Source organism: Acipenser ruthenus, chromosome 6 (genome assembly GCF_902713425.1).
Source record: "Acipenser ruthenus chromosome 6, fAciRut3.2 maternal haplotype, whole genome shotgun sequence".
Classification (NCBI taxonomy): Eukaryota; Metazoa; Chordata; class Actinopteri; order Acipenseriformes; family Acipenseridae; genus Acipenser; species Acipenser ruthenus.
Genome location: NC_081194.1, coordinates 78,788,736 through 78,891,311, shown reverse-complemented (window position 1 = coordinate 78,891,311; position 102,576 = coordinate 78,788,736). Strand labels below are relative to the sequence as shown.

The 102,576-nt window shown below is 40.3% G+C and overlaps 4 protein-coding genes across 5 annotated transcripts; 1 reads left to right on the top strand and 3 right to left on the bottom strand.

Moving 5' to 3' along the window:
• Nucleotides 1–18,945: 18,945 nt before the first annotated feature.
• Nucleotides 18,946–34,515, bottom strand: LOC117410937 (ubiquitin-conjugating enzyme E2 J1). Its single transcript, XM_034017901.3, has 8 exons — nt 34,088–34,515; nt 26,361–26,434; nt 25,744–25,875; nt 24,409–24,493; nt 23,003–23,108; nt 22,342–22,471; nt 21,864–21,992; nt 18,946–19,756 (listed from the first exon to the last, which is right to left on the bottom strand). The coding sequence occupies exons 1-8, from the start codon at nt 34,116–34,118 to the stop codon at nt 19,487–19,489; spliced, it is 957 nt and encodes a 318-aa protein (XP_033873792.2). The 5' UTR covers nt 34,119–34,515; the 3' UTR covers nt 18,946–19,486.
• Nucleotides 34,516–34,797: 282 nt separating this feature from the next.
• Nucleotides 34,798–52,316, bottom strand: LOC117410936 (ras-related GTP-binding protein D-like). 2 transcript variants are annotated; one of them, XM_059025845.1, is made up of 7 exons: nt 52,073–52,316; nt 48,533–48,828; nt 47,779–47,978; nt 46,562–46,676; nt 43,576–43,718; nt 41,815–41,963; nt 34,798–36,730 (listed from the first exon to the last, which is right to left on the bottom strand). In XM_059025845.1, the coding sequence occupies exons 1-7, from the start codon at nt 52,230–52,232 to the stop codon at nt 36,579–36,581; spliced, it is 1,215 nt and encodes a 404-aa protein (XP_058881828.1). In that variant the 5' UTR covers nt 52,233–52,316; the 3' UTR covers nt 34,798–36,578. The 2 variants fall into 2 exon arrangements, with proteins under 2 accessions (XP_058881828.1, XP_058881829.1); XM_059025846.1 differs by having other exon boundaries at nt 50,544–52,212.
• An 11,672-nt stretch (nt 52,317–63,988) lies between these two features.
• On the top strand, nt 63,989–99,502 carry LOC117411366 (ankyrin repeat domain-containing protein 6; the record flags this gene model as incomplete). Its single annotated transcript, XM_059025970.1, has 15 exons — nt 63,989–64,207; nt 81,718–81,816; nt 83,313–83,411; nt 84,475–84,573; nt 85,313–85,411; nt 86,479–86,577; nt 87,013–87,111; nt 91,475–91,552; nt 94,500–94,604; nt 95,058–95,204; nt 95,318–95,482; nt 95,800–95,952; nt 96,474–96,587; nt 96,700–96,970; nt 97,206–99,502. Coding segments are annotated over 15 exons (2,421 nt in total), but the record flags the coding sequence as incomplete, so codon positions are not given.
• lyrm2 (LYR motif containing 2) lies at nt 99,460–101,917 on the bottom strand. Its single transcript, XM_034018767.3, has 3 exons — nt 101,723–101,917; nt 100,501–100,641; nt 99,460–99,781 (listed from the first exon to the last, which is right to left on the bottom strand). Exons 1-3 carry the CDS (start codon nt 101,765–101,767, stop codon nt 99,701–99,703), a joined length of 267 nt encoding a protein of 88 aa, XP_033874658.1. The 5' UTR covers nt 101,768–101,917; the 3' UTR covers nt 99,460–99,700.
• Nucleotides 101,918–102,576: the final 659 nt, after the last annotated feature.

Below are 102,576 nucleotides of genomic sequence, written 5' to 3'. Positions count from 1 at the left end.
TTCACTCTCTCAGATTCTCTAACGAAACCTCAATTTCTGAGAAAACATTTAGCAGCACTTGCTGTTTAGGATGTTTTAATGTGAAGTGCGTTCTGTTGCTGTAGACAACAGCAGAATCATTCATTTTACTGATGTCACAAGAGAGCTGTTGTGAGCTTGCTCTTTGCTTTTGGAGAGCTATCCTGCTTTAATGCTGCAGTTCACTTGACTATAAAAAAAACATGAAGTGCTGCTTGACCTAATTCCTTCCATGCTGAATATTGTAGGGCTTCAAACATTTGGGGAATTGCTCAAACTGAACAAATGGTTGCTTTATCAGCCACATGTAAAACATTTATGTTATTCAAACATTGTTGGAATGTTATATAAATGGCAATAGATAGCTGTTGTGTGGAGAACAATGTAATAGGACAGGACAACCGATCAAACCAACGAGAAGACACACTTACTTTGTCGCCAGTTCAATTGGTATTTATGTCAGGAGCTGTGGAAGACACTGGGGTTGCACTATCCTCCTGGGACAGTGATCTGTCCAGCTGCCTCAGGTCTTCCAATGATGAAAGCAAGTTCAGTTCTACCACTTTAAGTGATGCCTGGAATGCTGTGCTTCTTACACCCATTCAACAGCCACCATGTTTGAAAGCAGCCAAAGAAGACCAATGTGAATTGTCAGCACCTCTCTCAATCAGGATGGTGACAGGATGGTGACAGGATGGTGACACGACACAATTGCTTTTCCCCCACTGGCTGCTGTGAGCCATGAGATCACACCTGTTTTAGTTTAGTTTATTTAGCAGACGCTTTTATCCAAGGCGATTTACAGAGACTAGGGTGTGTGAACTATGCATCAGCTGCAGAGTCAAACTGTTTCTCTGCTTACTCGTTATCTTTATGATAATGTAGTCTTGCACTATAGGTTCAGCATTGTTAATGCTCAGCTGCCCTCATACACATGATGGGTTTGCACTATTATTAATACGTATGGAATAATCAAGAAACATCTCCTGGTTGCCAAGGGGATATTTACACAAGGCCAGTGTTAGTACGGTGGCCAAGTGTGATCCTTCCCAGGGTTCCCAGGTGATGCTGCTCGATTACTTCATGCATTCAATGCTTTGGATATTAAGAATTACAGCTCCCTCTATCTGTGTGGGTTTGAAAGGACAGCTGTTGTGAGCTCAGCGGTGGTGGCTCGTCCAGTACAGTAGCTTCCTCATGTTGAAGGAGGTGGTGCTGCAGTGGGTATTGTAAGATTTCAATCCGTATTCAAAATAGGAATAATCAGACACCAACACAATCGTAGTCAACAACACAAGTTGTTCCCTTGCTTGAGTCATCCTCAGGTACTGTACTGGCGGGGAGGAAGCAACAGGCACATCTGGTTGCTCTGACCTTTCAGTTATCTCTCCTGATTCCAAAATAGAAGCAAGGTACCATAACACAACCTTGAATAGCTGCCACCCAATCTTGAGTACAGTGTCAGTGTCACAAGGTTCTCAGCACATTGCATGCTTAACAAGATCAGTGCTCAACACACTACATGCAAAGAGTTAGACACACTATAAGTATAACTGGTATTGTATGGAGGACACAATATAAGTATAACTGGTAAGCTACAGTATGTAATCATCATGTGTTTGATTTTACACATTATACCTGAATGTGATTGAGATCTTCTAGACACTCTTGAAAATCCACTGCGGGGTTGCACCACAGGAATCAGTCATTCTTATTGGGAGAAAGAATGCAATCTCCTTGCAGTAAAGATGAGTTTCCTATAGTTTTATTTTGATGTGAACTGAAATTCAGCATCATAATCAGTTAAAGTGAGTCAAACATTTGTTTAAACTTCATTGTTTTATGCTTAGGTGTTTATAACTAGCTATCTGGATCCATACGTTTGATTGCTGACCACTTTTTTCATGCTATTTAGCACCTGCTTCCCTTTTTACAGTATATTTACTTCCCTTGCTTCGTTTCATGTTTAATTGTAACAGGCTACAAAACAATTAAACATTTTAAAAAATAGAAACCTTTCCAAAAATAGTAGCGTGAAAGAGAAAGGGGGCAACACCACAGTGTACCGTTGGACAAATATCAGCATACAGATGGCCATAATGAGGATAAGTTGTATTATTCTGGTACAGTGTGCACAAGGCGAATTCAATAGTGATTAGCATATTTGTATTCTGTGGCACTTATGCTCCTTGTCTGTATTCCAAAAAGGAGTTAGTCTCATCTCAGCTACCCAGGTAAATGAAGAGTGCAACAGGGCAGAGGCAGGGGAACAGCTTGGAGCCACGATTGCCACCCTTTGCACAGTCACATGATTGCCACCCTTTGAGGTCATTGGTCTGGTGTGGTGTCTTTCTGGGGAGGCTGACTGTGTGACAGCACGAGAATGCCAGGCATGCAGTTCCTGGGTGGCTGATCAATCAGTCAGTAAATCACCTGGAGAAGACAATCAACTATTTAAAACAAAAAAAGAAATGTTTTTGGTGGGGAGTTCTGTGACAGAGTTAGATAAGGCAGTTCTGTTAAGACTTTGAGTTTGTTTCTGGAAAGTGTTGGTTTGGCCACCGTGCTAATGTTATTTATTATTATTATTATTATTATTATTATTATTATTATTATTATTATTATTATTATTATTATTATTTGAGAAAAATCAAATACTTTTATTTTATAGAAGTTCCAGTTTTGCCTCCAGTCTGGCTGGAGTGACGTCTGCTTTACCACTATCTTGGAATGGGATTACGTTTGCATGCCCGATGCTTCAATGTTTGTTTGTTTTTTTCCCATGCTTAGTGCTTTGTCTTGCTTGACTTTTCTTGTTCAGGTTTTACTGGCCCTTGCTCTGCTTATACAATGTTGTATGGCAATATATGATTGATAAAAGAGAAGAAAAGGCAAAAAACAAAAAAAAGCTATTGTTGTCTTTTTATATACTGACATGTCAAAAAGCAAAGAAAAGCTGGATCAGCGAACATTGGATACTGTTTGCAGGGTGTTATTACCGGTCTACAGCTGAGGCAGCCCTTTTCGGAATGCCTTCCCAAAAATTATGAAACTCTTTAAGAGCAAAGAGAAACCATAAACAAAAATGACAGATGACCCAACAAACAGGATTGTATCCTGCGCAGCTGGAATGTTAAGCACAGAATGCATTCAATTCTGTGCCAGACAGAAAGCTCAGATTAACACATATAATAAGTAGAGTGGTTACCGAAATTTAGCGTCAGGCTGTTGCAGTTCTTGGCACATACTACTAATGGACTGCCTTGCTTTATTTAGCATTCACCTCTGCAATCCTCAAAAATTGGGAAGCCAGAGGCACAGCTTTAAAACAAAAGTCATGTGTGGTGTTAAGAGGTCTTGAATCAGATTAGCTTCACAACAGGCTGAATGTTGGAGACAGTAACTGTTGGGAACTGTCTAAATAGATTCCTGCCTCCTCACAGAACTGCTCCTTGATGCCCTGAGTCAATCTAAGTAGGCTGGACCCCTGTACGCAGCAAGGTGTATCCTTGGGAGGAGCTGGGAACAACAGTAAAACGAACTGCAGAATGAAGCAGGCTAACACAATTTGGCCATATATTGTATTGCTGGGTGTTTATAAAGCTGAGGGAACAGTGGCTTTACCGTGAGACCTAGTTTGAGGTAACGTTGCTGTATCAAACCCCAAGTCTCCCCTGCTGTACCATGCAATGGCCTAAAACCAAGTTGCAAGCCACAAAGTGTCTTCGTGTTCCCTCAGGCTGCAAACATTTTCCATTGTTAGTTTTACAGCGTATCGTCTTAGCAAGTCTTCAGGATGTTCACATAATAATTCAAATTGATATTTTGAATATTCTTGACTGTCCTCAGTTAAAGATTTTTTCATTTGACATGGCTGTTGTGGGGCGAAGGGAAACTTTTTACTGCATTCATATAAGGGTGTAAGATGTAGCCCTCGATTTACATAAAGGTGAATACCTGCACAGTATGAAAGGCAGCTCTGAGTTGAGTCCTGCTGGTTTTGGAACAGTGACTAAGCCTGGTAAACCTTTATCACACTAGCAAGAGCAATGGTGCTGGTGCAGAGAGTTTATCACTGGGAATCGAACCCCTCTTATAATTGAAGCAAATAGAACCTCGCATTGAACAGCATATGGATCGATCCCTCTGAATGACAGGGAAGAGTGGACGCTGTGACAATGTGTTACACATCATGTGCCAGCAGTGCACTCCTGTACTGTACATTTCACCGGTGTAGCATTAGATAGATTTGTTAATCTCAGTGGAATTAGCCTGGCACGGCTGTGCATTGTGTTGCCTAACTTTGTCTAACCCCACTTTTGAGTTGTAGAGATGCTTGAGCAGTATCGTGTTGGAGACATGAGGGAAAAGCACTGCGTTTTCTGCTGGTTATGGGTAGATTAAATCAAAGGAGACTGCAGGGATTAAAACGAAAGTCCCTGTTGACCTCTGTGTGTTTGCATTGCTTATTTGAATTCACTGAGTGCTGCTGCTTTAGCTTCATTTTCTGACCAGATAATCACTCAAGGTTTTAAACATCCTAAGAGTGTGACGTCCTTACTATATATATTTCTATGAGCAAGCACAGTAAAATCTTATAATTATGGTGAAACAGTGCACTGCAAACCATGGTTAAAAAATACAGCACTAAACATTTATACACGGCACATTCATATCCACATGTGATCAGTTAATAAATTGCCTGGAACCGATTCAATGACCTGTTAGGACAGACACAAATAGGGTGGAAGTTCTTTCTCAATGGTTAAAATGTAAGACACATTAACAGAATAATGTATGCATTCAATGATGGTCAACATGTGATTCAGATATTTTGTATTGACATAGTGATGCAGTGTACCTTATAATTAAAGTGTTCTTGACCTGAAAAAGCGTTTCTATATTACTGCAAAAATATTTTGTATTAAGGGCTGCACCTGCTGTTTGCTACTAAGATAAATCCTGCATTGCACTGCATTCTCAGGGCCACTTGAAAATGTATTTAGCAAATTCGAACCAGAATCCTTGTGTGGATGATGTCAGCTGAATGAAAAGTGATCCTCTACTGCCCCCTGGCGATTCCCTGCCAACATGACACCTATTATTATGGGTCAAATACAATTTGAAGTGATTCTTGTATTAAACGGTCACGTTTGATTTATTTCATTTAAATTCTGTATGCATACCCTACCCTAAGCAATGGGGCAGTACTCAGACACTGGGTGTGGTGTATGTTTTAGGTTGTTTGTCTGTCTATCTTCAGTAGAGCATTGGTGGCTGTGTTTAGTGGAACTGACTGTCCAAGACAAACTGTGCTGTGAAATTAACAAAATAATTAAACAAATGACAGACGGGCGCACAGGGTATCCCAGACAACAAGGCTGGCTTGAGCGGCTAGCATCACGATACTGAAATGACATTTTTATGTCAATGAGGGGTTTGCTTTTTGAATTACCTTTATTAATATTTCTTATATATAGCTCTGTTTAAATTATTTTTATACTACACGATGAACGATAATTTTCCTATAAACGTCTGTGTTTTACACTTATTACACACAATGGTGGCGCGAGACACGCGTACCTGTGTCTGCATTCGTTATTTTAGAGCTTTTGACCTCATCGCATGTCACAGACAGAATCCGCAATGGCAGTGTATCACACAGCACTGCCTGTTGAACAGCCAAGCCCCGCTTTTAGTTAATGTCGCACTTCCTTGGTCCTTTCAATTGCAGAGTGAAATTGTTCCCACTCCTTCGCTGGTTTTCAGACATGTCTTTTAACCAACCAGCTCCTTCCGGTGTTGACTGACAGCCAGAAACATGCATTACCACGCTGAGGTGAAACGACCTAGGAAGTGATGCAATTAAAATGCATTTAAATTTTAAAGCTTACAGTCATAATCTTCCAGTTAAGATACAAATTTAAGGAATTAATGAAAGATTATAAGTACAAAACAATGATTCTGAGTTCAGCTGTGCAAAGTATACTGTTATCTGGCTGCTATCAGGGAAAGAATGTCTTATTGTCTGAGAAAGTGTCAATAAAACTGACCTCATCTGATCTGGTACTAGCAGGAGTTGTCTGGTCACAGTATTGCTGACACACAGAGATAAGCCAGCAACTAAGCCTTGCATGCATAGGGGTATGGAGACTGTATAAAACAGCAGGCACTTGAAGGTGCATCAAATAGTCCTTCACACAGAGAAACACAAATAAATAAATAATGTAGTTTCCTTACACAAACAAAACCTGCATTGAAATATTGAAGAGCAAGCTGCTTCAGACTTCATTCTCATTGGTTCCACCTTTCTCTTGTCTTTTATCATGTTTGCAACCATTATTGTTCTAGAACTTGTGATGCTCCAATATTCAGTTATAACAATTTCTCTGGAGCTTTTCTGGAGAATTCTAACTGAAAAAAACCGAACAATCCATTCAAATTCAAACCATGTGACAATGTGACCTTTCCTCTCTGCTGGCCCAATCTACTCTACATATATAGTCAAGTTGAAAGTCACTTGATTTGAAACAATATGGATCATTGGAACCCAGAACCACTCAGTAATTTCAAACATCATAAAAAGGTTTCCAGTTAGTTCCATACCCCACAAAATACCTCACTGAAAGCAGGAGAAATATTTGATATTATGGATATTTAGTATTTCATTAGCAAAACATGTATGCTTGTTTTGAACTAATTCAGTTTAGTGTTTGCATTGTTGTTCTTGTGGTGGCTATCTTTGTGGGTGGAGGATTGATGCCAAACACATTGCATTACATAAAGGGTTCCTTCATTAGGAGTTAATCTGCTAACAAACTGTCAACTGACGAGGACAATTTAGACCAGAGCTGAAAGGAGACACATTTTGTTTTACTGTTTGTTTAAAATATACATATACAACCCTCACAAGTCATGGTTTTTAATTTCGTTCTTAGAATGATACAACTGCTTATTTATTCTATGGGTCAAGACTTTAAAAAAACAAATCAAAACATACTGTATATGCACTATAAAGTAAAACATTGACAGGACACATGACATGATACAGCTAGACACAAAGTGACCGAAGAGGATGTATATAGTGGTCATGTCTTAAAGAATATAGAAGAGTTTTTTTGAGTGCGTGACTCGTCCCGACTCCACAAATATCAACACTTAAGCAAGGTATGCATGGATGGGTCGTTTACCATTGCTAAGAACTGCTTCATGACTTTGTGCTTCAGTGTACAAAGTGTCTTATATTGGACAAACACCTACCGGGGGGCAATAAAGAGCCCAAATGAAAGAATAGTGAAAAAACTTGCAGGAAGCCCTTCTCTTATTACACACCTAATTGCTGGACTTAAATACAGGTGCATTATACAGTAATGCTAATCTCCTGCATGTGGGGAGTTTGAGGGTGTGGCTTTCAAGCTGGCAGTTGAATGTATTTTGGAAAGTGGCATCAAATATGCATGTCTAAATCAATCAATGTTTAGAAACGTTTACCTTAAAGAGCCAGCATCACGTCCATATAAGTTATACAGTGACCTGTAAGATGCATTGGACCTAGCTGTGTTGTTTCCTCTCTTCCCTGATCACTTGAAATAACTTGCAGTACTTTTTCAGCATTATGAACTGCTTCGGGGAACTCCGATCTATTCTTTAGCTTGGTGGTGTTGATTTTCTTAAACGAGTCATTTCACATTGTATTTGTATACTGAACTTCTAGTAACACATATACAAGGTGATAAATGTATCACATTTCTACAAGTCTTTCCACAATGTGGCTATCTCCATCTTATCAGAATGCTTCACTTTATTTACTTGTTTGTGTGTCAGTGGCTTCGTTTGTGTTTGTGTTCACAGTCATAGTTGATGCTCTTTACTGTTGTCTTTGTCAGCATTTCTAGCCTTCTTAAAGAAGTAGTTTGTAATAGAAGAAGTTCCTAAAGCTCTTTTTATTGCATCAAGAGGACTACTGACTGAATCAGACAGTTGTGCGGGAGGTGGGAGTCATGTGACTTAGCTTGCCTATCATGCAAGTTCCGGTGCGACTGCACTAACAGACAGCTCCATGTGCCTCCAGCTAGCACAGTTACTAGCCCTCTCATGCATATCGGTCACTTGAGTGGACAGCTACATTCAAGTGTTCTTCTCCAGCAGAATCACTGTTTTAAAACCTCTAATGAAGAGACCACTGCAGGTAAAAAAAAAAAAAACACGTTCAATAAAATTTGGTATAACGAACACTTGGATATACCTCCATCAAACTTGGCTTGATTCATGCCAAAGCTGCCCGATTCCAGCCTTGCTGAAGCACCCCCAGATCATCACCGATCCTCCACCACATTTCACAGTGGGTGCGAGACACTGTGGCTTGTAGGCCTCTCCAGGTCTCCGTCTAACCATTAGACGACCAGGTGTTGGGCAAAGCTGAAAATTGGACTCATCTAGAGGTGCTTCAGCAAGGCTGGAATCGGGCAGATTTGTCTTTGTGAAGGACGCATGAATCAAGCCAAGTACAAGGTTGTCCTGGAAGAAAACTTGCTTCCTTCTGCTCTGACAATGTTCCCCAACTCTGAGGATTGTTTTTTCCAGCAGGACAATGCTCCATGCCACACAGCCAGGTCAATCAAGGTGTGGATGGAGGACCACTAGATCAAGACCCTGTCATGGCCAGCCCAATCTCCAGACCTGAACCCCATTGAAAACCTCTGGAATGTGATCAAGAGGAAGATGGATGGTCACAAGCCATCAAACAAAGCCGAGCTGCTTGAATTGTGCCAGGAGTGGCATAAAGTCACCCAACATCAATGTGAAAGACTGGTGGAGAGCATGCCAAGATGCATGAAAGCTGTGCTTAAAAATCAGGGTTATTCCACCAAATATTGATTTCTGAACTCTTCCTAAGTTAAAACATTAGTATTGTGTTGTTAAAAAATGAATATGAACTTATTTTCTTTGCATTATTCGAGGTCTGACAACACTGCATGTTTTTTGTTATTTTGACCAGTTGTCATTTTCTGCAAATAAATGCTCTAAATGACAATATTTTCATTTGGAATTTGGGAGAAATGTTGTCAGTAGTTTATAGAATAAAACAGAAATGTTCATTTTACCCAAACACATACCTATAAATAGTAAAACCAGAGAAACTGATAATTTTGCAGTGGTCTCTTAATTTTTTCCAGAGCTGTATATATATATATATATATTTATATATATATATATATATATATATATATATATATATATTGATTGGGTTATCATCAGGTTTGGTTTTGAAACTGTGTTTCACTTACCATATCTACTTCCGAAATACTGTCCAAACTTTCAACCTGAACATCGACCCCAACAGGAATGGCAGGACCTTTAAATAAAAATGAGTACAACGGGTCACACATCACAATACTGTTGTTATGAATAGTCCCTCAGCCTTTTTATAGACTCACTATTTAAGACTCACTATTTATATTTATAGTAGTTAATGTTAGATTTTGAAATGTCACAGTTTTTCATTAAGTATATGGAAAACTATAAAGCGGTTTGTAATTCAATATGTTAACATAACATTATTCAGCAGGTTTCATTTGACTTTATGAAGGAAAATTTGTTAATTCTATAGCTGTACACTGGCTTGTTTATAAACCATAGACTAATCAAAGGGTAAATCAAAGGATACATATTTAAGAACTTATTGGTTGTACACTGCGACCACTGGGAAAGTCTAGTGCCATCTGATATTCCATCAGTGATTTAACACTAGCTCTAACTCTTAAAGTGTGGTTTTAAATTATATAAAAGTAGTAGTCTCCGCATATAGGAACACCTCCTAAGGGAACTCTTCATCTAACGGGACACCCTTGTGGTGAAACAGATTTTTTCCTTTGTAAATGCTCTGGCTAAAGAAACAGGAACTTTACTCAAAAGAACACCTTCTTAGCACTGACAGCGATTTGTTCACAACTGATACAGTCTTGAGGGGCACTGATTGGTTTATTAAATCTTTCCAGAACTGCCGTCACATCATTGCCTCGTTGTGCATTCTGATTTCCACGAGTGCACCTCATCACTACAAAATGACATGTAAACAAATGGAAAACACGCCGCTGTTTCGCTTGCTACACAAAGTTGGAAATCGTTCAAGCTTTTGAAAGAAAACTGAATCAGACACACATCGCCTAACAATTTGGTGTTTCCCATTCTGGTGAGTTGCACCACCATTCTCTTAAATAATGCGCATGCCTTGTATAGTGCTGCTGTTATAAGAACACTTCGCTTGCTTCCCAAGGGGTGTTCTCTTAGCCGGAGATGACTGTAAAATATTTACAGAATACAGGCAAGAGTTAGATTTGATTTTATCTAAGGAGATTACAGAAGATGCTTATCTTTAGATTAAATGCGTCTCCACTAGTGGAACTAAAGAAATGACTGAACATAGATGACCCTACATGTTACATATATCATAATGTAACTGACCAGAGTAACAGAAACAGCTAACCCAGGACAATCAGGTAAAATGTCTATGAAAGACAGTGACTGCCCCATTTACTTCTATAGAGATTCAATGTCTGTAGCTCCTGCCATAAACATGTACATGCTGTGATATATATGCTTACACTTTTTACACCTCATCACAGCTCTGCCTCTTTCTTTTAAGTAATAAATCAAACTGTCATAAAAAAACTGTCTAAATTGTGTTGAAATCATTATTTCACTGGTTATCGATCGCTTTATGATAACTCATAGCTCCCAGAATTGTAATGTTTGCCGTTTTCCTACTATAATAGGTTTAATAATAAGCATCAAGTGAACTCGACAATAACCAGACTCCTGATAAGTTGCTGTGGTTGCAGGATACGGCCCCTTTAAGATGCTGTAGCTAATAAAAAGAAAGTCATGAACTTTAATTTGCTATGTAGGTCTCACGTGCTGTGCAGTTTTGAAAGAGAATTGATTGATGGTGCTCTGGGTCTATTCAGACAGGGCTGAGAGAAGTTGACTGACACAATTGTTTTTTTTTATGACTTTTGTAGGATTAGGGGGCAAGCACTGCCCTACAGATGACATTGCTGGAGGCTTGCTTGGAAGAGCACACGCCACGCACACTGTATTTACTCCAGACTTACGGACAGCACACTCCCCCTCCCCCACCAGTCCTGCATGGTGAGCTGTGGCTTTTCATACAAAATCCTTTTCATTTCTGTTTCCATTTAGTTAATAAGTCACCACCCTCTATCACCTGCAGCCACCTCCCACTGAATAGGGGTGTCAAGTTTACACACTTCAGTTTAATTTATAACTACGAATGCAGTGTATGTTTAGCCACTTACTAACCCTTTGCCTAAACCCCATAAACCCTGCCCTTTATTCCGTGGAATATTTGCATTACCGGTACTTGAACAGTGATTTGAGCATATTCTTTTTTTTTTTTTTTTTATTTAGTCGTTGCCAATTATTTTTATTATTTTCTCCCAAGTTGGAATGGCCAATTATTTTTAGGCTCAGCTCACCGCTACCACCCCTGCGCTGACTCGGGAGGGCGAAGACGAACACACGCTGTCCTCCGAAACGTGTGCCATCAGCCGACCGCTTTTTTTCACACTGTGGACTCACCATGCAGCTACCCAAGAGCTACAGCGTCGGAGGACAACGCAGCCCTGGGCAATTTACAGGCAAACCCGCAGGAGCCTGGCCAGACTACAGGGGTCGGTGGTGCGTGGTGAGCCGAGGACACCCTGGACGACCTAACCCTCCCTCCCTCCCTCCCCCTGGGCGGCGCTCGGCCAATTGAGCGCCACCCCCTGGAAGCTCCCATCCTCGGTCGACAAAGGAATAGCCTGGACTCGAACTCGCAACCTCCAGACTATGGGGCACATCCTGCACTCCACACGGAGCGCCTTTTACTGGATGCGCCACTCGGGAGCCCCTGATTTGAGTATATTCTGTATTCTTCATTTCTAGTTGTTCATTTTTTCATTGCATTAGTTAGGTAGGTCCCTCGACTGTGCTTCTTGTGTTTCTGGCCGACTCTACGTAAGAACAGACTATGTCATCACATGGCAGGTTGTGTTTGAATGTTATTAAACAAAATGTGTGTAAAACACCAGATATAAACCTGCTGTACACAAGTTGTGGTCCTCGCTAAAGAAAATGGTGATATATACATAGTACCGCTACAAATTATGGAAAAAACAAACAATTACAGCAAGACTAGGGGTGGGGATTGTGTTGCCCATGTTTCCTGACTCTGACCCCTTACTTACTAAATACTCTGGTATCTCTGAGTACATAATCGTCTCCTCAGTATATCCAAAAGATTTTAATGAGCAATTCATCTCACAGGTAAACATTCTCTTTTTTCTTGGTAAGCAGTACACCTGAGGATGGGGAGTTTGTTGCTGGATAACTTCACTCAGACTATTTCTCACTTAATATCTTGGTATTCCTGAATAGAAAATTGTCTCCTCTTCAAAAATATGCAAGAGATTTTAATGATACTTCATCATGACGGCGCGCTGCGTGCGCTGACTTCATTATTATTTCGGTAAGCTGATTTTGACATAAATGTGAGCAGGTGGACCCGAACTTCCCGGGCCGATTTTTGGTCCCAGTCCGCCCCTGGTTTAAATCTAGTTAAGCACCTGTATTTAATAAAACGATGTTCGTTGCCCTGCATGTTGTTGTGCTCTTAGTTTATTTCCTTCTGTAATAGACTATAATTATCTGTGCATGCTACAGGCTACGGGCTAGTTCCTTTGGGGGTGTAGACAAAAGGTTTATATGATTAAAAAATCTATTTCAGGTGGTCCAACATATATATAGTTGGACCATTTTATTTTGTTGCACCAGTTTCTATTGTCAATGTAGTGGTTTTTATGACTGTTTAAAGTTACTGATAAGTTATATTACGTCAACACTGATACATACTGTAAACTAGTACAATGTGTTTATAATTACTATAGTGTTTAAGTACACACACACACACACACACAATAATCTGTCTTTCAGTAGCTGACAAACGGCACAGTGACATTCACCTGTTGAGGTCTAAATCTCTTTGATCTCTCTTAGTAATACCTGTGCTCACATTATTAGGATTATGAAAATATAAATAAATCTCATGTTATTCACACGAACAACGTCGTGGTATTAAGACATCTTAAAAAGCTTATAAAGTGATACTACAGTACCAAGAAAGTACGAAATACTTTGCACAGACCTCATACACAACAGTACCTGTACAACCATTTCCCCAAGAATACATTTTTTAGGGTAGAAAAACTTGAGGGAAGTTAACTGTAGTCAGCAGCCTACATGGTAATGTCAGTGCAGCGCAGTAAACGTAATCACAGGTCTATAAAAAACGGCTCCAGCGAAATCTGGGGACTTGCCGCCCTCACATCCATGAAGACAAATGGTCCTTAGAGGAACTTTGGAAATGCCCTAAATACTTTACCTACTTACTGTCTGCACAAAATATAATTAATATTTAAAACCTACTCTGATATCAAGGAAGGGATAATGTAGAGTAGATTTTTTTTTTTTTTTAAAAGAAGCTTTTATAGAGGTAACCGTTTCTGTGGCGCTCTTCCTAGGTACTTACGTGCCGTGCTTTTGCGTTTCCATGGGACCTGTCCATCTCCTAGTCCTTTGATTTCGGCTCTCAGCAATAAGAATCAGGGAACTAAGTAAAAAAATCAGTTTCGAAAAATAAGGCATTATGATTGCAGTCTTAAAAATCCAGAAAATAGTCTAAACCCCCTTTAGTCCAGGCCCGCAGTGGTTTGAACATTGAACCATCTGTTAGTCCAAAGCGTGTAAACGCTGCAGAAATCAAGGGAGAACTCTCTGCTGGTTGATTACATTTCAGAGACGGATAGCCTGTTTTCGACTCCAAGCTGCCTTTCCTTGATTGTTTGGTGATTGGTTACCCGACACACAGCTGTTTGTAGTGATATGAGAGCTCGTCTTCCAGCCTCTTGTGTCCCGCTCTCAGGCTAACGTTATGCACAGCGCATTGGATGGGGGTTACATCATTGTTTAAAAGCGCATCACAATCCCTTTAAATGTGATACACACGTGGGAGCGTTGTTTTGTTTTTATCTAATAGTTTAACTTTCTTTGCTTTCATTTTATTATGCAGCAGTGTGGAGTAGTGGTTAGGGCTCTGGACTCTTGACCGGAGGGTTGTGGGTTCAATCCCCAGTGGAGGACACTGCTGTTGTACCCTTGAGCAAGGTACTTTACCTAGATTGCTCCAGTAAAAACCCAACTGTATAAATGGGTAATTGTATGTAAAATAATGTGATATCTGTATAATGTGAAATAATGTATAATGTGATATCTTGTAACAATTGTAAGTCGCCCTGGATAAGGGCGTCTGCTAAGAAATAAATAATAATAATAATAATAATATGAAAAAAAAATACACTGGTTAACATTATTCGAATGATCCAATCAAAGGAACATGCACACATAGGCCTACATATATGGCCATATAGCTTTAGGGCTTTTTGTTGCCATCTGTTACTTTGAACTTAAACCTTCACCTTGGACTTCTGTTACAACAATTAAAGGAACAACGCCCCCAAAATCCAGCATTGTGAAAAAAAACTAAAGCAAAAAGAAAAACGAATACATTCAGAGAGGTGACAGTGACTAAAAACAAGCAATACGTTACTTTTAATATATATTTTTTTTTTTTCCTGAAACAACAAATGACAACCATAGCAAAACGTGATTGATAGACACGTGTAATATTTATCCTGTCCTAACATATGGGGGATGCCTCATGAAGTTCATCTCATACAGCCTCAAAGGGTTGCAGTGCTCTCCAGACTATTCTCCATTCCCTCTAGATCAATGTGGTGTCTTGGTATCCTCCCTGCCTAATTGAGGCAGTAAGCAATTAAATTCAGCTTTATGATTCTGCACCCGGTTTGAGTTGCTGGAGAGTGTTGCTGATACCGTAACTCAGAAAAACCTCCATCATCTTGTAGACCCGTACCCAGGCAGATCTGATATATTGTGCTTGATTGAGGTGAGCCGACTTTCTACTAGTAGTGACCATTGGGTAGTGAAAGCATTTCATTTTTAACATGTGTACAGAAGTAAGTTGTATAAACAAGAATGTTACTTCGGAGATGAGATTTAACTCAAGGGCACTTTGTTTAAATGTTAAAAAAATAATAATAATTCTGGGTACCGTAACCTGATTTTTTTTCTGAGGGAATAGTTCACTTAAGTGCATTGTGGTGCATATTCCCTGAATATAATATTAATACCCGAACGTGTATTAGAAATCTAACTGGACTAAGTAATGAAATCTGTGTGTCTTGAACGGCCCCTTTCCTAGCAGACATACTGAACTGTGTGACCCAGGGGCGGACTGGGACCAAAAATCGGCCCGGGAAGTTCGGGTCCAACGGCCCACATTTATGTCAAAATCAGCTTACCGAAATAATAATGAAGTCAGCGTATGCAGCGCGCCGTCATGATGAAGTATCGGTAAAAAATAAAAAAAAATAGAGTAATTGTTAGGGTAAAACTTATTTCTACATTGTAGGCTATAGCTACTACCAGGTTTTCAAAACATATTAGGGTCGATTTAGGTATGGCAAAGTGTAGGCTATGACAGCTGCCATAGAAGTCACAAATAATAGGCTATCCTATTGAAAATATCATAGATTTTTCCGTCTACGAAATATTTTTCTATTCATTATTCTTTATCTCGGCCACCGCTTTGCGGTCAGTGAATGCAACATTGTATCAGAGCTAAATTATTTCGCCAATGTGTCCAGTTTACGCACCACGCATTATTTCATTGATGGCTCTGCTGTATGCAATTACAATTTTCTTTTTACAGTAATCGGTGGTCTAAAATCTAATTGCATATCAGATTATTTTAAACACAAGATTGCCGACAGTTGGTAGGCTATTATTTAGTATTGGTATTTACTGTAAGCAAATAATAAACATGGGTAGCCCATTTATCAAGTAGAAAGAAGCCATTCTCCGCACACCAACACCAACCTCAGTAGGCCTAATAGTAAACTGTAAAGTATAAACACATATCTTATTTATCAATTCAAGAAACCATCACCGACCTCACACAGATTGCGGTCTCTCAATAGGCCTAATAAAAAAAAAACCCTGTAAATTCTAAACACATCGGCTCATATTTAGCAATTCTATAAACCATTAGCAGCACTCAGCGCCAATACAACCCACAATTACAATAGGGTTTCAGAACCCCTAATTATATCTCAAAATACAGTCAACTACTTCATCCAAATCCACAGTAAACGAGACTGTCCTACCTTATGTCGCCAGCAGACGTCGCAGCAGTGCACTCTTCTGCGCAATCCTGTCAATAACTCCATCACTGTCTAGGGCCATTGGTATCTCTTTCTCTGTAGACATTAGCATGAACCCTTCCAAGTGCTCTTGGGACATAGTGCTTCTCAGTCTATTCTTGACAAACTTCAGAGTGGAGAAACACCTTTCACATGCTACTTAGCCCAAACCAATTACAATTGCATCAGTCAATAAATTGTATCAGGACAGAATCAAATAGCAACACCTGGCACAGTTTTTGCATGAAGTGCACGTTTTGTTCTCTAGCTCCAGCTCTTCTTCACATGCTCCACTGTTTCCATCCTCCTCAGGCATCTCACTTGTTGTTCTGACCCTGTATCTATGATCCAGACGGTGTGTGGTAAGGAGAGATGGATCTGTCAATCAAATTGGGCAAACAAGCGTTTTGCTATGTGCTGAATAAATAACACGTACGAAATGCAATTGACTATTTTTTTTTTTTTTTTTTTAAAGATTAAATTAAATTAGATTTATACTGATGGCTAAACAATGCTAATGGTTCAAACTGTTATGTTATCTCCAGGATTCTAAATATATATTATTTTTTGTCAAACTATATTTAATTTAATGTTTATGAACCCAGTCAACCAAATATAGATTCTCCCTAGCTTTTGTGATGTGCAGTTCGTGAACGACTCATTCTTTCCGGTTCAAATAAACCTGCGTAAACAATCTTAATGCGGTCTACATTGATTGGTTTTGTGTCATTGAATCAGTGAATCAAATGAAAGAAATGAATCGATTCACCAAACTGAACTGAATCAAATGAATCGAGACACTAAAAAGAACCGAACTGCCCATCACTATCATCCACTATCAATACAAGAGGTTCAAACTAAAGACGAAATCTGGCTGACCAATCACGTTCTAAGAAAATCCGGGCAAGTCCAATCAGAGAGTGGCCACTCCTCGCCCCCCCTTAGATATTGCGATATTGGATCTACCCAAGAGATGACTGGTGCGGTGATGAGAGAGTGAGGCTGTCAAGTTAATAGCAGCGTCATTCTCAGCATGTAATGGGAAGAAAAATAAAAATAATAATTATAAATCAAACGTAGACCAGCGGCCCACGCAGGTCCAAACAGACGGGCCCACCGGGGATTCTCCCGCACTTCCCGATGGCCAGTCCGCGCCTGATGTGACCAGTGAACTAGGTGACCAGGGCGACGTGGCGTCTGGACTGGATGAGGCTGAAAGGACAGTTGAATTATGTACAGATAATTCAAAACTGCAACAACAAGCGGTTTGACTCAAAGAAGACATAGAGCATACATATCCCGAGACGGAAGATATTAAAACATCAAAGGACTGTGTTTTAAAGAGGCAAGATACACAAATGACCTCATGACAGTAGCTACTCAGCAGAGTGAAAAGACAATAAATATCCAAGCAAAACTAAAGATTTTGCGCTCCACATTGTTTGGTGCTGTCGCTCTGCTAAACAAAGCTGCAACTCCGGGACTCGGCTACAGGACTTCCATAGCATTTAAGACTTTTATCAGACAAACAAGTCTGTGTCTGCAAACTACTAGATAGGTCACAGCCTGCTGCTGCTGGATGTGTGTGAGGATAAGCTGCAGTGTCATATTTCACTGGTCCTGCTAGCTTGTGTTTTGTGCTTACAAACTAAGATTTACTTTCTGACTTTTCTGATTTCCGTTTAATATTTGTGCACTTAATAAAATACTACTACTATTAAACATTCCTTGTGTCTAGTGTGTGTATGTGTGTTCATAGTAAATCCTTGGTCTTGTAACATGTCAATTAAATATTTTTTATAAGAGAACTAATCAACCCAGATAAACTCTAAATTATTAAATGTAGAATTCTTCTTGCAGTATGTTTGGACTTAAAGCATTGGTTGTATTTTCCTTCCAGGCACTATTTATTACGAAAACTATTTTGAGAATGTCCCACCACCCCCAAATACACAAGAGCAATTTCACAGCAGACCCTACATCTTATTAATGTAAAAGACAGATGAGATGTCTCCTGTTCCTTTTGTTAAGAGATGTGCAATACATGTGTGTGAAATCCCTCCCAGTTATTGATTATTATTAGGTCATTCTAATAGATGGTGGAAAGTTGAAATATGCATGCTAGAAGTTAAATATTGACATTATTATTATTATTATTTATTTCTTAGCAGACGCCCTTATCCAGGGCGACTTACAATTTATTTTTTACATACAATTACCCATTTATACAGTTGGGTTTTTACTGGAGCAATCTAGGTAAAGTACCTTGCTCAAGGGTACAGCAGCAGTGTCCCCTACCAGGGATTGAACCCACGACCCTCCGGTCAGGAGTCCAGAGCCCTAACCACTACTCCACACTGCATACAGTAGATAGATCCAGTTTTCTTCAAGGGGAAGTCAATTTTCAGTTCTCTCTGTCTTGTTATTTTTCTTCAGTATTACAGAACACCTTTTGGAATAGTCACTGAAAATACCCAACAGGTAGTTGTTGTGACCATATTACTCACTACAAATACAGTCAAAGATTAATTAAGCCGTGGCCAAAGGGAATTCATAATTGTGGCTGCTTATTAAGACAGGTGGATGATTTTTCAACTCAATTTTTTTAATAGTGGTTTGGTTCAAGTAACTGTAAACACTGTAAAGCTTTTTTTGTACTGTAGACTGTGAGCAAGACATTATACAGCATTGAGGTGGTTGAATATATCTAGATAAAGATACAGAAAATAGAAAAGCAACTTAAAACATTTACATCTTTTTTTAACCGATATCATATCATATATACCAGGATATATTATAATAAATATTCTGACATTTGTTAGCAAGCACTCGGTTTACATTGTTAATATAGATTTGCCATCATTAGGGACTGCACGGTTTAAGCTGTTCTGCCATTCTTTGTTTAAAGAACTGGTTGTATACTATGAGCATTAAAGTGCAGCAAAACACAAAATTGTCCTCTTTTTGGGGTTAAACCATTTTTAACATGTATTTATAAAATAACATTTAAAAATCAAGCTAAAAAGAACAGCCTTTGTAAACTGACTTTGATACTATACAGTAGTTTACAGGATTACAGGCTGGCTGATGTCTCCAGTATGTGGTCAGATGAAGCAAGAAGAGTGTTACAGTTCGTAGTCAAACTTGTACTCGCTGGCCAGGTAGATCCTTCGGAAGATGAGGGCAGCAAGTGCTAAAGTCAGAACCACTATGAGAACAGCCAACCCCACGTGGCTGGAGCCCTCAGGCTGGAGCTGGAGCTGCGGGTAGGTGGGGGAGGCAGGCCTCCTAGGCTGCTGTGCACGACGTTGCCGAGGGCTCAGAGGTCTGTTCAGAGGGCCGGGCTGGGGAGCCTCTTCCCTTGGAGTGCTCTGGAGACTGGTTTGGGAGTCAGCCTAAAAGAAAAGTGTGATAGAAATGTATTCACTATTAGTCACCCAACTAATGCGGACCCAATATCATTATCTGTACCAAAGTATTCAAGACATTAATAGTGGAAAGTTCTGAATTCACAGTCAACCTGAACCAAAAGCAAGCATACCTGATTCTAGCCTCTGTAGGTCAAGATCATTTTTTTTTTTTTTTTTTAATTTAGTAAATCGCCAATTATTTTATTATTTTCTCCCAATTTGGCATACCCAATTATTTTTTTAGGCTCAGCTCACCGATACCACCCCCGTGCTGACTCGGTAGCAGGCGAAGACGAAGACACGCTGGTTTAACAATCATTTGTCACTAAATACCAGGCTGCATTTACTTGAGTCAGGTGGCAGCACTGAACCGAAGCCAACTTCTTTAAAGGCTCAGTTATGTAAGTCAGACTGGCCTTTCAATATTAAGATAAATGCCACAAGGTTTATTTGGGTAAACTGCACTCCCACGGCTATTTTTAAGAGCATAATTTATTTTTATAATAACGTTCAGAAGCATACAATGACAGCACAGCAAACACGGACACGGCACTCCAATACTCAAAGAACTGGGCTTCCATTCTTGGGGACTGGAGTTGTATGCCTTGCTTATACAGCACCACTGACATGAGATACACACATAGTACCTGCTGACAAACATAGCTTATTTAGCACATACTGCAGCAAAGTGTCAGTAATATAGCAATAGACACTGACCTGGGAAGGAAAACGGTTGCCTTGTTCTCTCAGTGAATTTTTCTTCTTAATAATATAACAAGCATTGGTAAGTTGTGCCGCCCATCCCTGATTTCACAAAATCAAGTGATGTTAAAGTAGCTGTATTTTAGTTTAAAAGGTGTTCCAGTGCCAGGGAGCTCTGCAATTTCTCGCATGAGATCCAGGAGTCTTTTTATTAACTTCAGGTAAAATAAAAGCACTGGCATGAGGATCACTCTTGTCAATTGTCTGAGCTGTGCTGTGAGACTTATCTTGCTTCTAATTTAGCATATTATTTAAAAATCAGTCATGATGAAATCTATGCATATGTTTGCAGGTCTGATGCTTATTTTAGGTTATACATTGTACTGCAATAATAACAACCACCAGAGTTTTATACTAGTTGTGCCAAAGCTTTTATTTAGTGCTTTTTGGGTTAAAGATCATTTGCCACCAAGTATTTTTATATAGTTTGTTTGTTTTAAAACGATAGCTGACACCAAGTTAAAGTACATTTTGTTAATGATAATGGGGTTTTGCACTTCAAACGGTAAAAGTATAGCTAACTTTATACCACCCAACACAGACTTTCTGTCTTGTAAACCACCGTGCTTTTTCAGTTACATTTCTTGAAATTTGTTTAATAAAAGTAATAGTATGAGCCATTGCGGACCGAGACTGCACTGCACCTTCTTCAACAGCTGTTTAGGCCTGAGGCCAGATCTGCTGAGAGGCAGTTGCATGGCCTGGTTCTGCTACAGCACAGCAAACAAGGCTATGAAAATCTATCTAACGGTGAGGGCCTGGGGCCGCCTGTGCCAGAGGAAACAGGTTATTGTTGATATACTGGTTATTATAACATATTTTATGTTCCTACTAAGTCAAAATGTGATCAAAGGTTCTGTAGTTAAAACTTACAAAACTCAACATTAAAGGAAATCAGCATTTAAAAGAGTTGCTTTTTTAAGGCCCTTATGTTCAGAGATTGACTAAAGCTCTATGAGTTATAAAAATCAAGGAGCTCTTTACTCAAAGTTGGTCCAGACTAAGAAGTAGCCAAAAAGTCAGCCTCCAGTTGCAATGACTCGTGTCCCTCCAAGAATCCCTCCACACTAAATATATATGGAATAAATGTTTAAATGTTAAATTAATTAAAGCAACTCAAGCATTTCACCTATTCTCTGCTTGAGTTGAAAAATAAAGATCAAACAAAAACGGTAAATGCTTTCTAAAATAAACGTCGATATTAATCGTCGATTTGGCAAAAAAATAAAAATCGAATAGTAGCAAGCCTACTTATGATGCTGTTAGAGCTGTTAGTCCAGGGATAAGTTATAAAAGAAAACAAGTCAAACTAAATGCAGAAGTGTGTTACCGCTTCAGGGGACTCGGGAGTTTCTGTCTGGGTTGCGGATTCAGACGCCTGCTCTCCGGACGGCTCTGAGCTCACTGGGCTGACCAGTACCTGCTTCCGGGCTGCTGTACTGGATGAACTGGATTCCGCCTGTAAAATCAAGCACAGAGAATATTGGTCTTTGTTGCCGCTAAAATAATAATGGCAAGTGAAATGCACAGTAGTGCTTTTATTTAACTGGAGCTCATCTAACCGGTCTAATAAAAAAGAGAGGTGTTCACACACACACACACACACACACACACACACACACTATATATATGTTTTAAATGCCAACTCTGATAACTGTAGCTTTTCCTGTACAAAGAAGACTTGGTTACCACAGGCACTTTTTTTTCTGTGTATGTCTCTGTTTTTTTCTGAAGACTTGGTTACCAACCAAGTCTTCAGAAAAAAAACAGACATACACAGAAAAAAAAGTGCCCAGTAACTGGTGTACCTTGAAGCTGATCTGTCTTGCAAGCTCTTTGGCCTCCCTGTCATTGTTGGTTGGGTTGCTGTTGGAGGTTACAGGCAGCAGAGCAGACTTCATGCTGCCACCACACGCCGCACAGCAGAAGTCCTGGGACCTTAAGGACACAAGGAATCACAGGATAGATTTAACACAGAGCCAAATCAGCCTGGCATTTCAGTGACATTTTTTCAGAAAACCTGAAATAACGCATACGAGCACTGATTGCACAGCTTTTGGGGATTTACAAAGGATTACATTAAAATGATGGGAATGCTGCAATTGAAACACTTTCTTCAGTGCTGTACTTGTCAGGACGATGCATTGTCTTCTGTTATTTACAATTGAACAGAACTTCAACTGCTACTGATGCATTTGTTTATTTCATAATATAGACAATTCATGGAATTAACTTATATGATGCATCAAAAGTAAACTATGGAGGTTTGTTTTTACTGACTTTAATCCAATTCACTCCTTTATAAGCGATTACCCACAAATATTGGGACAGGGCACTTGCTAGGTTGCATTTATTAGGATAAAAATGTAGTTACGAGCCATGCAAATGATTTTGCTAAAGTGGAGCCTCTTCTTCATCTAGCTGTGCCTGGGTGTGTAAAGAGCTATCGCTTCATAGAACAAATCGTACTTTTTGGCGAGGGCTTTCCGTTCTTCGGGAGTGTAATCAAGAGACCCTATTGCACCCTCTCCTTTTGTGGGCATGAATCCGATTATAGCTATTAGTGCAGTTCTTACTGAAAAAGAAAAAAAAAACTGTAATTCAACATTAAATGAATTCAAACACGCATGTTACATAAGATGGAGTAATGCTCTGCTACTGTTCTGCTAAAGCGTGGATTTACCTCTTACAGGACACTCCCTTTGAGCTTCAATGATAATTTAATTAATGAATAGGGAATCCTGAGAGGAAATAGTAATCACAAACCACAAAACATCATAAATGTGTTTCAAAAGTGTTCCACTCAGGGTTACCTGTGATGTGAAATCCAGCTTGGCTTACCCCTGTATGGTATTAATCACACCTACAGTCTACTCAGGGTTACCTGTGATGTGAAATCCAGCTGTGGCTTACCCCTGTATGGTATTAATCACACCTACAGTCTACTCAGGGTTACCTGTGATGTGAAATCCAGCTGTGGCTTACCCCTGTATGGTATTAATCACATCTACAGTCTACTCAGGGTTACCTGTGATGTGAAATCCAGCTGTGGCTTACCCCTGTATGGTATTAATCACACCTACAGTCTACTCAGGGTTACCTGTGATGTGAAATCCAGCTGTGGCTTACCCCTGTATGGTATTAATCACATCTACAGTCGACTCAGGGTTACCTGTGATGTGAAATCCAGCTGTGGCTTACCCCTGTATGGTATTAATCACACCTACAGTCTACTCAGGGTTACCTGTGATGTGAACAGCCCTGCGGGGTCACTTGCTGTCTGTGGAACTGCTGCATGCACTAATAGTACAGTACCTACGAAGTTCCACTCTGCTGTACAAGAAGCATTTTACTCTACACAAATGTAGTTGTTTACAAGTACAAAAAAAGGAATGAAGCAGAAACACAAGGGGTAAGCAGTAAAGTAATGCCATTCAAATGCAGTTCATTAATACAAGCAAAACCAACGTGAAAACAATAAATAGCACATTTTTAGAAAAGCAACTTTAGCTTGCCAAAATAAACTACATGGAAATGATACTGTAATACAAATATTCTGTTTAGAGCCATGACACAAGTAATTAATTTTATTTATTTAAATCTATGTCCAGAAACAGGTAAATTGCATAATCAATGCATAAACTGGAATGCATGTTGTTCTGTGTCTGATATTGAAAACAGCAAATTCCTGCAGTGCACCTGTCATTCTACTGTATATTGCACTTTGACTGGTCTCTGTTTGTTCTGCGCTCCTCTCTGTACTGGGTTTATTTGTTGACAGATTCCATTTGACAAACTGTATGAGATTTTCAACTGTGTGCTTCAGGGCAGACTGAAAAAGTGTCTCCGAAGTGTAATATTAGGAGAGTACGTACTGCTCCAGGAGGGCTGCCACGTCTCAGGGTGATGTCCAGAGATGCTTAAACAGATCTTCTTACCAGCTTCAAATCTCCCATTTGGCTGAAACGGAATTGAACATTAGCCATCAAAATTATTATTAGTATAATTTTTTATTGAACAGCATCATCGCCCAAGAAGAAATTCAGCATAATTTTTTTTTTTTTTTTGGTTCCTGGGTAGTAAGTGTTATTTCCTAATTGCTTATGCCTCAAAAGTATAGAAAATGGCTATTATTCCCCACAAACTTTGCTTTTGTGACCAGGACAGTGATATTTTGAAATGTACCTATTTCCAATGAGAAAACGGGCGAATTTGTGTCTTTTCGTTCACATAAAGTCAGAAAAAAACAACATATGAATCCAAATTAACATGTATTTATACTAAAGTAATACAAAAATGACTACAAAAGATTTAGAAGTGAGTAGTTTTTCGAGATTTACAATTATACTGTAAATCACTTTCATGAATCAGCCCCCAAATGTAGTCTCCCATCATGTTGCATAAGCAATTAGGAAATAACACTTACTACCCAGGAACAAAAATTGTGTTACATAGTGTAATCAATTACTGGATCATTACTAGCGGTGGGAAAGTCTAAAAATAATAAAAAAAATAAATAAAAATAAATAAAAATGATAATGATAATGTTCAACATCCTTCAAGGCTGATTGTGAGAAAATAAGAACATTTTCTGTATGAAAGGAAGCCGTTCAGCCCATCAGTGCTCGTCTGGTTCCTGCGTAGTAGCTAGTTAATCTCAAACCTTGTTGAGGCTGTGTGGGCCAGTGGTTAAAGAAAAGGGCTTGTAACGAGGTGGTCCCCGGTTCAAATCCCACCTCAGCCACTGACTCATTGTGTGACCCTGAGCAAGTCACTTAACCTCCCTGTGCTCCATCTTTCGGGTGAGACGTAATTGTAAGTGACTCTGCAGCTGATGCATAGTTCACACACCCTAGTCTCTGTAAGTCACCTTGGATAAAGGCGTCTGCTAAATAAACTAATAATAATAATAATAATAATGTTGGTTCTTAAGGATGGGAGGTGGAACACTACACCTTCTCCTATGGGCTTCAACATGGTATAAAGTATGCTTTTAAGTTAAAAATGCAGTTAAAATATACCAGGGATTGAAATACGACTCCCATTGCATAATGGTTTGAGCCATTCCTGATTTTACAATAAATAAGATACACATGAGCTTGTTACCTATACACTGTGGCTAATTAAGCTTGTGAAACTGCTATGCAATAGGTGTCTTATCTCCATCCCTGTACACATATCAGTTAGAATGCATGTAACAACACTCTTACTGTGAGCAGTATAATGCTGGGGGGTTTCATCGGATAGTCAGGAGGAAGCACAACTCTGCCATGATAGACACCGCCGTCAAAATCTGAATCAGGAGGGCCACGGACTGTGAAGTGCCACTCGAAAAGGTTATCCTGAGACAACAAACAACAGAAAATCAAAACGTACAGCACACTTGCCAAGGTTAATAGACTGCAGCAGTGACAATAAAACTTGTGACAAGACAGCCTTTCTAATGTCTTGCGACAGCCAGAACACGGACATGAAACTGTTTTTTTTCTCTTCAAGCTGCAAGTGCAAAGTTTATAAAAATGACATGTCACTGGTGATCTGAATTTATTTTGGGGGTTTTGTTTTGTTTGAAGGATTTAATTGTACTGGTTTGTGAATGAGGGTTATTTGAGCGGGGGTAAATTCAATGACACATGTTTGACAAAGTCTCCTTCAGTCTCTTCAGTTTTGTAGATGGGAAAGTACCCTGGCATTTGAAACAAAACAAATCCATGCGTTCGTCAACGTAAGAAATTATTCATTTCATAAACACACATGCTCTATAGCACTTAAAACCGATGCTTGATTCAGCTCGGACAGTTCCCCTACACCTCTGAGCTGTTCATACCTCCAAGGGCTGTGCGTGATAGTGTTCTGTTGGATCCCTGAGCTCAGCTGCCTCCTTCATCAACCGCTTCACAGCTACGGAAACATAAAAGACAAAACACGACACTCAATTCAGGCTGATCAAATTGCAGGTGAGCAAATGATTTAAGTAGGAGTTCAATTAATTATGCTCATGAAAGTAAAATTATATAAGCAGATCGTTATGAGGGATCTCAGTGAGCATTAAGACACATGTGACATGGTCTATCAGCAAAAACAGCTGTGTATTTTAATCCTTTACTTATAAGTAAGCCAAGACACATGCCAAATGATAATCCAAGTCAAGCGTCCAACGCTGGTTACACAAGGCCTGGGTGTGCAACTGAAGAATGCACACACAACAGAATAATGATTCTAAACTAATGTGTTTGTACCAACTGCAGTATAAAGGTCAGATACAACACTAGGGCTCGAAATGAACACCGGCCATGCGGCAATTGCTGTGGATGCCTTTCTCAATTGCTGCAGCGCCCCTCAAAATGTATACAGGGTGGTGAAATGTATTTTTAGATTTCAACAAACAAAACCCAAAATAGGTTATTATCAATAGTTTTTACTTAACTTAAACACATCTAAAAGGTTTTAAAATGTGTAAAAAACCTTTTAGATGTGTTTAAGTTAAGTAAAAGCTTATTTGACTATAGTTCCAGCCCGGTGGCCATCTTGGCTTAGCTTTAAAAATTTATTTGATAAAAGATTAAATATTAAAACTTTTCAAAAAGAAAATTCACTCCAAGCTATAGCCTGCCCCTAAAAACACATCTGTCACTCAAGACAGCCACTCTGTCAATGCAGTACCACTTGCTGCTGCTGTTGTCTCAGAGAGCAGAGAATGAGTTAAACTTTGACAAACCTAAATGCGCGTCATTTAATCCAACCCACATATCTTCCAAAGCCCACCTGATAGGATAATAATTCAAAGAGATTTATCTTCCGGACACATAGCATTAACCAATTATGTAATTTTGGAGAGTTTGGCATTTGTTTTTGAAATTCCGGCCCAAAAAATGTAAATTTTTTTTTTAATGTTCCAACTCTCAGAATAACATGAGAAGTGGGATTCAGAATGATTAAAGGGCATTACGGTTATTTTAAAGCAGTTTGCATGTGTATTATAATGAAGTCGTAAACAGGTAAACCGCAACCGAAACTCGAAACGGTTGCTTAATTACAACGAGACAGCATGACAATACCTCTTGAATATTTTTTATCTAGAATTCCATGCAGAACTAGAGTGAGTAAATATGAGTTAACATCAACACACACAGCTCCACAGCACTGACAGTCAACTGACAGTGGCTAGACAAGCTCAGCGCACAAAATATTACTCAACTGAGGTTTACTATCCTTGACTGGGGTGAGGAAGAGTTTTCATTGAAAGAACAATGTGGGGGCTCCCGAGTGGCGGATCCGGTAAAGGCGCTCCGCGTGGAGTGCAGGGTGCGCCCTATAGCCTGGAGGTCGCCGGTTCAAGTTCAGGCTATTCCATTGCCAACCGTGGATGGGAGCTCCCAGGTGGCGGCGCACAATTGGCCAAGCGTCGACCGGGTGGGGAGGGCCTAGGTCGGCCAGGGTGTCCTTGGCTCACCGCGCACCAGCGACCCCTGTAGACTGGCCGGGTGTCTGCGTGCTTGCCTGTAAGCTGCCCAGAGCTGCGCTGTCCTCCGACGCAGTAGCTCTGGGTTGGCTGCATGGCGGGTCTGCAGAGTGAAAAAAAGCAGTTGGCTGACGGCATACGTTTCGTCTTCGCCGCTCCCAACTCAGCACAGGGGTGGTAGTGGTGAGCTGAGCTTAAAAAAACAATTGGATATATCAAATTGGGAGAAAAGCGGGGTAAAATTAATTGGCGACTACTAAAGTTAAAATAAATTAAAAATAAAGAACACTGTGTAACCTGCATTTTCAAATTAAGACATGTCCCAGATTTAGGCCTCGGAAAGTTGGTAGCTTTATCCATAAATGCAACACGTGGGAACGAGATTTCGGAGTTTAGTTTATGTTGAACTGAGTAGAATATATGCTATTAAAATTGAACAATAACAGTCTCATGGATTAGTGATAAAAGCCAATGCCTGGCTTCAGCGCAGGGAGCTGTGTCCTCGCAGCCTCCAAACTACAGCTATGGTTTTGCATCACTACAGAATTCACTAATTTTGCTTCATAAAGTCGACTGTTACATATTGAATAACATATCGCTTTGTAGTTTTCCATAGTACTTGACGAACACCTGACAAAAACTGTGACATTATGAAATCTAACATGACTACTGTACTACTATTATGGCTTCCGGTATACTTTTGCGATATAATTTTGTAGTTTCTTTGATTACATGATGTTCAATAAAATATCAAAATTATGTTCAAATAGTTTTTTTTTTTTTTTAAATCCCGAAATTTTAGGTCACAACTGTAGGCTGCTGGTTGACAATACAAAAAAACCCCTGCATTTTCTGAATAAATGAATAGCTATTATTAGGTTAATATGTGTTGTTTCTTGTTGTGGCCAAATATTAGCTTTATATATGAATCCTATGCAAAATTGCAACGCATTCTACACTTTGGCCTTGACTTAAGTTTAGTGGCCTTGGTGCCCTCTACGAATCTATTGAATTGAAGTCCATTTTTGGCCTTGCCCTTTTCGTTACCTATGTAGAGCCCTGCAACACCATACTATCATTGCAGACTGACATTGTGAATATTATTGGACACTTTTTTCCTAGATTTAAATCAGGGCATTGATCTTGTTTTTTTCACTGCACTGGGCCAGACGAATTTGCCCTCGTGGAAGATCAATATTGCTGTGGGCAACTGGCTCCCTCTCACTCACTTTCTGTATTGTAAACTACTTTGTTCGAAGGGAATCATGATCAGGTGTCCCATGTGCTGGACTGATCAAGACTAGATCTACATCACAGCATATAGTGAGGAACACAACAAGTATATGCCTTTACTACAGTTGGAACTAGCTCAACCCAAACTACTACCTGTCTGATTACAGCTCAAGGTTGTATACATTTTCCAGTTCCTGTAGACCCCACGAAAGGTGTCCCAGCTGCTTGAAGTATATGGCCTGTGGTGCCTGTGGTCTTTTAGGAACATACACCGTGACTGTCAGTAACGTGATTCAAGGAGTATATTTGACATAAAAAAAAAAAAAAACTTCATTTTTCTGACACGATTTTGTAGCCCCTCTTAACATTGATTAAAACATGGCTTTAAGGGAACAGTTTTTGAGTTTTTTTTTTGCTAGTCAGTTTGCATCCTTATATCATAATATATCAGTCTACTAAGAGATAACAACAAAGAGGAGACAGGAGAAAAGCCCCCCCCCAGGTGAAATGAATGTGAAATAAGTATAGAAAAGGGCAGCTGTGCTCAGCATATTTTTGCACTGGCTGTTCTGTGGGGGTTTAAATCCAATCCAGCCCACACAACAGTAAACAAAAATCAATCTAAACGGACAGCTGACAGCTTATTAAATTAAACAAATTGCCCTAGTTGGAAAAGCTGAGTGTAAAGAACATTGGGAAATGTATTAACATGCATCCAGTGGCGTAGTTAAGGGATGGTTTTAGGGGTTTGAACCCCCCACAAAATTAATTACACTATGTAACACCATTTTTGTTCCTGGGTAGCAAGTGTTATTTCCTAATTGCTTATGCCTCAAAAGTATAGAAAATGGCTATTATTCCCCACAAACTTTGCTTTTGTGACCAGGACAGTGATATTTTGAAATGTACCTATTTTCCAGAACATTCCAGATAGATTCAGTGCTGGGTGAAATAAATGTATTTTTGTAGGATGGTACAGAGGGGAAAAGAGAGCCATGAAGTTCGCTATCCCAAGAATTTGGCGGGAACCCACTGACCACTCAAGCAACTGCTACTTCTGCATGGTGGACCCTTCCAAACGTCGGAATGGCAAGAATGCACCTGCTATCACGTATCCGGACCTTCCTTCATCCATCGCCTCGGTGCCACATGCCATTTCCAATGAGAAAACGGACGAATTTGTGTTCACATAAAGTCAGAAAAAAACAACATATGAATCCAAATTAACATGTATTTATACTAAAGTAATACAAAAATGACTACAAAAGATTTAGAAGCGATTAGTTTTTCGAGATTTACGATTATACTGTAAATCACTTTCACGAATCAGCCCCCAAATGTAGTCTCCCATCATGTTCTCGTTATACTGTCCTTGGTAGCGGCGTTCAAAGTCCAGTATATCCTGGTGGAAGCGCTCGCCTTGCTCCTCCGAGTACGCTCCCATGTTCTCCTTGAATTTATCAAGATGAGCATCAAGGATATGGACTTTGAGGGACATCCTACAGCCCATTGTGCCGTAGTTCTTCACCAGAGTCTCAACCAGCTCCACATAGTTTTCGGCCTTGTGATTGCCCAGGAAGCCCCGAACAACTGCGACAAAGCTATTCCAAGCCGCTTTCTCCTTACTAGTGAGCTTCTTGGGGAATTCATTGCACTCCAGGATCTTCTTTATCTGTGGTCCGACGAAGACACCGGCTTTGACCTTTGCCTCACACAGCTTAGGGAAGAAGTCTTGAAGGTACTTGAAGGCTGCCGACTCCTTATCTAGAGCTCTGACAAATTGTTTCATAAGGCCCAATTTGATGTGCAGTGGTGGCATCAGCACCTTCCGGGGGTCCCAGCCGTACTCATCATACTTCAAGGTGTCCAGCAAGGTCCTGATGCTGTTGTAATCCTCTTTGAGGTGCACCGAGTGAGCCAGGGGAAGAGACGGGTCATTTTGGTTACAGGCGTTTCCGATTGCCTCGAACAGACTGCATTTAGGGAATTAAAAATGAAATGCACTGCAGCTTACTTGATTGCAGTAAAAAAACAAAAACATTTAGCTCTCAGATTGTGCTAATGAAAATATCTCAAATGTACTGTAATGTGTTTGCTGTGGTGTATTTAATACAGTAAATAGTAGAATGAACTCGATGCAACTTAAACTTGTTTTTACTGAAAAATAAACAGTAACATGTAATCATAAGAGCTGTCTGTTACATACTCACAGATCAGAACTTCTATAACACTACTTCAACATGCTGTTTCCCATACAGGTGCACAACAGACTCCAAGGGACAATGAGAATCAGTACTTTATAAACAAAGTATGTAGTAAACACAATTCGAAACGCTGTATGTAATGCAAACATAAGTACCTTAAATATAAACAACACAAGAAAGCTTAACTGCCAAAGAACAGGAGTTTATTACAAAACACACCTGTGGGCCGTACAATGTAATAAGTACTGTAGTACCATTTTACAAATTTATATTTTTCGCTAAATGTAATTAAAATTGTACACGTTTTAAACTGTACAACGGCTATGCCAACAAAAACAGAATAAAATTAAACAGCAACTGGTTTTCCTGCCCGATGTCACAGATGCCACCGTGACTGTCAATTAAACTGTATGTATTAAACGCAAAACATCTGCCTGTGGAACATGAAAACTGTACCTGATAAAAAAACAAAACAGAAAAATAAATAAAATAAACCGTACTGTATATATATTAAACTGCACGTATTAGATGCAAAAGACATGTCTATGGAACAGGAAAACTGTACGTATTTAACAGTATATACATTATATGCGAGTCTGTTTTAACCAGAGTAATTCCCTATTAAAACCCATGTTGTTTGGCAGGGACATGCCTCCTCAATACGTTATAAATGGAACTCTGTTCTAGCAGGATCCATTATAAGTGGAGTGCACCTGTATTAAAGATGTGGTCACCAATTCCACACACATTTTCAGTCTTGTGTTGCAGGGGCCTTGATGCTCAAAGTCAATTTTTCTTCTTGTTGCTCTTGCCTTGGTATGAAGTAAAGCTCGTTCGTTGCACTAATGGAGTACTTTGTCAGACATTACAAGGAGAGCACTCCTAGCCTAGCACATGCTTAAACCATGCAAGAATGCAGCAGAATGCACCATTTGAATCCCGCACACTCCCCCCCTCGGCGCTACACGTCTCGATGAGATGGGTGCCCCCTACTACATTAGAAGTGCCACGTACTTTAAAACGAATTGAAAACCCTGACAAAGCAGCACCCTGCATTAACATCCAAAAGTACCAAAAAGTACCAGTACCAAACCTCATGCTGTAATTAGCGGCACAGTACCAAAACTCATATTTTCCAAGTAATTTACCTTTAAGAAATCTGAAGTTGTTAGGTATTAATTAAATAGAATAAAACATGTTAATTACTCAACACAAAACAATGCGGTCCCATGGTTTCAATAAAATAATCTGAAAGTGTTATTTAATATAAGACCTGCTGTGATCAAACTAACTGAAACTAATTTGTATTTTATAAGCTATTATTTGATTTTCTTCATTTTCCTTAGTTTTCATATAAATGTGTCATCTCTGCAGTGAATTGTCAGACTGTAGTCCTGGGCAAGATAGGGATGCAATGGATAAGACCTTCCCAAACTGAAACCCACATCTGCATAAAATTCCAAAGTGAATGCTACCGACAAAAGATAAAACCAAACCAAATTATTTTGTACAAAAAAGTGTTGGCTGTCTCAGCACTAAGCCGGTGGCATTTTCGGGACCTGGGATTTGTGATTTGTCATTAACAACTGACCGCAGAGACAATGGGGTACCAGGTAAATAATAAATGCTATGCAAGAAAATGTAATGTCAAATGTAATTTTTTTACTGATTAATAATTTACCATTGATTTGTGGATTCTAAAAAAAGAATGCATCTCTTGCAACAGATGCTGCTTTGGGGAAACATGACATGAGCTACTTGTAAAGTAGGGGTGTCAAACTCCAGTCCTCGAGGGCCACAGGGTCTTCTGGTTTTCATTCCAACTTAAACTCTCAATTAACATAATTGATCTAATTATTTGTTAATTTAAAAAATGCACTTGATTCAAGATACACGGCCTATGAAACATGTTGAGACCTGGAGAGAAGTGTTACATTTGTCCAATTAATCAAATCATTAGACTAATTAAGTAACTTGTTTGACTTGTTTAATTGAATCTATTAAACCTCCATGCAGACCATGAAGTAGCTAATTTTACAGTTTTACCTGTTATAGCCTGGAGTGGGTTTCCCTTCCAGGACTGTGATAACCAAAGCATTACTATGTACGCATGAATAAATGCATCTGATGGGAGCGGCCTAGGTAAACAAGAGTATCATGAAATCTGAGCGAAAACAAGTAGAAAGCAAGCTGAATGCAACTCCAGGGGGGGCTAAAAATCAAAAAAACAAACACTGAAGTAGCGCTTGTTCAAAAAAAAAAAAAAAAAAAAAACAGGCAATGAAAATAAAGGATAAATGTAAAAATGTAACTTGACAAAAAACACTCTACAATAAATAAATAATAATAAAAAAAACCACAACGCGTCACAAATGATAACAGTTTGCATAACCCGCATTCATGTTTTCTAATAAACACCTGTAAGGATGTAGATGTACACACGTTAATAATGTGGGACTTAATTTTGACTGAATTAATAATAATAATAATAATAATAATAATAATAATAATAATACTGTAACGCAAAACTAGCCTTAGCCTGGGAAACGGAAGTAAAAAAAAAACAAGCAAAAAACACTTAATTCGGGTGGCCATTAACACGTAATGATTGTCAAAAACAAACAAACGACCGATCGATAAAACGAATTAACCTACCTGGACTCTTTAGGTTGTATTTGATTTCCATGTCAGATCAGGGAGACAAGAAAATAAAGATACCCTGATCTCCTCTAACCCGCCTCGGTCTTCCGAACAATCGATATTCCCAAACCCGCAGTCTGCGGGGCAGTGTACTTCCTGTCAGGAGCACTGGAGGTTATTGGATGTTTAACGACGAACACATTGTGGACGATTACTGTCGTGTCGGCGGAGGTTTTTGATTATTGAAAATGTCCTGACGAGGCAGAAAGTTTGTGGATACGGCAGATACTGGTCAGTAAGATGGTGACAAATTTGAAGAAAACCTGGAACTTGGAACATTTGGTTAAAAATAATAACAAAAAAAAAAACTTTATTTAAAACACTACACAGAAAACAGCTGCGTCTCCCCTGGGTGAAAATGAAAGCGTTAGAGGATGAGAGAAGTATGGAATTGTATAAAGCTCACGGTGCTTTAATACTCCTAATTGAGACCAACCTCGCCCTAAATAAGGCACCCAACTTGTCTGATGAAATACTGCATTACTAGTATCACCTGTTTTAATTGATAGGCTTACAGTAAGTGGATTATGACAGTAAGGCCGGGAAGAAGTGCAAATAATCTTACTCAGTATTGAGGTTGTTATAAACAGTGCGATTTTCAAAAGGTTTTCTAATTATAATAAACTAAAAAATAATAATAAATACAAAAAATAAAAACACAAAGGTTTCAGTAGACAGCTAATATTTTAATAGTTGAACACTCTGACAAGTTAAACAATAAATAAACACATATGAAGTGGATTAGTAATAAAACAAAAACAGCAAAGGAGGGTGTTACAAGAAAACAAGGAGGCTTCCATTGAGGAAACTCCATGTATCACATCTTTAAAAAGAATTCAGTTGTCACCAGAGCACAGCACCAATTTCCCAAATGTGTTTCCTGCAGCTGCTGTAGAGCAAATATATACACCCGATAATACATAACATGGTGAACTGTTATGCTTACCAAGTCTAATCAGTAATACAAGTTAAATGAAAAGTAGCATTGTGATAAACACTTGGGTGCTGAAATTGTTTACCTGCCTGATGGCATTTTCAGTGCCAACTCATTTCAGGAAAATGTGTTGCAAAAATAGTGGAACTATGTGAACAAAATATAATATTACAAATTGCACAATCAGCAGAAAGACACATTTTTCCCTTTCAGTTCCACTTTACTGGTCCCCAATCGCAACAAGAATTAGAATGATCAAAACTGACCATAAATGATGATCTTTCTAAATAGTCTCATTCTGTCTGAGTGTGTTATGTGCAGGCACTGCAAACCCATATTAGGGGTCTGTATTCATAAAGCATTACATTTATTTTCTCCCTAAATCATTTTTTAAAGGAGCTCTAAATTCTTAACAGTAGCAATGGAGAAAACACAATATTTTGTTGCATTCCATCCTCTAGCTGCAGTTTAGATTATGCTATGCCATATATCATATATAATATCTCTTATTTTGTTCTCCATTGTACTTAGAGTAGTTACAACAGACTACTGCAGTATATGCTACAGTTCTGCCAGGGCTGCTTCCTTTATAGTAAGGTGCACTTAAAGAGCAACTTTGGTGTGCATTATCAGAGTTAACTAAACTGTTTTATTGTTCTTGTTATTTAGATTCACTTTGCATAATTTGAAGTGTCAGTCACATGGTGACTTTTCAAAGCACCAGTTAGATATGATTCTGAGAGCTCTATTGAATGCACTTTTCAAAGCACCAGTTAGATATGATTCTGAGAGCTCTATTGAATGCACTTTTCAAAGCACCAGTTAGATATGATTCTGAGAGCTCTATTGAATCCACTTTTGACTTAAAAAGTCACTAGAATGTGATGACAAAAACAGAAAATTCAAAGCAACTCTAAACAGCAAGAAAAAACATGAAGTTAACTTTACTTTTTAAGATATTTTAGACCTTTACCAAGTTGTCCTTTTATAATACAAATATATATATTTGTATTAAATGTGATAATTTGAAGATGAAAGGCACATTGAAGCAGTGAAAGGCATATGTAAATGTCACAGGCTGCGAGTGCTATGGACTGGAGGGACATGCAGATTTAATATTGAATACTAAGGGGCCAGGGAGGAACAAAACCTGCCCTGGAACGGCCAGTTATTGCCAAATCCGCCCAGGTGTGAACCAGTAAAGTAGAATTCAACCCCCTCTTTCAATTTGCTGTGTTTTCCCAAAATGAATCCCTATGACAAAGGCACTGCCCCCTCAGACCTGCTCTTACATCATTTAATATAGACCCCATTTGTAACTTGATATGCATCCAAGCTTTTTTCAAAAATTACCAGAAATTTATTTTCAAGTATAAAAAAACTATAAGGCGTGACCGTGAGGGGGTTAAGGAGTTCTTCAATTGTCTTTTTTCTTTTAGCTAGAATATGATGTCAGTGCAATAGTGGTGCAGCAGGCCACCTTTGCCCGGGAGTGTCCGCCGTGCAGGCACCTCAGGACGGGACTCTGGGCATGCCATTCGGGGTGGCTTGCCTGCTTCTCCTTCTCTGACTCAGCAGCTTGCGGGACCGCAGCACCTTCAACCGCACCTCAAACACTTCCTGAATGGCTTTGCGGAAACAGTGGAAGTTGTAGTCGATCAATCCTGTAAAATACAAAGAAACGAGTGAGGGCTGTGCTTCTGGTTTTGTCACAATACGGAAACCATACTATATCTGACCTAACTTTAAATAGCAGGAATAGCCAGTGGACAGTGGAGAAAGTTGCTACTGTGTAGGCTGGGAGTGGAGCAGTGTTCTTGTGACCATGCACTTGAAATTCTGGGTTTGAAATCAAGCACTGGCTCAATCACATTCACGTACATACAGTAGAAGCAACTGGGAGCAGATTCTCATTCACATTTGTGACTGGTACATGTATGAACAGTGCATGTCTAGGTGTATGTGTAAAAGATTATTCTTCTGGATAAAGAAACAATTCTAAACCTACTGGAACAAAAGCATCTCTCCTGCTGGTCATTATTACCAGGATTCAAACTCAGCTGTATGAACCAAGCCCTGAAATAGTGGAGCACAGATATAATTTGCTGTGAAATAACCAACCTGTGTATTGCATGCATTACAGTAAAGAGATTTCATAATTGTTTTTTACATTCAGGCAGATTCTCTGTGTAACAGACTCCCTGCTGCGCTGTCCTGTCTTCGCTCTCTCTCTGCACTTTTTACTGGAAAGCTGGCAGCTGAAGGAAGTTCAAACAGTACTATCTTTCCTGTATGTTCAATTATTATTGTTTTTAATACAGGTTTTAACACACAGTGTCAATTAAAACACCTTTTTTTTAAAGCAGGAAGGCATGTAGCCATACTTTACAATAAAGGACCACAGAAGGAATGGATTAAACAAGTGTGCCGTGGTAAACAGGGTAAACAGAACAACAAACAAAGGCTGAGATAGCCAGCAGTTTGTATGGGATGCGTATTAACTGTAAATCCCATCTGAAAATAGGTAAGCCAGCCTGTCGTCCTCTATGCGATGATGTAACAGTATTGGCTTTTCGTGGGCAGCTCAGCTAATGGTAGAAAAACCAGCTATATCTGCTAATAATAACCCCTCCTAAAGACGACCAAGACAAAAGATTTTGGTTCTACTGTTTGAAATGTGACACGGAAGGAAGGCAGCCAAGCAGGCCAAAAATGAACACAAAATAAATAGAATAAATGAGGGCATTGTTAATATTGTATGCATTGTGTTTAAAGAATCTGTTCAAGGGTTATGCTAGTACAAATGTATCCAGAATACAGTTCTGCCTCCGTCCAGTCTTCTGGTACAGAGCAGGGACAGGAGCACCAGCAGGAAGGTGCTTTTCACAAGGTCACGCCGCGAGTCACTGCCTGAGCTGGGGTTGTTCTGCTTTAAAAGCTTTACGCATGCAGCACTTCTGGGGATGCTGATTGTGGGAGCTGGGGTCCCCTTTCTTTTGACCCCTGTCTGTAACTTCTTTTTGTACATTCAAATTAAAATGTGTAAATTGTGTTGTTATGACAGCCAGCACAATTGGGTATTATACAGTACAGTATACTGTGTGCTACACCCTGAGTAGTAAATGTACTGTTAGTAGTTAATATTTCATTAACCTTCAGTGACATAACTTTCCAGTAAAATACATTTCACTATTAGTCCAGAAGAAAACGTGATACGTTGAGTAAATACCAATGCCATTGCCATTCCATGCATTCAAATGTGTGTATCTTAATTAAAATGGGGGTATTGTTCTCCTTAACAGATCACTTTCAACTGCTCAGTACTCTTCAAGTCATCCAGCAGTGCTTGAATAAATTCAGAACTGGAGGTAGAACACTGCATGCTACTCAGGGATGGGGAGAATAATAAAACTGAAACAAACAGACAATGTCAATACTGGATCAATCTATTATATTCCTTGTACATTTTTTATAATTCAGCATTAGAATTTTACAACGTTTCCAAACAAAATGACAGGACACTGCACATGAAAACACGACTTGAATTAATATATTTTTTTGTACAAGCAGAGTACATTCGTATGCAAGAAATGTAACACTCTTGATTAGCTAGCAGTTATATAATATTTAAACAGCATGCAATTATTGGGACTGATCCACTTCCAGCAAGAATGTGGTATGGTAGAAAAGGACTGATCATGTAACAGTTCAGTAATGCCATACCTGTCTATGTACAGTATATGCGAATGTGTTTCAATGAACCTGCCTTAACATCAGGTCATTGCATGGACTACAGCACACACAAGCCAGCACAATACCCTCTGCTGGTCAATACATATTGTAATCATGATTGAATTGGTCTAAGTGGGTAACGCAAATCTGTTCAATGAGTTTTTTTGTACTTTATGCAAGAAGAACCATCCGGTTTTCTGTTTGCCACAGTTCAAAAAGGTACAGATTTCTTAAAATAGCCTTTTCATTATGAACTGGAGTGTTCACGAAAGGTACTAAGGTAAAACACTAAGTTAGTAGTTTTTGCTGTGATGGAACTCAGGGTATACAGAGCAAACTCTCTCTGTTTACATCTTGATGTAGGAAAGGATTTCTGTAAAAGGATTGTTAGTTTCCTGTTAATGATTAATCTTAACAGGAAAATGCCCCATGCCTGAAATAGGACTAAGAGCAAAGCTGATTGGCTCTTGCTTATTTCAGAATAAAAGTAAAACAAATCCAAACTGCCAGCTGTCCACTGCTAGCGAGCCTGGCTCAGTCACATGCCTGGTGGGACCTCCAGCTGGGCAGTCTCACTTTTTAAAGGTACACGTTCTCAACCAGAACCAGAAGAGTGTTGAAGGACATTCCTATCTGGCTTCCTTCCCTCCTTGTTACAGAGACAGTGTGCCGTCACTGGCTTCTCGGACGCATGCGAATCCCTGTCCGGATGGTGGGCGTGTCCCGGGGAAGTGTCTCGCTATAAAAAGGAGCTGCTGACACACCCTCAGGGCTGATGAGCCAGTTCCTGACAACCCTTGTGATGTAAATGGCATTGTTTGACAGCAACAGTGATTACCTATTCCTCCAGCGAGCTCTCTCTTTAAAGTGGGAGCAACGCTTCGCCACCTACAGGAAACCGTTCTTTTATTTGCTGTTTTCCCCACATGTTTTGTATTTCTTTATTTTACACCTGTGTGTATTTCGTCCAATGTGCTTTATCTGTATCACTGTTGGTACAGTCATGGTCTGTCCTGCTCACGGTGTCCTGCTCAACCCCGCTCTAGGAGTTTCCATTGAGTCCTGCTCAACCCTGCTCTAGGAGTTACCATTGAGTCCTGCTCAACCCTGCTCTGGGAGTTACCATTGTGTCCTGCTCAACCCTGCTCTAGGAGTTACCATTGTGTCCTGCTCAACCCTGCTCTAGGAGTTACCATTGTGTCCTGCTCAACCCTGCTCTAGGAGTTACCATTGTGTCCTGCTCAACCCTGCTCTAGGAGTTTCCATTGAGTCCTGCTCAACCCTGCTCTAGGAGTTACCATTGTGTCCTGCTCAACCCTGCTCTGGGAGTTACCATTGTGTCCTGCTCAACCCTGCACTGGGAGTTACCATTGTGTCCTGCTCAACCCTGCACTGGGAGTTACCATTGTGTCCTGCTCAACCCTGCACTAGGAGTTACCATTGTGTCCTGCTCAACCCTGCACTAGGAGTTACCATTGTGTCCTGCTCAACCCTGCACTAGGAGTTACCATTGTGTCCTGCTCAACCCTGCTCTAGGAGTTATCATTGTGTCCTGCTCAGCTCTGCTCTAGGAGTTACTATTGTGTCCTGCTCAACTCTGCTCTAGGAGTTACCATTGTGTCCTGCTCAGCTCTGCTCTAGGAGTTACCATTGTGTCCTGCTCAGCTCTGCTCTAGGAGTTACCATTGTGTCCTGCTCAGCTCTGCTCTAGGAGTTACCATTGTGTCCTGTTCAACCCTGCTCTAGGAGTTACCATTGCTGGTACTCTAGTGGGGGCTACCTGCAACTACAACTGCTGCAATTGTGTAAATATTGTAAATAAATCATGGGTGCCTGTGTGGCGCTGCAATGTCAGTTTCATGTGTCTCTCCTGCTCCAGTAAAGTTTTAATTCCAGTAAATCTCACATTTTCTACATGAAAGACTCCCACATTATGGTAAACGTGTGCTAGATTTATTTAATACCATTTTTTTGTTGCAGTTAGTGAAAAATATTTGGCCTAGAATCTTTGTACTTCAGTCCTGTACTTCACAGCGAGGTCACATGACAGATGGCTATGTTGAAAACTCACAAGTCATAGGAAACGCAGCGAATGGTTACTGAGAAGGGCAGCACCAGCATGGGCTGGTTGTTACTGAGAGCAGAGATTTGTACTTGAGGATCAGAAGCATTAGGTTTTAAACTTGAGAACATGGACTCGCAGATAGGAACACATGTACTTTGGTGTAAGCCCACTCATTGGATAGATTGTATGTGTCTACATTCTCTGTTTGTAATTTAGTCACCATGAACTCACTACTCCAAATGGAGATTAGATAAAGGGACATTAAGAACAGAAAATAGGAGGCATTTTTTTACACAGAATTGTGAGGGTCTGGAACCAACTCCCCAGAAATGTTGTTGAAGCTGACATTCTGGGATCCTTCAAGAAGCTGCTTGATGAGATTCTGGGATCAATAAGCTACTAACAACCAAACGAGCAAGATGGGCCGAATGGCCTCCTCTCATTTGTAAACTTTCTTATGTTCTTATGTTCTTATTAGAACTATTTTTCCAGAAAGTAAAAATCCATCAAAAAGTTAACAAACCACTCAGACATTTAGAGGGCTTGTAAGTACTTACTTAGTTTATCATTATTACTATTATTATTATTATTATTATTATTATTATTATTATTATTATTATTATTATTAAGCTATTGCTATTTTTTTCAGAAAGGAATAAACACCCTTTAACAATAAAACTAATAAGAACAACTTTAGACTACTCACAAGCTGCTAAATTAAATGTCAGTTTATTTCTGGTTGGGTAACATGATTGGATGTGTTTTTAACATCTGAACAACTGGATTAAAGAGCTTTAAGATCTAGCCGGAATCGTGCTAATGATGACAGTAGTAAAACGCTCTGCGAATCTGTCATCATGTCTTGGGGGTCCTGGAATGATCAGGGTTCACAGGGCGCTGTCACTGAATGCCAGTTCAGTACAACACTGTGTAGAGTTCTGAAGAAATTACCTTTCCTTTCAAAGCTTTCCTCTCGCAGGAAACACACCAGGGCCAGGAATTTAGTCACCTCCTTCAGATACATGACCGTGGTGCTGTTCAGTCGGATGATCGCCATCGACTCCTTGTCATACGGTATTCCCCCTTCATCCCCCGTCACTCTAAAACAAGGACAGGACTCAGTAACCTCTGAATGACAGTTTAAAGATACAGTAGATTTCAAACAGATTTCAAATTGGTTCATTTGTTCATACCACTAGTAAGCTTTTATATGGAAACTTATGGAAACTATAAGATCCAAAATGGAAAATTACCTATATGGTAACAGTATCCTGGGAGGCAGTCAGCACAGTTTTAGGAAAGGGAGATCGTGTCTAACTAACCTGCTTGACTTTTCTGAGGATGCAACATCGACAATGGATAACTGCAAAGCATGATGTTATGACACTTCTATGCATCAGATTTGTTTTCATTCTCATTACACAAAATGCACATGACCTCATCTTACATTTATTTCCCAATTATTCTTTTTTTGGGCAGCAGTGTGGAGTAGTGGTTAGGGATATTTTTAGTAGGAGTAAAATGTGACCTGTTTGGAATGGTGACTTAAATAAAGCTTTGTTTTGCCTAAGTCCGCTGCACTTGGTGCTGCTGCAAAGCAAGCTTACTGGAGTGTGGAGTAGTGGTTAGGGCTCTGGACTCTTGACTGGAGGGTCGTGGGTTCAGTCCCAGGTGGGGAACACTGCTGCCGTACCCTTGAGCAAGGTACTTTACCTAGATTGCTCCAATAAAAACCCAACTGTATAAATGGGTAATTGTATGTAAAAATAATGTGATATCTTGTAACAATTGTAAGTCATCCTGGATAAGGGCATCTGCTAAGAAATAAATAAATAAATAATAATAATAATAATAATAATAATAATAATAATAATAATAATAATAATAATAATAATAATAATAATAATAAGTGTGTGATATAATATGGTGCATTATATGGACAGTTATAGAATTAGATTAAAATAACTGAAACATGCACGTGGGTTTTATGATGTCCATTTAGCTTGTATATTTGTAAACTAGGTTACAAAAAATGTGAAACCCAGGAGTTGTACTCAAGTCATTTGATTGAACGTTTATTTAGTAACATACATTATGGACCCACCTTGGACGAGTTCTTTTGCAATGCAAGGGAAAACCTGCGTGCCGTCACCAAAACAGGGTGCTGCACCTTGAAACACTTCATTTGACTGATACTTTCAGCTTCAATAATGTTGATCAAATGTTAAGATTTCTTGGATAAATATTATTATTATTATTATTATTATTATTATTATTATTATTTCTTAGCAGACGCCCTTATCCAGGGCGACTTACAATTGTTACAAGATATCACATTATACATTTTCACATTATACAGATATCACATTATTTTACATACAATTACCCATTTATACAGTTGGGTTTTTACTGGAGCAATCTAGGTAAAGTACCTTGCTCAAGGGTACAACAGCAGTGTCCCCCACTGGGGATTGAACCCACAACCCTCCGGTCAAGAGTCCAGAGCCCTAACCACTGCTCCACACTGCTGCCCATATTGAGAGCAATTGAAAGCATAAATGAAAGTACTTGGTAAGTCACAGGTACTGTAAACACGTGAGACTGACTGCGTTCATACTCCTTCAGTTTAATCAACATGCAAAACTCAAAATGCCCTGATGGCTTCAATGCAAAGCTTTTCAATCAGGTCCTTGACTAAGCACATGTTCTCACCCGTATATGCAGGAGATGTCTATGACCACGTCGATCATGTCACAGCACAGCTCATAGGTCTGCATATCCACTGGAGAGCTGTCCGTTGCGATATAAATCTTACTGACAACATCAAAAAGAAATGCCTTCTCGATTCCGGAATTCTGCGGGATAAAACCGAGCCGTCTATTAGTTTACAAATTTCACGTGCCAGTGCATAGTGCAGTATACTACCACTGTGACCAGCTCTAGATCAGTCCATTTCAAAATGTTCTGTTTGGCCCAGATTTCAATTAAGAATCCTTCTTTTGGTGGACATAATAGATGCCTCCCCCTGTACTATATATTATAAACAGGTAAGAAACATAATATTTTCAATACTAAACTATGGGAAAAGATTTTATCACAGTATGTTACACCATTTTTTGTTCCAAAAAAACCCTTGATGTTCCAAAGCTTCAAAGAGATACTTTAAGCTCTTACATGCAATATAGCTGCTTCTTGCTAGTTTTTGTAATTTTACAGCATTGCTTTTACAAAAATAAAATGTTGCAAACCTAGCACTGTGGTCAATGCTTTGTGAATAGGGTCCTATGCCTCTACATAATCACTTTCTGGCTCAGGATATAAAACGCTGTGAGGATGTGGTGGCTGGGTTGGTTGGGGTCTGACTCAGGGATATAAAACACTGTGAGGATGTGGTGGCTGGGTTGGCTGGGGTCTCAGGGATATAAAACACTGTGAGGATGTGGTGGTTGGGTTGGCTGGGGTCTGAGGGATATAAAACACTGTGAGGATGTGGTGGTTGGGTTGGCTGGGGTCTCAGAGATATAAAACACTGTGAGGATGTGGCACATCCAGTAAAGGCGCCCCGCGTGGAGTGCAGGATGCACCCTATAGTCTGGACGTCGTCGGTTCGAGTCCAGGCTATTCCTTTGCCGACCGAGGACTGGAGCTACAAGGGGCAGCACTCAATTGGCCGAGCGCCGCCCAGGAGGAGGGAGGGCTAGGTCTGCCAGGGTGTCCTCGGCTCACCACGAACCAGCGACCCCTGTGGTCTGGCCGGGGGTCTGGGGGCTTGCCTGTAAGCTGCCCAGGGCTGCGTTGTCCTCCGACGCTGTAGCTCTGGGTGGCTGCATCGTGAGTCTGCTGTGTGTAAAAAAGCGGTCGGCTGACGGCACACGCTTCGGAGGACAGCGTGTGTTCGTCTTCGCACCTCCCGAGTCAGCGCAGGGGTGGTAGTGGTGTTCTGAGCCTAAAAATAATTGGACATTACTAAATTGGGGAGAAAACAATAAAAATAATTGGCGACCACTAAATTTATAGAAAAAAAAAAAAAGTCAAGCGCTTGGCCAGTATTTCAATTTTTGTGTCAGCTTTCTGGGTCAGCTGGAAATGCAGGCCGCTGCCGTATTGGAATCTTTCTGGTGCCGCTGTTCCGTCATATCATTGTCAGCCACCCACAGCAGTGAACGCCAGCAGGGCGTTCAGGTGCAAAAATAACAAAAGGAAAAACTGTAACAAAAAGTATTTTTGTGTGCCTATGCCTTTAAACCAACAAAATGGCGGCCATAACAAAACAATGGCTACATAATATAGGAACGGGACATATGCTGAATAGAATACTATGTGTGACTATAGAACGAGTCAACGACAGGACGACACACAAAGCAAGACGGAAGAGAGCTCCAATACATTCCAATACATAATATAGGAACGAGACATACGCTGAATAGAATACTATGTGTGACTATAGAGAGAGCCAACGACAGGACGACACACAAAGCAAGACGGAAGAGAGCTCCAATACATTCCAATACATAATATAGGAACGGGACATACGCTGAATAGAATACTATGTGTGACTATAGAGAGAGCCAACGACAGGACGACACACAAAGCAAGACGGAAGAGAGCTCCAATACATTCCAGTACATTCAATGTCAATTTGTTTTAATGGTTTTTATACGATATACTGCTCATTTGCATTACAGTTCCACTTTAAAATAAAAATATCAGGTACAGTAGACAATATGTAGCACATGTGTGTGTAAAAGGGCAGCTAGATTTCATGCATTCTGTAATATATAAAATATTTCCCTCACTTTAATCACAATGGACTAGAGATGAAAAGACCATCCCAGGAATACTGAACCACTGCTGTCCTAGCAGCCCCATCCCAGGAATACTGAATCACTGCTGTCCTAGCAGCCCCATCCCAGGAATACTGAATCACTGCTGTCCTAGCAGCCCCATCCCAGGAATACTGAATCACTGCTGTCCTAGCAGCCCTATCCCAGGAATACTGAACCACTGCTGTCCTAGCAGCCCCATCCCAGGAATACTGAATCACTGCTGTCCTAGCAGCCCCATCCCAGGAATACTGAATCACTGCTGTCCTAGCAGCCCTATCCCAGGAATACTGAACCACTGCTGTCCTAGCAGCCCTATCCCAGGAATACTGAATCACTGCTGTCCTAGCAGCCCTATCCCAGGAATACTGAACTGCTGCTGTCCTAGCAGCCCTATCCCAGGAATACTAAATAAAATATCTAAATTATGTTTACATAGTTTTTTTTAAAATTATGTCTCAATCTGAAAATTCTAGGTGATGCAAAACTTTTGGCCACAACTGTAGATCCAACCTTTTTTTTGTTTTTAATAGAGATTACATAACATTGTGCTGTGGCTTTAAAAAACAAATAGACTGGAAGAGCTTTCTAAATTAAATTACCTCTGTAGTACTGTCCGGACATGTCTGTCTCGCTAGTAAAACTACAGCAGCCAAATGTCAACCAATCTGCCTTTGTAAAATTCTAATGCCTTCTGCTACTCAACTGGCAGCCCTGTCTTTACTGGATGGAGGCCAATAGTAAACAGTTACCGGCCGTCAACAGACTAATATTGAGTTTGTGGTTAGTGTGAAATAGATCTGAGTAGCTTTATTCTCTTGGGCATCTGATGTTAACTGCAATGTTCTCCACAGCAAGCGCACACATGCACTTACGGAAATGAAAATGTTGAGCAGATTCTCCAGAGTGGGAAGCTGGGGGATGAGCTTCTGCACAACCTTGCTGAAGGCTTCAAATATCGAGTGGTCGTATATACTCGTCAGGTAAAAGCTGTGGGCAGGAAGACAGCAGGGTTACACTCCGTACCGCCATATTCACAGAAAAGTACCTCATTTAGAATGTACAATTCTGTTCCGCTCAACAGCTCAGGAGAACTGAAGGTCAGTAGGGCTCCAGCGATGCCGCGGAGATGCTAATTCTTTACACTGAGTAGTTTTATAGTAGACTGTGGAGAGCTACCGGCCCCTGTACACCATGAGGCCCTGCCTTTACCATGGGAGCCACTCGAGGGCCTCTACGAGGTCCATTTCAATTCTAAACAGCAAGGCTTTAACTCTATATAACGTATTGTTTTCTTTTTACTTTACATACCCCACAACTTAACCACCAACTCTGACCATTTCTTAATATTAACACATTCGATACTATAAAGATTATTAGGAAAGTTATAAACTGTAGTAGTATTTGCTTTATAGACATTTGCTTTTTAACTGGTGAAAGGTAATGGGATCTAAATGGTGGCAGATCTAGATATTGCCACTTATTAATTTTATATTAACCCATTGAAGGTGCGTAAAAAATTAGGTTTATACATTTTAGAGTGTCAGTATTAAGATCTGTCACTGTTTTCAAATGTCGCTTTCTTCACATACTTTGTACAAATGGTGCAGAATGTCACGTATAATCCATGAGCAGGAATCAACAGGCTGGGTTAGTAAAACAACTTTCAAGCAACCCTGTATCATTTTAAACACATCATCTGGGTATAAATGCAAACATACTTGCAAACAGCAAGTAGATCCATCACTGACTTACACTGCTGACTGGTTTAGCCACGCTCAGCTACATAACCTAGACCTGGAAAGTGCCACAATGCTTGTTTAGCAAATCATAAAGTTAACTTTTGTGAGAAGCGTTTTACTTATTAGAAAATGTTATTGTTGAGAAGGTTGATTCAGTAGTGCAGAGAAAGCCACCACATTGTGCTTACAAGACAACCTCAAAAGCTTTTGACATGTGAAATATGGTTAATACGTCAGTATGTTTTTTTCTATTTCAAATGTAGAATATTATTTTTAAAAGCCCTGCTTCCCTAAACCTGACTTACCTACAGTGAATATCTCCTTCTCTGTCAACAAAGTTTAATTCCTACCTTAGATGGATTCTCTCCAAAGCCGCATCCACAAGGTCATCATTGGCTCGCTTATGAATGTCTCTCTGTTTTTCAATCTTGTGGTCATCTGACAGTCCATCAACCTTATGAATGAAAACTTCGAAGTTGATGTCGGGGTTCACTTTGTAGGCTCTGGTCACTGTAAGATGAAGTCTGCTCAAGGCTTCCACGTAGTCATCCTTTACATGGGGGGGGAACGTATTGGACAGTGATAATGACTGCTAAATAAACTGAAATGATTTGAGCAGTGTGGACAAGGTTGTTTTTATGTAATGTTGGGCTTCATGTTCATAGAACTAGGATTGAACCATAATGAGCATTTTCTCCCTAGTAACTACTTTACCAAAGCGCAGACTGTATTTTTATAACAATTGGACAATTAAATTGATAAATAAACACATGAACAGCATCGGTTTTTTTTTTATGCCCAGTTTAATTACATTGCTCCTAACCCCCTCCCTCCAGCATCTCTTTATCAGCTGTCTCCGGGAAGAGAGAAACAAAACATCTTGGTAGCAATGCCGCTGATCCCTTTTAGCTGTAGCTCTGTCATAAACATGCTTATCGCAGACAATACGACTACTGGTTTCATAATGTATCACTGCAATAAATAATCATGACAAGTTATCAATAATACAGTAAGTGGTCTCTAACCCTTCTTTCTTTTGTTTTAGACAGAAACCATGCTGGTAACTACATTAAAAGCTTTCAAAATGTAGCCCATGCTGTTTACCTGAGAATCGATGACGAATATCAGGGCGCCGGTCCCCCTAAAGATCATCTCATAGTCAAAGGTGGGGTCGAAGAAGTCGATCTGCCCAGGGAAGTCCCAGATCTGGAAGTGGACGAAGGAGCTATTGGACACGTCTTCCCGGCAGATCTTGTTGGTGCTCTCCAGGAAGAGAGTCTCGTTGGGGGACATTTTGTGAAAGACCACTTTCTGAATGGAGGACTTGCCACTCCGCCGGAGGCCCATCAGCAGGATCCGCGGCTTCACTTCAGAGCTGAAGGGGTCCCTGCACCCTAGAACTGAAACCCATGCAACGCAGTGTCAAGGGAGAAAAAAAAAAAACGTTTAGTGACATGAACGAACAGTCTGGTTTGACTGTGTAGAAAGAGCACCTGTCAGTGTAAATCACACTGCACAGGAGAGCACCCCCCCCACCCCATTAAAGAACTGGCTCATCATAAACAACCCGAATATACCTACCCCTGACTGGACTAGATCATGAGGGTCAGAACTGAGTACCACTGTTTGAGGTTATATTTTGGCTGTTTGAAACGTACAAGTAGTGGACAAAAAATGGAAACGCCTGGGTAAATGAGGGACACCAAGTATATTGAAAGAAAGGGCTTCTACACAGGTGTGGCTCATGCGTTAATTAAGCAAATAACATCCCAGCATGCTTAGGGTCATGTATAAAAATGCTGGACAGGCCTGGTTGCCTATAATTATGACTAACATGGCTGCAAGAAGAGACCTCAGTGACTTTGAAAGAGGGGTGATTGTTGGGGCGCGTTTGTAAGGAGCTTCAGTGACCAAGACAGCTCAACTTGCTGATGTTTTACGAGCAACGGTGTCTAAGGTGATGTCGGCATGGAACTCCGAGGGAAAGACATCATCAGCAAAGGGCAACAGTGGGCGGAAGCGCTTACTCCAGGATCGTGATATCCGTGCATTAATTCGAAGTGCAAGGCAAAACAGCCGAGCATGCAGATCAATTGACTGCAAATTTCAACCTGGGGCACGAGCAGCCAGTTTCATCGAAAACGGTCCGCCGAGAACTCCACAGAGCAGGATGCCATAGTGGCCCAACGCCCTATTAAGTGACTTTACATTGGTGTTTCCATTTTTTTGTCCACCACCTGCATGTTGCTATTCAAAGCGAGCGTCAAGATTCTGAAAACCTGTTGGCTTTTAGAGAGCATCTACCTGTGGGATATTGACCGCTCCATTCAAAAACCTGATTAGCGGAGACAATCCGTGGGGTTCACAATAAAAGAAGTACATTTTTGTATGGGTATTGAACATGGGGTAGGGGTTTGGTAAATATGCCATACCCAATAGATCCCCATTGGCAGGGATTTGCTGACCCAGAGGTGGGTAACTAGACAGAAGTGTCGTGCCAGGTGGCGTTCACTTCACTGCTACAGCAGACATCTGAGAGGCGAAGCTCCTAAACTGACAGGCCTCTCAGATCCTGTTTTGTCGAAGTGACACAACAAGCTACCCTATTAATTCTGTTAAGCTGTGTAAAAATGTGACGAGCGTCTCAGGGTTGTTTAGAAGACGATGCTGTTGTTGACAGTTCTGTTATTCTCTTGATCACTCCAGTGGAAACAACACTTGCTGTAGAATGTACGCAGACCCTTATGTAACAAAACCCTTTCTGATGAGCGCTTTTCATTTTGAAGACACGCGGAGCCCAGACCACATTCCTGGACTGTCTTAAGCAGAACCCTGATGAATCAGCCATCTGTATTCCTGTTGCATATAAGAACAGAATAATCAGATGCAGGTGTTCCTGAATTAGAATTATATACCTGACAAGAGTGGCATTGTAAAGACCATAAGGAAAGGACCATCTCATTTTAGGATACAGAACACTGGAGTCTGAAGTATGAAAAAGGTTGCAGGCTTCAAGTTGAACTACAGATCCAAAACCGAGAGGTAGCATGCCTGTTGAGTTTGCAGATAGAGTATATGAACCTAAACTTTGTTAAGAGGCATAGTTAAGAGGCACCTTTTGCTCTTCCAGATATATGCTGTATCTCTTTAGACTCCTCGTCTTGTTTAGCAGGGGTCCTCGGAGATAGAAGCCACACACAATCCAGTTTCATCTTCTTCACTTGCTTTTCACTTGCTGTTTGTTGTGCTCAATTCTTTTACTGCCAGTCACCAGGATCAAAGAAACTACAAAATGATATCGCAAAAGTCTACCGGAATCCATAATAGTAATACTAGTATTTTATGTTAGATTTCGAAATGTCACATTTTTCATTTTTTGTCAGTTTTTGTGTAAGGGTATGGAAAACTACAAAGCGGTATGTAATTCAATAAGTTAACGTAACATTTCAGCATGTTTCATGTGTTAATTCTATAGGGGGATGCAAAACATTTGCCCATAGCTGTACATAAAAACTACTTCTGCATAATCCAATTGATTATTGATGACTTCGTAAACCCAATTTTGCATTTTGAACAGCCACAGCAATATGTATACAGAACGCTATTTGTGAACCATAACCTGTAAGAAACACAAAGGAGTCCAGTGAGTCTTCTATTATTATTTTTAGTTTAGTGTTTAAATAATTGCAATATTAAGCACTCACAATGACTTCAAACATAGTGCTCCCTATATTTTGAAATCTCTTTTGAAGAAGGATTGCTGTAGCCTTCATCCTAACATAATGGTGTCTATTCAATTGATCCACCTAAAAATATTTTTAAAGACAAAATACAGTAAAGAATCTCCCTGTGAGAGTTTGGGCACCTTCTTCAAATGATTTGCACAACAGCAGGTATTTTGATGCGTTTAGAGCAATTGAATAGACAACAGTGGGTGGTACATGTATTTCTTTTGGAAAGGAGAGAGCATGGGTTTGTTATACAGCACGTAACATATTTTGTGGTCACTATCTTTTTATAGCATTATAAAAATGCTAACGTTAGCATTCTGCTTGCTTCAAAACGGGCTCTGTAACAGAGTATGGTACATGTTCGTTTGAATAAACTAAAAAGTGAATGTGCTAGGTATAACACAGAGAGAAAAACACGTTCATGTATTATGAGCCTCCACAGTGACTGAGCTACTTGTTAGGCGGACGACACATGTATCATTTTCACTCCAGAGGGCAACTTGTCAAATTCCAACCACACCCCCAGCCCTTCACACGCGCATGCGTATGCTTCAGAGCTTTACCGTTACAATTAGCAAAACACTGGAAATACATACTAATTAAAAAGTTACATACACCAGTTACAAAGTCTGCCGTACATTTTCATGGTCGCTTTTTAATTTACAGAAATTTCACCCCAAACACAAAAAGCAAAACGAGCCTTTGTGAAACCAAGTTTACTGTGGACCGTCAGACATTTATTTTGAAAACGTTTTTTTTTTTTTTCTTCAAAATAATTTGTTTTTAAATATAAAATGTCGATACTTATTTTCACAAACTTAACGGCGTGTAGCGACACTCATAACCTGGGTATTTCTTAATGCCTTGAACTCGATAGAAAAGTATAAGTGTACTCTAACAGCAGCTTAGTTACCCCCATCCTCGCACCCGCTGTCAAGGTCCCCGTCGGTAAAGGTGTCAAGATCGTCATCATCGTCATCATCATCATCATCGTCATCATCAACACCAGTCATTGTGAGCGACTTGTCTTCCTCCCCCTCTTCCTCGCCATACTTTTTGTTATCTTGGCTCATTGTACCCAAACGCGTTTATGAGTTTCCAGAATTAAACTCTCCCAGTACTAGTGCAGCAGCGCTATTCCACATTGTCACCTGATATTTTCATGCCATTGTGAACTTTCACCCGCCTACCAAAACTGACCCGCCTCCGAGTCCAAGCATGCAAAACTGGGAACGGGGGGAAGAATTTACAACGATGAAGAGGATGTAAATGTTTATTATCATATGTATTATTATTTATTCACAAATATTTATTATAAAGACGTTCACCTACGGGTTCCTTCGTTTCCAATAGACAGACACTTGTTTTAGCTGGTTACTATAACATTCAGCACTGATGGACCCTGGGATTTGTGGTTGTTAGGATAGCTGTATATTTGGGCTGTGGCTACACTGCTATCGTGTTTCCATGCCTCGACATTCTCTCAGTGAAAAACGTACTGTATTTTGAGAGTCGCACAGACCACACACGATTCAATAGCTATTTTAATTATTGTTTAATGTGTGTTTTCCTAAATATATCCTATAGTTTTAGGCAGGCATTTTATTTCTGCATAATGTATTAGTTCATTTTGGCAGTTGTTGTTGTAGCAGACAGGTGATAACTTTGTGATGCCATCAATTTGAATTTAGGACTTCAGTTAAGCAGTTCGTCCACTCTGTACACTACAGATCAAGACAGATAGGTGTGCGCATTGAAAAAGGTTACTTCTCTCGCTTCAAAGTTACACGCTGATTTAATTTTCTATTGTGTTGTAATGACTTTGGACCCGTCTTGTGTATGCTGAAAGCTGTCAGTCTTTTCTATAGAAAGCACACTTGAAGTAGCCTAGTTTTTCTATTAAATATAATTTGTAACAGCTTAGCAGTGTTTCTGGGTTATTTTGTGCAATGCAGGCGTGTTCTTCTGCAGTAACGTGTTTTGGAGCAGAAGCTTAGGAAAGAGCTGGGTGTAACAAGCACATCTCTATACTCTTCCACCTGTGCTAATAAACCCTCATAACACTTCTGTCAACCTCTAAAATGAAATACTTATTTCAAATACAAAAGGAGAAATTCATTTGAGGATAACCAACTAGTCTAACCCGGGCGACAATGTTGGTAGCAGAATTGAACAATTATAAGTGTTCACTATAAAGGACGTCTGCTAAGAAATAATAATAATAATAATAAAGTGAATTCTTTATCCGTTCTGTTGTGTAGCTATGGATTGACTGTGAATAAAACGTGTTCATTATTCAGGCAAGACTGAGCCATTGGTGTCCATAACTCCCATGGCTGGCTTTCTTCTCCACCCTTATAGAGTTAAAAGTAACTGCTGATTTGTCATTGTAACATCAGTGTTTAACAGGAAGAAATGTCTAGTCAGAGCTATTTACAGACTGTAAATGTGGTCCCCTGAGCATTTCAATAGTAATTCTAAACACTGGAAGTTCAGGGCTGTTTATTACAGTTTTTTCATGCATGGATATTTAGTTGATTAGGTGTGCACCTGTAATTTCTTCCCCCCTGAAACAGTGGTTTTGTCAGGGAATTTCCAATGCCCCCTGTTTTAGGGCTGAGACATCACTGCTGATTGGTCATTGTTATCCTGGCCTCAGAAAATTAAATTATCTTGATATCATTAGTGCTATTCCGTGGACTTGGCCAATGCTGATAATGTTAAAGGGTTTGTCGAGTGCCAGGAAAGAGAAAGTAATTTGTACTTGACACACTAATTGCATTTGACTCCTTAGACATTGAGAACCTCAGGGTAGCCAGCCAGCAAGTGTGTTTGTATGGGAGATGGTTACTGGAAACCAGCTCTCTGAGCCCTTAATCTACACTGTAGATATCCTCTCCCTGGTATCTCTCATTCTGCTGCACTGCTGCTGTGAGACATGCAGGACTACTTTCCCTGCAGGGTTGAAGATATGCAACACACAGCTGACTCAGTCATTGCTTTGTGTCATGGTCGGGTTCAAAGAAACACAAATGGCAAGCTCTCTAGTCCCTTTTAACTCATTGATGCATGCAGTGAAAGGCAGGGTATAAAATCAAGCCCTTTAGCTGTATAACAGAGCATATGTGGGTTCAGATTTATTTTGATTCGCCATAAATATTTTCCCAAAATGTTTTCCCCTCAATTGAATTGGGCCATCACGTTTTGTGTTGTCTGGCCAGAACTCCCATTGGCTCGATGCCCTGAAACGAGCAGGTGAGACCGAGGAGATCCTCGGGGGTTAAATGACATACCTCGTCATATTCATGGGCTGGAGGAAACAGTACTGAATCTCACATGGTCTGCATTCATTTCACTGATATTAGATAGTGTTTATTAGAACTAGAGATGAGGCACCCATCGTGCTCTGTGCTCTAGATGTGAAATCCATTCAGGCTGCAAAGGGGCAGGGACAGATTCCATTTCAGCGCTTTGAAACTACCTCAGCCTGTTTCACAGGCCATTGTTTTGTTGCATTTGCACATACACTCTATAAATGTATCCAATCTTCGATAATATGCAAAATACAGATTCATGAACTAGTCATACTGATATATTTACTACATGCATTGCGCTACCAGACATCACAGGAAAACTGGTATTAGCCTGAATTTTGTGTAAAATCTTAAAATCGGCCCAGTTTTGCTGTTTTGTGTTCACATTTTTGTGTTAAAGTACAAAACTGTGTCTGTGTTAAGCAAGTTAACAGCAAAGTAATGGGTGTGTAATTAGGGTGTGTTAGCACCAAATCAGAAATAAAATAAACAGTCTTATGGAATATTTGTTTAATACCTGTAATTCTGATTGTGTGTGTATCACATTATTATTAGTTTATTTAGCAGACGCCTTTATCCAAGGCGACTTACAGAGACTCGGGTGTGTGAACTATGCATCAGCTGCAGAGTCACTTACAATTACATCTCACCCAAAAGATGGAGCACAAGGAGGTTAAGTGACTTGCTCAGGGTCACACAATGAGTCAGTGGCTGAGGTGGGATTTGAACCGGGGACCTCCTGGTTACAAGCCCTTTTCTTCACATGTGTAAAGGTAATAGCTGATCTATTTTTTCTAATCTGTTTTTTGTTCATTTAACGTGATCAGGTGATAATAGAAAGAAAACAGTTTTTATGATGGACAATAAATACACGCAATGTTTATTTTTTAAATGATGATTGTGTATTACTATTATTTGAACAGCTTCAGAGTTGCTACCGCCTCAGTGAATTAGAGAAACCCTATAAATGCACTTCGTACACAATTCTGTGATTGAGATGAAGTGTGGCTACAGTGTACCTGTATTCTGAAGTGTACAGGCAAACCCATAAAGAACTGATTCTCGGAGCACTGGAAAGCACTGCAGATAGTCTTGCTTAACTTTGCCTGTGTAAGAAATTAATAAACAAAGAGATGAAGTTGTGCAGTTTAAAAAAAGTTTTTTTTATTTTTATTCCTGTTGAAATTCTGCATCATTTTCAAATTGCGTGTACAAAATAAAAAAAATCTATCACTTTCTGAATCCACTTTGTGATGTCTTTGTGAGTAAAGTGTGTTTGTCTGTATCACCCATCAGATCGGCTTAGATTGGCTTCTCGTCACACTTGTTTAGTGGTTAGATGATGACGTACATCTACGTGAGTCAAAGTTGGGAAGAAGTGCCAACAAATTGCCATCTAATCAGATTGATTTTCATATGGAATGCAAACATTAAAAAAAAAAACAACAACTTGGCAGCAGTATATCTACGTTGATAACAAAGCAAACAGACCCTTTGAAACGAGGAAACAGAAGATACATTTTAATGATGTGAGGATGCAGCTTTAAACACGTGGGGAGAGTGGGACTGGGGTGGTTAATCAAGAGAATTACTAACCAGTACTACGGAACTAGGAAACCGCTTACCCAGTTAGGGTTACATTTACTGTGTGCAATATTAAAGACAAGAGTTAACGCTCAGAACATCTTGCTCATTGTTCTTTAAAATTAAATTAGATTTTTCCTTTGTTTCCCTTGTGGTGAGTAGGTATACCACTTCCATATTCTGGTGATGAGGTCACATTAGACCTGTCCATATGACACAATTTCCACCAGGCCCTTCTGATTCCTCTGTGTGTGTGTGTATCAAATAGCATGTGCAGCTGTCCACCCCACCCACCCCATTATAATTGAAATACAGTGCTCCCTCGCTATAACGTGGGTCTCGGGGGACGCACAATATGAGCATTATAAACGTGGGAGGGGGTGGGGAGTGCCACAGGACACATGATAACAACACATCTGATTAAAATACAAAATAAAAAAACTCCCTCTCTATAATGCACATATAGTGATGTAAAAATGTAACTTTCCATGAATTAACCATGCATAAAACACCTGTAATCAACCTATATTTTTTACAAAAAAATAAATAAATAAAAAGGTAACATTCCCACTCGTGGATCATTTTAATTAGCAGTTTTTCAACTATAAATAGCCTGGCTAAACGTCGGTCAGGAGTTCAGTTCGAAACAACCGTCAAGCAAACCAAGTGTGAGAAGGAGAGCTGGTCGGGAGAGGGGAAGAGGGAATGGGCTCGCTCCAGGTTCGGTTGCTGGAGCGGGGCTGAAGTGTCTCGTCTCCCGGAGAAAGCTGCAGCTCCTCTCGCATCAAAAAAGTATATTATTATTATTATTATTTATTTCTTAGCAGACGCCCTTATCCAGGGCGACTTACAATCGTAGGCAAAAACATTTCAAGCGTTACAATACAAGTAATACAATAAGAGGAAAGATAACCACATAATAGGCCTGATATTTATTTAGTTATAAAATGAATGCTGAATAAGCTGTCTGTGTTATAAAGTGCCAGTGCAGCTTTTCTTCAGTTCAGATACTGTATCAAAAGGGAGAGACAGAAATGGAAGTTAGACTGAGAAGTTGTTTACAGTTTGAACAACACCGGCACTGTATTTACTGTAGAAATATTGCACGAATCACTAGTATAGGGAATTGGGGGACATGCTGAAAGAGCGTTATATCTGTGGCGCGTTATAACCGAGAGCCTTATGGCGAGGAAGCACGTATACGTATTTCACTCTCTCGTACATAAAGCTGTAATTTACTGCTACCACCCTATACTTGGAGTAAGCCGTTTACTAGAGAGCCACAAGCCTCCCTCTCCATTAGCACACATGATAGGCCTGATTGGATGGCATTTCAGTTTAAAAAAAACAAAAAACAAACTGCTGTTCACCCTCCGGCCTCAGTCATTTGTTTTGAATGACTCAGACCGGTATGCAGGGGTGAGGCACAAGTGTTACGGTTCAGGTTTGAATCCCACAGGAAATCGTTAGCGCATGCTTTATAGAAACATTAACGTTGCAAAACAAAATACTTTCTTTGTTATTCAAAGCTTTAGTAGTTTCTGTTCGCTGATCTGTTATGATATTTCCAGTAAGGAAACATGATACCTGCCAATGCTGCTGCCCTGCTCTTGTCAGCGTTGCCTGGAGAACCCACATCACTATCCTGTTAGCTCTTATTCCAACTTCACTGCATTTCTGTGTGCAAGGTAGGGTAGCAGAAGTACTTTTATATTAAAAAAATAAAATAAAACTTCAAATTCAACTGTCCCTCCCAAGTTCTTTGTTTTGATGCTTAAACTGCTATGGGTTTTTCAATTGGGGACATAGACCTGCTGAGATTGTAGCTGAACTGGGAGGTGCTGTGTCTGGAACAAAACCAGTCCTAGAAACCTGGGCGGGGAGAATGAATGATTTGTCATTAATAAACTGTACGGAGGCAGGCATGGCCTTAGCTTTCGCTACCCTTGTTCCAGGTGCGGTGCAGCGCTCAGTTTATGTTTCTGCCCCCTCTCCTCTGTCAATATTTAAAACAACCCTCCTTCACTATGAAACTGTGATGGAGAGAATCGGTGAACTTTGTAACACTTTTTAAACAGCTGCCTCTCATCTTCTGCCATCTGCATTTTGACCTCAGCCCTAAATCATAAGCTTTACGTTTAAAGGGCAGCTTTTACTACTGCCTGTTGGCCCAAATTTGAACTCTGGGCATGTTTCATCAGGCTTAACCCGCTCCGATGACACTGCTTTTTATCCTCACATTCTTCCTCTCTTGTCTGTCATTTGCTTTTTTTAAAGGAAAATTTGTTAACAGCTGTTCACTGCCAAAACCCCTAAGGACATCTGAAATCGTAAAGTAACCAGTCGTTATGGTATTTAATCATGAACTACAATCTTGTGTGCTAGACCTGCATGCTACCACAGCCTTGGCCATTGTAACCATTCCTAACAGTTCTGAGGTTTCAAATGGTAAAAATGTTGCTTACTGCCAATTAAAAGCTTCCCAAACTCCAGGTGCTCGGTGACCTGAACCCAGATATTTATTTTCCAGTGGACAGTGCATTGCACGAGTAATTAATATGTCATGCATGCATACAGTATGGCATCCCTGACATGTATTCTGTAATGTCATCACTCTGTTGCAACTCTTAGTCACAATGGGCAAGGCAGCAGATCTGACGAAGGCCTCTGCTGGTAAATCCTTGAGATCTGTAACTGCAGGAACAGTATAACAAGTTAGGGGCTATTCCAGAGAACGGCTTCCCTGTAGAGTTCCACCCCAACAGGAGCTCTTCACTATTGAAATGCTCCACAGTGAGTAATGCAGCACCTCTGGACACCAAAACTAGGTCATTTTAACAAAATTCCAGCCTTTTCTTTTAATCTATTCAGGAATATTGTTTCACAAGAGATTAAAACCATCTATCTCAATCAGCACTACATGTGTTTCGTTATCAAAAAACCTAAACTTACAATTTTCATAGTCATTTTTCTTTTCATTGGAACCCTAACTCTAAACACCGCCTTACACCATCAACACACAATGAATCATAAATCAAATTCTAGTTTTTGACTTTTAATCACAATAGGTCACTGAATGTATGCTTTATCATTTGAATTTCCAAATCAAAATTATTATTAGAAAAATGTTTTTTACCGTGTTTGCCGTTTTGCAAGAAAAAACAAATCAATGCTTAAAAAGAAACCTGATTCTGAAATGCCTCAACGCTGCAGCCCACTGACAGTTCCCATGAATATCAACGGATGGTTTCTGTTCCTGCTTTCAAGCAAATGTCCTAATTTCAACCACATAGTCTGAGCATCAGTGTGACAGAGACAGAATGATTCTTGGTGATAAGTCTCCCTCCCGACCTGTGAGGGCGCTGTGTAAAGGGAACAGAGTGCCCTGGACTGGATGCCCAGACAATTAGGGTTAGATGAAAGTCGGCCAGCTAGAAAGGGGACGGAGCTACGGTACACCAAATCATCGACCCGGAAGGGAAGCGATGTGGCAGTCGTGGATTGGAGGAGCGGTTGCACTCATTAACCAAGGGGTCATGATTGAAGGTACAAAAGGGGACATAGCGAAGTGATCTGTTCCTTTGAATGGTTAATGCTGAACTGGAAGGAAAACCTTGTTATCGTGAGTGTTTTGTTTATTTGTCGTGTCTAAAAATTGCTTGTTTGTTGTTAATAGACGGCTAACATGATCTGGAGCTGTCGCCAGAGACACTGCACCATTGTTCACGATTACCTGTATTTACACCACGAGCACTCTAACACTCACTGTGGACTTGTGTTTTGTGTTACGTGTGGGTGTTTAAGATTGGGACTATAATTACGGGACCAACCTGTGGATTAAAACTGAGCAATACACGCCGCTGTATTGCCTGTTCTCATTATTATTTACTGTGTTTTGTCATCAGACTTTGGAAAATAATGGAATGGTCTTTGCACCTGGATTATCGTTGTCTGTCTGTTTATTAATCACCGCAGCACTCCTGCACCTGCTCCCTGTTAACCGCTTTGCCACAATCGGATATTACAAAGCGACTGAACCTGGGATGCAAGGGCCCAGCCAAGGACACTTCTCTGGCCTCTCTGGGCGCCTGTCCAGTTAGGGTTGCTGAAGGGAAAGGAGATGAGCTCTCCCCAGTTCAGCCAACATTGTCAACTTGGCCTAAGCAGGATTGGCACAGCGCTGGCATGACTTCCACCGCCCTCCGAGTGGCAGTGATTTTACTAGGTGGGCTTCTAGAGTCCCAGCGTAGTGTTATAATGTGACATATTGCAATGAATCTAAAAGAAATGATTACTTGCACTGTGGCATATGGTTGCCGTCTGGCCTTGACAGCTGGAGAGGCAGAAGTTTACCAGTACTGTATCTAGGGTTGCCAATTGGCCCTGGATTGTCCTGGTGTTGAGGAAGGTGTCCTGGGATTTCAATATGCCTTCTCAGGACACTAAAAGGTCATGTGTTTTGTAATCTTATGCTTCCACATCCATGTAGATTACTACAGCAACACCAAAATGCCAGATAAAGACACCATTGGCAATACTATAGTAGTGATATTATGAATGTTACCTTTTGGATGAATATAGGATTTCTAAAGAGGGTTTAAACTTTGAACAACCCTGCTTCCAATCTCACATGTCCTGTTTATTTGTACCTCCGAGGTGGTAACCCCACCTTTTTTGCTTGAGATAAATCCAAATATTTGACTAGAATCTGACATACAGTAATACACGTATGCAGTGCAATTTTACCTGCTTTGATAAGTCATCCAATATAAGAGCAGTCCCTAAACTAAACTACTTCCTTTTTCTGACAGTTGGCCGCAGCAGTCATAGTTCTAATGTTGTTTTCTTCACAGTTTCTTCCTGCTTGCGAAGTACAATAGAGTTGTTGCCGACGATCATCAGATGGTGCATTTTAGTAGGAAACTTTGGTGTCCAATAGTGTCCTTAACTAGGCAATGTACCAGTTCAGCATTTGGGACTGCATTCCAAGCTGTCTGCTGTTTATTTTGTGTTCTGTGACGCTATTTGGGTCTGAGTGAAAGTAACACTTTTTATTACAGGTTTCAATGGCACGGCATTGCATTTAAATGAGTCTCCTCTATTTGGTGGTGGTGGTCACCCAAGCCTTTGGCTGGGAACAGCTACTGCACTTGCACTGTATCGCCCAAATTCTGAGAGCTACTGTTAAACTTTCTCAGGGGAGGGAAAGTCTTCCCCATATCATTTCTGTGTATTTTTTTTAAGTTGCCGGTCACATGAAAATACAAGCTATGTGTAGCCTACGTTTGCATCTTTATGTTTTCAGAGTGAAAAGCGGGACCATGCGTTCTCTACAGTTTTAGTGTAACAACACCATCCACCAGCTCTGTGTTTATGTTGGAATTGTTTGTATGTTTGTGAGTGACACGTGACATACGCTTGCGTTGTTATTTTTGTATAAAGCAGTATTTACATATAATAATGATGCATGTTTTTTCCATATAAAGGACTGGCAAAGTGGCTGAGTGGATGCAGGTGCAGGGGTGATGCAGTGCGGTAATGAAACACACAGAGATTTGTAAATCTGTTTGGAAAGGGTAAAGTGGTAAAGTGACGTTCCGACTTAGTGCTGGCCCTCGACGACAGCTCCGGAAACATGTTTAGCCGTCAAGTAATTTAACAAACGAAGACAATTGCAAACAAACAAAACACAACACTCACGATACTGTTTTCTCACAGGGTCTCTCAAAGTCCTTCTCGGTTCTATTCAAAACAAACCAATGCGAAGGAACAGATTGTGATTCTCCGTCCCCTTTTATGCTGTCACAGATGACCTCTTGGTAAACGAGTGCAATCGGCCCTCCAATCTGCGACTGCCACGTCGTTTCCCTTCTGGGTCAATGCGTTATTGCAATGAAGTCTCACCCCCATCCTAGCTGGCCGACTTCCCTTGAACCCTGGGAAAGAACTGTCAGACCAGCCCATCCAGGGAACTCTGTTCTCACTGTTTAGCGCCCTCACAGGTCGGGAGGGAGATTTACAACCAAGAATCATTGTATTTTTGTCACAAGGACACACAATTGTAAAAACCGAATAAGTAATGTTTATTATAGGTGTTGGGAAATGTCAGCACTATGAATGCTGGTAGTTTTGCAGACGTCCAGAGTGCCTGGTCTGTCTGATACAATATTCAGCCATTTTGGACATTTCACCTCCGCTATTGAACGCATCAACTGACTGTGTATTCTGCTGGTATATTTTCCTCATTTACAGGAAATGTGTAATCTGATTGGGAAAGGCATGGAACAGATGTGCATTGTGATGTAATGACATAGAAGGCTTAAATCCCCGTAGGGTTCTGCTGTAATCCAGCATTGGGAGGATGCCAACGTGTTATGCGTTATCTGACAGAGATAAGGGACACGATTAGAATGACTGGGAATAAGGGAGTGTCATATGTTGTTAGATAATACATATTCATATATTGTAGAACACATCTCTTTTTCCATAAAGCTGCCACAGTTAATAATTAAACACTGATACATTGTTTAGTAAAAGGTAAACGAGGAACTGTAAAGAGGCATTGTATAAATACATGATTATACATGCACAGTAACTTGTCCTGCAGAATGCCACTGAGATTTACATGCTTACCAGGTGGTGATACAGCCAGCTGATGGGTTTCCTTTGTTAATAGCTGGTCAAGAACTGTTTCTCAACCGTGTTGTGAAGACCTGGCTCATGAATGGAGTTCTGAGCTCAGACTCAATAGCTGTTTGGTCAGAAATAATTGTGTAGTAACAATAAACTCAATTATTACTACTACTACTACTGATAATAATAATAATAATAATAATAATAATAATAATAATAATAATAATAATAATAATGTTTGGGACTATTTTAGTCACAATTGTTTTCTGTGTTGTTAAAGATGATAAAAGCATATAAACGATAACAACTTTAAAGGTGGATATGGTTTCTTAATACAAAGTGTGACTTTTAAAATGGAAACAAAATGCTAAACCACATAACATTTCTGATGTTAAAATACAATAAAGTAGTCGGTTTCATTTTGATGAACATTTATTAAGCTTAGGTGTTGTTAAATACAAAGCTGACTAAATAACACAGATAAATAAGCCTAGTTTAAAATAGTTTAAATCAGGTCCTAATAATAAAATAAGAAAAAAAAAACATTAAAAAAAAACATTCAGGCAAAAACTGTGACTATCCAAAGCTACTGTAGTCTCATTCCATTCTGAAAGCAGTTCTCTTCACCATAGAAAATAGATGTTTTGTGTTTGCTATTTGAGTGCATTTCCTTTGTGTAATTGCATAGCAGAATGTATTTATTTAAAACACTTACTAGGAAAAAATGCAAAGCTTCTTGTTTTCATTTCAATAACCTGAACCCTGACCCTAAACCGTTTGTATTGCACTGAATGAGTATCACATTTAGTATTCCAAAGTGTACGAACAAAACTGAAATGTCAGGTATGACAACTCAGGCCGTTGATACACTAATAGGTAAACAACGGAATAAAACAAGCCCAGTGTCTGATTGCTTTGGGAAATTAGGAGTAAACAAAACACAACACTTATTTACTTATTTACAAACAAGAAAAGGGTTAGGACTTAATTAGTATTCAGAGTAGACTGTCAGGCAGTAGATGACAATAAAGGATTCCTAAGTCGTGCTGCTAGAGCGGAATGTAAACATTCCCAAGACGCTTTGCCAAGCACTTTTTATTTGCTATTTCATATCAACAGAACTTGATAGAGGAGACAGAGAAACAGGGCAGGACAGACTTCAATGAGAGAGACAGGACAGGCATGATATAGGAGAGGAGAGACAGGACAGGCTTGGCCAGGGAGCTGCTTCTGGTCATTCATTAATTATTCTGACCGCCCCTGGTGAAGCGGCTATTGACATGTAAATTGGATGTTTCTCTCAGTGTGAGTGCTCGGGGGCTGTTTACTCCAGCTCTCTCTCTCGCTCTCTCTCTTGCTCTCTCTCTCTTTCTCTCTCTCCCTCTGTGTGTGTGTGCTTTGCCAGTCACTTTACACTGTGCTCTCAGACACATACAGTTGTTCAGGCTTCCTGCTGTACTACAGGCTCCAAGGATATAATCTCCACCACACAACGCAACGTTGTGGATCCTTTTGTTGTAAGTACAGTAGGACTGGAATATTATCTCTGCTGGGGTGTGTGTGCTCTGTGTTGAATTGAATGTGACGAGTGTTGTAGAGTATATCTGGTTTCACAGGGATGTATCCCTCAACCAGTTGTTATTATATGGCAGTTTGCAATGGAACTGTAAGGTTAGTTCCAGGGGACAGATAAATACTGTAGTGTGTGTGTATGAGTTTGTCTCTGGAGAAACAGCCCTGGTTGAATCCAGCGTAGCTTTATTGCATTCATTCAGCTGTGGGTCTGAAAACCAAGGAAAGCCAAGGAAACTTCAGTGTTTGGATTGAGTTCATTGTGCTGCCTTCATTGCTGTTTTTACCTGTGTACACTACCCTTCAATAGTATTGGGACGTAGGTCTGTATGTTGAGTATGCAGGTACAGGACTGTACAGTAATCTAATGGACAGTACTTCATTGAAAAACCTTCATCAAACGAATGAAGATTTGGATACTGGGATGCATAACCTGCATTTGTATTGCTCATTTTGTAAATACGATTTAAAAGTAACAAACGACTATAAGCTTTTTTACAGTATGTCGTGCCAATGTAGATATTCTGGCAGATTTTGCAGTAACTTCAAAGCGTAATGTTTCGTATCCATGTGATTGTAAAAAGCCATTGTCAGACTCAATTAGCAGGAAAGAGTAATTACCTTGGTAAGAGGAAATAATCAGTTTGAAATCCCCTTAAGGGCAGTAAAAACTCCAGCTCAAAGAAAACAAATCCCTTTTCCTGTAATTAGAATGAGTGAAGATTCAGTTTGATCACAGACTCGCAGTTAACTGTAGAATGACCCATGTGAACAGCCTTGAACAACTTTAGTGGAAGCACTTGCTGTTTTTGGTTCTGTGGTTTATAGGTGTCCAGTCATTTGTGCTGATAATGGCAGTTCTTCTTTCTCACATTATCAATTTGAACTGGATCTTCCTCAAAGGGGGTCCAGTGTCCAGTGTGTAGCAGCATGATGGTGCTCATCTATCTATACTGCTTGTGGTTCAGTATAGCACACATGTATTGTAGAAAGTCATTCTGTCTTCTGTACATGCATCGTCTAAGCCTACTACTCGCAAGAATTTCAGCAATTCCCGTGGGAACACATTCATGAGTTGGGGGAGGAAGGACTCATAGCAGATACCAGGTGGATTATGTGAAGTGATAGTCCTTAATGGATAATTACAGACTCTAAGCTGCTTATTATTCATGAAGAATCCGATCAACTAAGAAAACCCTTTCTGAGAAGAAAAAAGAACCCGATAGAGTATGTAATGTGTACTGTGTCTGTCCAATGCTAACTGTATTGAAGGAGGCATCAGAACCGAGTGTGTGGCCACACTGCCTTTCCCACTGTAGTGCACAGTGCACAGCAGCATTGCAAGGCTGCTTCAGTTTGCTGGTTTACATTTGCAGCTGGGCTATTTGTTTTAATAGCATTGCTTCAGAATTTGGTATGAGCACTTATGTCTTACTTCTCTTAACATAAAAGAAAACAAAATGTCAATAAAAACAAAAATGACAAAAACAAACACTGTCAATATTACAGTTTAGCTGCAAAACCTGAAAGGGAGGGGAAAACTTCAATAGCTTTTATATTTTAATATACATATAATATAGTATAGTAGCTAAGCTAAAGCAGCTCCTAACAAAGCCGTTTTGTACATACTGCCATCACGGCTTCAAGGGACTATAAAACCACTGCTTTACTGCCCTCCTGATTGGAGGGAGCACTAAAACATTTTATTGCTTTAAAGCAATTAACCCTTCAAAATGATCCGTAGGATTTTGTGTGATTAGGCCCGTCAGCCTCCTCTGCGATCACTAAGCGTTTAAGAGCAGTGTTTTCACAAACACATAACGCTGTATTCTCAGCCTCTTTTCAAGGGGACAAACCCGAGCAGTCGGTGTTCAGTCTAACTGGATTATCTCCTCACATCTGCCAGTTTGCATTCATTATTCCACTACAGCTTTGCAGTGGGTGGCTTAGACAGGGGCCCGGTCCTGATTCCTCAATTCTTTTTTATAACATAATGCTTCCAATTTGGAGTGCAGCCAAGAATGAAGCATTCCTGTTAATTAGGCTGCTAAGGAAGCATAGGCAGTGCGAACCTTTCACAAGGGCCCAGCCTATTCCAAAATGCTACACTGTAAAATTATGTCTAAATTAGGTTATCCATTAGAAAGTATGTACAAAACATAACAGAATATGAAATTGTATTGAAATTCATATCAATTGTCAGCCTTTATTAATGTCAGCTTATATTTCAAGAGATTACATGAGTAACTAACATTGATTAAGACCTTTATAAAAGTTTTCCACTGTATTTTTTGCAGTTTTGCTCTGCTTTTTTCATGGTTATACTATGCATTTCCCATAGTTTACCTTGGTTTGCCATGTTCTTTAATATGCTTTACCATACCTCGCTGTCATTTACAATGCTTGTCTTTGCTTGACTGTGCTTTCACTGTGCTTTATTACACTTTGCCATGCTTTTACTAAGGGGGTCTCTTTAATACTGGAACTGGAAGATCTGCTTTTTAATTTTCATTTCATTTTCCTGACCCATAATTTAGTTTCTGCGACATCCGGTAAAGTGTAATAAACAGTGCACTGAACATAGTAATGAAGGAAAAAAATGTATTTAGTTCAAGGAATAAAAAAAAAAAAAAAATGTATTTATTTATTTATTTATTTATTTAAAATTTTAGTCGTTGCCAATTTTTTACCCCGGTTTTCTCCCCAATTTAGTATGCCCAATTATTATCTGTATCCTCGGCTCACCGCTCACAACTCCTCCACCGACTTGGGAAATGGCGGCTGGAACGTGCTCCTGCCAAGCCGTCATTTTTCGCACTGCAGATCCACAGCAATGCCACCAGACCTATAGTGCTGGAGGACAACACAGATCTGGCGGCTCCACTGCAGAACCACAGGCGCCCCATCAAAATGTATTTAGTTCAAGGAATAAAAAAAAAAAAAAAAGTATTTATTTATTTATTTATTTTTTTAAAATTTTAGTCGTTGCCAATTTTTTACCTCGGTTTTCTCCCCAATTTAGTATGCCCAATTATTATCTGTATCCTCGGCTCACCGCTCACAACCCCTCCACCGACTTGGGAAATGGCGGCTGGAACGTGCTCCTGCCAAGCCGTCATTTTTCGCACTGCAGATCCACAGCAATGCGACCAGACCTATAGTGCTGGAGGACAACACAGATCTGGCGGCTCCACTGCAGAACCACAGGCGCCCCATCAGCCACAGGGGTCGCTGATGCGCGGTGAGCCGTGGATTCCCCTGCTGACCTGATCTCTCCCTACCTGGGCAGCGCTCAGCCAATTGTGCGCCGCCCCCTAGGAACTCCCGGTCACAGTCGGCTGTGACATAGCCTGGATTCGAACCTGCGATCTCCAGGCTATAGGGTACATCCTGCACTCCGCGGCGAAGCGCCTTTACTGGATGCACCACTCGGGAGCCCATAAAAAAAAATTAAACAAAAAGCAGTCTGTTAGAGAAAACGCAGAGGCATTGAACCAAAATAATGTATTTCAACTTTCCGTATCTGCCAAATTGTGATTGCATGTCATGCTGGGGTCTTGGTGTTCCATTTGAAGCCTAGCTCAGTTACTTGCCAGGAAAGAGAATGAATTCAAGGGTGTTCCACATAAATATTTATGCCTTCTTTTATACAAAAGGACCACCTAATTGACTGGGGCTTGCAGCACAAGCAGCCGACATTTCAGCCTAGTGTAAAAGAACCATATGAAAGGATTAAGAAGTGCATTGGGCAGCTGTATGGAGAGCAGTGCGTGGAAGGACTCAGTGATGCGATGAAGGAACAGTTCCCTTGATTGTGGTACAGGTTTATCCTGGTGAGGTCTTTGTTGCTGATTGCTTCAGGGCCATCAAACCAGAAAAGGAGCATTCCCAAAGATTGTCAAGCTTTTTATCAGTGTTGCCAAAGCAGTGCAATTTACATGAGCATGTGTATTTATTCTTTCTAGCAATGTTTAATGTAGTGCATTTTTGCATTCATCATTGCCAGGATAGGGTAAGTGGACCCAAACAGTCAGGTTCAATGGCGTCTAGCTATTTGAGAGTCATGGTTTGCCAATATTCTGTGTAAAACTTTAGTTGGGTTTTTCTATACTTTCCATTTTCTATTACTTTTAGTGTTCTTTACTATATTTCTATATATTTATATTTATAAATGTCACCTACTATACTTTGCAGTACACTTTCATAAGGTTAGCTTTGTCCTCTGCTTTGGCTGTCCATGGATCACGACTTTGACGATTGGAAATGTGATTAATGCATGCACAGTACCAGCCACCGTGCTCCCACACAGAGAGGAAAGGGGTCTTGGACAGAAGCTCCCAGGGGGCGGCGCATAATTGGCCGAGCATTTCCCTGGGGGGGGGGCCAGGGTGTCCTCGGCTCACCGCGCACCAGCGACCCCTGTAGACTGGCTGGGCGCCTGCGGGCTTGCTTGTAAGTTGCCCAGAGCTGCGTTGTCCTCTGACGCTGTAGCTCTGGTTTGAAAGAATCAGTCAGCTGACGGCACACACTTCGGAGGACAGTGTGTGTTCGTCTTCGCCAAGTCAGCTCAGGGGTGGTAGCAGTCAGCTGAGCCTACAATTGGACGTTTCAAATGGGGTAACATCAATTAGCAACTACATTTATAAAAAAAATTAAAAAATCAAGCCTCTCTTTTCTCTCCCAATAATCACACTGTTGGTGGGTGGGGGGTGAGCAATCTGTTGTCTATTTTACTCCACCTTCCTTAATAAATATCTTGGCACTAAATGTATAATCACCTCATCCAATTGGTAAAGCAAATATGGTTAATTTTCTACAAATGCAGAGTGACTAATAAAATCTTTCATAAGTGACCTCTGTCTCGGTCAGTGTCCTGACAGTTATGCACTTGAGCTCTTCCCCCATTTGGAAAACCCAATTGTCCCCCAGCGTGCTCTTAAAGAGCAGGCCTCGGACCGGTAGAACAATAGAACTGGCTCTTCATTGTTCTGTTTCAACATGTTGTTCACTAACTGAATGATTCTGTGAGAATAGGACAAGTGTAACCAGTCATTGTTAGTGTGCCATGAAATCCTACTATTAATACCCCCTTTTTAGATGACATCATAAAGACTAAAATGTCTTTTAACATAATGAGCCTTATTCACAAAGCTTTCATGACTTATTAAAATCTGTCCTTGATTGTTAAAGAAACCAACAATGGCAGCGTTTACATGCACAAGTCATGACAGTGTTCCTCACGACCTGTTTGCCATACTTTTCAGGAAATGCTTTGCTGTGCAGTTCTGATTTAGGAAAAGAACGACTCTGAATATCATGAGGAGAGCTTCATGCGTTGCCATGAAGATAAAAACATTTAACAAGAGAAATGAATTCACGTGTTGTCGCGCACATTCTGAATTACGCCACGCATTAGCTACTTGTTTGTCTGGTTACCTTTCCAACAAACACGCACACACACGATTATATAAAATATAATTTCTACTAAGTACAAGTTTTACTACTTGTAATTTATATTTATGTGTGTGGTAAGTTAGAAAATAAACCCTTTTACGTTTAATTGTTCATTTAAATACAGCGTTTCGGCTGTGCAGATGTTTGATATGATGTGCTTGAATAAAACTTTTGAGTTGTATCCGATAGTTTGTTTTTCATTTTAATATTGATGTTGTTTAAAATGTAACCGTCATAATGACTGCGGTCGACAGGTACGAGTATAACCGCTGCGGTTCTTGTGTTTAAGTAGTCCATAAATGTAGAGTGTGTGCGCGTGTGCACGCGTGTGTGTGTGTGTGTGACTGCATGACTGTAGAGTCGATTTTCAAGTGCATGTAAACCCAGCCAATGTTTTAAAACAGTTTTGTCAATATTATTATTAATCTTTCTGTTTATTACAGTGATACTCTGTGAATCTTTCTGAATTCATTTGTTCCTTTAGGCCTGTTTTCACTGTGGCTGAGTGGCAGTGCTGCAGTATGGTCCTTATTGAGAGGTTTATCATGAGTTTATACTCACCAGCCCCTCTATTCATGGTGCTGCATGATGCCTTCTGGATCCCAGGCATACTGCTAGGATTCATTTAAAAAAAATGAACTGCCGTGGAAAGAGATTCTGGTACAGAGAAGTTATCCATGTGTTTGTGGAAGCTTGGTGCTTTATACCATTCTACTGTAAGATTTATAACTGCTGCTTCTTACCTTACTCATCACTGTGATCTTTATATTATGGTTGAATTGCCTTCATTGCACACTAGAGGATTGGATCATTGGCTTAGGTTAGTTTACAGAACCCTGACTGGGAAAACCCCACTATATCTGTGCAACCTATTACAGTTCTCTGCTTCAGTTTACAATTTAAGATCAGATTAATTTATTAGATTGGTTCTTCCCAGAGCGTTCACTGTTTTTGGGTATAATTCATTTCAGTTTGCGGCTGCTCATGACTGGAATGAATTTCAAATCAAATTAAAACTACAGAGTTTTGTTTCGGAGGATGTTTTAAATCGGAATCTGAATTCACTATTGTGTGATGCACATGTTTGTACTTGTTAATGTGCTATTTACAGATTGTCGTTGTAAATGAGAATTTGTTCTCAATCTTCTTACCTAGTAAAATAAAGATTAAATGAAAATGAAAATCTTATGCCATGTTTCCATCTGAACCATGAAACCGGTTTGTAAAACTCTAATCTCATTCCAACTGGCTCTGCCACCGGTTCCATCTGCACTCCAGACGTTACGTAAAGGTCTTTGTATAATGTTTTGTATAATTGCCTGTTATACATGAATTCACCAGCCTCCAGCCTCCATTCTCCCTTTGCATTGGGTGATCATTAGTTGCTCCATCCGACCGACTTTGTCTGGGTCAGAGCGGATTCTCTGGATTTCAACTCCTGCTTTCAGGAGCCCCAGGTCACATCGGATTCATATTGATCTTCTGCCAATGGAAACAAACAAAATCCATATCAAATCATGTTTAGTCATATCCAGCTCCCTCCCTCAGAATGCTCAGGGATATCTCATTCTGCCAGGACAAATGGTACATAATGTGCAGATGCTTCCAACAACCAATGAACAGAGATGATCGCACGGGGGTCACTGTGTCTGCCCCCGAGGTCCATTGACAGGACAGCAGAACGGGGAATTGGTTTCTGGTTACTGCATTCACAGCTGGATGGGAGTTCTTCGCAGATGCTAATATGCCTTCATTCACCAGGATATTTGATTTGTCATCTAAAAAAAAAAACTGTTCCCTTATTTGAGCTGTCCAGAATTGATTATTGTAGTTTACAGTGGATTTTAAAATCCCATTGGTTTCCTGTGGAATCATCCTGTCTATGATTTACAAGGTGTATATTGTGATTGTATTTTGTTGGCCCTGCTGCAGCAGCTATTTGCCAGCTGTGGTCTGCAGAGCCTGGTTTGCTCTTGGGCTATCTGGTTATAAACCTTTGGTTTTGGGCTGTTTAGCATCTAGCACACTGTGGCTTGTTTGGGCAGTGTAATTGCTTATTTTGATTGTCTGACAAGAAATGATCAGTGGAAGCTGGCATGTGGTGGCTTTGGCACCATAAGTTATTGGTATAACAAAACTAGTGTGCTTACATCACAACATCTTCTGCAGTTGCATTCATTTCAGTGGATATCCTTCAAGCGCTGGTTTCTGTGTTTCTGCTGCAGTGCATGAAAATAATAAGCTATTGAAGAGGTGGTCTCTGTGTGGTCTCAGAACATTGTTAAAACGGGCAGTAAAAACAATAAACATACTGTGTAATAGCCTTACCCACTGGCATGCCTGTAACAATGCAGTACAGTATATCTGCAAAGCCTTCAAAGATGATTTTGTTTTTGTATTTTCTTACTTTCTCTAAGGTTTGTGAGTGTGTTGAAACACAGGAATAAACCCCAACCCCCAAGCCAAATGTAGGTTAAAATAAATGTTTATTAGGTCAGTCGAACTAGGAATATCCTGATTTAAACATTTCAATAGAGTAAATAATAAATACAATTCATGATTCATCTTACTTCAACAACTTTTATCTTTTATTTTGCTCATTATCGTACCGGCTTACTAAGATTTAGTTAAGTAACAGCTTTTTTATGTGTTCTGTATTTTCTGTTTATCAGTTTGTAAGAGCAGTTATCATCAGTCTTGGTAAAGCAGTCTTTTTATGTGCAGCAATTAGCAGATCCAGACCTGCTGCACATTGCTCAAAGTGCAATCGGATCCACTGCAGCAGCAGGTAAAGACTGGCACACTGACAGCTGTTTGGCCACTCCAGGTCCAAGTGACGGTGATAACAATACATGCGTATATTTCATTGCTAAAGTCTGTGAGATATGGCATGAGGCAGGAGCCACGTTACCGGGCTGTTTGTTTGCAATGTTATAGTTCATTCAGTACATGATGGGGCTTGTAAAATATTTCCCCTAATTTGCTTATACTTCTAGTGCCAAGAACAATCTTGTAACCTGACAAGGTCAAAACCAGTTTAGATACTGGCTCGTTTTGCAAGTTCATGATGTGTATTCTTATGTGTTTGCTGGGATTCAGTTGTAAGCAAACAGATAAGACAAAACTTGCCGTTAAAACTCAGATACTCAGGAGGGAGGGTTTAGGTCGGCCAGGGTGTCCTCGGCTCACCGCGCACCAGCAACCCCTATAGTCTGGCTGGGCGCCTGCGGGCTTGCCTGCATTGTCCTCCGAAGCTGTAGCTCCGAGGTGGCTGCATGGCGAGTCTGCAGTGTGAAAAGAAGCGGTCGGCTGATGGCACATGCTTCGGAGGACAGCGTATGTTCGTCTTTGCCGCTCCTGAGGGCAGGTGTGGTAGTGGTGAGCCGAGCTTAAAAATAATAATTGGATATTCTAAATTGGGAAAAAATAATAACTGGCAACTACTAAATAAAAAAAAAAAAAAAAAGAAAGCCCCACACCATGCTCGACAAGCTGGAGTGCAGGGTGAGCCAAACTTCCCTGGATTCTGGGGGTGGAAAGAGGATTGCCTTGACAGCATGACTGTAGGTCGTCCATTGATTGGTAACTGGGGTGCTTAGTGATGGGACATTCGAATTGGGCATTTCAAATTGGGTATAAAAAAGGTGCCATGCTTGGGGAATGACAGCAGGGCAGTGTTGGGAAAGCATGCTTCAGTATTGCCTGGCATGGAGCATCAGACAAACAGAGAGTCCTCTGCTGTTTCTAGGAGGAAGCATTGGGTTCTGGTTAGCTGTGAAAATCAGTAGCTGTCTGCCAGGAAACTGAGAATTCTGTTTTGACAGATTTCCATACATGCTGTCTCCCTTATAAGCTTCTGCCTGTCAGACTTATCAGGCTTATGTAATATTTATCTGATTATGCCAGTCTATACTACAAGCAACTGAGCCATTCTGAGTCCACCTGCATTTCCTGCATCACTCAGCAGAGCAAGGGCTTGTTATCTGAGCAGTCTGAGCAGCATTCAAAGTCTTGGGCTTAACCCTTTATTCCCTGACGACCATTATTGTTGTCAACAACAGAATGTGTTCAGTCTGTAGTCTATACTGCACCCAGCTTTGTACAAACCTGTGACTGAATGCAATAGAAAGGTACCAGCGTGTACATCATTTCTGATCCAGGAATGCATTTCTAAGTGACAAGGTTAATAATTACATCAAAGTCGACCTACATGGCAGGGTTAAACAAGTCTCTCAATAAGACGACTTTCTGTACTTCTGAGGATGCACTTTTCAGGGGAGACTTTTCAAGTACAAATCAGCGTTTAATAGAAAACCTGAATGATGAATAATGTTGCGATGTGACATTGTTTGTATACTAATTTCAATAATAATAATAATAATAATAATAATATGAGTCTGAAATGGTGCTTGCAGAATGTAAACACTAAAGGTTTATTTATTTTTACACATACTGATTTTTTTATTATTATTTATGTTTACTGAGTTTCTTGAGATGTTTCTTGAGCATGTGAAGAAAAAAATGTCATCCTTTAAAATCCATATATGGCTTTTCAGAATACTGTAAATACGCATGCATGCATTTAATGTCTACATGTGTTTTTTTTTTTCTTTTTTTTTCCACTAGTGGTTCAGTGCGGACCAAAATAATTATGATGGTCCACATATAAGATCTGTTTTTTTATTTTTTATTTCACCCCCTGATTTATATATCATTTATTTTAGCGATGCATCTTACCTTAATAACGAAGTGTATTTAAAATGTTTTCAGACCTTTAATTTATTTCAAGTGTGATCCACATGACCAATCTCACTCCCCAATACCTTTTTTCTGTTTCTTAGGAGACGCTGTGCCTTACAAGCTCTTCATTAAGATTTACAGCATGCAGTTCAGCTCCCAGCATGAAATGCTTTAGTGATTGAGAATGTTTTTATTTTTCAGATGCTGAAACAGAAAGTTCAGGGATTGGTGTTAGCTGCATCATAGTGTATGGGAATTAAACACATAAAGTATCTTATGTGTGGGTGTTGATGAGGATTAGAGTCTTAAACATAATAGAAAATGCAGCATAGTAATTGTGGACAAACGTTTTGACAAAAGTTTCTAAAATGTTACTATTGAGCAGCAAACACAGGATGTATTCCTATATAAGAGATGAGAAAATGAGTTTAGCAAGCACATGTCCTAGTCTGGTGTATGCTAACCCATTTCTTATACCTTGCAGCAGGAGTAGTAACATAGCATAGCATTTAGATAATGCTTTCAGGCTGGCTGCAATGCAATGTTTATACCAAGTATGTCTGATCCTGTGCCAAAATGTGCATATGCCAGAGGTTTATTAAATGAAGCAGTGGTAAGAACGCAGAGGATTTTATACAAAAGTGTCAAGAAATACAAAAAAAGCAATTAAGAATAACTTGTTTTAATTAGTGTCAGCACAAGGCAGCACGCTTCCTCTTGTTGATGTTTAGGGTTACAGTGCAGTGAAGTTTCAGAGGAAAGGTGAATTGCACTCAGAACATTGAGTCAGAGCAGTAACAGATCAGATATCCTTCATTAATCTATCAAGTGGACCTGCTAGAAAACAAATGAAAACATGGAAATTGAAGTCCTTTATTTTTAAAAGCTGTTTTTTAAAAACTGATTTAGACCACCAAAAAAGACAATAAAATAATGTCACTTTTGACTTGTATTGGGCTTATAAAAACTATTTTGCCACCTACAGTAGTTTTTCAAAAAAAAATTATATAATTGGGTTCCATGAAGACTTGTTGGACCAGATATATTTCATACTGACACCTGTGATCACATTCTGAAATATATGATGTATTCAAATGTGTTTTACCTTCAAGTAAAGCCTCATATTCCTGCTGAAATTACTTCAAATAAAAAAGAGCAGAATCTGGCGTGAGCCACAAAACCAGAAGTAGAAATTGATGACTGTTCCAGAATTGCTGGGGATGCTTCTGTTTCAAGTGGGATGAAATTGAAATACCCTAAACCAATTTAATTCAGTCATCTAGGCCTCTGTTTCAAGAGGGGTGAAATTGAAATACCCTAAACCAATTTAATTCAGTCATCTAGGCCTCTGTTTCAAGAGGGATGAATTAATTCAGTCATCTAGGCCTCTGTTTCAAAAGGGATGAATTAATTCAGTCATCTAGGCCTCTGTTTCAAGAGGGATGAATTAATTCAGTCATCTAGGCCTCTGTTTCAAGAGGGATGAATTAATTCAGTCATCTAGGCCTCTGTTTCAAGAGGGATGAATTAATTCAGTCATCTAGGCCTCTGTTTCAAGTGGGATGAAAATGAAATACCCTAAACCAATTTAGTTCAGTCATCTAGGCCTCTGTTTCAAGTCATGGGACTCCTCTTTTGCCAGAGCTGACAGAAATAATTCTGAACATATGGAATGGAAGACCATGAACTCCAGAGCTTCCAGATATCATTCTGAACATATGGAATGGAAGACCATGAACTCCAGAGCTTTCAGATATCATTCTGAACATATGGAATGGAAGACCATGAACTCCAAAGAGGTCAGATATCATTCTGAACATATGGAATGGAAGACCATGAGCTCTAGAGCTTTCAGATATCATTCTGAACATATGGAATTGGAAGACCATGAATTCTAACTACATTGCATGAAGGAGCAGATTCTCTACCATACATGGAATGATTTAAAAGTGAACTTTTATAAGGCAGTGCACCTAAACCAGAACAGTGTTTCCTATTCGCTCTGATAACCGTGGCGTCATCTTTTTAAGTGCACTAAGTCGTCTAGTAGTGTGCATTATGTCATGTATTAATGGTTCAAGTTAAAACACTGTTCTAGAAATGGACGGTGTACTAGCATCCCAACAGGGCCAACACTTATTGCTTTATTGTGTATTGTTTTTACTTCTGCTCCAGTCTTTCTTTTTTAGGCTTACAGTGAAACAAGAGTCCTGAGCAGACTGTACTGTATGTGCAGTGTACACGACAAACTAAAACACCTCGTTGAAATGTTTAAGGAATGTTACTAGTTTCTTTTGAGTGTTTTGGATGGACACTGAAGATGCACATTGCCATGAATGAGAATGACTTCTTCTGTACATGCATAACAAAAGTGTAGTATTGGAAACACTAGGAACATGTTACAGCTACAGTATACGATCCCTTAAGATGAAGATCCTAGACAGGAAAACATCACAATGCAGCGGGCGTGGTCATTTCAAGGTCCTTTTCTACATAATACTCATCATGTCTACTTTGTTTAAACATCAGATAGAATTAGGAATGTGCAGTATATCTAGACATGAATGATTTGATAATCAGATCTCACTTTTGTTTTTGAGTTTAGGCTATGTTGTATTGTTGTGTAATGCAGGAAATAGCAGCAGGATTGAGGTTCAGATATTTTACAGGGATATTGTTCAGTAAGGCATTGGTTTTTTTTTTACAAAGGTAATAGGGCTGTCTTTTATGTTTAGAAACAATGTAGAACTGCAACAATGAAATCATCCAATACAAAATAATGCAGTGTCTTATCCAGTTAGAAACCGCTATTTCAGTAAGATTATTCTCTTGCTAATCCAGAGTGATCTAAAATCTTTCTGTTTTGTGCAATACACTGTACTGCGGGGTCGCAAGAGGTTATAGGTGGAGTGAGTCTCCATAGCAAAGAGCACTCAACACAGCAAAAACAAGTTTGCCTTTGACCACATTTCTATTAGGATATTATTTTAGGAGCCCCTCTCAGTGGAGTGCCATGATACTACAGCAGCGGTGGCTTTTCAGAGGGATTAAAAGCACATTCCTGTGATCAGTGTGGTAGGTCTTTAATGCTGTACTAATGTATTTCTGGTGGTGGCATACCATTTATCAAATACTTCCCTGGAGCAGTAATCTGCAGTGTAATCACTTAGGTGTTTTAACCTTTTTGTTTTGGATTTATAATTCCATTATTTTCAGGTGGTAACCGGGTCAATTTTCTAGGCACCAGCCTTTTATTACAACTAACTTTTTGAAGTACTTTAGTAAAACAATTTGTATTTGCTGTTTTTCTTTAGAATACCAGGCCTAGTTACTTTGTTATTGCAGGGATCTCGTCTTCTAATGTTGATATAGTGGAGGCAGGAGTATGTAAGTACACACACACACACACACACACACACACAGATACACACACACAAACACACACACACACACACACACAGACACAGACACGCACACAGACACACACACACACACACAGACACACACACACAAACACACACACACACACACACACACACACAGACACACACACAGACACACACACACACAGACACACACACACACACACAGACACACACACACACAGACACACACACACAGACACACACACACAGACACACACAGACACACAGACACAGACACACAGACACACACACAGACACAGACACACAGACACACACACAGACACACAGACACACACACACACACAACCACACCACACTTTGCAGTTTTGCATATATCTGGAAAAGCGCTTGTCCAATTTTGAAGAAAAGATTAAACTTATTTTGCTCAAGTTGTTGAGGATGAAGTTACTTGGGGTGTATGGAGGCCGTCGTTCGGTCTGTTCTACTGCCTCTGTATGCCAGACTCCGTATTTTTCATATCTAGAGAACCCCATGATGTTTTCTTAGCACAAGTTATTTGGCGTATCTTAACCTGGGAGTACACAGAGGCGATCTGTCAGTCGGATGATCTATTTTATATGAAGGCTCTAATTTTGAATTTCCAGGAAAGGCATGGATCCAATGACTTATTGGCAGGAACTGTCTTAAGATAGCTGTCCACTGGAACATTCAGATAACATATTGAATGTACAGAAACACCCCAATCACAGTGGTTGTAATATTATGAGGTAGAAAAAATGAGTTACACAACACTGACTGGAATACAGGTAAAGGCAGACAGGCCACAGCTGGTCTGTCTTTCACTTGAAACATCTGCAACTAGCTGGCATTTATGGAAAATAATATATCAACCATTATGATGGTTATAAAACTTGTGTATCATCATGAGTTACCTGGGAAGCTCACCTTGTATGTCAGGTAATTGTTCTCACCTACATTTCAGTTTCACAATTCACAAAGTGTTATAATTGAAGTAGAAAAGCACTCCGTTTTCAATGGGGCCCCAGAGATTCAACCACTGACAGTAAACTACTAACAGTGTTGGGGAAGTTCCTTTTTAAAAGTAACGCATTAGTTACAGTAAAGTAGCTAGTTACGTCTCCGGCACAGTTTACATTTTACAGAGATATTTCTTTGGTCAGGCTGCAATTCGAAATAGTCTTTGAAGATCCAGCTATTGAACCCACTTGTTACCTCCTCTGACGCCATCTGTCGTCGAATTCAAGGTTCAAGAACTTCCTCAGGCAAAATGTCCTTTCACAAGGTGGCTGCCAAATTGGGGACAAGAAGGGCCTTACCAGACTGTAAAGCCCTCTTATGAGGGTTCTTTTGCTATTAGAAAATGGCTGCATGAAACACAATTTATTATTTTTTCCTGGGATTTTATGCAGCACTAGTTTTTGTTGCAAATGGATAGAAACATTTTCCTCAGTATTCCATGAGAAACGTGGGTTGCTCAACATTTCATATGTGGTCTGGTAGCCATCCTGACGTCATTATCCCAGCAGTGGACGATGACACGCTGTGGGTATTTCAAATGCCTAAATAACAGCTTAACACTAAATGTTACGAGATATTGGATTCCTAGGTGGTACACAGCTGTATTCTGTGGTTCTTTCAAGCAAGCTTGAGCATGTGTATTAATAAAGTTCCATTAGAGACAGTGTCCCTGCCACATTGTGGACGTATCAATGATCTTTTCCACATATCCATTTTATATGGCTTTCCCTTTAAATTATGCACCCAGGATGCTTTGTGTTGGTTCACACAAACTTCAATTTCCAGTTGGAATTCTGTTGCATAAGTACTGTGCTTGAAACAGTCATGCAGTACACTGATAGTACGAGATAAATCATTGAAATTGTTTATGCCGGATGTAACATTGCAGGAGATGACACGTTGAGGTATCTGTTGGGATCTTGCGATTATGTTACCTGTGCCTGTTGAGCCAGAAGAACCAGAAAAAGCGAACTGCGGTCTGTGAGTCACAGTGTCTGTGGCTAGAGGTGTCACCACTCGGATAAACGCAAACTGTTACATTGTTGTATCATTGACACTTCAGCCTACTCGACTGGATGGCTGGAAGACTCTACGGACTTACTTGCAAATGGAATCCAGCAGGGGGCAACATTAGTGTTACAGTACAGCCTGGGCTGCTATGAGGCTTATATTCTATCTGCTTGAGTTCTTTACAGCTCTAATATGATTGGCTGTTGCTGTCTGCTGTCTATCACCTAGAAGCTCCTTGTATTGTGACGAGGGTTTGAAGAGCACTCTTACATGTTGGATTTCTTCAGACTGCTGTTGCATAGCAGTACTGTTTTATTGTCTGTTTATTGAGTTCTGTCCACAGCTGTGCTGTAAACCCCTGCAGCCCATTGAACTATAGCAAAGAAGGATGGTTATACAGGAGAACAGGTTTTACCCACTGGAATCGTTGGGCCCAGTTTTGACTGTTTTAAGGAATGTTTTCCAATGAGTTTTTAACCTTATTTTTTGTAATTATTGTCTTCCACGAGGTTTTCTTTTGAAGGTTAAACATTCTCTTTGGATGAGAGTGCTTTGAAGATGTAAAATAAACTTCTAACCCTCTTTAAAACAGTTGAAAATTATTGAATTGACTGATTGTTAAGAGTCATTAACAATCATTCCTTAGAACAGTCCTGAAACTTTTGTGGAAAGGACCCATTTTAAACTGGTGGTGAGTGTGCAGAACTACACGATAAAGTGCAAGGCTATGAAAGCACAGACCATGCGTTTTCATCTTCATCTATCTAATGTCTTGCATGTTTCGTCTTTAAAACACAAAACACATTTAAAAGCACTTCTTATAAAAATAATTGTCGATAAGTTACTACTGATCATCTCATGATTGAGAATGCAATTTTAAGGGGGATGTTTTATTTGTATTTTTTAGGTGGATTTAATCAATTTAGGAACTGCAGGCATTTCTAGACTGATAAAGAACTTTATTAAACAAACTTAATTGAATTCATTGAAACAGCTTGAATTATTACTTAAAATATAGTGACTACAAGTTAGAATGAATAGCTGAGTGAATGCAGTGTATTGTTGGAAGAACACAGCCTTGTCTGTCTCCTTGATATTTCATGCAGCTCAGAATTCCAGTGTTCAAGCACTATTTTCAGTATACTGATCCAATTCAATCCTTGAATCTACCCTTAATAACAATACTAGACTGATGAACAAAAAGTCATTCAACACCTACAGCTCTGGCCAAAAGTTTTGCATCACCTAGAATTTTAGGATTGAGACATAATATATATATATATATATATATATATATATATATATATATATATATATATATATATATATATATACAGTACTGTGCAAAAGTTTTAGGCAGGTGTGAAAAATGCTGTAAAGTAAGAATGCTTTCAAAAATAGACATGTTAATAGTTTATATTTATCAATTAACAAAATGCAAAGTGAGTGAACAGAAGAAAAATCTACATCAAATCAATAGTGTAAAATGCGTACCAGCGTTGAAAGGATGTTCTCTTATTGTGCCTCGGCCTGAGCCTTTGGAATTACTTTCCACCTTTGGTCAGACAAGCAGAGTCTGTTCCTGTTTTTAAATCTCCTTTAAAAACATAGCTCTTTGAAAAGGCATTTCCTAGTACACTGTCTTAAGACTGTGCATTGATTTTAAATAGCTGACTCATACAAAAATGTTTCTTTTTCATTTTAAACTAAGACGTTTTTAATATTTGCTCTGCTGAAATGTGTTCAGTGCTTTGAGTGTTCTTGAAAGACGTTGTATAAGTGTTGCTGTATTAAAAGCAGGCATCTATATCATTTCCTCTCAACAGTACGGACGTACCCCGCTGCACCTGGCTGCCTACAAGGGCCACACTGAAGTGGTGCGCATTCTGCTGAAGGCAGGCTGTGATCTGGACATTCAGGATGATGTGAGTGCCTTGTGATTACAGCCTGCTGCTGCGTTCTCTCTTACTAGCTGCCAGTCTTCATCTACAGTCTTATTAACATCCCCCTTATCATAAAAAGGAAATCTCCCTGTTGTACAGCATGCAAGGAGCTCATTCTACGGTAGTTAAACAATATGCAAGGGATATTATCAACGTCAAGTTTGTTAAAGTGGTGACAAAGTATTTCCGTTAAAGTGTTACAGAACAGCCTGCAAAGTTTACAAAAAACACATTACCTTACCTTTACTGTGTCTCGTGTTGTCTGAATCTCAGCGTTATATTTTTCAACATATTGCCGACCATTTTTAATCACATCATGGGTCATAAATCAACCAGGCAACACATTTCTCAACATTTACTTGGGAGCCTTCACCAGGAGGAAAATAAAAGCCTTCAAGGATCACCACGTATCCAGATCACACTCCCTCCTGCAACAGTGCTGGTCTTCTGTTCCACAATACGCCATGAACCGGACCTTTCCATGAACCGGATACACTACGAAAAATCTCTCTCCTGGCGAATATTCTTGAGTAGAAGTTAAAAAAAAGTAATCCCCTTGTGACCTATAAAAAATATAAAAACTATCCGGTTAAAAAAATTCCTGGGATATGGACAATACAGGGCTCAGCAAAGACAAAGTAGCATGTTTCTTGTAAACACTGCAGGGGGTTCTGGGATACTTCAATTTTACCTTTTTTTATTGATTATACAGTACTACCTCTTCAACCACTTTCTGCATATTCATACCTTCCACACAAGAGAATGCTCCGGTCCTTTGTTATTCCTGGGTATTTTTTTTTTTTACCATATTTCAGCAGAGTAGGGTGAAAGAAAACAAGCTCTCTGAAACCACTAATTCCGTCCTGGAATTATATATGAAGCCCCAGCCCTGTTAAAGCAATGCCCATCTGAGTGGGATTATTATGACTACCAGCCAGAAGAGGCCAGCTCTGTGGCCTGTGTGACCCCATGGCACACGTTTTCACTTATTTTCTTCTTCTTTTACATCCTGTCCCCTCTCTTATAAATGAGTGCAAAATTCTATAGAAAATCTGTTTACAACAGCAATCAGCCCAGTGCTTTTTGTTCTTAATGAATTCACTCTAACCACTGTTCAGCCATACCTTATCCTCAAAGTTTATTTTTATTTTTATTTCAGTTATGTAAAGATGTTTATTTTGAATAAAATAAAGCTTGGCATTAATTGAGCTTTCTTGAACTGTTATCAAAGAAGCCAACACCAGTTTCATCAATATCCTGCATGTAATTTATACAGAAATCATTATTTTAATAAGCGTTACGAATAGGGCTCATAATTACTGAACTGTATGTTCCTGGGGATTTCTTTGTTCTGCAGCCTTGCCTGTACAGATCCCAATCTGAGCCAGGAAACCCTAGCTAGTGTTGGGCATTGCTGAGAGAGCAGTGAACGGCACAGCCACTGTACATTTCTGGGCTGTTTCTTTGCATTGTGACAGAGTGAGCAGACAGCCCTGCATCGTGCAGCAGTAGTGGGGAACACTGATGTCATCTCGGCTCTGCTCCAGGAGGGGTGTGCTCTGGATCGACAGGACAAGGTAAACTTTCCAGGACTTACAGTGCGATGCTGGAGCATAACTGGATTATGACACTTACATGGTGAAACAACAACATTTCATAAAACAATATTGAACAATATATAATGCACTAGCATGGATTGTCTGTGTGGATACATTTCCTTTGTGTTTATTGTATAATTCTGTAGAGATTCTGTCTATGCGTATATGTAAGTATTTGTTACTATACTGTATAAATTGTTGTGTACCTAAAAATCAGCTGATGTCACTGAATGCATTGCATGTTTATATTGTTACAATTATATTGTAACACTTGAAATGTATTTGCTTATGATTGTAAGTAGCCCTGGATAAGGGTGTCTGCTAAGAAATAAATAATAATAATAATAATGTTTATCCTATTGATCCCGTCATCCATTTTATTACACAATTCTTATGACTGGAAATGATTTTTGGAACAACTTTAGTATTAGTAATTAGTAACCGGTAAACCATTTTCCATATATTGCTTATTATTCTTTGGTAATGCTGGGGATACAATAGGTAATGTTTGGATAGCTACAGCTGCTTAAAAAAAGATGCCACAGACCTTGATTTGAGGCTGTACGTTACTAGCATGCTCACAGCAGCTTCTCATTGGCATCTCCCCTGGCTCTGGAGCAGAGATACTGCCTCTAGAGGTGTGCAGTACCGTGTCCATGTGTTCTTCAGCCCTCTGTCACTAGAGTGCAGTATCGTGTCCATGTGTTCTTCAGCCCTCTGTCACTAGAGTGCAGTATCGTGTCCATGTGTTCTTCAGCCCTCTGTCACTAGAGTGCAGTATCGTGTCCATGTGTTCTTCAGCCCTCTGTCACTAGAGTGCAGTATCGTGTCCATGTGTTCTTCAGCCCTCTGTCACTAGAGTGCAGTATCGTGTCCATGTGTTCTTCAGCCCTCTGTCACTAGAATGCAGTATCGTGTCCATGTGTTCTTCAGCCCTCTGTCACTAGAGTGCAGTATCGTGTCCATGTGTTCTTCAGCCCTCTGTCACTAGAGTCAGCACAGCTGAATCTGGTTACTGAGAGTCTTGCCTGTGTTTTTATAGGATGGTAACACTGCTTTGCATGAAGTTTCTTGGCATGGATTCAGTCAGTCTGTCAAACTGCTGGTCAAGGCAGGGGCAAATATTCAAGCAAAGAATAAGGTAAAGATATCAATCTCAAACATGCATGATTTTTTATATCCCGTTTTTCTAATTGCATTTTACCATTAGGTGAAATTATTTCTCATATCAATGTAGTGTTTTGCTGTTGCATGAGAGTACACTGCCGTCTCAATCGTGGCCATTGAATTGACATACAAAACATACGTCATATCACAAAAACAATAATTCAAATCAACTGATATGCTTTAGACAATTACAGAATATGTTTTGAGATGAGAGTGCCCACATGCTGTTGCAGTGATGTTGCACATTACTATGTTTTTATGTGTATAAAGATTATTTTAATTAACCAGGATTAAAAGTCACTTGAGATGATAGTCATATGCCTTATAAAGGTTTACTGTGGTAAATGTATTGCATGTACAGTGTGCTTTACCATGCAAGTTGGTTCAGAGAGGGCATAAAACATGACAGCTTTGCGACGGTATAGGCAATTCACAGGCCAAAATGCTGAGCAGTCATAACTCGTCTGTGTGAAAGGGGTACAAGAGATTAGTCCAGATATGCACTTCTATCAAAAATAGTTATAATTCAGGGCATTTATTCCTACAATGGTCACGCTTTAGCATGATTTCCCAGTGCTTTAACTATGCTATTACCGTAGTATACCGCAATAGTAAAGTAAACCATGCAGCGTTGCTGAGCGTCAGAAGAACAGAGGCATCCACAGTGAGGGGGAGCCCTACAGAGTTTCTCATGTCTCTTTGTCTCCTGTAAGGCTGGGAACACAGCTCTGCACCTCGCCTGTCAGAATGGCCATTCCCAGAGCTGCAGGCTGCTGCTTCTGGGTGGATCCAGGTCAGACACCAAGAACAGTGTAAGTTAAGGGGATGTGTGTGTGTGTGTGTGTGTGTGTGTGTGTGTGTGTTTGTGTTTGTGTGTGTCTTAGCAGCTTGGCCTGTTTTATGGAACTTGGAATCCATGTTCTATGTAAAAGTGACATTAAATAAAATTGTTTTCTGTTATTTGGAATCAGTAAGTACACAAGGGGAATCAGTTTTACAGCACCGGTATTTACTTGCTGTTGAGGTGGCACTAAACATGATAAACACACCAAACCGGGTATTGTGAGACCAGCATGTCAGTCTAAATGTGCCCTTCCATCTTGTTCTTTGCTGAGTGCAATAGATTATAATTTATTTCCAGTGTATTTCTCATTAAACCATTGTTGGTTTATTCCAGTATCTGGTTTGGTTTATTCACCAGGGGCGTGGGGTGGATTTGAGTTACTCATTACTAGCACCACCATAGTTGTTTTTTGCTAGGAATGTAATGTTGCTAATAGAGAATGCAGTTATAGAAAATAAAGGCACAGCACACAAGATACAGCAAGAAAAAAAGATGTTGATGTCCAGTTAAAAGCTCATTAAAGACATGCATCTCTCTGGTATGATTAGGGCAGCATCTTCAGTGCAGTGTTAGACTCCAGTCTCACAATGCCATTTTCTCTTTGTTCTCTGTGTATCATAGGTACTGTGCCACAAATCTAATCATTTGTCACTCATTTATTGAAACTGCAGATGTACTACTCATGGCTGTAAACATTTGCTTTATGTACCACTCATGTAATACACAAATAAATTAGTTTATTGGGGCTAGCGATTACCTAATATACCCGTAGATGTTAAAAATGCTTGTTGAGAAATCTACAACATGTTTCTTCATTAGATATGGTCACAGCATTGTATGACTAAAGTGTCCAGTTTCAATAGGAACTGGAAAACAAAGGGTTTTTTTCTATGAAAAAAATAACATTCTCATCAAGTACATGTTTGATCTCCAAAAGCCACCGTGAATAGTTTAAATGTGGTGTTTTTAAAGGTTATGATTATTGCACTGTTTTTCCTACATTGCATTCATGTTTCCTTTGTCCATTTGTTTCAGGTGGGTGAGACATGTTTGCATGTTGCTGCCCGCTACAATCATGTGACCATAATTACAATACTCCTCAGTGCTTTGTGTTCTGTTAGTGACAAGAATCAGGTCAGTGCATGTGAAGATCACATGGTTTTTATACTGTATGTGTTTCTCTTCATCATGCCTTTCCCGCACTAGTAACATCTTATTTCACCTCTGTCGGAATAAAAATAGTGGGTTATCACATGGTTTATAGGATGCAATAAATCAAAGGGGATCTCCACCCTGTTCTGTACGCACACACTCAATAATTCAACTTAGTAGGATGTTTGCATTACTTTACCTGGGATAATGGGTCAAGTTTTTTAAGTTTTACAAGTTGTCTTTACTTCCCAAGGTAAGTTCATACAGCTGCATATATACATATAGAGCTGCGATGGGTGAAAATGTCATGGAATCCCCTGGGTTTCACTCTTCTCTTGTTGATAAAATGTGTTTGCCCTCAAGGGACTGCAGAGAGTGACTTGGTTGTGATTGTAATGCTTTGTAAATGTGTTTCAGGCAGGGGACACACCACTCCATATTGCTGCATCTCTAAACCACAAGAAAACAGCAAGGCTTCTGCTGGAAGCAGGGACAGATTCAACCACTTTAAACAATGTAAGCTATAAACACCTAGCATCTTCTAATAATGACAGCAGTGTTTACAGTACTAAAGTAACACAGCACAAAATGATTAGCCATTTCACGGGGCGTGAGCTGGGTGTGTAAGGATAGGGCAGAGGAAGCAGAAAGAGCAGTTAGTAGGACAGAGTGCCGCTGAAGGAACGGACTTGGGACAGAGGAGTGGTCGAAGCCCAGACTTAGTAGCAGGCTGATGGCCTGGGCTGGAAATTAGGATAGATAGGTGGTTGCTGACTGAGGGTGGCGTAGCCATCGCATCCCAGGGGCGAAGCCCAGCTACCAAAAAATATATACGAGGGTTAATACTCGAAGAGCCGACCCTTGGGAGAGGAAATCGGTCCTGGGGGCCAGGACATGAATGGAAGTACGAGGGAGTCGCCCCTCGGGATAATAGGGTACCCAGCATCTGAGGCTTCTGTAAAGGGGCGCTCGTTAAACCCTGTGATTGGTCAAGACTCCGCGCTGCCTGGGACCTGAAGTAAAGAGAAAGCATGCAGGTTAGTATGGGACTCGAGCACTGGAAGTGTAAAGCGGCCACGTCCCGAAGAGAGGAATGGATAGAACAGAGCCTCACTAGGTGAGGTAAGATAAGCGCATGAGCTGCGATAGGATAGAGTGTGGCCAGTGGTCCGCTCTGACTCACAGTGGTGAGAACCCCCCCTATTAGAAGGAAGGTAGGCAGATGCCTGAACCTGAGGTCGGGGAAGTGAGATTCACTTGCCCCTCAAAGGATGGACCCACGGCTCTCCGCGAAACACCTGCACCATGAGACAATGACAAAGAACACATGCTGACGCATAACATATACAAAAGACTAAAAGGACAAACAGAGGTGGTTAGGAATTATTAGTAGGTGTGACTGTGTGTATACCTGCCGCTCAATGGAGAGGAAAAAACCCCTTGAGGCTGATTAGGGGAAAACCTCTGGTGGCCCCGGCGGACAGGAAGCCCCCACTCTGGGTATACTAGCAATTTTAGAATGGGCTGCAACTATATCAGAGGAGGATGAATGACTGTAAGAATCCACCACATAAGAGGACCAGCTCCCCATATTCTTGATCAGACTGTGATTGATTCTGGCCCTCGCGGTGGAGGTGGCTGCATCAATATGGAATGAATGGGTGTGTAGAGCTGAGGAGGGAGGCCTGCTCTGGAGATGAGGTGGGTTGAGAACCAGGGACGTGGGATGATAGAGCGAGAGGAATCAATGAACAGAGGGTCCCGGGGGGGCGGCAGGGTTTCCTGCTGGGGAGATACCTTGCCGTTGAAATAGGGGACATGATACTTGACTGCTGAATGAACTGACCACGCTGAAATTGATCCGTCTTGGAGGTACGCAGCTGAATGATATAGGCGTCTGAAATAGAAGAAAGGTCACAGAAACTAACACCCGCCGCAGGGAAACTAGAAGCAGAAGAAACAGTGAATTTGGAGCTCTGAAGAATCCCATGGAGGGTCAGGTGAACTGCTGGTATGGAGAGAATGGAGGGAGAAGTCATAGACATGATTCAGAAGTGATATTGGATCCAAGAAATATAAGATTTAATAAATACTGTGGCGAAATGGAGAGAATCCATAGTGTGGATGATGAAATCCAGGATCTGGTTTTAATTGAAGGAATAGGATGAATCCGATTCTGGGCACAGAAAGTTGAAGACGCTGACCAGGCTGTAAAATATGTAGTTCTTGAAGAAGGGGCGAGGGCTGCAGACCTGTAATGCTGAGCAGATTTAAGGAGGTTACTGAGAGTAGGATTCAGTCGAATAGCAGCTGGTGAAACTGAGGAGTGTGGAAGGGGGGTTGGGGAAGCAGGCAGGACCTAGATACTTAATGTAGAGGCAGGAGGAGTGCTGGAACCGAGAGCTGAGGTGGTAGCTGCAGCTGAACGAAAATAAGAATCGACTGCTGAGGAAGCTCAGCGCCCTTTGCACCCCATTCTGGAAACAAGGGCAGACAGATGAGATGCCGACCATCCTATGTGTTAGTTAATAAGGGATCGATCAGCGGTTTGCTACCATCATGTCTGCTTGGAATGGAAAAAAAGTGAACTTGCATTCAGAGATTTGGGTTTCACAACTCCAGTCATTCTCCTAATAGTGGAACTCCTTTACTCATAATCAAGACAGATTTCCAGTCTCGTACCACGTCTCTCACCATGTATTAATGCTTGTAGTATTTGAGAGGATGAGCGGACATATGACTAGATTGCTGAGGAAGTCAAGCTCCCTACATTTTTTATTTATTTATTTATTTATTTATTTATTTATTTATTTATTTATTTTTTGATTAGATGGAGATTAGCGTTAGCCTTGACTGCGGAAATGGCTGCCACAATCCGAGTGAGCAGATCTGAAGAGGGAGCCGAGATTTGCTGTAGTGAGGAGCGATTAAGAGTAGAGCTCTGAGGAAGTAAACGAAGGAGTGCTGTCAGTAGTGTGCGGTGGCCCAGCTGTAGAGAGCAGAGACCTGCTGAATGTGGATATTGGTCTTTGAGAGTTTTCGATGGTGCCGGAGATGGGCTGCCTTTGGGCAGAGATGAAGAATGCATAGATCTGAGGCCGCTGCAGAACCTGAGAGGGTGAAGAATACATTGCTCTGAGGCTGCTGTGAAACCTATTGATTTGATCAGGAGCAGTCTATGAGTGTATTGTCCATTGCGGGGTAGGAGGACGCTTTGACTGAAACATTGATAATTGTAGGACATGGTTTCCGTATCTGACTGCCAGCTCACGTTGAATGAAATGGTGATTTTGAAGTTGTATAGTGCCTTGATGAAATTGGTCGTTTTGGGGGAGTGGAGCCAGATGAGGAAGAGGTTGCAGGAATAGATACTGAGCATCTCAGAAAGCCAATAAGCGCGTGGCTTCATGACCAGGTTAAAATTGAAGAATGTCAGTACATATAGGTAGGCAAAAGGGTGAGGCAGGAGGGGACTCCTGAGAATCCCTCGGAGTGACAACGAACTGCACGAATGGATAGAAAGGTTGGAGTGTGAAAGGTTCGCAGCGATAGTCATCCAGCTTAAATTATGTAGAACTAGTGGTGTTATGCTGCTGTCTAGAGGTTGTGATTGGAATTGAAACCACTGGCTTCAGTGAAGTAGGGTAGAATATATTTTGTCATTGTGATTAAAATCCTTGTCTATGTATAAAAACATTTGCGTATTCTTTTTAGTTTTGAATAATTCGATACATGTTTTAGAACAGTTAGTTATAAATAAGTTAACGTAGGTCTGCAAGACGAGCCTGCAGTATTTAGATGTCACAATTCGGTGAGTTGAACTTGCTCTCACCGGTTGTGAAAGTGCAGCAGCAGGAGCCAGAAGATTGCAGTACTGAGATACAGGCTCGCAGTGCCTGATGAAGCTTCCTGGTCACTATGTCAACTTGCCACTCCCCGTAGACACGAGATGAGGGTGTTGCGGTGGTTACCATGGTCTGTGAGGCGCCGGTGGAAGAGTTGCAGTACAGCAGTGTCGTTGGAGTATGTTATCAGACCCGTCAAAGTCAGGAGCCGCCACTGGTTGAATAGAGTTTGCAATGGGCTTGATAGGTCTTTAAAACGTTGAACGTGCCTGATGGAGGTCCAGGACCGGATCTTCTAATGGGACGGTAGATTGCGCTGGCTCTGTGGGAGCGGGTGCTGAGTGGGGAGTGGTGCCTGATTACAGGCGAGGAGTAAAGAGAGCTTCAGCAGACAAAGGCAAGTCGAAGTCGAAGGAGCTTTGAAAGTTTAGCGGAGGACCAGTCTTTCTGATAAAGTCACGGACAAGTTGAGTAATGAAGCTGCGCTTTGAACAGCGCTGTTGCTGAGGTGGAGACTGGATGGAGCAGGAAAGACTAATGCTGGAGCTCCTGCAGCCAAATAGAGAGGCTAAATGATGAGAAAAATCACCGGAGCAGGTAGGAAAATAATTGATAATATCTTGGCAGCGCTACGCAGAGAAGTGACCTGCAGTGAAAGGAACGAGGCAACAAAGTTTAGATATTAGCGAAGATATTGAGTGTTTGCTACAACAAAAACACTAGTCAGTGGGAGTGCAGTGATCAGGTCTTAAATAGGGAATTAGAGACTTAATTATCGATCCCCAGCTACCTGCCCCCCGAACTACACTATGCTATATTTAGAGAAGAGTTGTATTGCAATTCTATTGCTATAACAACACAGAAAGTATTACAGCATTGTGTGTTTTGTTGTCAATGGGTGGGTGGGGGTAGTTTCTGGTCTTGGGTAGGTTACTAAGAATGTTTTTCAGACACACTGAGTTTCCATGCCCATGTATTAAAGTATTGAAGTATTCAGTAGGGCCCTGCTGGTAATGATGTTCTAATCCATGCAGGCAGGTCAGACTCCCCTGGATCTGGCCAGAGAGCAGAACAGCCCTGAAGTGGCCTTGCTTCTCACCAAAGCTCCGCAGGTAAGCACTTCAGCTTCATCAGAACAGGCAGTACAGTGGAACGTCGAATATCCGACTGTCACATAACCGCCCTGATCAATTAACCACCTTGCTAAATAAATAAATAAATATTAAAAGTAGGCTACAAGAGTAATGGCATTGGCAGCAAATGCAGCTTCCGCGATGGAAACAAAGAAAGCATTCTAGCAATCAGCCTTTTGGTGCGTTCCCCTTTAAGAGAGGTGGGCTGTGTGCGTGTGTCAGTCAGCTGCGTGTAGCAGTGACGTTTCAATACACCAGTCGAGAAAGCTTTTGTTTTTTTGTGTTTACATGATGGAGCGCACGCTTGCAGATATTGGCAGCGTGTTGTTGTAGCTTTTAAATGCATTTTAATTAAACAAAGCAAGCTTCATAAACGCAATGCTTACCGGCTGTTTGTTTAAAATAGCCGAAGCAATTCAAACCAAGCTGCTTATCGGCTGTTGGCAATATCAAGAAAGAGCACCAAGTACCGTGACAAAGATATTAAGAAAGCAGAACCAGGGAGGCAGGGACTTCTAGAGTTAAGAAATAAGCCTTCAGTTGCAGGTTACTGTACATCTACTGTTTTGTTTTGTTTTTTGTTTTTAAAAAAGCTTTGCGTGGAGATGGCTTATAGCAAACCGCATAGCAACACTGTATATTTGTAGCCTAATTAATCTCGTTTACGTTTGCTTACTTTTAAAGCAAAACATTTCCCCATGTTTAAAGCAGTTTGCATGTTGTTTTTGTTCACTAACCTATTTATGGATGTGTAAATGCTTTTTCTATAGATGTTCACATATCCGCCTATACCCCAGTCCACAGGGGGTTGGATATGCAACGTTGTATTGTATAATGAGGCTTCTGTTCTTTCTCCAGCTTATACACTTGGTTTTGATCTTTGGAACAGTACAGCAAACAGTAATTTATTTTTTTTTTTTTTAAATTTAGTCGTCGCCAATTATTTTTACCCCGGTTTTCACCCCAATTTAGCATGCCCAATTATTATCTGTATCCACGGCTCACCGCTCGCAACCCCCCCGCCGACTCGGGAAACGGAGTCTGAAACACGCGTCCTCCGAAACGTGCTCCTTCCAAGCCGTCATTTTTCGCACTGCAGATCCACAGCAATGCTACCAGACCTATAGTGCCGGAGGACAACACAGATCTGGCGGCTCCGCTGCAGAGCCACAGGCGCCCTATCGGCCACAGGGGTCGCTGATGCGCGGTGAGCCGTGGATTCCCCTGCCGACCTAAGCCCTCCCTACCCGGGCAGCGCTCAGCCAATTGTGCGCCGCCCCCTAGGAACTCTTGGTCACGGTCAGCTGTGACATAGCCTGGATTCGAACCAGCGATCTCCAGGCTATAGGGCACATCCTGCGAGGAGCACCTTTACTGGATGCGCCACTCGGGAGCCCCCCACAAACAACAGTAAATTACATTTTTTATAGGCTTAGATGTTGCCCAAAAGATTTCAGTCTCCACTTGTGGTCAGAATATCACTCAGATACATTTTTAAATCTTTGTAATTCAGTGATTGCATAAGTAAAAGATGTATAAGGTAATGTCTTGTTAGCTGCATACAATACTTTGCAGGGGGGGGGGGGGGGGTTATCCTGTTGAGACTCTGTGCCCATAGGAATGTTCCATTCACTTTGGTTTTGTCGTAACCCCGAGCATTCTCCCCGGTGTGTAAAAAGGGCAGTACATCATGTCTATTATTTTTTGTTTACAGGTACACTAACAGCAATAAACTAAACTGTAACCTTCATACTATAGGACCACCTGCCATATTCAGTCCTAATCTTTGAAATGTAAAAAGGGACACCATATTCTGATCATTCGTTTACTATTAACTCATTTAAAAGAAGTCAACAGCTAACAGATTAATGAACAACATAATTATCAAAAAACACACACAAAAAATGGTTATATCCAAAGTGCCTTGTATTACATTACATAAACCAAGCTTTGATGGCACAGATATTTCAATATACTGTAATTAATATGACTTTCAAATTGTAAACATTTTAAACAACACTGTTGCAGCAGCAAAGGTCATTCAAAATGATCTAGACAGCATTCAGAACTGGGCAGACACATGGCAAATGACATTTAATAGAGAAGAGTGTAAGGTACTGCACGCAGGCAATAAAAATGTGCATTATAAATATCATATGGGAGATACTGAAATTGGAATCTATGAAAAAGACCTAGGAGTTTATGTTGACTCAGAAAATGTCTTGATCTAGACAATGTGGGGAAGCTATAAAAAAAAGCCAACAAGATGCTCGGATATATTGTGAAAAGTGTTGAATTTAAATCAAGGGAAGTAATGTTAAAACTTTACAATGCATTAGTAAGACCTCATCTAGAGTATTGTGTTCTGTTCTGGTCACCTTGTTACAAAAAGGATATTGCTGCTCTAGAAAGAGTGCAAAGAAGAGCAACCAGAATTATCCTGGGCTTAAAAGGCATGTCGTATGCAGGCTAAAAGAATTTAATCTATTCAGTCTTGAACAAAGAAGGCTATGCGGTGATCTGATTTAAGCATTCAAAATTCAAAAAGGTGTTGACGATGTTGATCTTAAAAAGAAGCAAGGACCAGGGGTCACAAATGGAGATTAAAGGGGCATTCAGAACAGAAAATAGGAGGCACTTTTTTACACAGAGAATTGTGAGGGTCTGGAACCAACTCCCCAGTAATGTTGTTGAAGCTGACACCCTGAGATCCTTCAGGAAGCTGCTTGATGAGATTCTGGGATCAATAAGCTACTAACAACCAAACGAGCAAGATGGGCTGAATGGCCTCCTCTTATTTGTAAACTTTCTTATGTTCTTGTTCTTATGTAATAAACAATCAGCTAAACTCATGTGCTGTGATGGATTTGAGTTGAGTTTCAGTGTTAAATGTGGCCCCTTATTATTGCAATTGTTCACAAACCAGGTCCAGAGCTTCAGTCGAGGCAGAAGTGTGAGGAAGAGAAGAGACAAGTTAAAAGAAGAGCGGCGAGCACATTCTGTGCCCAGGGATGAAATGTTACCCACGAAGGTAAAACCAGGGATGAAATGTTACTCACGACGGTAAAACCAGTTCAGTCGTCTCAACTGCTTATGAAGCTGTGTTCTGATTACACATCCCTGTCATTTTTAAAGTAACTATAAAGAGCTGAAGAACTTGAGAGGTATTATAGAGGTAAGTGCACTCTTCATTTAACTGTAGAATGTAATTTGTGAAGATGCCATAGAATGTTTGGAAAAACAAGTTTAGTTTTGCATGGTGAAAATAACATAAAACCCCACTTTATATATTTGTTAAAGACTTCTCATCCAAAGTATTGCTCTAAATGTTCTTTTTGTACTACTCTATAGTTGTATATATATTTTCAGATTTATCGTTATGAATGAACTGCCTTCTTTACATGGTGTTTTGTGGCCAAATCCCAGTGAATAGCCACTGTTGCACAGTGGGAGTCCCTAATTGGGTGTTGCTTCGTCCAATCAGGGGAGTGTGGCAGACGACACCCACAGCAGTGACCGCCCGCCGTCCGAAAGAGGAGACCGCAAGTACGAGCCCCGAACAAAGAAGGATAAGAAGAAAAAGAAGGAGGAGAAGGAGAAGGGACCTCCTAAAAACAACCGTGAGCAGCTTGTAAGTGTTCTTAAATCCAGGCAACGAGGCACAGTTAAGGAATGGGGTATTCATCACAGATCTACTGCACTGCAGCTCAAATAATAACGTGAAGCTCATTCGCTTGCTTGCAGCCCTCTGCATTGTCAGAGCCCGCCCCCAGGAAAGACACCCAACACCGTGAGACCAATCAGAAGAAGAGAAACAAACAGAATGGCCCCTCCCTGCAGCCACCCCACAGTTATAAGGCCTACCAGCTCTACACACTGTACAGGGGGAAGGATGGAAAGGTCATGCAGGTAGGACCAGCCTGAGTGCACAAAAAACCATACAAATTATATTATAAATTATATTTAACATACAGACTACACATATATGGCCATATTTGCAAAGCCTGAACTCATCATGAATTATTTATCAAGATTGTAAGATAGGACCCGAAGTTTAATAATTACAAAGGAAATCTCAGTCTGTTGCCATAGCATTAGCATTAGACTACTGCCATGCTGTAGCCGTAGCATTCTACAGTACAGTAACAAAACCATTCAGACAATGGTAATTACCCATTAAAGTTTCCGACTGTGATCAGAAAAGTAATTCTGCCTTCTTTTCTCAGGCCCCAATAAACGGCTGTCGCTGTGAACCCCTAATTAACAAACTGGAAAACCAGCTGGAAGCCACCAAAGAAGAGATAAAGTCTGAGATTCAGACTGTCCAGGAACGCATGAACAGCAAACTGGGGCAGCTCGATCACAAGAACAAACTGCAGGTACAGACGCCTTCACTTCCGGATTCTTAAATCCAGGGTTGGGTTCAAATAGTTAAGTGGGGGTCCCCAAGTGGCTCACCTGGTGAAAGAACAGCTGCAGATTCTGTTTCTCCTCATCACGCTACAGCAAACCCTACTAATCAGGTGCCCAGTGAGCTCAGAGCGGACACCTGTAGGGCTGACCTTTATCCTCCAGACGCCGGTAGCTTGCTGACATCCGCTCTGTAGTTCCTGGGTGTAAAAGAGGAAGCTGGTTTGGTTGTGGGATCGAAGGACGCATACTGAACCTTCAGTTCTCAGTGGGGAAAAATAATTGGACATTCTAAATAGTAAATAATTGGCAACAAATGCTGACTCCAACAGAATATCTGAAACTAGTGCTCTTTAATTCAAATTCAGATTGTCAGTGTAATTATACGTTGAAAGCCAATCTGATATTTCAGTGAATCTAGATTCCCAAGATAATGTGTTACTCTTCAATTAAAGCCTTTTCATTTGTATATATTTCACCTTCCCTACAGTTAAAGGTAATGGATAAGATGACCTTGGAAAGATTATCTGCAGAAAGAACAGAGTGTCTCCATCGCATTGACCAGCGGGCTGTTCTGGAGAAGCTGGAGGTGGAAAAGAAACAGGTGACAAAGCACACTCACTCAAAGTGTCAGCAGTCTACACAAAACTTCAACTGCAACAAAAAATTGTCCTAGTTGCACACAGCATTTGAATTTGATTTATTTTATTTTGCAGGCATCTGTAGTCAATGAATTGAAAAACTGGTGCATGTCTAAGATCCAGAACATTGAGGTGCGGCTTTCTGGAGATTCCAGAAATTCAAAACCCAAGTCCTCTGCTTTTCAGGCCCTTACTGAGAGCCAAACCACCGAGAGTAACCCGAGCCCTCGAGACAATGGCCTCAGTGGGGCTGCCTCCCTCCCATCTGGAGAGGCCAGGCAGCACAGCCTAGCCAAGGAGGGCTCAGGGAAAGAGTACTTTGTGGTTCAGGAAGACAGCCCACCAGGTATTGTACCATACCAGAGGGAGAGCACTACAGTTAGCGCTATCAATGTGAATTCCACAAAGTAGAAAGCTAAATATTGGAATGCATTGTTGTTAAATGTGTACAGTGATTGGGTGTGTGTGTGTGTCTCTCTGTGTATGCGAGTTCCCTGTGTGTGTGTGTGTAGCCGTGTGTGTCTGTGTGTGTGTGCATCTCCACACTGCTATTGACTTGGCTCCTACTCTTGTTGGTACAGATGTGAAACAGCAGCCCCTGCTGATTGAGTTCACCGCACCCGTTTCAAGCACACCCATAGCTACGTCTCCCAGAGTCGTTCGGCCCAAAGAGAGGACATCTGCCTCTGCTGCCTGCAGTAGGACACAGGGGGAACTGCAAGAGACAGAGACCCCAGCTTCTCAACCCAGACAAGTGCAGATAAAAGCTTCAGAGAGCTTCTGCGCAGGAACAAGCAGCCTGTCTCCACCTACTGAGAGTCCCAGCAGCAGACAGAGACAAGACGGGGGGAGACATCCGAGGAGACACTCCCAAGGAAGGACCGACCTTCCCAAACCCAAGCCAAGCCAGGCCAGGCCTCCAGAGCTCCCCGCCCCCCAGCAGGAGCGGGACACCCTGCATGCTCTGGAGATCACGCAGTACTTCTTTGAGGCCGTCGCCAAGCAGATGGAGAAGTGGTACGAGCACAAGATCGAGGAGGCTCGTTCCCAGTGTGAGCAGAAAGCCCAGCAGGACAGAGCAGCTCTACAGGAGCGAGTCCTCGGTCTGGAGGAGGAGCTCCGAATGCTACGGACTAACATGCACGAGGAGAGCTAGCAGAGAGATAGGGAATGTGTGCACGACTAGTCCGTTCCGCGAAAACATAGTTACAGTATAGGCATTCACCTCGAGTTTAGATTTTTCATCAAACGGTACATCGTCCTATACGGAGTGAAAAAAAGGAAAGAAAAGAGTTTTAATATATTTCAAAAGTTTGTTACCTCTTATTAGCCCATGATGAAAAAAAAAAATGTTGTCCACTTTGGAGCATGTAAAGTTACAAAGCAGTCAATAAAGTCTGCTTTCTAATGTGAAAGAGTGCAGACTAATTTATGGAAGAATGCAGTAAGCAAATACCAAGCAATGTTGCATGATTGTTGTAAGACTGCAGGTTACATTTCTGGTTAATGGAACCCAGGTGGCTCTGTATTGGATATTCAGACTAAATGGGCAGCCGGAAACAATTTGTTAATCTAAAATATGAAACAAACAAAAATAATATGAACCCAGAATTAATGCATTATATTACATTTTGAGTGATAGACGATGTTGTGTTTTAGGATGATGTACAATCTGAGCTTTTTTAAAACAAGGTTCTTAACACCTTCTACTAACTGGAATATCTGGAAAAAGGTTTGGTAACTTCAGTTTTTATATAAATATGTTTTTTATTGGCTACTAACATGAAAGGAGAGAAGTGTTTGTTTTTGTTTTTTTTTCTTTACAATAGTTTGTATACGGTGCTATTCAAAAAGGGCAACACTTATACTAAACAACATATCATTGCCTACACCCATTGAAAAAAACACACTGAATGAGTTGCTAACAATAAACGGTTAAAAGGGGAATAATTATTAATTAACGCACGTGCTCCAGTGCAGTTTGCACAAAAAAAATGACAAAACGTTGTTGACGTGCATGTAACAACCAGGACTGGGCTCAGTTCCAATTCTCATTCCCTTCTAATCAATTCCAACACATCATTGATTAAAACTTGCAATCGTCGTATTCTGTTAAAATGAGCTTCTCACAGTAGCAACAAAGTACTGAAACTGAAGTCACTGTTAGTCAATTAAATTGGATTCAAATAACAGCGGTTGCACAATCACAACAATTATGATGTCTTTAAAATATAAATTCGGATTCCAAACCCTTCGAAGGAATTGGAATTTGGAAACAGAAATTGACCCCAACCCTGGTAGGAACCCATTGTTTACCAGCTATTATGCCAATGTGAACAGTCCCACATATGTTTCTGTGTCACAATGAGACAGTGATTTGCATGCGGTTACTGGTTGAGGCAAAACAGAACTGGAAAACTATGTTCTGGCTTTCCTTCGGTTTCTGTCACGTTAATTCATCACTAGAAGGCATTTCAGCACCGGGCATGCCAGCCAACTTCGTAACACAATAGTAAATCGAACCCTTAGCCTGACATGACTATATCACGTAGAGGCTGACCAGACAGCGCTCTATTGCGGACTGAAGTGTTAAACTTCATGAGAGTGTTTCAGTCTACCACGGGACTAATGTACTGACAAATCCTGTTGTGTTTTTTGTTTTGTTTTTTTGTAGTGTTAGATTTGTATATACAAATTTCTATTTTCTGTTTTTCAGTGTGGAGTAAAAACTGTGAAATGCAGGTATAAGCTTGGTTACTTTGTCATCAGGAGCTGTGTGAGTAAAACAAATAGATTTACATCACAACATACATCTCTCCAATATGCACCTGAATGTTCATCAGCCAAACTGTTTATTTAAATAAACATTCTCTTTGTGTACTTTAGTAAGTTGTTTTATTTAATACAAGTAAATTTTTAATCACCACCCCATCACAACTCCTTTGAAAATGTTCTCAGTATAAATGTGTACTGGCAAAGGTAGCCGGATCAACACATTGACATATATATTACAGTTCTTTTCATAGCGCAGTTGGCATGATCTTGTTCCTTGAAAATGTTCAGTAACTCTTGTCCGCTAACTCTTCGCTAGCTGAAGAGTTCTCTGAAGCTCCTGAAGATGTAAGTTGCCTTGTGATACCATCATCCGAATCGTATCCTGTGGGAAAGGAATGGAAGATTTTACACAGTTCCAGAAAAATAAATAAATAAATAAATAAATAAACAAACATAAGTGCTATTGTAGCTGAAGTGGACACATTTCTGGGGAGGTGGTCTCAGAAGACAGAGTAAAAAAAGGACCCCCATATAAGCGTGTAGTAGTAATGGTTCTTGAGATAATTCCAGGTCACAATTTGACATATGAACTATGGCTTACTTCAAAAGTACACTCACAGAGAACTGTCTCAAACTGACCAAGAAGCACCAGCATTCCAAGACTGATATTCAGTTTCCCTTCACTGAAGACTGCCCTTGGATTTATTTACCTAGTACCTCTATAGAACAGTGCATTGCAATTCTTATAATTATATAAGATACCAATCTGTGTGGTGGCTAGCTAACTGTAACTGTAAAATGGGCAAAACACCATACAATACATATCCAGCATGAATGAGTAGCAAGACACGGAACTGGGTGGCAAGTAGGAGGTATGGCCACAACATTTACCTACCTTCTAGTGCTTAATTGGTGGTTTAGCTGTTTTCACTAAAGCATTATCAGTTCACTACATATCCATGTCCAGGTCCAACTACATCACTATTATAATAAGGCAGCTAAATCCAAATATTGTCCATCATCTGTGTGTAGTTAGCTACTTCTGCTGTATACATCACGTCTGGTTTATCAGGATTCAGTTGAACAGAAAAGGTGACTTGCCTCTTCTTTGGCCCCACTATTCCTCTTGAACTCATCTCTAGCCCAGCTCGTCAGGTATTGCCGATCTGCCTCATTGGGTACCAGACGGATAGTTCGCAGCAATGTCCTGTACAAACAAAGGACCTTCTGACGCTGTAAAAACTAAAAACAGACATGAAAGATTAACAGTTGCAACACAGTATATCTGGTGTGCGGTATGCTATATGTTTAAGTATATCTGGTGTGCGCTATGCTGTATGTTTAAGTATATCTGGTATGCTGTATGTTTAAGTATATCTGGTGTGCGGTATGCTGTATGTTTAAGTATATCTGGTATGCTGTATGTTTAAGTATATCTGGTGTGCGGTATGCTGTATGTTTAAGTATATCTGGTGTGCGGTATGCTGTATGTTTAAGTATATCTGGTGTGCGCTATTCTGTATGTTTAAGTATATCTGGTGTGCAGTATGCTGCATGTTTAAGTGTATAACCAACAATTCACATTTCTAAAGCGCTTTTCATCACAAGGACCCCAAAGTGCTTATAACAAGCGTGGGTATATCTAGCAAATAAAAAACATATACTCTATGTAAAAATATATGTTGCTCAATTTAAATTCTTATATTACTGTAACTTATTTATATTATATTTCTGAAACAGGGCATTTCAAATAACTGCTATTAACTACTATTCAGTAATGCGGTAAAAGTAACATACCTAAAATGAAATGTCGTGAACACACTCCTTCAGGTCTGCCCTTGATATACTAGCTAGCCACATATATGTGTGTGTCTTTTATATATATATTTTTTTCTCCCTGCAATTGTATAACCCTCGGCAACCTATAAAATGAAACGTTGTCTCGTCCGTGCCTACTGCAAAGGCCAATAACTACACAAGTGTTCACCATTTTTTCATAAAAGCAAACTAACCTTTATTTAAGGTCTGAAACCGAGATTAAATGAATAGGGCTTGCCTGCCCACCAGCTATAGGATCACGTCATTCGAAAACTCTCTATAAGGGTTGATAGGAACGGCTGCCAAGCTTAGAAATTTGTGACGACGCTCCATCGGTGACAATATTTCTTTGTAACACATCTGGTTAAAGTAAGTTACCTCTCGTGTAAATAAATAACGGAACACACACTCTCACGCGACATTGTGATTCAAGTCATTAAGTTTATATGGTGTTTTGCGTCTACAGAAACACAGTGCAGTGCTATATATAACTCCGAGTGCTTACCTGTTTAAGGCTTAATGCTGCGGGAGGCAATCTGGAGGCTGCCATGTAGAAATGACGTATTTCTGCTTCTTTTTTCGTCTTTACTCACAAAGCACGACACATACAAACGCCCTAACCTACGCTACAGTTCATTCAGCTCGGACAAGTACATGAAACCAGGCGACACAAACACACTGTCGACAAACCTGATTATCAAGAGGAGATACAAACTTCTTTGTTGACTGCAGCGCCCCTTGGTGGACCGGAGAAGTTTTATTAAACTGAAAATACTTCTGGTTGCAAAAACAGTTCCTAATTGTGTACTTCATATCAACCCCTGCACATTATGCATTTTATATTCATCTGTGAATGTTTAATAATCCTCATTGTGGTGAGAATATATATGTTTTATTTAAAATTGTTCTTTTAATTGCTATAACTCAGCACATGGAGACCTATAGTACCAATATTGTGTTATTTACCTCCAACTGAATACTAAAACTACTACAAATATAATATAGCCCACTAAGTTTCTAATCTTACAGTTTAACTGTTTTTTTGTAAAGTACACTGCAATATTATTTCTGGATTGTACTGCATTAGAAACATATTCAAACCACTGAATTACTGTGGTTTATTGCAGTAATGCTGAGTAACATATATGAAAAATATGCAAATAAAGCCCTTCAGATCCTTTCACACCTCAATATACAAAGAAAAATGATCCATTTCTTTGTGTTTTCCTCCCCACAGTGATGATAAAGCACCATATTCTACGTATTCAGCTTCATAGCCAGCGTGAAATTTCACTGCTCTGATTACGGGCTCGTCTAACTTGACTGTCCTCCAAACAGGACGCAGCAGTTTGTAGCCAA

Excerpts from the sequence above, each read along its gene's own strand:
- LOC117410937 (XM_034017901.3), bottom strand. The coding sequence starts at position 34,118 with ATGGAAATCAAATACAACCTAAAGAGTCCAG. Across the intron at positions 24,494-25,743 it reads CCAGCATTATACTGCTCACA|CCAAATGGGAGATTTGAAGC; the intron begins GTAAGAGTGTTG and ends ATTCCGTTTCAG. Across the intron at positions 23,109-24,408 it reads GTGGCAGCCCTCCTGGAGCA|TAAGAACTGCACTAATAGCT; the intron begins GTACGTACTCTC and ends TTTCTTTTTCAG.
- LOC117410936 (XM_059025845.1), bottom strand. The coding sequence starts at position 52,232 with ATGAGCCAAGATAACAAAAAGTATGGCGAGGAAGAGGGGGAGGAAGAC. Across the intron at positions 43,719-46,561 it reads TGCTCAACATTTTCATTTCC|AATTCCGGAATCGAGAAGGC; the intron begins GTAAGTGCATGT and ends TTTATCCCGCAG. Across the intron at positions 41,964-43,575 it reads GACATCTCCTGCATATACGG|AGTGACGGGGGATGAAGGGG; the intron begins GTGAGAACATGT and ends TCCTTGTTTTAG.
- lyrm2 (XM_034018767.3), bottom strand. The coding sequence starts at position 101,767 with ATGGCAGCCTCCAGATTGCCTCCCGCAGCATTAAGCCTTAAACAG. Across the intron at positions 100,642-101,722 it reads CAGCATTAAGCCTTAAACAG|TTTTTACAGCGTCAGAAGGT; the intron begins GTAAGCACTCGG and ends GTCTGTTTTTAG. Across the intron at positions 99,782-100,500 it reads ATAGTGGGGCCAAAGAAGAG|GATACGATTCGGATGATGGT; the intron begins GCAAGTCACCTT and ends CCTTTCCCACAG.